At 43.4% G+C, this 139,562-nt stretch overlaps 2 protein-coding genes across 4 annotated transcripts; both read left to right on the top strand.

The window, feature by feature from the left end:
- Window positions 1-698: 698 nt before the first annotated feature.
- Window positions 699-1,745, top strand: RNF228 (ring finger protein 228; the record flags this gene model as incomplete). Its single annotated transcript, XM_080933306.1, has 1 exon — window positions 699-1,745. One exon carries the CDS (start codon window positions 699-701, stop codon window positions 1,743-1,745), a length of 1,047 nt encoding a protein of 348 aa, XP_080789432.1.
- An 18,221-nt stretch (window positions 1,746-19,966) lies between these two features.
- On the top strand, window positions 19,967-112,175 carry PAX3 (paired box 3; the record flags this gene model as incomplete). Of its 3 annotated transcripts, none has more annotated exons than XM_080933183.1 (9): window positions 19,967-20,051; window positions 21,238-21,473; window positions 22,850-22,976; window positions 24,118-24,252; window positions 82,459-82,664; window positions 92,770-92,935; window positions 93,740-93,954; window positions 111,400-111,646; window positions 112,137-112,171. In XM_080933183.1, 9 exons carry the CDS (start codon window positions 19,967-19,969, stop codon window positions 112,169-112,171), a joined length of 1,452 nt encoding a protein of 483 aa, XP_080789309.1. The 3 variants fall into 3 exon arrangements, with proteins under 3 accessions (XP_080789309.1, XP_080789308.1, XP_080789310.1); XM_080933182.1 differs by having other exon boundaries at window positions 22,847-22,976; XM_080933184.1 differs by lacking the exon at window positions 111,400-111,646 and having other exon boundaries at window positions 22,847-22,976; window positions 112,137-112,175.
- Window positions 112,176-139,562: the final 27,387 nt, after the last annotated feature.

Raw genomic sequence — 139,562 nt, 5'->3', positions numbered from 1 at the left:
AAATGGCTTGGGGATTATTGGCTTTCGCCCTTGGACTGAGACATGAGATCACGATTTTCAGTCGGGAAAGGAACCGCCTCTGCCAGGCTGCCCGAGGCCGCCGCTTCCCCTCCCTGCGCGGGTCCTGCATTACATCACGGTGAGCTCTTGCTGGTAGGGGGGAGAGGAGACTTCTCCCGGGACCTAGCCCCAGACAAGGAAGAAGAAATCAGATAAAAAGGAGGGGTGGGAGGAGTGATGTTGAGGAAATGGGAAAAGGAAAAAGCGGGTCTCAGTAGCACACCATCTTTAGAGGCTCTGTGTACAAGCAAAACGGAACAGCCTAGAGCAGTTGCATCCCTAAATGCGTTCCTGTAACACCTCCAAGCCCACCTGAACCCCAATTTTAAGCCCACATAAAATGATACAGAAAGAGGTTAGGATACCTAGGTAGAGAGGATTAAGGGTGCCTCAGTCAACCCCCCCTCCCCGGACCTGAAAGGACTAAGAACATCCGCACTGGGGTGGGGTGGGGTAGGGTGGGGTGGGTGGACCAGAGGGCCGGGCGGGGGCGCAGCAGCCAGCGGTTACCTCCCCTGCCAGGCGACAGCAGTCAGAAGGGGGGAGGCAGAAGCGCCTCCTCCCCGCCCTGAGCCCGGGCGGCAGCTCAGGGGGAGGACGGTGCCTCACCTAGCCCCCGATGAGGGGCGTATCATGCCATGGCAGCGCCTGCGAACGACAGCGGCGGCAGCACCCAGAGCAGGAGCAGCAGCCCCGGGAGTCGAGACGGAGTTGGGGGTACCGCGGCTGGAGCTCGCTACGACGGGGACGCGGGAGTCCGGGACGCAGCGGCGACCGCCCCCAGCCTTCCTCCGCTCGAGGACTACGAGTGCAAAATCTGCTACAACTACTTCGACGCGGACCGGCGCGCCCCCAAGCTGCTGGCCTGCCTGCACACCTTCTGCCAGGAGTGCCTGAGCCAGCTGCAGCTCCGCGCCGCCGCCGCTTCCAGCGCCCTCCCTGAGCGCGCGTCGCGCCCGCCACCCTGGCACGGCCCGCCGGGCGCCATCGCGTGCCCGGTGTGCCGCCACCGCACACCGCTGCCGGACAGCCGCGTGCACGGCCTGCCCAACAACACCAAGCTCGCCGAGGCCTTTCCGCTGGCTCTGCGCGCCGCACACGATCCGCTGCCCCAGGACCGCCTCCCGCCGCTGGCCTCCCGCCGCCCCGCGCCCACCGCCGCCCCGCCGCCAGTCCCCGCCCCGCAGCCGCCGCAGCCGGCGCCACCACCCGCTGAGGACACCGCCCCCGGACCTCGGGGCCGCCCGGGTCTCCGCGCCCCGGGCGCCTACGAGAGCTGTCAGAACTGCAAGCGGGCGGCGCTCACCGCAGGCTGCGTGTGCGTGGTCTTCTCGTTCCTCTCCATGGTGGTGCTGCTGTTCACCGGTCTCATCTTCGTCAACCACTACGGCGGCGGTGGTGGCGGGGGTGGCGGCGGTGGCGGCGGCGGCGGGGGTGGGGGACCCCCGAGTAGCGGTTCGGTCCCCGGCCCCGCCCCAGCTACGGGATCGCCTTCGCCCGTGGGACCCATCTGCCTGTCGGTGGCTAGCATCCTGGCTCTCTTCTCGGTGGTGGTCACCTGGATCATCTGCTGGCTCAAGTACCGACCCGAGGGGGCGGCCACGGGCTCCTCAGGAAGCGGAGGCAGTGGCTCGAGGGCACGGGCGGCCGCAGCTCTGGCCAGCGCCCGGAGGAGCGATACGTAGCGGGAAGGCACACCCGGCTCCCGGTGCATCGCCTACCCTCGGCGTCCCCATAGGACCTGGTTTGGGGCTCAGTGAGCTGGGGTTTCTCCCCGCTTCGTCTGTGACCACGAACCACCGAGTCACTGCGGAGCCTCAGTTTCACTCCTCTTGGTCTTTTTGTTCCCTATTTCCCTTACCTGGGGCGAGAGAGGGAAACAGAAGAGAAAGGGACGCTGGTATGTGTGGAATCCCCTTTACCCAAACCTCTGCTTTATGTGTCACTCCCACCTTGACCAAAGTGTGTGGCTGTCCCTGCCTCATAGCCTGAGAATGCGCAGAAAGTGGATTCCTGGCGCCTAAGGACTTGGGCGCTCGTTTTGTGGTACGGCGCGCGCTTGTCCGCAACAGTTGTGAATGGACTTGAATCTCCAAAAGGAAAAAACGAATAAGATGTAAACGCAAATGATCTTCCTGCGACTCAGAGGTCCCGGGAGGACAGAGACTGATGAACAGTCCGGATCTACGCGCCTGGAGTGGAGCCGCAGGCTAGACCTTGCCCCAGCCGGCGTCTGCGCGGAACTGGGCAGGTGTTCAGCGCGCGTGCGCGTCCAGGGCTGTCTCCCTCCAGCGCGCACTCGTTAGTGATCCGCTGCCTTCCGCCTGGTGGCTGGAGCCTGGCCCAGAAGTCCCATCTCCTGGAGGCTTGCGGTTGTTTTATTCACAGTGTTACTGCCAGGCAGTCATTTTCATATTCTGTAATAGGACTCGACTCAGGGAGCTTCAAGAGCCTGACCTCCCTTCTTTCAAAACTGACTGACTGTTGCCCCCACCTGGAAGATACTGAAAGCTATTTATTCAAAGTATAAACTATTAGCTTCTCCCTTTTCCCGTGGCACCCCCCCCCCAATTTTACAAAAAAAAAAAAAAAAAGATTTATTTTTGAATATATAAATCTGGAAGTTTTGCACATTAAGATCTCCAGACCTTGTTTTGAGCAGTGTCATTTCTCTCTTACCTCTGATCCAAACACATTTCAAAACAATAAGCAGGAAATCAAGGTGTGTTAGTAATTCAATATTTTATACTGTGAAACAATTACTTTCAACTATATGGAAACACATACAATAATACCCAAAGATAAACTGAGAAGTGTCTCTGCCTCTGGTTATCAAGATAATGTACCTTTGAGTTTAATTTTCTCCTGCCATGGAATCACTGGAATGTCCATGCTAAGTGGGAAAGAAAGAAAAAAAAATATCGACCTGACTTTGAGACCAAAGGAGTGACTTGTGAGTGTGTGCTTCACATGGTGGAGTTGCCTTTTTAAAAGAAAAGTGTAGGTTTAAAATGGATTTTGTGTGGAAAACAAGTGTCTTCTTCCACCTTTTGGAAGTTTCCGAGTTTTGGAAAGAAAAACCAGAGATGCCACCGGGGGTGTGTTGTTTTTCCTCATGTATTATGATGTCTGCATGATGCCTCTGTATTAACTGATCTCAAGTGAGGCATTTATATCTATCACAGGAGTGGGGTAATTTATTGACCATCCATAAGTAGCATGGCTGCATATTAGGAACCAGATATGGTGTGTTATGTGTCTATGCTGTCTTAATAAAAACAGGAACTGTTTATAGAAAACAAGACAACACTTGCTTTTTGTTTGGTACTTTTTTATTTCATGGTGAAATTGCTCCCAGCTCTGTGCACAGTCTTCCCTGTTCTTGGGAGCATGCTTCTATCCAAGTCCTGACTGTAGATTTTGATTGAGACTCAGAGAGAAACATATCTCACACATGAGAGTATAGTTGGTGAAGAGGAGCATTTTGTGTATTTCTGAGCCTTTGTATTTTCATACGAATTTTTGTATTTTTTTAAGTGTATGGGTGCATGTATGTCTGGGTACTGTGTGTGTTCCTGGTGCCTGTGTAGGCCAGAAAGAGGAGGAGTTACAGACCAAGTGTGAGATTGTGAGTTGTGATTTATGTACTCCAATCGTATATGTGTGTACGTGTGGGTTATTTATACAGTGACATATGCACACTGGTAACAGACTTTGGCTTTGTGGATGTGGCCACTCGTACACAAACATGTGTTTGCTATTTCATTCCCTTCAACTGGCAGCCCAGAAGTCTGCCTAGAGTTACGGGGAGACCAGCTGGCTTCTTACTCCTAGCTTATTTATGATCCACGGTAGTGAACCAATGATGCAGGCTGAACGTTGCTCATACAGAAGTGCATCCTGGAGTTGCCTCCACCACAACTTTCTTGTGGGAATTGAGTTAGAATCAATGAAAATCAAATAGACGCCATTAGATTTTCCACCTCGGCTGACCTTGCTTTGGTTGCTAATTTCTAACTTTCTTACCAGCACCAGAGGGGTCGGCAAAATGAGGTGATGAAAACATCTGTCTGCTCCTCCTTCATCGAGGTGTGTGAGCCCTCTTCCATGTTACAGATGTTATTTGACTGGTTACCCAGAATCCTTTGTTACTTATATATTTATACAGATCTTCTACCCACCCTTTCCTTAGCTCCAATACAGAGATCATAATTGCTACAGCAAGAATGCATCTCCCCTGTATGAATGGATATGTGTCTTTTTTGTTGTTTGTTTTGTTGGTGTTGTTTTGTTTGAGACAGGGCTTCTTTGTATAGAAGCCATGGCTATCCCAGACCTTACTTGGTACATCAGTCTTGCCGCTAACTCACAGAAATCCAACTACCTCTTCCTCCTGAGTGTTGAGGGGCTGGGTGGTTGCACCACCATTTCTGTATTAGATATGTCCTAAATATCCACGCTAGTAATAGAACTTCCATTTATGGGAAGGCTTGGTACCACAACGCCTTAAACAAAACAGGAGTTTGGAAAGCCATTATTGAAACAATATTTTTATTGTCTGGAGGGCTTCTGGGATGACAGGAGGTACCTTGCCTTGGCAATTCTCTCCTCAGCATCTTAGAGGAGACTGAGTCAGTCTTGGGTATTGCTCCATCTTCAGAGTAGGAAGGTCCAGAAAAATTAAATCGAGGCTGTCTGGCACACCCTTTTGGAGACTTAAAGAGCTCATGACTCCAGAGTTCAAGGGCTGCAGCTTAGTCTAAACTCCAAGTGAAAGTGTTTACACTGACTGCTTGCTTGGCCCCTGAATGCTAAGTGATGTGAAAGCTCATTAGCACCAGCAGCTATGTGTACCTCAGGTGATACACTCTGAGGATTGCTTTCTCCTTATTTGGAAAGACCTTGGGAACTCACCTGATCTCTTTGGACCTCAGGCTCTTCAACAGTAAAATTTGAGAAGAAGTTCAACAGTAATCCACCCCTGCCTCAAGAGGTTGGCAGGAGAATTTGTGCTCATAGGAGTACCTGCACACAAGCAAAAATGCCCGGCAATACTGAAGATCTTGCAGCTGTGTTGTTGAATTTATTCAAGGTTTCGATTTTACTTTTGCAGGGAGTCCTGCTATGTCTACTACTTGTCTCAGGATGCTGGACCACTATCTATTCTTCCTGGTGTTTGACATTGCCCTCAGAAGTCTTGTTTATTTTCAGTGTGTGTGTGTGTGTGTGTGTGTGTGTGTGTGTGTGTGTGTGTGTACCATTATTTGTGCCTGATTGTACCAGATGTAAAGTTAAGGGCAGGAACCTTGTTTTTCTGGTCCTCCCACAAGTCATTGGTGGCTGATAAGTACACAGTTAAGTTAGCAGAAGGAAAACTCTGGGAGAAATGTTGAACTTCCCGACCCACTCTGCCAGTCAGAGCTTCTGAGGTCTGAGGGCTATGGAGTGGGTGGGAAGATGGTTTTTTTTTTTTTCTGCATCATAGGGATAATTTTAAGGGCAGAAATACTAAGGGCCAGAATTAGCACATTCGGTGCAAGAAAGGCATATCTCTGATGCCCAGGGTGCCTAAAGCCCAGCATGGCGATAAATGGTACACTCCTGGAATGCCAGATCTGGGGAGGTGGAGGCAGGAGGAGCCAGAGTTCAAGTCATCCTCCACTTCATATGTAGACTGGGCTACTGGAGACCCTGTCTAAAAAAGCAAAAGCATGATAAATGTGTTTACAAAATCCACTTTGAATCCAGGGTAAAAGAACTGAAACCCTTCAGGGAAATTCACATTGCATATTCATCCGCAGACCCATGGTGAAAAGATATTTGGCTTTTGTTTCTAAGCATGTCTGCATTGTGACATTTAGGATATGCTTTGTGAGTGTGTTTGTACTGTACTTTCTACAAGGAGTGGCAAATTACCCTTGACAAAAGGCGTCCTCACAACACACTTCTGTTACATTTCCCATTCCTCCCTGTTTTATTAACCCATCCAGCCTGTTCACTAACCTGATAATTTTACGGATCTCAGGGCAGCACCATCTGATTAATTCTGTGACCCAACTGGTCTTCTCTCTCTTCCGGGCAACTTAATTCCTAGTTGTTAATATCTGTATTTTACATTTCTGCTTTCACTAAGAGATGAGTAAATTCAAATCATGGCCATGCAATCTTGCTGAGTGCACACCTCTCATCCTTTGAAGTCTTTCATTGTGGATGTTAGAGTGTGGCTGAAAAGACTAGCTATTATTTGAGCAGCCGCTGTCTCAGAGATGAGTGTTAAAAGCAACTGCAGTCGACCTTAGTCTGACGTTCTGTGGTTGAATCGAGTGCAGGGGAGATTTTGATTGTCTGTGTGAGACAAGCTTTGTAAGCTTAGCCCATCACGATCCCCTTCCATCAGTTTTGATTCTGAGATTTCTGTTCTCCTAAACAGATCTAAATTGTGCCAAAGAGAAGCAATTTGGTTTCCGAGATAAATTTGCAACCGTTCCCCGATCATAAGACATTTGGGGAAGTGAGTGTTTATAATCCAATCACCAAGAATATTCCTAGGAGCCTCGGAAGAATGAGCGCATTTCCTTTACAAAAACAGTTGTCTTTGCATGTAAAATTGGATTATCTTTGGTTTAGAAATGCCAATTTCCAGGGGGTCCAGCGGAGGGGGGGGCTGGAATGAGAAGGGGTGGAGAAGTCTTCCTAACCTATAATATTTCAAAACACATCCCCGAATGAACATGAAAAAGTGTCTTATCTTTGCAGAAAGACTCACATTTCAACAGCTATTTCAGGAAACATGGGCGATGTGGTGGTTCCCTCCTCCCCGAGTGGTCTCCATCGCATATAAATTAATATTGATATTATGGGTTCGTTGACCAAACAATCTTTCGATTGAACTTGAGGAGTCGAGAGATGGTGTAGCCTCTGACCTTATGGTTTAGGGGAGGAATTAGAATTCCTAGTGAGAATTAGAAACTTTTTATCTGAGGGGAAAAATTGGGAGGAGCAACTTCGTCAAGGAAAATTATTTGTCTTCCGAGGCCTATTTCTTACAAAACACACAGCAAATTCATCTTGATGGAGCCTTTGCGCGCAGCTACAGCTCGGCTCCTAGGTCCGGAGATACCTGGCCGGCCAGGACAAGTCTGCAGAAACTCTGACCCTCAGAGGCCTCCGTTGATTGGCCAGGGCGAGGAGGCAGCGGCGGCGCGCAGTGACTTTTCTAAAAGGCGCCCCAGGTGATTTTCTAAGCTGCTAAAATTGGGGGCCCTATATTTCACACCTTAATGAAACGCCACTGTCTCCCTAATCTCACTTTAATGAACTCAACCCTGCCAGGTTTTTGTTTTTTTTGTTTTTTGTTTTATTTTGTTTTGTTTTTTAAAGTAGAAATTCCTTGAAGGAGCGGGATTTCGGAAGTGGGTACACTTAACTTTGGAACTAAAGGCTAACTATTTATTTTAATCACTGCTTTAGCTCCCCAACAAGCGCGTTTGTGTCAGTGTGCTGTGATTATTGTAACCTAGGTGCAGCGCCTTCTAAATCAAGGATTTTCTGTGAACGTTCACACCCCTGCTAAGGCGTCTGTGATCTTAGCTACTCAGGAAAGCAGAAGTTAGTGAGATCTAAATCTATAAGCAAACAAACAAAGATTTGGGGTGAGTTCTGAATAACCAGGAATAATATAATATATTATTATTATATTATTTATAATAATAAATTATATATATATATATATATATATATATATATATATAGAGAGAGAGAGAGAGAGAGAGAGAGAGAGAGAGAGAGAGAGAGAGAGAGAGAGAGAAATATCTTTTCATGTAGCCCAGGCTGGTTTTCCTACACTACCATTAAGGTTACAGTCACATCACAGCCGCCAAACCAGGTTTTATACAGTATTGAGGGTAAAACCTATGCCTCCGCACCTGCCCGAGTAAACAATTTACCAATTAAGCCACACACACACACACACACACACACACACACACACACACACACACACCGCCCTTCTTGTTCCTGTTGCCTTGACAGGTGTTTAGCTAAGGCAGTTGTTTTAGCCTCTCCCTGCCTCCATGGTTGTAGCCCAGGCTTTCTGTCTGCTAAACAAGAGCGCTCCCACAGACTCCCTCAAACCCCCCGGACACGGACACCGGCTGAGTAATCTTGGTTGTCAGCCTCAGGTGTTTGGTGATATTTACCAACTTCGGGGTCTTTAGGGTATTATTAGGACAAACGGCCAGATAGAATTTTTAACAGTCCTGGGTTCTCACCAGCCAGTCCTATAACTTGCTAGAAAGCTCGCAGCTATTAGAAATAGCAGGGTTACTCAAAGCTGGAGTGTGGTGGCTCAGGGAGCCGCAGACTAGGGTTCTCCAGCTCGGCTGGAAAGCAGGTTTCAGAACCACTGCCACCTGTGGCTGGGAATCAGCCCCTGGTGAGTGCCCAGCTTCAGTTTTGTGCATACTGCCTGACAACTAACCTTGTGATGCACGTTTGTAATTTCAGCACGGGAGAATACATACAGGTTCGAGTGCACCAGGTACAGGGCGTGCCTTTACCGAGGTCCCACGTCTGTTGCCAGGACACTCCGTGGAATATATGACTGGGAACACTTGGGCTCTGTTTGTAAACCCCTTCTCCATCCTCAACGGCGCCTGAGGGCTGGCTCCCAGGACCATGGTCCCCTCAATCCCTCTCTCTGGATGTGGAATTTTCCAGGACGGAGATGTTCACGAAGGTGGGGAGGGGGCCGGTTAGTTGAAAGGCAATAGGTGCTTAGCGCCAATGAGGACCTCAGGATGCACCAAAATTGCTGCCTTCTAACCCCAGTGCCCTTGCTGAGGGCGGGGGTGTCAGAAGAAGCCTTTGAAGGAATTCTGAAAATAGATTTGTGCCTAGTCTGTGTCTTGCTTGCCACTATCTTTTTTTGCTAGAATTGAAAATTTTGAAGCCCCAAGTTGGTCTTGGCTTAAAATGGAGAAAAGGAGGAACACTTGTTTAAAATAAAGGTTCTCAGTGGCTTTACATCAGGAGATGTGTTTTCAAAGGTCACCGAGGTGGGGCAAATTTCTGACTTGTCAAGGGCAACCTTGAACTGAAAGCAATGTCCTACATTTGGGATCCTAGAAGTAGAAAGGCTGAGGCAGGAGGATATGGATGGTGGATGGGTTCTAGGCCAGGTTGAGCTACAAAGTGAGTTCCTATCTCCAAAACAAACAAATAAATATTCTGAAAATTATTATTATTACAGCAATGACAAGGCAATCAAGGACTCTGAAGAATTTAACGGCATCTTTACCTTGGCTCCTATGGACTTGATTTGGTTGAAAACTGGGATCAGCAGCTATCATTGTTCTGAGTTCAGACTAGCACCGGAGCTTCCTAGGTGTGTGACTTTGAAAACGTTTGTTAGCTTCCTTGTGCCCTTTACCCTAGCTTAACTAGTTGTTTTGGGCGGTAAGTGAATTGAGCACACTGCTTAAGGTATAAAGGATGCCATCAATAGGCATATTACCATTATAACTCGAGGAATGTTGTTAGTACATATGAGTTCCCCCAACTCTACGGAGATGAGATGGTTAACTAGGCAGTTGGAACAGGGGATTCCAGGTATCCGAGCTCTTTGGCTGCCAATGCCATGTCCTTTGAGTCTTAAAGAATAAGACAGAGGCTGAGACTGGGCAACAAAGAAGGCCAAAGAGGTGGCTTATCAGGTTGTGGTATTGGAAAGAGGATGGAGACTCAATCCCATAATATCTACTTGGTTGTTTTATTTACTATGACTCTTGACTTTTGTTGTTATTGTTGAGACAGGGTTCCACGTAGCCCAGGCTAACCTCAAACTCAACATGTAGTCTGGGTTAACCTTGAGCTTCTAATCCTATTGGCTCTGCCCCTCCAGTGTATGAACCACCATGCTCGGGCTCCAGAACTCCTCTAAGGGGAGATATTATTCACGTGTCCTTCACATGTTATTCTCATACACTCGTTATTCCCAAGAGACTGTATTTCATGATTTGACATCGCAACATCCAACTTCTGTCTGTTGTTGTTGGAGACAGGGTTTCACTGTGTAGCGCTGGTTGTCCTGGAGCTTGCTCTGTAGGCCAGACTGTGCTGGAATTCAGAGATCTGCCTGCCTCTTCCTCCTGAGTGCTGGGATTGAAGGTATAAAGCGCCTTGCCACCACTGCCTTTTGTCTTTGTCTTCCTTTTTTTTTTTTTTTTTTTTTTTTTAAACAAAGGAATTTCTCCATCTTGAGAGTGAAGTGAATTGAATCATCAAGCTAATGCTAAGTGAAAGATTTGAGGACACAGTGATATGGCTGTCATGTTTTCTTTCTAGATGGTCCTTTCATCTTGGGTTCTTGCTGTCCTCAGCTGCGGATCCTTGGGCATGCAGGAATGGCTCCAGGAGTCAGTTCCTATCTCCAGATACCCACAAGTTCTTCCAGACTTAACAGTCAGTCATTCTGCCCTGCTGAGTGTGGGCCCATTAGGTTCTTCTCTTTCAGTTATGAATAATCTTTTCGTGTGTGTGTGTGTGTGTGTGTGTGTGTGTGTGTGTGTGAGTGTGTGTGTATGTCTTGGATCTTTAAGCTCTGCCCCCAAATGTGATTTTGTTGGATGTTACAGAGATGGCCCTTTCTACAATAAGGTGACATTTCTGTACCTATTATGACATCTCCAGCTCTGGGGATATTACAACAATCCCCTTTCTATAAGGAACTGCTTCAGTTTTCTGTTCTTCCTGTTGATATGTGCCCAGGATAGTGTGACCCTCTTTAGGTGAGCCAGTCAGCCTCCACTCCCTCCTCCTTGGTTCCAAACTCCTAAGTTTTGTTTTGTTTTGTTTGTTTTAAGATGCTGCAATCCCAAAGCTGTTCTGTTACTAATCTGTAGAGCTCTTCGTGCTGAGTTCTCCACCCTGTCCCCACTCTCCACGTGTCTTCTCCGCTTATCTCAGAAACCCAGAAGCCAGGAAACTGAGGGCTGGCTTTTAAGTATATCCATCTTCTCGGATTCTCTGTAGGAAATTTCCTGCAGTTTAACGAATGGAGAGCAACAGGTCCAGGGGATCGAGGGCCTGAACACTGTTTTATTCTCTGTCAGATGAAGACTCCATTTACAGTCAGTGATAGTCATGATAAGAGATGAAAATATGCATATTTTGTGATTGCCTGTGGTTCCCGAGGTTACCTGCCAAGAAACAAACAGGATCCTTCCTTCCTTCAGAACTTTTAAAGGAAGCCTAAGGGTGATCTGAGCAATGAACTGGCAGGGCGGTGGTAGGGATTCTTAGTATGGCTCAGTGAGCAGAGGGTCTGTCCATCTGTCCATCTGTCTGTCTGTGAGTGCTGCTAGCTCTGGTGACTGGTCCCATTCTGCTGCAGCCTTCTTTCCTCCCAGCCTTTCCAGCCAGTGGTTGCTCAAAGCAGGCCATAGGGTATGTTTTTCTCACAAGACACAGGTAACCAAGGCTGTGGGCCAGGGTGCAGCAGCTCCTTGTATCTCTTTAAAGAGAGACTAAGCATTTCTACCACCAAGGGAAGCTCCAAAAGGAGCATCAGACCCAATGTGCACAGGAAATGGTGTAAGACCATCTAAGCAACCCTGGATGCTGAGAGCCGGACTTCCAAAACTGGGCTCCAAATAGTGTTTGTAACTGGGTTGCAAAGCCAGGACAGTCAGCTAGGAACAGATGAAGTGTCCCTTGGGATACAGGAAGAAAGATTCTCAGGTCAAAAATCACCCATTGGGTCCTCGGAGTTCATTATTGTGGGTTTGGATCCTGACATCCCCCCTCCACACCCTCTTAGTCTTACAAAAGTGGGGAAGTTTCAGACCCTGCAGTCTAGATTCAAGACACAAAGACGGAATGACTTGCCAGGGTGGTGTTGGATGGATGGAGTTCGAATGGGGGTGAACTCAAGTGGCCTAGAGGTCAACTCCAGGGAGGTTGGGAAGAGAGACCATACCTACTATTCCTTGTCAGGGTATCCTTCCATAAGAACCCAAGGTCTCTGTCTTCTCAAGAACCCAGGGCTACGGAGCCTGAAATGATCCCCTGTCCTGCCCCTACCCTGGCCACATCATCACCCGGTTTTCACCAGCTGCCTGGAAACCGAGACCTTTCTGCCAAGAACTGGAGTACCTTGGTCTCAGCTCAGGCGCCTCGCCCAGCGCAGTCTGTTCCTAGAAGACCAGAAGTCGTTGAATGCTTGTGTGTCTTCTAAACTCCCACTACCCAGCCGATCATGAAGAGGCACGAAGTGTCATGAAGAGGCAGATGGGACTGGGCCTTCACTTTCTCTTCCTCCCAGGAGAGCCTAGAGAAAACCCGAATCTCCCAGAATCCAGCTTTGCCAGGATTCTGGCCTCTGAAGAATCAACTTTCATCAGTTTGTTTGTTTGTTTTTTTCCCCACAATAGAAACTGGGAGACCCCCCCCCCCCAGCTGTAGAAGCGAAGAGAGGACACGGATGGAGGGTGTGGGCCACGAACGTTCCCGAACCAGTTGTGCTTGCAAACAAGCATACAAGTTAGGGACGTTCTTCAGCGGAGGCTTTCTCTGAGCCGGGATGGGATGGGGTGGGGTGGGGGAGGGTGGAGGTCTAGGCGACAGGAGCCTAGGGGCAAAGAGGACCCGGGTGTGTAGGAAAGGCCTTCTAGCACGGTAGCTAGAGCTGCGTCTCTTTGGCTTCAGTAGCGGAGATGGCTAAAAAAAAAAAAAAAAAAAAAAAGTAGTGGCGACTGGTCGCCTCTTCCAAATGTGCTCTGAGAAAGGATCTGGCGTGAGCGGTTCTTTCGCTTTTGGCAATGATTGATGCGAGCCGCGCTCTGAGGGCTGAGTAATTAATAAAGATTACACTCGTTTTGTCGGAACGTCTCTCTTAATTAATGGAGAAGGGGGGGGAGCCGAGGGTGATTTATTTGCATTGGGAATATTCTCTAGGCAGTGCGAGCTCGGTGGCGGAGGAAGCCAATAGCACTCAAGACTAATTGGCAATCAGTGGGTGGAGGGGTTCTTGTAGGAATCGGTGTATCCTAACTTCATTCTTTCGGGGCGCTAACTAGGAGGCTCTACTCTCCGTAGCTCACCTCTCCTCCAGGTCCTCTGCCTTAGATGGTCCTCCTTTGCTTCAGAAGGCTTGCCTGGGGGAGGGGACACTGTGCCTTCAGAGCTGCCCACGACCCTCCCGGGGGCACGAGCTGGATTCCCACTACTACCCTGGATCACCCACTCCGGGCTTTCCCCAGTTCTTTAGTGGGTGTTCTGGGAGCCAGGACCGAGGTGTACAAGCACTGGCTCCCGGATCCTAAGGTGAAGGTTTAGATAGAAACCCTCCCCTGCGTGTTAACCTGCCTGTGTTTTTAGGTATGTTGATGTAGTAAGTTCAGCTAAAATACCACCCTAGGGCATTACAGTCCGTTTCCATCAGCCTAGGAGAAAATAGTGTCCTCTGCCCCCTAAAGCCCTGGCTGCATAAAACTCCTCTCTGGCTCTCTAATGTAGACTCCTTTCGACTGCCCTACTTCGTGCTGAGCAGGAGGTGGGCGTGACAGCATGCCCCCGAAAGCGAGGTAGAGTCAGGAAGCAGCTTCAAAGGTTTCGGCAAGCGACTCTTTGGCCTTTATTTATGTCCCTATTAATACAATATCCATCATATGCAGATATCGATCTTTATCCTTTAAACTGATACGCTGAGAATCAATTAGCCATGCAGATTACATTTCCTACGTATCCCAATGTTAATCTTTCAGACTCAGAGCCGGTGATATATATTTTTGCAGCCAGATAGTATTAGATTTCGTTTGGAAAAGAAAAGAAGAAAGAAGAAAGGCACTCTGAAGCGTATTCCTCTTGGGGCTACTTGTCTTGACTTTTGGCTCTATGCAGGGAGTTAGAATGCTTCTCCTGAAACCTTTCCTCCCCTCCAACCCCACCCCTGCCCCCTCCCCCAGGAGAAGAGGCAAGCCTTCGACAGTGACTTTAGTGAGTTGACACCAACGGGACCCAGGACAGCTATCTGCAAGATGACTCTCTGGGAAGGCCTCGCCTGAGGCATCTGCACCGCAGTTGCACGCGCGCTAACTTCTGGCGCCTCTTTGGCTGCTTCTTCGTTCCATTGTCCAAGATGGTCAGTTTTCATCTGTTCAGAGTTACCCTCGCGATTCTGCTGGCCCCAAGCTTACGAGTCAAATATTTCTGCTCTCACTCTTGCCTAGAGAAAAATAAATTTTTCTATTTTTAAAGGGAGTGTTCTTGGTTTTTTTGTTTTGTTTTGTTTTGTTTTTTAGGACGGTGGCTGGGATGGTGGTCCTGAGGCTCTGGAAGAAAAAAACTAGGGATGGAGAAGTGGTTTAGAGACTAGGAAGAAACTTAAGACTTAAGTCACTGGCTAGTGAGTTCACCACTGCTGGGTGATTCTTGTTTGATTTTCTCAGTCGTTGCGTCCCCCATCCCCACCCTAACCCCGCCTCGCTCCACCTTTCCTTTCCTCCACTCTTCCTCTTTCTCTGTATCCAGTCCCCCCTATTTTCTCCCCCCCCAACTTTATTCTAGTCTATCCTCCATCCCCATTTTAAAAATCTTGGATCCTGAAAACAGCAGTCCCTCCCCTCCCAGTCTAGTCGCTTAAGTCTGGGCGCCCGGAGCAATCTCCAGCTGTGACTCTTTCCTAGGCAGGTGTACAGGGCAGCTTCCGGTCACCCCCTGTTAGCTCCAGCTCTGCTCCCCGCAGGTCTTTGGCCAGATCGAACCCAGCTTGGAAACTGGGAACCCTGCCTCCTCCACCTGTTGTGTGTGATTCCTCGGCTCAGCTGACTGCGGCGTTTCCCCGCTCCAGTCTTGCTTTGAAAGTCCGGAAAGTCACGGAAGCTGGGCACACTCTCAGCCCGCGGCCTCCAGCTGCCTCCCTGTCACTAGCATCCAGGTTTGGCGGGGATCCCCTGAGCTTTGGTTTTTCAGCGTTCTCTCTTCAATCCCATTGATCAGTTGATCATCTCTCCCATTTAAATGATCTAGCACACAATCTCCTGTGGGTTGAAGAGATCGGAGGAAGAGGGGTGGCGTCACCCCACTGCCCTGAAGCCGGCAGGCGCGCGGGAATGAGTCAGAGACAGGTCTGTACTTATCTCAGCGATAGGCCTAGCCCGCCACCTCAATGGAGCTTTCTTACTCCACCACCCCCGCCAGCCTCTGCAGGGGGATTTACTGTCCGGTCACCCATGGACGAGAATTCCAGAAAGGTTCATTTGCCTACCTTTTGTTCCAGTTTCTGCTTAGAAAAATTTGTCGACTCCGCTTCTCTGACTGTCTCCTAGCTCTGCTCTTGGCCGGTGTCAGCCCCTCCGCCTGCCTCCGCACAAAGGCTGTTCAGCCTGCTGCGAGTACCAGTCGGTCCTCAGGCTAAGGAAAGCCGTTTCCCCTTAGCCCCCTCTGCTCCCATCCCTAACTACACATACTCCGGTGCCAGACCTGCTACAGGTAGAGAACAGCCCCTGAATTGACTCTTTTAGAGATCAAGTCCTCCTCCTCCTCAATTTACTCCCGCCAATACATACAAAAAATATCACATAGTAATAATAGTAATAATAATAATAATAAATTTGCAACACCCCCCCCCCGCTGCAGTAGATTGCCGTCCGTGTTCACAATAAGTTTTGCAAATGAACTTCTGTAAGACTAGAGAGATTTAGTTTCTGCCTTGCTCCGTTGATATTTCAAATTTGAGAATTTTTTTTTCTCTTCCTCGCCTCGTTTTCTTTCCTTTCCCCCCTTTTCCTTTACTCTTTCTTTCCCACAAACCACATGTTCTTTATTGAGAACCCGCTCACAGTTCCCCAAGGCCCCGTCGCTACAGGGGCATGGCAGGGACAAATCCGCCGTGGCTGGCCCACACATTTCACTGAGGCGCCCAGATCCGCATCTCGCTCCTAAATCCGAGCTCACTCTGCTACGGTGGGAGAAGCCGGCGCCGAGGCTTTTGACAAATATCTGCGGAGTGGGGCGCGAAATGACCGTGGTCGAGGTGATGGAAGTAACACTACTCCACTGGTTTAACCCACACAGTCACCAGCAGGTAACCCTGCATCTGGCCAGCAAGCTCAGGAACTAGAATCTGGAGTTTTAATTTACTCCTTGGCAGCCTTTTTTGTAGGACTGAAGGTTCCTCTGCAGTTGTCCCACTATCTCCTGCCGCCCGGCGGCGCAGTCAAGCAACCTCTATCCCCACCCCACCCTCGTGCGCCCATTTCAGTCTCGGCGACTCGTCCACCAGACCCCGCAGAAAGGACGCGATAGCCTTAGCGACCACCTTCCTTTCAACCTTATCTCTCAACACTATTGCACAGATTATAATTCAAGACTGGCATCCTCCCCGGAAAGGACAGGAGAAGCCATGCACTGAATGGATCCCCAAGTAAGGTGAAAGCGTAGAGGACAATGTTGCAGTGCCTGGGCAGAAACCACACTGAGTCCTTCGGGATGTAAATCTCCAGATTCACACCTGCCCGGGAACGAGAACTAAGAATTAAGTATAGTCTTCAGGCTTGGATTGTCAGTTTAGTCTCTCTCTCTCTCTCTCTCTCTCTCTCTCTCTCTCTCTCTCTCTCTCTCTCTCTCTCTCTCTCTCTCTGTATGTGGTGTGTTTGAGGAATACTACTGGAGTCAACCATGATGTCCCCTTCTTCACCCCCACTTGTTGCAGGGTTAAATTATACTACTTTTGGCCCTCAAGACGCAGATTTCAATTTTTAAAAAATGTGTTAGGTGTCAGGAATGGATGAAGGATTGTTCGCAAGACTAGAGGTATGTGTGGTCTGCTCTGAGCCTGAGCCCTGCTGACCAAACCTGGGCTCACCCTCCCACACCCACCGCCAGCACTCATTTGTCGAATTAGTCGCTGTACTGTGGCCAGATTCAGCACCTGGACTGGGACTTGGTAGCCAAGTGGCTTCTAGTTGGGGAAAGCGGCATGGATGGAGACTCCTGCTGTCTGTAGGCAGTTTGGATTGGGTGGTTTCAGTTTCCAGACACATCTGGGGGGGTATTAAGGGGAAGGGGAAGGGGAAGGCCCAACTCTTTGGGAACTAGGACTTGTCAGACCATGCAGCTTTGGTTTTTTTTTTTTTTTTTTTTTTTTGGCAGGTTGGGTACTCCTGTACCCAACATCGCTTTGGCTGTTGCCATGGAGTTTAGAAATGGCCCAGCTGCTGTGTCCACTAAGTGCCTTCAGAACCCTGGGGGACTTTTACGTGGAGGTGAGTTGGCTTTTGTCCTTTGGTTGGATGTAAACTGGAGAGTGCTAGGCAGGGGGACACAGGGAAAACTCTGTCACAATCCTTGCCCTCACCCTATCCTCTCTGCCTACAGAGTATCCATTTTCCTAGCAGGTGGTGTAGTCTACAAAAGCGCTACTGAACTGGCATCGTGAGCTGTTCAACAATCGATGTCTCCATGGAAGTGTCCCAGAGTTTTTGAACCCGGAAGGGTATCTTCAGCCACCGTTATAATCAATCAGTCGCCCCTGTCCAGCAAGATCAGCCTTCTGGGGAGCTGGGGTCATGTCACTGAAGTCTTGGACTAGAAAAATAGAGGAGACTCAGCTCCAGAGAGTTCTAACCCTCAGGAGGGGTCTCTTTTCACCGAGTGTGCAGCCTGAATTTAACCACTTGAAATACACCTCGGGTCCCTCGTCCTCTCACTGATTAAAGCTGACCAGACAAAGTGCTGAATCAGGCTCTGCTCAACGTTGAGAGGGCAAAAATCTTGGAAAAGTCTGTCTCCTCAGATGCTATGGGTGTATAGTGCTTTAGAAGACAAGTACCCAGACTTTGAAGGACTCCAGACTGGGGGGTAAGGGGGAAGGAAGTGAGAAAGTTTCCCGCCTTGACAAATTGAATTATTTTATATAAAACGTGGTTAAGCAGCTCTGAAGAAAAAGCTTCTAGGCTCTTCACTGTGAACTCAAATGCTCCTCCCCAAGTGTGGGTGGATGGGGGTGGGGTGTCCAGACATTTTCTGGAGTCCCCAGAGGCCTGTCTGGCCTGCTCTCAGGGTCAATAAGCCCTTTTGACTTCAGGGGGAGCAAAGAGCTACCCAGCTTTCTCCACTGGGAGTGAACTCTTAAAGGGCCAGCTCATGGACTTTGAACAACTACATGCACACCCCCCTCTTGAGTTTGCCTTAATTAGGGGGTGGGCAAGTAGGATTGGGGGCCTGAGTTCACATCAAAACTGTCAAAGGAGATGGGGGGAAGGATATAGAGAGAGGGGTGGAGGATTCAGGGGCAAGAAAAATTCAAATATCATAAAAGGAAAAGGGAACTTGAAGCCCAGAAGTCATTGTTTCCTTTATTTCAAAGGGAAAAAACCTGCCTGATTCTCATCCTTTTGATTGATTAAGGCCCTGAATACCTCTGGGCCCCAGAGTGACAGTCCCTGAATAGACTTGAGGGAATAAAGAACAGCGCAGAACGCGGGGCTGGCACGGGAGGGGGGGTGTAAGGGAGGAGAGTTCGCTGGCACTTACCAAGTTATAAATAAAAGGCTAGGCACAATGGTACCTTCTCTAAGGACAGACAGTCTTTACAACACTCCTGGCGTCATATCCTGCTGGGGACACTTCAGCTTCTAGCCAAGACTTTGCTTCTTTTATTTTTCCAGCAGTTTAGTCTGAATGCCATAATAAATTCCTGAGAACAAACGCTGCACCAGGGCAAAACCTCAACATATAGATGCAGTGCATCGGGGATCAATCTATGTGGAGATTTAAAGTCCCCGATTCTCAGAAGGGTTTTTAAGCCAAGAAAAGGAACTGGCTCCCCCATTTCAGTTTGCAACTGGTAGCCCTGGGGAGGCCTAACCTTCTCAATCTGTGTCGAAGGCTACATCACCTATCTTTCATTCCCAGCCTAAGGAAGACAAAAGAACCTTCTGGGCGCATCTTGTACTCTTCCTGAGAGATGCCTTTCTGGGAGGCTCACATAGTAAGCTCAGGCCCAGGGGCAGACCAGAGAAAGGGAAACTAAACACATCCGGGATTCTCTGTGCCAGTTTCCAAGTTACTCCACCTCCGTATTAGTAAGTAATCCCGAAGAGAAATCCACAGGTGAAAAGCAGAGGCCGACAGAGAAAATAAGGGACGGGTCTATATCAAGGTTTCCAGGGCGAGACGCAGAAAGAGATTAGGACAGACGGAATAAAAACCCAAGGAGATCAGACTGAAGCACGATTAGAATGACAGGGACACAGCGCGCCCTTTTCCATCCTCACGGCGCTCGCCACCCAGGCTGCCTCGCCTAGTTTCAACCTGTCCACCCTTCTCTCTCAGGGGAAGGGGCACAGAGCTAGTTCTCCTTTAGGTCAGCGGAGGCCTGGGCGCCGTCAGGGATGGGAAGAGAAAGTAGCCTCTGTCGCCCAATCAGCGCGTGTCTTCGCCACCCGGGACGGTCTCCTCGTCGGCCAATCGCAGCTCAGGGCTCCTGATCAAGCTTTGGGTGAAAGAACTAATAAATGCTCCCTAGTCCGGATCCCTGCACTCGGTGTCACGACGGGAGGAGACTTGGAACGTACTCCTGCCTCGTCACCAACCTCCCTCCCCCGATCTTCGTGGTGCCTTGAGCACCTTTGCCAGTGGCCCCAGCTGAGAGGCCGATCTGCTAGACTCGCACCAAAGTTGTCCGCCCTGGGCTTGGGATCCTGCACTCAAGGGACTCCTCTGGAGCCTGTGGACTAGGAGCTATTAGCGCCCCCCTCCCTGCGCCCCGCCTCCCTCTCCTGCCTTTTTTTGGGGAGGAGCTCTCCACGATCCGGAGAGTTCCCGAGGGTCACCCGCCGCACTGTGCTCGCTTTTTCGCCTCGCCTTCACCTGGATATAATTTGCGAGCGAAGCTGCCCCCAGGATGACCACGCTGGCCGGCGCTGTGCCCAGGATGATGAGGCCCGGCCCGGGGCAGAATTACCCACGCAGCGGCTTCCCGCTGGAAGGTATGTTAGGGCCTCAGCTCATCCGGATCCCGGGGCCTGGGATTGGCTGCCGCACCCCAATCCTGGTCTCCAGGGCCTCGAGTCGTGCTTTACCGGGAGCCTCTTCCCTTGGTACTTTCCAACCCAAGAAGCAAAAGTGGGGAGGGGGTTCTCGTGGAGAGCGGGAGAAGCACCATTTCAAGTTCTGGCTGCAAACGGAGCACTAAGCTCTCTACCAGCTCTCGGAGGTTGCCTGGCCTGCTCCTGCGGGCTCCTCTTTGCCCGGTTGCTTTGGAGTTGCTGCCGGGGGAGAAAGGTGGACAAGCTTCGCAGCCCTGGAAGCAAATTCTCTTTCTGTCCACCTCCAGTTGCTCCGAAATTGTTCTGTCTGCGTTCACCTTTGACTAACTCCGTTTAGTTCGGCAAGAATTGTCCTGCTGTGAAAAGTTGAGGTGGCCCTTCCTAATTGAAAGTTTTAGCATTGATTAGTTAAATTCCATTAAAGTCAAGTGGCATCTCGGAGTTTCTAAAATGTTTGGCAGTGCCTTTCGGTTTGCTTGAAGGTGCTGGGAAGTTTCGGGGGGGCGGGGGGGGAGGTAGGAGTTACTGCAACCGGAACCCGAGCAAATAATTTGGGAAGTAAAAGCACAAGACTGGGGTTCTGGGGGAGCCCTTAGATCTCGATCCAGAGTAAAACGCAACGTTCAAAAGAGCTGTAATTTCGGCTGTTGTGGTCACAGCTAGCTCGCTGCCTTTTTAATTTTTTTTTTTTTATTTCCGAAGTGTAACAGGTGATACGGGCTGTCACCTGTGTCTCCTTTCCGGAGGCTCCTCGACCCTTGCCTACCACACTCTGATCCGGAAACACTAAAGATCTCTCAGGATTTGAGACAGTTGATACAAGAGATTTTAGATATCAGCACCATCCGCCCCCTCCCCTGCGCAAAAAAAGAGAGAAAACAGATTCTCTGCAGCCAGTTGCGCTAATCGCTCAATTTCCAAAAAACTTATATGCCCTCGCATTGAGTAATTAGTTAAATAACTATAGCCTTAAAGGTCCGGGACTGGGAGTCCACAGCCTGGTGGTTTGTGTTTGACTGTCACAGGCGAATTGGCCAGAAGGATGCAGAATTAGGTTCTTTCTTCTGTTTCCTATTCTTCATAAATGACTTTCCCCTGGGTTCTCTCTTTCGCCTTCTCTTCCCAGTGTCCACCCCCCTTGGCCAGGGCCGAGTCAACCAGCTCGGAGGAGTATTTATCAATGGCAGGCCTCTGCCCAACCACATTCGCCACAAGATCGTGGAGATGGCCCACCACGGCATTCGGCCTTGCGTCATCTCTCGCCAGCTTCGCGTGTCCCACGGTTGCGTCTCTAAGATCCTGTGCAGGTACCAGGAGACAGGCTCCATCCGACCTGGCGCCATTGGCGGCAGCAAGCCCAAGGTGAGCCCGGGGCCTGGCTTCGTGGACTTAGGGCCTGCGATCCAGCGGGTGGAGAATGGTCACGTTCTAAGGAGAGCAAGGGGCTTGCCAAGGGCGGTAGCTTTCAAATCTAAGAAGCAGTGTGTGTGGGGGGCGTGTGTGTGTGTGTGTGTGTGTGTGTGTGTGTGTGTGTGTGTGTGTGTGTGTGTAACTCAGTTGTTTTGGTTGCTGGTGGTCCCTGAACACTGAAAAAGGCTAGCACTTTGGGTAAGAAAGATTAACATTAGTTTTTAATGGCTGGGAGCCTTAAAACGAACCCTCATCAAATTATTTTCCCCGATTTCCTACTCCCCCGCCCCCCCCCCCCGCAGAGTCTTCCCAACCTCTACTTAGTGCGCTACCTTCCTAGTATGAAGTTAAAAATCTCGGTTTAATTCTTGAATAGTTTCTTTCCCTGCTTTGAGCTCCACCCCACCCCTCGCGCGCCTTCCCTGTAAATTGTTCCTCAGGAAGTCAAAAGTCAGGGCGGGGTGTGTGTGTGTGTGTGTGTGTGTGTGTTTTAATAACAAGCCTCTTGACTCCATTAAACAAATCAATTTGGTGAGATCCTCAACTTATTTTAGTTTTCTTTTAAAAAGAAAGTCCTGCTGGCTAGGGAGGTGGAGGAGTTCGTACAGGGTCTGCCTTCTCTTGGCATTTTGCAGAGAAGACGGTATGATGGTATAATTTTTTCCCTAGGTGCCAGGGGGGCAAAATCAAACGGGCTATGGCACAGTGAAGACTCCCAAACACGGCCCCTCTCCCTTCCCATTTTCTCTCCTAATCTGAGAATCTTAGGAGAACCCGGTTTTTATTTAAGTGGGTGAAAGAGTCATCCTTTCAAATTATCCATGTTTGTCTAATTAAAAGCAGCAGCAACGACAACAACACAAGAACCTAGATACATGGGCCTTTAAATGTCACCCTTAGCTCAGATCTGATGGCAATGGAACCTGACAAGTTTGATTTATTTTTATTTATTTATATTTAACCTTCTTTCATTTTTTGTCGTTCTTTCAAAATTCTCCTTTTAGTTTCGTTTTCGTGCAGATTCGTTGAGTTTTTCTAGGGACCAGAAAGTACAATCCTTCCTCACCTCCAAGCCGTTAGATTATTTTCTTAATTTAATCTGGTTCCCCCGGAACATCTCTGGGCAAGTGGACGGTTTCCAGTCTGCCCCGAGTGGCATAATTTCCTGTCACCTTCTTTTAAAACTGAATTAAAAGTCCCTTGGCTAAGCAGAGGGACACTCCCTGAGAATACAGGAAAGAGCATTAGAAAAGCCATGAGGTTGGGGCACCCCGGCTGGCCCAGAATCCTGGGTACCAACGCACCACCCGCCTATTCTCTTAAAGCAGGTGACAACGCCTGACGTGGAGAAGAAAATTGAGGAATACAAAAGAGAGAATCCGGGCATGTTTAGCTGGGAAATCAGAGACAAATTGCTCAAGGACGCTGTCTGTGATCGGAACACTGTGCCCTCAGGTACTGGGTCCATTAACTTCCCCCGGAGGTGCGACCGTCAGTCTCAGTACTGGAACGGGTCATGCCAGCCATAAAATCGCCCCAATTATCCAGCTTGGCTTATTGGAGGCTGTCCTGAAATATTTACAAGCCAGACATTCTTAGTGTTTTATGGAGGACTGGGTGATCTGCTGGTCCCCAGAGTGGCGGTTTGGGAGACAACCTCTGAGGTTTCCCCGCAAACGGATTTCTGCTAAGAAGGCTGGGAAGGAAATACCCGGTGCAGGCCAAATGATTATTAATATTGATGCTCCCTTCTAAAGAGAAACAAATGTTTTGGTAACTTCCACTGAAGGATCCAAGCGGTACCGGTGGAGAGATGGTTGAGGAGCGAAAGGGGTGATAATTCGGGCCAGGCGCGATTTCCCTAAGAGTCCCAGGGTCTGTCCAGCATCAGGACAGTTTGAGAGAGGTCCAGGGGCAAGAAGGGCCAGCGCTGGGCCTGCGCGCGGGAAGAGTTTGTTTTTAATTAAAAGGAAACTCCCTTTTTCCCCCTTCTGTAAGAACGATATATTTCAGAGCATGGATTTGTTTACCAGACTGGAATCTGGAAAAAATAAATCTGGAGAATGCATTTTTCTTTTGATTTTTACAATAGGGAATGATTTTTGCAGTTGAAATTTAAACCCTTTCTATTCTCAAAACAAGTTGATTTGCAGGCGACAGGCCCTCTGTGGTTCTTCTTCCCAGGCCTTTGCGGGGGACCAGTGTCTTCAGGTGGGGAGGGGGACGGTAAAGGGTGAAGCTGGCGGAAGCAGTCTTTTTAGAGTGCTCAGAGATAAGTAGCCAACCGATTCTTCGGACAGGAACAGAAGGAATAGCTCTCGGTTCTGAATTGGAGGTGTGAGATCTTCAAGTTTCATCTCCGGTCTAAGTAATTAAAACCCCAGAAAAGTGTGGGGTTTTTTACGGAGAGAAGCAGTTTAAGACGGAGAGAAAGCAGAAGGGCCCCGGATGCTCACAGATGCAGACACAGCACCGAGCCCTGCTCAAGGGTAGAGAGAGAGCTGAATGCTTTAGTTGGGCCTTTGAGGTTTCTTTTGGGATCATTTCCCCCAGTGTCTCTCAATCACGTGAGCTCTCCTCCTCTTCTTATCCCCAGTGAGTTCCATCAGCCGCATCCTGAGGAGTAAGTTTGGAAAAGGAGAAGAGGAGGAGGCGGATCTAGAAAGGAAGGAAGTAGAGGAAAGCGAGAAAAAGGCTAAGCACAGCATCGACGGCATCCTGAGTGAGCGAGGTAAGGGGGCCCACTGGGCCGCGGCGCTTCGACGTGCGCTGGTTCTTAGACTTGTGGTCTGCGCAACCCGCAGACCAGCAGTGGCTCAACTCAGAGCTCACCTCCGGCTCCGGTCACTGCCACCGCTATCGGGAAGGACATTCAAGTGAAAGGCCAAAAAGGTACTTGATGTTAAAAATATTCTCTATTCTAATTTTTATTTTTATTTTCTGGGGATCAAACCCAGCGTCCGCTTGGCGAGTGCTGTACCTCTGAGCCACATTCCAACAATACTAAGTCCAAATTCTTGTGAGTTTTATTCTCCACCATTTTTAGTTCCTTAAGAGTTGAGAAGTCTAAAATGAGTGGACACTTCCGAGAAACTAAATTTCTCTGAAAAATTATATGGGATGAGAAAGTGGGGATGACTAATGAAGTCTGGGGACCTGAAGTAGGTCTTACACTCTGGGACAACTGCACCTGGAAGAGAATTAATGAGAATGTGGGTCTTTTGGGCAGTGGGAGCATAAAGTTACCCTATCTCTGATTATAACTATGTGTGAGCCTGTGTGTACATGAGCTGGCGACTTTTCATTTGTTTTCAAGAGGGACGAGGTTTAACCTGGATGTGTCTGGCAACCTCCTGTATGCAAATGGTGGATTATATATATCTTAAAAGGATCTGTATACCTGAGTCCCTAGTGATGTCACCTTCTGTCCCCCAGGGGTACAGACCACCCAGTCCTTGCTGGCTGTGACCTGTCAGCACCAAGAGAGAGAAAAAAATCTCCCTCTAGTGGATTGAGAATTATAGGCTGTTCCCCTATTACCTGTTTGGAGTCATTGTCAAACATAAAGGTTTACAGAAAGAAAGAACGCTTTTTCCACTAGGGGCTTTCTGAAGAGGAGGAAAAGAAGTGTCTTGGTAGATCTAGTGCCACAGATGTTTCTATTCCTTTACCTTCATTATATAGCTGGGACAGTTCTGGCCTTCCAGGAAAGCTGCTTTGCAAACCAATGCAAAGGCAGCATCATCACCATCTAGAGGTGGATGTTACTAACCTGATGCCCAGCTTCTGATAGAGGGAAGCTCAGATGCTCTGGGACACACATCTAATCAAGAAAAGGCACCCCAAATGAAAGGAAGTCAAGCAGGAAGATAGGACATGCTGCTGTTCCCCTGTCTTTACCACAGTGGGCAGGGGTGGGGATAGGAGTGGGGGAGTGGGGGGACTTCTGTAAAATCTGTGGAAGCCAGGAGAAATCAGGACCATGCTTTCAGGTCATCAGGTCACTTTTTTTTTTTTTTTTTTTTTTTTGGTTCCAGCCCTAGCTGCAGTCTAGAGGTGCTAGGATAAAAGAAGTCAGGGGGCCGAGGAGCCAGGCTTCTCCCAGGCCGGATGAGCTCCCAAAGCAGAGGCTAGCAGAGCCTTTAGTTATGGGAGAGGCCTTGCTGGGATCCACAGCCTTGCTACTTGTTGCTGGAAGTGGCAGCCAGGCAGACCAGCCGCTTGCCCACAGCAGCAACAACCGAGGCCCAGGAGACAAAACGTCCCAAATGAGCTGGTCAAACATTTGTACAACTTTTCCAGCGTTTACAAAGAAGGCCTTCTCTACACAATCTACACTTGGAGATGAACTTGGGAGACAAAGCCTGGACAGTCCATTGAAACTAACACTTTAGCTTGGCCCAGACAAAGCTGCAGCTCAGAGCAGCTTGATGTGAACAAAGGAAGGCAACCTTTTTATAATTCAAGGAGAAAAGAAGAGAAAACAGCCCCACAAAGGGCCCAGAATAGACATTATGGGCTTGCAATGAGGGATGAATTATTCAATGAGCCCCAGTAGCTGCCGAGCCAGGAAGTTTTATGGACTCTTCAGCGTGGAAAAAGTGGCCATTTCACCTACAAAATGTTTCTAGTCTTTTGGGTCGTCTAACTGGGCCGGTTGCCATTCAGGGGCAATCGCTACCATTTTTTTTTTTTTTAAAAACAGAGTGTTTCCCCCAGTGGGGGCTGTGTCCTTGAAAACACACACACACACACACACACACACACACACACACACACACACACACACACACACACACGCCCCTCCCTCAGAAGCTGAAGTCTAATTTAATTTGGGGTTGTCAAGGAAGACGCAGCCTGGGTCCCTTTAGTGCCTCCAGCTTCCTTTCCGGATGAACCCTGGAGGGCAAGAGGGGCCCAGAGAAAGGAAAAGAGTAAGATGCAGTTTGAAGTCTAGAAACCTCAAATATTCCCCCTCTGTTGTTTGGGCATCAAAAGTCTCTCGCGGTCCCACTTGTAAAATAGAATGGATGTTGAGAAAGGGCTCTCTGATTCCTGGCAAAGGGGAGGGAAAAGCTGGCGGAGGAGGGACTTTTGGGTCCCCCCTCTGCTGTGTGCTCTTGCCAGATGGGTCTGGTACCTGCTGCTGAGACTGGCTTTCCTGGACCCAAATTTGGCCTGGGGTCTGCTTGGCAGACGCTTGGATACAGAGAGAAAGGTACCCAGAAAGAGGTCAGAGACACCCTCTTCTTTTCAGGGTCTTGTCTCTTCTCCTAAACGGTGCCCTCTGCTTTTCCCAATTTCCCTTTCCTCTCGTCCAACCCAAGAGCCGCGCAGCAGCACTAGCAGTCCGTGCGTCCTGCCCTGCGCTCCAGCGCGACCCAAGGCTCTCTGCACCCCTGCTGAGCCCATCTTTCCTGCTCCAGCACCCTGGCGAGAAAAAGAGTGCTTGGCCGGGGACCTTCCATCACGGCCCCAGAACCAGAAGCACGGAGGCAGCAGGCGCAGCCGGACCAGCGAAGTCCGAGCTTAGGCACCCCAGGCTGTGGCAACTCAATGGGCGCCTCTGTTCCTCCCCCGGCGCGGCAGAGCGGGCCCGCGGGCGCCGTCACAATAGCTCGGGCCCCCGCTGCTGCGCCCTGCGCCAAAGCGCCGCGCCGCCCCTCCCCGCGCTCCGGCCGGCCCGCAGCTTAGCTCGCCCGGCTGCAGCCGACTCAATTGCCTCCTTTATGTCCTTCTCACTTTCATCTAGACACAGCCCGCCTCCCCCTTCTTCTCCTCTCTCTCCTTTTTTTTTTCTACCCTCCCTAGCCTGAGGCTCACATTAGTGAAATTTCTGCAACCTCCCCCATTTTTTTTTCTTATTTTAAAGAAAGCCTTTAACACAAAAGCGGTGACTAATCGATAGAAACTGCTCCTTCATCATCCTCCTCTTCTTCTCCTCCTCCTCCCCTCCTTCTTTCCCCCCTCCCTCCGCCTCTTCCTCCTCTTCCTCCTCCTCCCAACCCCCTCTTTCTCTCAGCAGGGTGACGCTTTTCCTGTTTGTGAGTTTTGGGCAACATTTTTGCTTTGTGCGGTAATGGAATTACCGGACAGACGGGGACTGTAGATGGACACGCGACGGCAAGACTGTCGCTTAAATATTTAGATGCAACGTTACAATTACGGACTTGTTGGCTTGCCTTTGAAGTGGCCGTGCCGGAGCGCGAGGGGAAAGGGGCCAGATTGCCAAATTGATGTTTTGATTGGGACTGGAGACACACTTTCACGGGACTCTTCCCCCTTTAGGGGGAAAAAAAAACCGCAAATAAGCGTGGGAGGTTTGCAACAATTGTAGGAGTGAAGCCGAGAATTCGGGCATAGGATCCCTGGGAACAGATATTCCCCTCACATTCTTCAATTTGTGAAAAAAAAAAAAAGAAAAAAAGAAAAAGGTTCTTTTCTTTATTTTCAGAAAATGAAAGTGTCAAAAGATTTTCTCCAGACCGTTTTGTGTGTAAGCGCATGCTCTTTCCTAAACATGATAACAAATGACAAAAAGATTTAATATGGTCTGTCTATTAAAATCAAAAGCGGAAAACTAAAAGGTAAAGTTTTTAGACTATTTCATTTCCAGTACGGAAAGCACTTTCGAATGAAGGGAGTCATGTTGTGAAAAGCAAAGCCATTTGTTTCTTCCAAGTTGGTAGGGAAGGGAATTGTTGGTGTCAGGTTGGTGTGGCTTGGAAGCATGGGATGAACTTTCTCACAGATTAAAATAATGGGGCGCAGGATCACGGATTTGTGGACCCATATCTTTTATTGCTGGGCACTTCCTGACCACTCTTAACTTCATTTATCAGGACCAGGAGTGTTCTCTCAGCATCATATCTGGACTTGAAGCTAAATTTTAACGTTTCGAAGCCTTTCCAATTACTCTCAAAGAAAGCACCCATTTTTTTAAAAAAAGTATTGGTGATGACAGTATTTGAATTGGGTCACCGTACTGCAATAACATACTAGTCTAAGCAACAGGGAGGTGTGTGTGTGTGTGTGTGTGTGTGTGTGTGTTTGTGTGTGTGTATGTTTGTGTGATTCAGCCCTTAGCATTTTATTTTTATTTCTCATTTTACTGGGGTGACTGCTGTATGCTTGCTTTTTAACCTTATTGAAAACATGCAGATTTTCTAATTAATGCTTGAAATCAGATGTTTATTTTGGGGGTTTGATGTGATTGTTGATAGCACCGGAACAGGAGGTAGGGGCTTCCAGTGTGTAATAATTACTGAATGGTCATTTAAGAGTCCCCAGGGCTGAGTCATAAAACCCACCCGGGCAGTGAGGCGGAACCAGAAAGTGTGCCTCGGTTCAGGCAAGTGGAATCTACAGAAATCAGTCAAGTGAGCAGGAGCATTGCACCCTACCCTAGCTGTTTAAACATCCATGAATATTTCGTGGACAAAAGAAAAAAAATCCTTCGTAATCTTGAGATTAAATGTTCAAGGTATATACTAATACATGGCCAGAAAAATGAAAAAAAAAAATATCAGTGACAAGTTTGGCCTGGCCTGGGACCCACAGAGTCTCAGTTCAGTGGGACCCTACGACAGGCAGCTTATTTATGTACTTCAGTAAATGAAGATTAAGGAACTATTAGGAATAAGAGCGTACTGTACCGTGTAACTCTCTGGCCACTAAAGGGCAATTAAGCAGTCAGCGTCCTGTCTTATCTCATTGGCTGCTCTAGGGTAGTTTTACAAGTAGGAATTAAAATCTGAAAGGGGCGTTTTCTGAGGCTCTGGCCAAATATTGATTAAGTAGCTGTTTGGTGACACCACTGTCATTCTTTAAAAGGCCAGGAGCTCAGCCCCTCGGTGGTCACCTTCCTCTGTCAGGGCTTCTTACCACACAGATCAAAGCAGGATCATTTCAATTTATCTGTTCTGTTCTGGAAAATCCTCTCTCTCCTCTGAACTCTCTAAGGAGGAACTAACTGACCACACTCTCCTTGAAGAAATAGGAACCAGTTCCATGTTCTTGTCTTCTAGAGAAGACTCATGGGGTGTTTTTTCAATCATCCTGTGTCAATTTCGTGTTCAGAACTGAGATGGTGACTTTTTTTTTTTTTTTTAAATCAAGTTGATTCTCTTTTAAAGAGGGGAAAGGGAGCTACTATCTTGTTATAGCAAATTCTCTAAATATAAATTTGTCGCTGTAATTGCCACCCAGGCTGGAATGGCCTATAGAAAAGATATCAGTTTTTTTAAATGTAAAATTAGATGGAGACTAAACTACACAGAGGATTGTGAGCTACATTCTTCCACCTTCGATATCTCCATAATTTTGTGTCTACAGATGGCTAGACACTTCTTTTGTATATTTTAAAATTCCCAAAACATGCGAGCAGATATGTGTTTGTGTGTGCAATGTATGTTGCTGGCATTTATTGGTCACTAAGAATTAAGTTGGTCCTGGACTTTATAAAGGCACACTCATCCTGCAAGCTACCCTGCTGGGGGTGTCAGAGTTTGAGGTAGAGGCACAATATTAGCGCATCCCACATGTTGACTGCTGGGGGAAAAAAAAATCCCATCATGACTTTTGTAATTGTTGATTTTTAGATCAACTATTAGGTTTTTGTTTGTTTAAGAATTTAATATGTTTGCATTGTTTTTTTTTTTCTTTTCTTATGATGGCAAAAAAATTCTTTCAAGGGCTTCTTTGGAAATATACCATTTCTGTGCTTAATTTGCAAATTCCAACAAATTACTCTGAGGTTGTACAATTGATGCAAGACTCAGGCTTTGGGTATTTCACTGTGCATCATGTATGTGCCATGTATGAGGCTTTGTGAACTCCACTGCAGTGTGCATTTTGATTCTAAATAATGGTTTTCTGAGGGTTTGCATTTTTTTATTATTTAGCTTTTTCATTTTTATATAAGGTGAATCTTGACATGTAATCAACACTGGGTATATTTATGTTATAAAGGCTTTAAATAGTTTATGTCAGAATTCTTTATGCTAACTTACAATTGATTAATTTATTAATGATCCATCTATGTTTCAATACTCACTAGCATAACAAATCAGTCATTACAATGTATCATAACTGTCTGAAATTGATTGGACTACAAATTAGAGTCAGCTCAAATATGTGGTTTACCTTTCTTGGGTCAGGTACAGCATGATTGTCTTTTCCATATTCATGAATTCTTTTCTTATACACATACAAAGCTAAAGTAACTTTCTCCTCTTGAATGTTAGACCGTGTGCCCAAACATTGACAGGGAGACTGTAGATCCCCGATTCATGTTGGGCCTGATCTTAGTACCAAGACAAGATTGCTGATCTAAGGACAGATTGGCTCCATCTGGGGAACTATGCTCTTGCTGAGGTTCCCTCTTCCATTTTCTGTTATTTAAAATCCTGCAGCAAAATTTAAAACACCATAAACATTGCAATGTGTTGTGTGCAGAGAGAGAAAACGAAAGAGAACTTTGACCTTGCTATTCTCTCTGCAAATAAACATCAGTGTGGGAGGAGGGTTGCCCTATGGCTGTCCCATGTCTTCCTGCAGTGGTTCTCAACCTTCAGCATAGCTCCTCACATATGGTGACCCCCAATCATAAAATTATTTTGGTTGCTACTTCTTAACTATATTTTTGCTACTGTTTTGAATCGTGATGTAACTATCTGACATGCAGGACATCTGATATGTGATCCCTGTGAAAGGGCCAGTTGACCCCCAGAGTGGTTGTGACCCACAGGTTGAGAACCACTGTCCTACTGGAAAGATAGCACTCCCACCCCAACTCCAGCCCCAACCCCATTTACACCAGTCTTCAGTAAAGCAGGCCCCCTCTAAAACTGTTGCAGTAGACAGTTTTGCTGTCAGTAGAATATTACGCCTCTAGTAAGCTTTCTTCTATCTGTGCCCTCTGGGATTAAAAACTGAAACAATGAGACATTTCCAGTTCCCATTGTGACATCAACAGTCATCACCCGCCATCTAGCTGACTGAGATGCATTACAGTGTCCCTCAACCTTCCTAACCTTGAGACCCTTTAATACAGTTCCTTCCACTGTGGTGACCCCAAACCATCACTGCTACTTTATAACTGTAATCTTGCTACTGTTGTGAATTGTAATGAAATTAGCCATGTTTTCTGATCTTCTGAGGCAACCTCTATGAGAGTCCTTCAACCCTGAGAGGGTCATGACCCACAGGTTGAGAACCACTACCTTAGGAAGTTGCCTTGTCAAAGAGAGACAGGAAACTGAATCTGAGAATAATCACACAGGTTTTCTACATTTCTACTTTCGATTTCTGGCTTTCCTTTGCTCTGCTGTGAAAATGACCACCTCTCTCTCTCTCTCTCTCTCTCTCTCTCTCAAAGAAATTATATTTCAATAAGAAGCACCTGGGTAAGATTTAGAACTTGATTTGATATATTTCCCCCCCCAAAAGGGAAATTGTTGAGAAGGCAAATTAGTTTACATGGCAAATAGCAAAAAGTTTACAGCTTTTAAAATTCCACGGCAAAGGAGAAGATCACACATTCCCCATTGGGCTGAAGTAAGTCAGTCCAAATCATCTGAAATTTTATGTTCTTTTCCTGCAGTGACAAATGGGATTTCCTATGGAGGCTAGACTTCATGATAGAAAAACAAACAAAACGACACCTCCAACCTACTGTATGTCTGTGTCCTTAGACACCTTCAGGAATTTCCTGGCTAAATTTTCTTATGGGCTTTTGGCTGTTCAGTTTTATTGCATTTTTAATAGCATATTAATACCAGTTCTCAATCCTAGGGCCAATTTTGCTTACTCTGGACCCAACTCAACAGATTCCATTCAGAACTAGCTGATTAAAATGCTTTGCAATGAGCAAGGGAGTTTCTTCAGCACTGACCAAAAAGGACGAGGAAGCAGGTCACAGCTCTATTTTCAGTGTTCGACAATTCATAAGATCATAGTAAGATTCAAAAAGTAGGCTTATGGAAACTTAAATGTAGCTCTTTAAAAAATAAAACTAGTAAGTATGGCTCTAGAAATAGCTGTAGCATGAAATGTACTCGGTCTTCTACCATTGGATGGATACAACAAGAAAACTGAGCTAAAGTAGCCAAGAACATTAATTACGTAGCAGTTTGTATTATAGTGTGGAATCAGTTCTATTTATTTTTGTTTTTCTAGTGAATGTGGGTTTGGTCACATGTTTCATCTTAGAAGAAAGTCAGCACTTTCATTTTGTGACTTTTTTTTATGACTGACAGAAATATATTAAGAAGCCAGTAGTCATGTATCCCTCTTATTTCTTAGCATGAGGTTCTAGAATAAATATGGAGTTTGTTTATTTGATTTCTCTGATGCTAGGGATTAAACCCAGGAATTAACAATCCCGGAATGGATTGTACCAATCACCCTCAACCCCAGTCTCCAACATGGATACTACTAAAGTTTAATATTCAAATGTATCATCGTCATCAAGAAAATTGTATCTGAAGGATAAGTGTGTTGGTTTCTCTCAGTTATCATAGCTGAGTTTAATTTGAACTAAAAAAAATACCTAATTGGTGTAATTTATATTATTGTAAAGAAAAAGGCTTCGTTTTTCTGAAGCCTACACTGGACAGTTTCCTGGTTGAATGTCATTGGAGCATTGAGTGTTTTTTGTCCTGTCTGATTTAGGACTTTTCTGTATGGTTTTGTGCTCTCGAATAACTCTTTGCCCCGAGTAAAAGTGGCCTGGCCTGTGCCTGCCTTACCAATGAGCCTGTGAAACGGAGACCAAGCAATTCCGACTATTTAGGTGTGACTTCCTGAACTTAATTTTTGGTACTCGTGAGAGGGGGTGTGTCATGCCACTTTCTAAGGGTTCCATGAGAGCGAGTGAGAAGATGTTTGTGTACAAATTACATCTATCCTAGCAAAGCCCTAAGTCCTGGTGGGGTAGGGACACAAAACTCTAAACATGCCGAGAAAGTGACCAGCCCACAGACGAGCAGATGGGCTTTGCCCAAGGGCAGATAAAAGCTTAATTCAAGGCTTAGCAACAATGAAGACCAAACACACACACACACACACACACACACACACACACATGCACTCACTCACCCCACACACTGCATTTTCCCCACTCCAGCAAGTTGAGCTGACAGGAAGCTATTTAGTAGGAAAAATTCATTGGTTTCATAGGTCTGAAAAATGACAAAATTCTAAAAATTTCATAGAATGTTAAAGGATATTTAATTCCTTTCTCGTTCCAAGCTATTGCTTTTCTTTCTCAGATAAATTTGCTGTTTGCAAACTTTCGTTTGTTTGTTTATTTTGCCTGCTCAAAGACAGGCAAACTGCTTTGTGAAAGTTGATCTCGAGGTGTTTTTTTTTTTTTTTTTTCTTTTTTTTTTTTTTTTTTGGTTTGGTCCTGAAATTCTGAATCCCATTTAATTAGCAGTGTTCCCCATCATTCTGCTTTTGTTGTCCCTTTCAGCCTGCCCCTTCTTAAAGGTCCTCGAAGTTCTGCACGTGAGATCACCCGTGAGTTCTCAGTTCTTTGTGTGTGATCTTTCTTAAAACTGAAGTTTAGACTCGTGGAGGGAGCTTTCTAAAGCAGCCATCTTATGGCGAAGGATAAATGATAATAACCTTTTAATTTGATTTCCTTCTATTTAGCCCCACACTCACACAAAAGTGGTGGTGATTCTGTGTGTGTGTGTGTGTGTGTGTGTGTCTGTGTGTGTCTGTGTGTGTCCTGCATTACTGGTATGCATGGTGAATGAAGTGAAAATAGCTTGGTCATGAAGCTCGGGGACCCAGAGCTCCTGCCCCTATCTCTGGCTGGGGCCTCGTGACTGTGCAGGCCCTGGCTGCATGGAAGGTTGTTTTCTTATCCCCGCATGCACTGCTCTGAACTGTCTCAGAAGTAGGTCAAGCTGGGGCATGGCCGGTTTATGCAGCTGTTGTGGCTTAGGCGGCCCAGCAGGCAGTCTCTGCTCCTTGGCCGGCCAGGGCCCCAGTAAACTGATAAAAACTTATTGGAGAGCATGCCACCTTTTTTTTCTGGATGCCCTCTATCCCCCCTGAAGGCTTTCAGACGCGAGGATACTTCTAGGGGCTGTGAGCCAGCTCTCAGCTCCAGGGATTGGCTTTCACTCTTGAGATCCTATCCCAATAAGCTGATACGCAGACAACGCAGACTTTCAGTCAATGTAGAGTTTTTCCGAACCACCGTATTTATTTTGGGGCAGATAAAAAAAAAAAAAAAGCAAAACAACAACAACGAAAAACTACTTGCTTTTGCTTCGTACAAATTTCAAAAGCTACAAATAGAAGCAGGGTAACATGTTTTTATTCCTCTGCCTACTAGATATCAATCAATACCTTGTTTTTTTTTTTTTTCTTCTGAAAACCATGAACAAACAGGCCATTAGCTTCCACTGCCATCTGTCCCTCACAAGTGTATACATTTTTTAAAGCCTTTTACAGAAATGGCAGTTGTCTGTGTCAAAGGAACTCTACCTCTTTTTTAAGACTCTACATTATGTCTCAGCAATTACTCTTCTCAGGGGCTCCCTCAGCCCTGCTTGTGTAGCTGCATACTATTCCATTATATGGGCAGAGACTGATTTGTTTTACAGTCAGACTGTCTCCAATGTGGCAGCACCAGTTGGCACAGATGTGAGTTTATTTATAAAATAAGGGGATGACGTTTGTGATTTTGAGAGCTTTGCTGGAAATTGGGTTGTGCATGGAGAGCAAATGGTGAAGCTGAACATTTGAAAGGCAGGAGAGTGTGTGCTGTGTGTGGGGGAGGGACCCTGTGATAGGCAGACCAGACATTTTCTCTCTGTTGAAGTCTGTGGGTGGATGTTGTGAAATTACTACTAATTTCACAGCTTGTTCCACTAGCAGTGACTGCCTTCTAGAAACGTGTCCAATATTCCTTTCTTTCTCTGAATAGAACATCTAAAGCTAAGCAATGTTTTTCCTACTTATTGGGTCCTTTTAAAATTCTTTTTGTTTACTATTTATTTAATTTCACTCCTATCTAAAATACTCTCCTAGTGTTAAGACTTTTTTGCTTATGTTTGTTTCATACTAGAGACATTATGGACAGTTTATACAATTTAGAAGCAACGTATTCTAACCATTAAGCTATAAAAGAGAAATTGCCTTCCAAGAATATTCAAGCTGTGTTTAAACTAGTCAGTCACAGAATATAGTGCTGTATCTAACTCTGAGAAGTGCTGACTTGGGGTTCCTTCCTTTGGTAATGGCTGGCTTTTAATGTTGCACATTTTAAGGGAGTATGTATTCGTTCTCTTCTTACACACAAAAGACTTTTTATATTTCTCCAAATACCTTACCTCTCTCAAATTATTTTGGCCCATTTCCCCTTAAATCTGATGCTTGGGAACTCGGTTGTTCAGACTTCCCTAAACTGAGAGTTAGTCTGAGTCAAGCCAGAAAGAACTGTGTTCCAGCTATCCAGGAAAGAGAAGCCACCCTCAAAACCCAGAGATTGGGGTCACCGTGATAAGAGGGGATACTGTGAACTGACTATTTCAAGCCATCTCTCCTTAGGAACAGACCGTCTAACAGCAGGAAAAAGAAAGAGCCAGGGAAATAAAAGGCTTCTGAAAATTAGCGTCTTAGCTGGCTAAAACGAAAACTGGAAAAGAAAAGCAAGATTTCTGTCTTGACTACTCTTGTGGCCATCCCAAGATGCTCAGCACACACTGTAGGCAAGAGGCAAAAAGGCACACATTCTGCTGGTAGAGAGAGACTTAGCTTCTTGGCTCCCCTCTCTTTTCCCTCTGTGAAGTTTAAAGTTGTCAGTTATGGAGTGTAAACTGGCTTGGTTTTAAGGACAGCTGCAGAGAGCCGAGAAGAGTCAAAAGCAACCTGTTCCCCCTCCCGGTGATTTGAGTTGGATCAGACCCATCTTTTCTGGCATCTCATTTGTACCTGTAAGAGTATCCAGCTCCCTGTGTAGGAGAGAAGGTCCACAGGTGGCTATTCCCCAAATAGCCTGTCCTGATGTGTTTTCCTGTGGTTGAAATGTTCTCAGGAGACTTAGACCATATAGAGTGAATTGTCTCAGGGCCACCACGTGCAGAGTGGCGAACCTTTGAATATATGACCCAGCCTAGAAATACTTTTATTGGTAGGTAAAGAAAGATGATAGAGTCCGCCCCCAGGGGACTAGCTTCATAGATCTGAGCAGACACCTTTTGGGAGAGTTAATTATTATTTTTTAAGGACTCTATTATTTTATATACATGAATGTTTTCCCTGTGTGCATGTGTGTATACTGCATATGTGTCTGGTGCCTACGGAAGCCAGGAAAGGGATTCTGATGATCTGGAACTGGATTTGAATTTAGTTGTGAGCCAACCTATGGGTGATTGGAATCAAACTCATGTTCTTTGCAAGAACAACAAGTGCTTTTAGCCACTGAGCCCTAGGAGAAACTCTCACTTTCAATTTGTAAACTTACTCTGTGTGTGTGTGGGAGGGTGTATATGAGTATATATGTATGTGTGTGTATGTATTGTACCTGTTGCTATATGTATTTAGTAAATGCTCCTATGTGCATGTTTGTGGAAGCCACAGCAGGATATATATGTGTGTTCTATTATGTTTTATCGGTTTCTTTGAAACATGTTTTCCCACTCAACCAGATACCATTTAGGCTGTCAACAAACTCTCGGATTTCTCTTTTTTCTATCCCTCAGTGCTGGGGGCGGTGTCGGCATGAACAGCCATTCCTGGCTTTCTAAATATACGTAGGTACTAGGGATTCAAACTCAGGTCTTCATGCTCACAATCAAGAACTCTTACCCACTGAGCCGTCTCCCCAAGCCCAGGCTCTGAAATTCTTAAGAATGGAAAGGGACTTGTGAATCCATCTCACAGGTGGTGAGCTTCCGTTTCCCATTTCATGATTCCCAAGTAGATGAGATCTCAGTGTGTGGAAGGTTTAGAGCCTTCTGACATCCTCTCAGACTATTTCTAAAAGGCTTGGGAATTCATTCTAGGAAGGACCGATAAAGTGGCAGGATCCTCACAATGCCTGGGGAAGACTAGTAATCTTCCAAAGCAAAAATAAGACTTGGGAGCTCATTTGGGGTAGATGCCTTCCAGGTGGGGGACTGCTTATACAGACAGGACACATCCATGGCATGTGTCTGCATGCCATACACATTTATTACAAAGCAGTAGAAAGGCATCTTCTATAGTTTCTTACTGGAAACCAACATTTGTGGTCACTGGTCCTGCCAAGTTCTGAATACTTGCTGAGTGCTTGTCTGGGAAAAGAGGGCAAAAGGAGAACTTAGGATAACGTTCAGGTCAGAAATCCCAGTAAACAAGACTTCAGTGTGCTTGGGTGAGAGGGACACCTGGATCAGGAAAGCCACTTTTAGATAGGGACATGGCTCCAGTGGAAGGTCAGAATGGTGACCCAAACAAACCCTCACCCATTTGGGGAAACTGTTCTGAGGCTCCTTTCAGCTTGTTCAGTGAAGGTTGGCCTCTATGTGTCTTCCTCTTGTCTGTGCTATGTCTTTTTTTCCGTGAAGACAAAGCCAGTGTGTACTTGTGATGTAGGAGATATCATAAGTGGCCAGTAAGGTAGGGAGGATGTAATTCTTGCATGGGTTAGAAGCCAGACTTAATTTGTATTGGAGATCTACCTTGGTCAGATAGAAGAGACATCATTTCATTGTTACACATACTACTCAGAACTGAATTTTGTCTGCATCTTTGATGGCTAACTTTCACTTAGTGTCACTGTTTCAATGACTACCCTCCCCCCAATGAAACCTTCTTATTCTTAAAAAGCAAAAACCCTCATTAAAACCATGCGGAGAGAGAATGCCTATCTTTCACACTGACATTTCTATACATGGAAAATTCTTTTGGAAGAATCTTAGGAAATATAATATGAACTGTTACTCAGACAGTTCTTTCTAGGAAATCAAAGCCTCCAAACAAGCTTAACTCTTACAGGTAGGTTTGAGAATCTCCCTGTCCTCTAAGCTCCTTCCCTAAGATGTTTGAAAATGCTTCCCTTCATCCATCGGTATGCAGGTTGGCCTTGGGTAGGTGGAATGGTCAGTTTCTGGGTTGGTCCCTTCTCTCTCTTGCCTTACTTCCACCTGTTTTCACCCACATGTCCTACCGCACACATCCATTTCCATTCTGCTTGCTCTTGTTCACATAGAAACTCAACAGATTCACCTGTCAGAGGCATCAACACTTCAAAAAGGGATCTTGGACTGGCCGATTTAATGTGGAGGAACTTAAAGGTGTCCATGGAGGCAAGGAACAGGTTTCAGATGCCCCTTCTCTCAGCAAATCCTGTCTTGAATATGTGCAGACTGGATCAGCTCATCCAAGAGAGCTCTCCTTGCTGGTAGGGGGGGACCCAGAAGGCAGTGTTCCACTGAGCTAGCTGTCCAAGAAGTGGTGGAGCCAAGTTGACCCCAAAGAATCCTCCATTCTGATGCTCCCACATCTTCTGTGTCAGAAAGGGACCTTGGCTTTGGTCTTCTTGTCTCCTTGGCAGTTCCTGAGCCATGGAAAAGCAGGCCAGGCCTTTCAGGTTCAGAGCCATAGGTCAGGAATGCAGTGTGGGACTCATTTTGACTCCCCTCCGAAAGCTTTTCCTATGCGGCCAAACTGATAAGAGCACTCCCACGTTCAGTGGCTTCAGAGCACTTATCAGAGATCTGCAGAAATGCCTCTGCCCTCTTTCAGAAGAACTAAGAAGGATGCGAGGGATATTCTCTCTGGATGAGACAGCCTAGAGGGCTCATAGCCCCAGAGCCTTTAGGGATGCTAGCCTACGTCATGCTAGCCTACGTCATGCTAGGGACTCAACACAGACTCCTTATGTGCTAGGCAGGCATTTCTACCAACCAAACCACATGCTTAGGTTCCGGAGAACCTCAGAAGCTCATCACATTAGAGGACACAAGCCACAGGGCTCTGGATTAACAGTAGGGCTTTATTTTGTCTGTTCCTAGTTTTTGTACTATAAAATTTGTCATAGGCTCCTACATGGGTCTTAGCTTCCGTAGTTAGGTTCTATTGATATTCTGTGAGTATTGGGCCAGTGGATTTAAGACTCTAACAACAGACCACCTCTATTAGGAGGGACACTTGTCAGAAGTGGGTTTTCTCTCTACTGTTTGTTTTCGAGACATAGTTTTGTGTAGCTTAGGTTAGCTTCCAGTTTGCTGTGTAGGCAAAAATGACCATTAAAAACAAGATTCTCCTGCCTTCAGAGGGCTAGGAACACAGGTGTGCTCTACCTGGTTGATGGCTGCCGGCTGCTGAGAATTGAACCCAGGAATTCATGAATGCTAAGCAAGCATTCTACTAATTAAGCCACACCCTCAGCCTCCAAGAGGTAGATTCTCCACGGAGCTAATGAGCTTGTGGGGCTGCACCTGATGGCCCTTCTTTCTCAAGATGGGTGCATCCAAGTCTCAAATGCTACAGCTCCCACGAAGGTGAGTCGGCTGGCTTCCATCTTCAGCAGAGGTAAGGTGAGATGGGAGGCACCTATAAGGGGAGTAGGGGTGCAGCCCAGTCACCTGTGAGAACAGATTCAGCTCAGTGTTGATGCTCTGGTCCCCTCCATGGGTACGCTTGTAACCACTAAGCTTCCAGTATGGCTCTTCCTAGCATGTGCCTTGTGTTAACTCAGGGAGCCAAAGTGTGAGTCAGACAGTTTATCCACACGTCTTTCCACCATGTGTCTTTCCTTGGTGCTCACAGAGAAACCTCAAAGACATCTTTGACTGACACCTTACATGCAGATGAAGAATCCTTACCCACTAGAGAAGAGCCAGCGGGCAGTGTCTACTTTCCTTAGAAGTCAAGGTGGTACGAAGCCCTGTGTAGATGCTCAGCAAATATTTGTAGTCTCTGCAAATGTTGCTATGGCTAGATTGCTGTGATGCTCTGGCCCTTAGTCTCTTATTCTTTGGAGATTGCAAACACAAGGCAAAGTGAAAGCTGAAGCCTTAACTCTGGCAGGCAGTGGTGGCTGTGGTGTTGTCCCACCACCACCAATTCTAGTAGTCCTAGGAGCTGCTTTATTGGGGTATCCCAGTGTTCAGGACAAGGGTGGACAGGCCATGACTTAACGTCCCAGACAAGTGGCTATCCTGTCTTATCTTGTCTTTGGCAGGATGGCTTTAGGTACCAGAGGGTAGCAGGTAGGTTCAGAAGCTGAGAAGGTACAACTCTGCATGTTCCTACATGTGGTCAGACAACTCTGCTTTGTCCATCCAAGGAATGCATGCTTCCTTGTTCTTGCTGACAAAACTTGGCTTATAGAAGAGGCTGGGAAAATATGAGGTGTTGTTTTGAGGCTCTTAAAATTCTGTATTTATATAAAAATGGTATTGCTTTCTTCAGAACAGTAGTGATTTCTTCCTGCTTCCTGGGATGTGGAGGTTTTTCTGATCACTGACCAAGTCAGTATTTGAAATGATCTTGAAAGAGAGGAAGAGAGGGAGGGAAGAGGAAGGGAGAGGGAGGGAATGGGGGGGTATTAGACAAGGCTGCCCTTCACTTATCCTGACAGATTCTACACCACTTTAATCTTAAGTGTACATTAGGTGACTGAACTAAACTGTTGTTAGAAACAGAACTGGACAAAGAAATAATTCTTCTCTAATTTTTTTTCTTACTTTGCTGTAGTCGATACACAAATATACTTTTAAAAATTCTTTGAAAATCTTATTTGCATCAATGAACGTGTTTTATGCAAAACAGTTTGGGAAAAAATCTGTAAAGAAGAAATTACTTATAATTAAAAAACTTTCTTCTTTTTTTCTCCTCTCTCTCTCTCTCTCTTTCTCTCTCTCTTTCTCTCTCTCTCTCCCTCTCTCTCTCTTTTGAGACTTGCTGTGAGCATTATAGAAACTTAGAAAGAATGCAAGACCCTTTCTTTTTGGACTGAAAACAACACAAGGCTCAAGGTCATGGTCTATCAAGAGGAGATTTTATTAAGTTTTTTTCCTCCTCTACCTTTTTATCGTTTTGTTTTTATGGAAATTTATTTCAACAGTCGACATTTAACATATGGACTTTTAAGCTGTATGTTTTGAAAATGGACAGAAATTCATTCATGTGTTTCAGTCCTTCACTGCAAAAACTGGATGATAAAAAAACAACACACAGTACATTCTGAAATTTTGATATTTCCATGTATAACTTTTTAATGTACCAAATATCTCTGGTTCAAATTTTGTCATATACTTCTTTATCTTAAGTAGGTTTGTGGAAACACATGTAAGCAAATATTGCTGTATTTACTAATCTTTTGAAATCAAGGCTGATGTTATAAAATGAGACTATTAGAAGAAAATATACCCCTTGTCCAACCAGAATAATAAGCACTACCGTTTACCATATGAAAGAGTTTATTTCTATTTTTCTTACTGATTATCCAGTACTGAGATCAAATATATTGCAATTTTGAGCTCTGAATTGCAAATTAAAATTTTTTTATTTGATAAGAGTAAAAGGCAGTGCTCGACCTTTAGATTAAAGAAGAAATCTGATCTTAGCCACTGCTAGCCAATGCTTGACTCCTTTTTTTTAAAGTAACTCCATACAAATCAAAACAATCAAATGTATTGAGCTCCCCCCTTTTTGATCCAGAAGCAAGCCTCTGCTTTACGTTGGTGCAGGCACTGGCTTCCAACAGGTTGTTGGAAGCCACATTTGTGAGACTTAGGGTATAAATTTGCTTAATATAGTTTGAATAGCAAGATAACCGTATAACTTTTAAAACGGCAGCATTCATAAGGCTGTGCCAAGTCTGGGGTGGCGCACGGTACTTGATCTGAGTATTTGATTTCCTTGAGTTATTTTTTTTTTCTCATGTTTTCTTAGGGAAGTGCTAGTTGAGATTTGAAGAAGAGTTGTTATTCTGTTTAACTATATAAAAACATTAAAACATTTTAGGGAATGCAGAAATACATATGTTTCAAGTTAAAATATTGAGACATCTTGGATATTTTAATAACATTTCCACTCTAAAGTAGCAAGAGCAGATCTTTTCTTTCCTTTCTTTTTCTCCTTCTTCCCCCTTCCTTTAGACAGGAGTTATATTCTGATTAAAGTCATCTGAGCACTTGGGGAGAGCCCTTTACTGGACCACAGTGGAGCAGGCACTATTTTCTTTGCTGTTAAAGGCTTTTTTTTTTTTAACTTAATAGGGAAGATGCACTACAAAAGTTATTTTTGTAATTAATTATGTATGCAAATATACATTTTTACCAACTAAAGTAGTCAGAGGTCCTAAAGTGAGACTGCTGAATGTCATGCTCTAGAAGATTTTGTTCAACAATTCATTTTGAGTATTAGAAACCTAGAGAAGTGGGCCTGTAGAGTAGAACCCGGGTGGCCAACACTTATTCTAAACGTTCTCCTAACATCAAGGGCTCTGTATATTTTATCCCACGAGTCCTTTTGTGAAATAGATTTCTCATATCAGATTTTAAAGGCCCTCTCCACAGGAACCAAATAAATACCAGACTCTGAATTCACTCGCGGGGCAAATGACTGCCTGCGCTGGCTTCTGTTAGAACGATAGGCTCCGCTTAGCCAAGGAAGTGAATCGAGGAGCGACTTTTAAAACATCCGGGCATCTACTTTGTAAAACATCCCGGCATCTGCTTTGTTTTGTTAAAGTTTTTTTTTTCCTGCTGTAGTCCCAAGAAATAGTAAACCATCTAAAGAAGACAATATGTTTCTCAAGAGACCCCCAAGAGACAAATAGGGACAGAAAAAGAAACCATACAGAAGTGTTGGGACCATCCACCAGCCGTCCTTGCTAGGCGCCGCATTCCTGTGAATATAGTCCTTTATGAGACTAAAAGGCTAGGATGGATCAGGGGCTGAATTTTGGCATTTCTTCACCCCTTCCCACATTCTTTTGTTCACTTGACACCCAGCTTTGCAGGCACCTCTGATGTGACCAGTGGATACTTTCAAGGAGGGAAGAGTTTCTCTAACCAGCAGCCAGAGTTTTAATTAAATAGTGTCCATCTTGCCTACCTCGAGCAGCTGAAGAAATAGCTGTTGGCATTAAGGTTCCGATGAACTTATGTTCTCTGGTGTTAATGGGGCAAAGGACTTCTTGGTGATTAAAGAGGACAGAAAAAGATAAACTCTGCCGGCCACCCCAGCACGCCAAAGCCATGTGGTTATTATTATTGTTTGAAATAAAAAAGGAGCCATGGCGTAACAGTTGTGTGCCGTTCGCCTCGTGTGAGAGGAGGTGCAGGTTGAAGAAATTATTTTGTTTATTAATTCTGCTTCCATGTCCCGCCAGGCTGGCTCGAGAGAAAGGAAAGAAAGGTGTAACTTTAAGCACACCCTGATTTGTTCTTATTACATAACAAAGGTCCATTTCTTTATCATGTTATCATTCCGTTAATAAAAATTAGCTACAATAACAGCATCAACTTTAAAACCCCTCCAAGTCCAGGGGATTTTCTTTCACAATGAACATGAATACTGTTCAGAAATACAAACAGTCAGAGGATAACTTGGGGTCTGAAAGAGAAACCTGGCGAGAGTAATTGAATAAGCCTGGGTCCCCTGACCGTGTCATGGTGAAAGCAGTCAACATGTCATAATTAGGTTTATTGAGGGCCATTCCAACAATCTGCTCCTATTCTTCCTTCCTTATTGTCCACAGCTAGGCAAATAGCCAAGGGACAAAGAAATCAAGTGCTGACAAAACATGAAAGAGGAAAAAGATTTAGCTGCTTTTATCAAAGAAACTGAGAAGGACTTTGTGTAAATAAAAGAAGTGTCTGGCCATCCTGCATTTAGGCAATGCCGTTTTCATTAGAATTAATTCTTGACATATTGGAATAGTTCCAAGGAAGGATTTCTACTTCTGACAAGTTTAATTTGTAAATTAAAAACAGTTGGTTAAACATGAGCCTCCATCAACAAAAGTTAACCAAAGCCATACACGGTAGAGGTCTGAGCAGGTGAAAGACAGGACGGCTTTGAAAACAAAGTCTTCCCCAAAATTATGCAAATTCTTACTATTTCATAACAAATGTTGTCCATTGAAGCCTAAGGCAGGATGCTGGCTCCTGGAGCTTCGCAGAGACTCAGGTTTTCTTCTCCTTTAAGTGTTTTTCGTTGACATAACACTTAATCTCAGCTTGGACAAGCCATGTAGTGCTTGGATGTGGTAAGGTTTGAAAAGGAAGCCTTACATTTAAAAAGGAGCAAGGCAGTACAATTTCTGTTAGGGTACACACCCCAGCATAACGGTTGGTGTTTGCAATGGAGATTGTTCTGGCCGTGCCTTGGAATCCTAACTAGAACCAACCCTGGGCAATCAGCATGCGGACTGTCTCAACCATCCACTCATCACATCCTTGCTCAGTGTTGTCTGCTAGGGTGCGAGCACTCAAGGTGAGCGCTTTTTAAGACGCAGGAATGTGGGGAAAGCAAAGTCTGTATCCTGAAAGGTCCAGCGGGTACCTGGATAAGGCTTACATTGAAGTCCCAGAAAGTTCTTATTCTAGCAGTGACTTGTGAAGTCGGAAGGCTTCCCGCAGCAGAATGGCAGCTTACAGACTGAGCCTCAGGGAGAGTCATTTCCCATGGAGCTTCAGAAGAGCCCTTCCCAAGTCGCAAATTAGAAGCCAGCTGGAGGAGATGCAATCTTCACCAGGAATGATTTGTCCTCTGGAAGAATAAAGTTTACTCAGATATCTAAGGTCCCTTAATTTTATTGATGGCCATGTCAAAAATAAATGGATTATTTGGGTAGCTCCCCTGAGTGGGCCATTTGGATTTACAAACTTTAAACTATATTATTTCATCTCACATCAAACCATATTGCCCCATTCTTCTGCCCTTCGAATTAAAGTGAAACTTTTCCCAACTCAAAGAATCAATGGGATGTTAGATGCTGACTATGGCACTTTTAAGGAATACAGAGCCCAGGGTTGGGGGGTGGAGCTCAGCTGGCAAAGTGGTTGCCTAGCCCATGTGCACGGGTTTGGTTTCCAGCACCGAATAAATCGACTTGGTAGTACAAAGTGGATATCCTAGCATTGGGAGGTTAATGGAGGATGAGAGTTCAAGGTCATCTTTACCTATGTCATGAATTTGAGGCCAGCCTGGGCTATGTGAGACCTCATCTTAAGAAAATAAAACTGCAAGAACAAGCAAGCACTTAGACAGAAAGATGTAAGCTCTAATCAGTAGAGCCCAGAATTGCCATTATCAATGACCATGTCATATATGTAGTGTTCTAAGCATGTGATCCAAATGCCTTTTTGTGTGTCTCTTTAAGTTGGATTTGCAGTGTTTTTGAATTTGTGCCACTTGTGGATTTTGGTAGAGAAACCGCAGAATACCAAGTAGCCAGCATTTTATTCTGTATTAGCTGGGACTCTCTGTGATAGCTGGTCTTCAGACCTGTCTCTCACCTGCTTCATGCTCTGACTAGCTCTGGGATCAAGGGACAGTCACTGTCCCTTGTGAGCCTGACTCTCCAAGGGTGGAGATGATAGTATTCTCTTCCTGCCCTTAGATATTACTATGATGTGTTCATGATCGCAGACATGTGGCAAACTCGGAACAGACACATACTATTTACTTGGGATCTGCTGTTTCTTTTGGCCTTTATGAAACAGGATTTGGTCCCTGGCTGATTTCCCTTCATACTTTCTCCAAGCACAGTTTAGCAAGGGTTAAGTAGCTTTTCCCCCTGGTCAGTTCAGAATACAGAATTCTGTCTGCTGTACAGATGGAATCTTGTAGCTGGTCTGGCAGTACTGTGTTTCAATGCAGTGCATAGTGTATAGCAGACAGAACACTGGGAGAAATAGCCTCTCAGAGTCTAGAGTTGGGCAAAATAAGTCTTTTGATTTGTACATTGTTTTGATGACTGTTGGCTCATGTCAAAAGATTGGAAGGCCCAGCAGGGCAGGAAGGAGTTTCTTGGGATAAAGTTGGAGACTTAAACAGATTGGCTGACTCCCTGACATTTATTTGCTGTCCTTTCTGGCTCCATTTTGGCAACTCTGAAACAGATGGACAAGCTCATGGAAAATAGAGTGACTGGGGAAGAAATGTCTTTGATTTCTGCTAAGATAAGGAAACTCTCTCTCTCCTTCTCTCTTCTCTCCTTTAGCATAAAACTGGCAAGCTGGTGTGCCAGAATTTAAAATTGGCAGTGTACTTTTGGGGTTGGACTGAAGCACAGAGACAAGGTCCTTCCTTGTGTATCACTGAGAGTCACATAAACTCCTTTTCCAAGGCATCCAGGGAAGGGACAAAGGTCTTGGCCTTGCTCAGTCTCAGTGTTCTGTCTACAAGAGGCCAACTTGGGTGAAGCTGGGTTTACAGGATGCTGGTCCAATTTATGGCTAAGATGATAATTCTGTGGGACTGGATTCTTTCCTTCATCACCAATGCCTTTAGAAGGAGAATGAGGGAGGGGAAGGCTGGATTTCGCTCTGTAATCATGATGATTTGAGCTGAATTTTACCTTACATTGACCTCTGGTGCAGTGGGCTTGCGCATACCTTATACAGTTGCAACTGCATTATTACCAGGGGACAAGGACGGCAGTGGCCACTAACCACTGATTTCTTTGGAAAAAACAGAAAATATGAACCACATAGATAGATCAGTTAGACTGATAGGTAGGATAGATGATAGATAAATAGATATAAATAGATAGATGATAGATGGAAATACATTTTAGTATTTTAGGTTCAAATTAAGTTCTCAGTATAAAAGAATCAAGTGTGAATAATTTAGCCACAATTGCTCATATCAAAAGTCACTATATCTTGAACCTTAGGATAGTGTGCTATAAAAAATTTAATTTTCTCAAGGTTTTTTTAAGGTCATAATATCTCCTTCTGCGTTACTCTCGGCATCTCAGAACGACAATGCTTTCAGGTCTGTTTTCTGGAATTTCAATGTTGATATAAGGGATTAACAATGGTGGATGGGTTTGCTAATGAATTGTAGCCTTTCTTTCTTTCTTTGAATGGATTTTGAGAGGGGATGTGCTGTTTGGGATTTTGGCTTATTATTTATTTTATGTTGTCTCTGTTTGTAGACTTTTTTTTTTTTTAAATTTGTTTACTCTTGTTTGTTTGAACTAATCACTACTTAAGGAAAAATCCTCTCAGCCAGCCCTTCACCAAGCCTTTAGCCGTGGTGACCGTTCAGGCATAAAAATGTGCTTATCTGCAAGTGAATGGCGGTTCTTTGCTTCATTAAAGCCCCTTTCTCTTTTGGCACTCGCATTGTGACCCTTTGATATTAATTCAAAGGCCAATTAAAGAATGCGGCCCATCTTTGAAGTAAGGCATTCAGGGCAAGGGTAGGGACGGACCTGGGCCTCTGATGGACTGCGCATTCAACAGGCCCCTTTCAAGGCAGTTTGAAGAGAGTCAAAGAAAATGGGCAGGAGAAGGTCAAAGAGAAAAAAGGGGCTAAAGAAACAGTCTGTATTTGTTCGGAGTATTAGCCAAGCAAACTGCAAATAGCAACAAAATGAAACAGTTAATAGAGCAGCCAGACAGAGCCGTGTCAATCACTTAACTTGAACAGCCTTAGGCTTACGAGCCTCCTTCCACTGCGTTACCTAATTATCTTGGGAAAAGCAGTAGCTGGAAGTAATGGTATTGTGTGTCTTTCTGCTTACTGCCCAGAAAAGGTGATAAATACCCACTGCTCTATAATTATGCAACATATATACATAAAGGAGTGGGAGGGGGTGGGAGGGCGCGGAGGCTGAGGAGGCATTGAAGTCCCTAGTCATAGGTCCAAGGATGGCACATTCAAGCGTTAGCGGGCCGGGGGGAGAGATTAACTCACTTCATCTGGAGCTGGCTGAAATGTGCACAGAACCTGCTAGAACAATCCTTAAAGACAAATACATTTGCCCATCAAGAAAAGTTCTTTAAAAAAAAAAAAAAAAAAGCCATGTTCTAGTCAGTCACAGAAAGGACCAGGTGAATACACAGTTGCAAAGAGATGTGGGGGTGAAGTTAGAGACTCAATTCTGAACTTTGCTCACTGTGCCTGCCCCTGGGGACAGGCAGCTCGAAAGCCTTTCCGGCAAATAAGCAGGTTGCATACAGGACCTAGAGATAGGGGAGGGGAGGAAGGAGGGCTGGGGCTCTGACTGAGGTCTGAGGTCTGATTGGCTTCTATTAGTAGGGTCAGGGTGGATATTTTTGCATTCCTCTTTTATTGGTCATTATAACAAACAAAAGAACAGCACACACCCAGAACTGCCTTGAAATTGTAGGTGAACAGAGTTTCAAAAATGATTTCCAGACTTCCCCAGGGGTGTGTGTGTAAGACAGAGGCAAAACCTGGAGTGCCCTACAAAAGTCTGCAGATAAGTCCAGTGTGTTTCTACAATTGCAAACCGCAGTGTTGGTCTTCATTTTCTTTCATTTATTTATTTATTTATTTATTTATTTATTTATTTATTTATTTATTTATTTATTTTACAGAGGTCCCTGCAGTCCCTGCAGCCTTGCAGCCTGGCTGGTAGAGGTCTCCGTTTGAGGTTACGGTTATGCTCGTGGGTTTTGTTTGGAAGGACAGTAATAGAAAAGAAGGAGTCATCATACGGCTTTTGACAGGCAGGACCAGGATGTAGCTATTAATATGAAAGTCCCTGTTTCTGTTTTAAAAAAATGCCTGTGACTGAAGTATATATAATCTAATGGTCTGCGTGTTCACCCATCTACCTTCTGCAAGAGCTTGAAATGTTTCCTTTTAAAAAAAATATTCTCAATTTTAGCGTCATTCAGTGTTCGTTGACTACAGAATACACAACGTTTATACTTCCAGCCCTCCTGTGCTCCTGCATCCCTTCCTCTCCATTTTAAAGGATGACTGAGGATCATAGTATCTGGACACATCCTAAGTGCCCATCTCTCCAGGATGCTAAAACCGCGCATGCGCTGTGCAAGTTACAATCAGCAAGGTCGCTAAAACCGCGCACGCGCTGTCTACGTTACAATCATCAAGGTGGGAAGCACGGTGTGGCTTCTGGTGTCTCCCTCTGCTCCTCCTGAGTGGATTGCAAACTGCTGTCGATGTTACCTCTCCTGTCTCGATTTCTTTTCTCATTCGTTGCCCTGCAGTAGTGTTTGTTGTAAGGAGGGAAATCTGGGAAGAAGACTTGGCTCCTTTCTGTATCCTGTTGTGTCTTAAGCTCCTCTCCCAACTGTTGCCTGAAAGGACCAAGGCTCTTTAGGAGAGACTGAGGTCAAGCAGAGTCTTGCTGTTCTGTCTGTGCTTCGGTGATTTTGGGAGAAAATGCCTGCATCTGGCTTATAGAGGACACGCTGTGAATCGGCATGTCCCTGGGATGTTATGGTTTTAGTTGTTCAAATCAGAGTGGAAGAGGGTTTTCTCTATCCCCCATCTCCCTTGGATATATGTTTTTCTAGGGACCCTCTCATGCTAAGGGTCAACAGTAACAACCCAGGTTCTTGTTCACAAACAAGGGAACAGAAGATGAGACAGGCTGATAACCACACCTAGTGAAGGGCTCAGTGAAATGGGATGCTGAATGCAGATTTGCCGGACTATAGACTATGTACCACTCAGCCAGAAGTGCCTGGTGGCTTCTGGGAGGACAGTTGGCATTGAGAAAGCCCATTAAAGGGGCCGTTCAAGGAAATAGACCTGAAGCTTCTGCAGCTGGTCTGTGGAGGGAGGCAACTGCCGGCAACTGCGTGAGAAGTTAGGCAGAAGACCCCGAATCAGCTCACAGGGCGATGGAGAGCTGCTCAGGACACCAGGATAACTTTATAGGGAAAGTTGTCAGAGGTGTGTGGATTCCTCAGGAAGCTAGTAAAGCTTCAAACTGTAGTCTCTTGTACCTGTGAGCCCCCAAGAGTGCTGAGAGTTTGCTTGCTGCTGTGAAGTGTTCTAGATGGGAGGAGAAGCCAGGACGTGTTTCAGAGGGAACACTCCTGATAGATGCACAACAGCAGCTGAGATAATTTCGTGTGTGTTTTCTTCCATGGTAAACAAATATTCAACTCTTTTTTTTTAGAAATATGAGAGAGAAGAGCGGGAGGGAGGGGATGAGAGAGAGGCCAATATGAATGTGGATGTGTGTGCTGTGTGTGCGTGTTGGAGCACATGTGGAGGTCAGAGGACAATTTCTGGGAATCAGTTTTGCCTGGCAACCACGGGACTTCTAGGGATTGAACTCCGGCAGTCAGGATTGGCGGCACGCTGTACCATCTTGCAGGTTCCAAATATTCACGTTTGCAACCTGGTTTGTATTTGTAAATTATATTAATTTTAAAGTTCCCCCAAAGTTTACAGGCTTCTAGACAAGTAAATAACTCTTGGATCTCCTATGAGCTATCTCCAGCACTTTGAGGTTGGCCTTGCCTGGCTTCTTAAAGCGACTTCTGAGGACTGACTGGGTTGGTTGGTTGAGTGTGTTTTCCTCACAGGTCTTAATGGAGAGTTCTGCATGGTGTGTTAGATCCTGTGTGTATTCTAATGATTCAAATCTTCAGCTGCACTTGGGGGCTATCTGAAGTTCCATTTGCTGAGTGTTCTAACATTCAGCGTCTTGAAGGCGAGGCAAAATCTTGCTGGGAGTATTAGGGGCACACAGCAGGCAACCTTAGAGCTGCGGAGACAGCCTAGAAGCTGGGGAACCAGGGCTTAGGTTAAAGCAATGGTATTGGAAGTCTTGTCAAGGAGAGACTGGGTCCAGATGCCAGTGCCCACTGTGCTAATAAAGGTGCAGGAGAGTCCATGGACCCTCTGGAAGTACTAAAAGCCTGCTCCACCCCAGTTCCTGAAGAGAACAAGAATGAATAAGCTTTGTTTCCCTTCTATGGCCTGTAGCCCTGAGGGAACAGCAATCACATGAACATCTCGTGGCAGCTTCTGTGGTTCAGTACTTTTACAGCCCGAGGCATCATGGGAGTACAGGGCAACCATCCCCTGCCCCCACCCCGCCCCCACCCCCACCCCCACCCCCTTGAATGGAAAAGAGATCTCAGACTTCAGTTCAAGAAGAGCATGGTCAGCCCAAGAGAGGCTAAGGAGGAAAGGTATCACAAGCTTAAAAAAAAATAACTGTGTCTATAACTTTAAATATTTATAATTAAGCAAGTAATGTTTGAAAAGAAAATTAATAAGTGCACGAAGGTACAATTTAATTTATCTTTCACACTGCTCAGGATTGAACCCAGGACCCCTTAAGTGTCAGGCAAATGCTCTACCACCGAGCTACATCCCAGCTCTCTTTCTCTTCTCACTGTAGCCCAGGATAACCTCTAAGGTCTCAGTCTCTAAGGTTAGCTTGGGTCACAGAACCACACTACCAGTCTTATTTCTTCTAATCTTCAAAAACTGGGACTGTGGGGAGACTGTGAACTTTTGGGGGTGGGAGGTTCCTTGGAACTTTGCAACTTAACTTCCATCCTTCTCTGTGCTTGGTACAAGATGCTAATCTGGTCATGGGGTCATGAGCTTACTAAGTGTTTGTTAAGTAACCTCTCCTTGTGGCTTTAAATTGGTCTCTTGAGATGACCATGGTGAAATTGACTTTTTGGATTATATTGTGTTATAGTCTTGTTCATATAGCATCAGGCATCTGAAAGGGAACAGCTGGGGCTGCCGATAAAGCTCAGGTAGGAGAGGGCTTGTCTGGCATCCACAGCCCCTGGGTTCAGTCTCCAGCTCTGCATAAACTGTGAGTGGTGGCATATACCTGCAAACTCAGCACCGAGGAGGAGGTGGAGGCAAGGGGATTCTGCATTTGAGGTCAGACTGGATCACAAGACTGTGTCTCAGAAAACAAAACAAAAACCAAGAAACAATTTCTAGGCATTTTGTACATTCACAGTGCTGTATAGTACGCGTTCTAAAACATCTTTGTTGCTCTAGAATAGAAACTTGCACCCTCTGATCAGCTGTTTCCCGGTTGCTTGTGTCTGTGTTTAGTCTTATGAATGTAACTACGCTGATGCTCCCGCAGAAATAGAACCAGACGGCATGTGATCCTCTTGATCATCTCAGGTGATCTTTCGGGCCTTCCCTCACATGGGGGCTGTATCAGTCCATTGCTACTCCATTGGACAGCATTTATAGATTCTAAATTGCTCATCCATGTATCTGTTTGTGCATGAACATTTGGGGTATGTCTACTTTTGGGTAAGTATGAATGTTCCTGCTACAAACATGTGTTTGCACGTATTTTTTTTTTTTAAAACTAATATATAAGAATCACAGGAGCAAGCGTCGCACTCAGAACAGCCAGAGAGCAGTTCTGTCACATTGAACCTTCCTTCGGTCCTTACCCCTGGGGAATGGTTTCTCTGTTCTCCAGCAGAGTCATTTTGTTGTAAGAGTACGGTATGAACTAATTCACGGCATACATAACTCCCTGAGACTGACTCTCATTCCTCAGTAGAGATGCCTTGAGATATGTTGGATTTTTATCTCTATCAGCAGTCCACCCTTTTCATCCCCAGCTAGAATTCTGTGCACTGGGTATGTGCCCCAGGCAGTCTCTTCCTTGACCAGCTAAGGAATATGTGAGTTATCTCCAGTCTGGGGTCATTGTGAGTAAAGTCTTGATGCGCATTTATGTGGAGGTTTTATTAACTTCTTAAGAGCAAGAGCCTCGGGTCACATGTTAACTGTTAAAAACTTGTGACTGTGTTTTAGCTAGTTTGGCATTTCCTTTTACTAGCAACACATGAGAGAGCCAGAAGCTCACAACGTCAGGACCGATGCTTGCTCTTCTCAACGGTTTTAATGGTACCCAGTCTGACATGCACATGGTGGTGGGCAGCTGTGGTTGTCGTTCATGGTTCTGATGAGTCCCAATACAAAGCATCCCTTATGGTGTTCTGCCGTCTCCTGAATTTTCTTTGGTGACACAACTGTTCAATGGGTTTGTTTATTTTATTTTGTTTTTGAGTTTCTTCTCAAGACATGGTCTCATGGTCCCCATGCTTAAACCCACTATATGCCCAAGGCTGACCTTGAACTCCTGATTCTCTAGTCTTTGCCTCCCAAGTGTGGTTACAGCTCTGCCCTATTGTACCCAGCTTTTTTGTTCATTTAAAAACTGTCTGTGCTGTTGAGGTCTGGAAATTCTTGTGTTTTCACTACAGGTTCTTCATTAGATATGTGCCTTGCAAATGTTTTCCCTTAATCACTGCCTTGTTTTTTTTTTTTTTTTTTTTTTTTTTTACATTCTTTAAACAGAAAATGAATTCAAGGGCTGGAAAGATAGCTCAGTAGGTAAACAGAAGGCTTTGATCCTTGAAGCCCACTGGAAAGGCAGAAGGGTAAACTTCCAGAGGGTACAAAGGTATCTATCCTCTGACCACCACACAGGTTTTGCGGTATCCCTCTTAATGTGCGAACATAAATAATAATCGTTAAAATTTATAAGACAAATTCAACTTTCATTTTGATAAAGTCTAATTTGTTGGCTTCTTGACTTGTGGGCTGTGGTTTTATGTGTCTAAGCATTTTTTCCCTAGCCCTGGCTCTGAAGGACATTCTGATACAGCACAGATTCCAGGTCTATGACACACAGCTGTTGATAGCTGTGTGGGGTTAGGCCGCAGGCAGACTCTGTCTATGTGTTTTTGCGTGTGGCTGTCTAATTGCTCCAACACTGTGTACAGATAGTGCTTTTCTTACTTCACGGGTTCATTCTTACACTTTTGTCCACACCAACGAACCTTGCTTGCGTGAGTTTGCTTCGAGCACTGTTCTGTTCCATGGGCTCACTTCTGTCTGTCTCTGAAAATATGACTCTTCTATGTTTATTTTTAGTTGAAAAGTGTGTGCATGTATGTGTGCATGTTTGTGTGTATGTGTGAATGCCTGTGGAAGGCAGAGAATCTTAAGGATGATATCTACATCATCATCATCATCATTAATTATCATTATTGTTGCTTTTTAAATAAGTTCTATAGGTGGAACTAAGGTCCTCTTTTTTTCCTAACTGGGTCATCTTTCCATCCTTACATTCATCTTTTCAAAATGGTTTTTAGGTATTCTAGTGCTTTTCCTTTTCCTGTAATTTTTTTAGAATTAATTTATTTATGTTTGCAAAAGGTCTTTCTGTGCACATTTAATTAATTAATTTTACAGGGCTCAGGAATCAAACCTAGCCATGCAAATGCTCTACTACTGAGCCCCAGTCCACAGTATATTCATTCTTCTTTTTTGTAACATTTAATTAATTGATCACATTGTGCAGAGTGATTTTATAATCACTATATATGCTACAGTACACATATAGAACACATGTGGAGGTCAGAGAACAACTTGCCAGAGTTGGCTCTCTCCTACTATTGTGGGATTCTGGGGCTCGAACTAAGGGTCATCAGGCTTGGCAGCAATGCCTTTACCTGCTGCACCATCTTACTGGTCCCACAGTTTACTTTTAGAAAGGTGTGTTATTTTACTTCCAGTGAGTTTGGGAATCTTTGAATTTGAGTGCTGATAAAATGAATATATTTCTGTTATCTAAAAAAAAAAAAAAAAGCCTAATAAAATTATCTACCAAATCGGGAATGTCATTCTATTACAAATATTTACCCCCATGTAAGTGTTCTCTCTCTCTCTCTCTCTCTCTCTCTCTCTCTCTCTCTCTCTCTCTCTCTCTCTCTCTTCTCTCTCTCTCTCTCTCTGTCTTTTTGCAAAATGTTTGACTGTAAATCCCAGAGGTGGAGCAAAGCCTCGATATCTGTACCGGAGAGAAACCTCGGATTACCACGCGTGTTTAACCCGTTTTGCTCATTTGTCATGCAGAGCTCAAAGTCACTCCCTGAGAACAAGGGAGGCATACACCAAACGTTTAATGTGTATTCATAAGGAACAGGCCGGCTTGCTCATGGCTTTTATACCATTTATTTAATTTATAAACTTTTAAGCACTCGGACCCTCAAAAGCATTTGCGAGCATGCAGAGTTCCAGGGTTTCCGGCCAGCATTCTGGCCCAGGACAGAAAAGCTAGCATATCAGGAACTCACAGAGGGAACAGGAAAGTGTGGTTTCTTTCTGCTTAAGTTAAAGAAGAAAACCAGCTGCTGCTATGCTTCGGAGAAGGACAGTTAGAGAGATGGATGGTCCACTCATCCCAGCTCCTTTACCTCCATCTGCAGCATCTCAGACAATGCTCTGTGCAAATGACTCATGCTCTAAAAAGGATGGTCTCCCTTTGCCCGGTGAATTTGCTAAACTTGACCAGTTATTAAAACTTAATAAGACAAAGTTAGGGTGTGAGTTAAGACAAGAAGCTTAGACTACTATCAAGGATTTAACAAGTTAGTCTCGAATTTGGGAAAGGCCCCTAAGAAACTTTTGGCCTTTGGAAACAGGGTATCAGTTGCCTGGGATGTGTCTTGGCAAGCTGGTGAGTCCAGGCTGGTTCTAGCAAGATAGTGTCTTGTTGCTATCATTTGGAATCTCCTTTAAAATTGTACATTGAGATGAGTGTCTAAGGCTCAAACCGATTTGTTATAAATTTAAGCCTGAAACTGCTTTGCATCTCCTGTTCTCCATTAGGAAGGATTTGATGTGATGCCAAATATATCTGGTTAAAACCTAAGGTCTTCTTAATTATTTAGACAGTCTAGATGTTTTCCTGTGTGTGTGTGTGTGTGTGTGTGTGTGTGTGTGTTATTACTTTGCCAGATATGAAAATTGATTTCTCAACTTGAAATAAAGGTACAATATGTGAAAATAAGAACTGGGTTTGTTTGTTGTTTATAGACAGGGTTTCTCTGTGTAGCCTTGGCTGTCTTAGAACTTACTTTGTAGACCAGTCTGGCCTCAAACTCAGAGATCTGCCTGCTTCTGCCTCCTGAGTGCTGGAATTAAAAGTGGATACTGTCATGCCTGGCTTATTTGGTTTTTTTTCTTTTCCTTTCCTTTTCTTTCTTTTCTCTTCTTTTTAAAAAAGGTTTATTTATTCTGTGTATATGAATAAACTGTTGCTGTCTTCACACACACTAGAAGAAGACATTGGATCCCATTTCAGATGGTTGTGAACCACTGTGTGTTTGCTGGGAATTGAACTCAGGGCCTCTCTAGAAGAGCAGTCAGTGCTCTTAACCTCGGAACCATCCCTCCAGCCCCTTATTTGGTTTCTTTATTAAAAGGCATGTAAAAAAATAATTCACATGTGGTTGCAAAGCAAAGCACTTTGCTGCCATAAAGATTTCTTCTACAAATCTCTTTCTGCGTGCCTCTGCAGAAAAGATGGAATGCAGAGGGACACTGCTCTCCCTACTTTAAACTCAAGAGAGCGAGGACAAGGGAGATCGGTGACTGGCCTGAGGTTAGGTTGGGGGCTGGCAGGACAGAGAATAGGGGACAGTCTCCCTCTCTACTCTGAAACAGTGCGACTCTCCACGGGAAAGGGAACAGACTGCATTTCCCCCTGCTCTTCTGATGCTAAAGCAAAAACTCAGGGAAGACTTTCTTTATTTAACTTTACCTTCGTGGAAAATAAGAGGAAAACAGTTTAAACTGCTAACTCCTGTAGGTTCAGCATTTGAAATGGTCTTGAAAAATAGGACCCCTTGCAATTTTTCTTCTTTTTTTTTTTCACTTTAATTTGTGTGTTTGGACCAGCTGCTGTCAGCTTTGTATCTTAATGTTCTAAACAGCTGTCCGCTGCTGTTTGGTCTTGATGGTGGTTAGTTCACCTATTACCTGCAAAGGGCTTGTTTGCTCTGTTTGAGTTCTCAGCTCACTCTTTGATCCAGGTATAAAACAGGTGGAAACAATGTGATCCCTGCTGCTAAGGAAACAGGATTCCAGGAACTAGAATTTCCACCTAGGTTCATTGCTTCCAGGTACTTTGTGTGCTTTCAGTCTCTCATTCTCTCTCTCTCTCTCTCTCTCTCTCTCTCTCTCTCTCTCTCTCTCTCTCTCTCTCTCTCTTGTGTGTGTGTGTGTGTGTGTGTGTATGTGTGTGTTCACGTGTGTGTATCTGAGTATTATTAGGAAGATGATATTTTCTTAAAGAAGCGAGTTTCAGACCCACAGATTTAGAAAGATGTGTTCAGTGCTCAGTCCAACTCAGATTAAAGAAATTCTTCATCTGCCCCAAATTTTGTCTCACTACGGACAATACACATGGTTGAGGAACCGAGTCCAGAGGGTAACCGTTTGCTGGCTAGCCACAGGAGGGGAGAGAAAGAGTGAAACATGTCAGTTTCCTGATTCTGGGGTCAAGCTGTTCTTAGGACAAACAAGACTTCTTCAGAAGAAGTGTGATTATCAAACACCAAGGTCAAAGTTTATCTCTAGGTCAACGAGAAGGAGTGTGTATGTATGGAAGGGGGAGGGGCGGGATCATTCCAGCTCTCAATATAAGCTCTGTATTGAAGAAAGTTTGCAGCCAAGTATTCAGGTTAGAAAAACCCAAATTCCCCCATCAGGCTTATTAAATATTATTTAATAATATTCAGATAGAAACACAAATTACCTTATGAGGTTTGTTAAATATTATTTAATAATAAAAACAAAAATGTTCTCATGTATAATAATCTAATAAGAGGCAATAAAAATAAAATTTCACATGCATTATATAATTTAACCCTCACCACAAGGCTGAAGTAAATAGTATTCCTATTTTGTAGATGAAATTATTCAGACTTGGAAGCATGACTACTTCTAAGGTTTCAGTGAGAAGCAAAAAAAATATATACTGGTATATTGTTCTTTCCAACATGATAGTTCCTCCCTAAAAAATTTTCCCCAAACCAAAAAACTGAGTGGTGTGTTATGAATTAATCCTAATGTGGGTTTTATTTAGACTAGAGCTATGCTTGACAAGTACTCCTGAAAATCAAGTCAGGTTTAGGACAAAAGGTGGATTTCTAGAATATTCTTTGCCCTTTCAGCAGTTCTTCCTGTCCTCTGTGCTCTGTCCCTCATGTGGGGGTCCCCACAGTGGTGGGGTAGGAGTACTGTGGGTGTCAGTGATTGATCAGGGCATTCTCAGGGACCAGAGCAAGAAGCTCCTGCCTGGCTCAGAATGGCCCATTTCCAGAGCCTCCGCCATACCGGTCCCATCCTGGACATGTGATGTCTGTGCTTTTTCAGAGCCAGAGGACCTTCCAGTCCTTGGGTTCTTTTTGTTTTTCTCAACATTGGTGTTTGTTCTTTTACTATCAAGAGACATCGCTTTAGATTACCTTTCTTTACACAGAATGAAAGACAGTTTTGAAGCACTGTCCGGAAAATGGGCACTTCCTCTGTGGGTGCCGCTGAAGATAAAAGTTTCTGTAACGAATATGATAAAAATAAAAACAACAAAACAAAACAGTTATTTTTAGAACATGCTGTGAACTGCTGGGTTCCAAAGTTTTCAGTCACTGTTGAGGCAAAATGAAAATAAAAAAATAATAAGAATGCTTTTCCTTTCAGTCTTTTTTGGACAGGGTCTCTCTGTGTAGCCCTGGCTGTCGTGAACATTTTGAGGCAACAAAATGATAACAATAACAATAATAATAATAATAATAATAATAATAATAATAATAATAATAATTTCTCAGCTTTTTTGGACAGGATCTCTCTATGCAGTCCTTGCTGTCATGAAACTCACTATGCACTTTATAGACAAGTCTGACCTTGTATTCACAGAGATCCACCTGCCTCTGCCTCCCAAGAGCTGAGATTAAAGGTGTGCCACCACGCGCAGCCAAGGAAAACAGTTACTTTATCACGGTGCCATGTATAAAACATTCAAGTGTGTTATTGATTGACCATTCATGTCCGGCTCTGGGGACTTAAAGCAATGGACAAACAGGCTACTTGGTGAGTTGCTATGGGAATTTCAGTGCCCCGTTTTCAGAGTTTCCTGTGTGCCCAGAATGAGCTGGTCACCTAGAGATATTTAAGCCAAGTAGAGGCAGTTTAAAAATATACTAAAGCCAGCTGCGGTGGAGGTAGCTCTAGGGAGGCAGAGGCAGGTGATCTATGTGAGTTCGAGGCCAGCCTGGACTACAGAGCTAGTTCCAGGACAGCCAAAGCCACAGTCTGGAAAATACAAAACAGAATCAACAAATGCATCCTGCAGAGAAATCCATACTCCATGTTACTGTGTTCTCCTACCGTAATAGAACCCACTGTATGCCATGCCTGAGAGAATATTTTCCCACTGTATCCTTTGTGTTTACTATCTCAAGATAGTGTTAGTATTTTATAACTTCGGGGTGCACTTAAGAGACTCATATGGGCATGAACGTATATGTCCTTTGAGGGATGGACTGACTTTTGGGATAGCCTGTGAAATTTCAAAGCAGAAAGCCATTCGTCAATGACTGCTTTTTGCCTCAAAATCAGGTTAATTTTCTTAAAACAAGCTGTGTGGGGGAAGCGTAGCATTTGCTCTACCACATCAATTTTCATTTGAAGGGTTTTTCTTTTCTTCTTCTTTTTTTTCTTTTTGCTTAGAAAAAGGAAAATTAAAAAAACATTAATTTAAAAATCTCTGTTAAACAGTATTTAATTTTATATTCATGAGACAATGAGACTTTCAGGCTACTAGTAAAGAAAAGTTAATCCCTCACAGTAGAGAAATCAAAGAGCCTCCTGGGTCGAAGGACTTGGAGGAGGTTAGGGGGTGTTTGTGCCCGAAGGGATTGTCTCTGTGGGAGTGGAGAGGGAGAAATATCAGGAAGGGCCATGCTTGCTCAGTGCCAGCCTCAGGGATGGAGGAAGGACTGCAGGGGTCTTCTAGCTCTAAGGGAGAAATATCAGGAAGGGCCATGCTTGCTCAGTGCCAGCCTCAGGGATGGAGGAAGGACTGCAGGGGTCTTCTAGCTCTAAGGGAGAAATATCAGGAAGGGCCATGCTTGCTCAGTGCCAGCCTCAGGGATGGAGGAAGGACTGCAGGGGTCTTCTAGCTCTAAGTTGGAGGCAATCCTGCTGAGCATCAAGGAAGGATGGATTGGCCAGTGAGGAAGTCATAGAGCTTCCTCCCTCTCTTCCCTGCTTCCCTACCCCATCCCACCTACCCACATTTCCTCCCTCTCTTCTTTACTACTCTTCCTTCCTTCCTCCCTTTCCTCCCCTCCCTTCCTCCCTTCCTCCCTTCCTCCACCCCCCTCTTCCTTTCTTCCTTCCCTTCTTTCTTCCTTCCTTTCTTTCTTTCTCCCTCCCTCTCTCCCTCTCTCTCTCCCTCCATCCCTCTCTCCCTCTCCATCTCCCTTTCCTTCTTTCTTGCTTGCTTTTCAAGACAGGGTTTTTCTGTATAGCCCATGCTGTTCTGAAACTCTGTAGAACAGGCTGGCCTTGGACTCACAAGAGATGTGCCTTCCTCTACCTCGGGAGTGTTGGGATTAAAGGCCTGTGCTACCACAGCCAGGTCCAACAAGCACAAGTTTTCATAAGTTCATCCTGGTGCCCACTGTTAAGTAGCTTAAGCTAACTGTGGCCAGACTGCTATATTCTGATGGGTCCAGCCAGGAACTAAACTCAAGCATTCTTGGCTAGCCTGTGACAGCTAATGGGACTCCCTTATCCCCACCACCAGCCCTGATTTAGAATTTGGCCAGCTATGTAGCTTAATCCAAAGTGTAGATAGGCCAGTGCCTATCTAGGGACTTAAGAGTTGAACAAGAGATCCCAATGTATGCATATGTATAAAATGCTCAGAACATCATCTTGCTGGATTCAAGGTAAATGCTAGCAACAGAGCTCTTCATTTAAAATTATTCTTTCTAGGGGTCAGGGAGATCACTCAGTGGGTTAAGGTACTTTCTGCCCCAAGGTTCCACACGGGGGAAAGACACAACCAGCTCCTACAAGTTGCTTTCTAACTTCTCCACAAGTGATGTGTGGACATATGCCCCCACTTACTCCAACGTATACAACAAGTGACCAGTAAGTAAATAAACATGACATCAAAGAAAGATGGTCTCAAATCCACCCTCAAGCAGCCCCAGGGTTCTTTTGGGTCATGAGTAAAAATGGTGGAGATGTCAGTACAGGAAAAGGTTCAAGATGAGTCAGCATGGGTGACTGTGGCAAAGGGAGCTTTCCGAAGGTCTTCCCGGTCACTCCCCAGATGCTGCTGCTGAACCAACATTAAAAAAAAAGTTAGGCGAGAAACGAGTGTGACAGAAAGCTGCTCCTCCCTCCAAGGCAAGTAATAACTATATGACGGGCAAGATGGGATCAAAAGTCCCAGTACTATCTGCGTCCCCAGCTAACAGGTCTGACTGGAAACTTAAGAATCCCCATTAAGTGGAGGAAACTATTTGCAATGAACGTTTCCTGAAAGTAGCTGCTGGAATTTTTTTTTTTTTAAAAAATAATATTGACTAGACTTTGGTCTATATAATGCTTAGCTTTCTTTCTTTCTTTCTTTCTTTCTTCCTTCCTTCCTTCCTTCCTTCCTTCCTTTCTTTCTCTTTCTTTCTCTTTCTTTCTCTTTCTTTCTTTCTTTCTTTCTTTCTCTTTCTTTCTTTCTTTCTTTCTTTCTTTCTTTCTTTCTTTCTTTCTTTCTTTCTTTCCGTCACTGCTCTGCACACAACAGGGCATGAAATGCGAAGGAAAGAAGGGAATTTGGTAAATAAATAAATTTGAATTCAGAGGAAAAAATGCACAGTGGAATCAATGAAGACTTCAACCCCCCGTCTGCTCTAGTCTTTTGGGGATGGGAGATCTATTGCTTTAAGTTGTGTCTGATGTATGTTGCTGTGCCCCGTTCCCTGGACTCTGGGTATAGCATGAAGAGCTTGAATCCTTGATGTTTCGGGTTGTGTGTTGTCAGTATTGTTCATGTCTGTAGACTCTTGGTCAGCACAAGGTTGCAGATCCTAAACCACGTCTTAAACTGTCTTGAGGGTACGGCAAAGCCATGGTACTCATATCAGCTCAGAATAAGTACTTGATACTTCCAATCCACAGTTTGCCTTTATTTTGTATCTTTGTCAGTCTGCATTTTTCAAGGGCTATTCCTAATCCAGAAAAGCAATTTCTCACAATTGCCAGTCGGTTGTTCTTCCCTCCAAGTTGGGGATCTGGGAGCCATGTAGGTTAGGCAGCTTGCCCAGCAGAGTGTCTGAGTCAAGAATAGAGTCCTGGGAATAGTGTCACAGTTTACCGGAGGGAGGGGTCAGCTTGCTGTCTGATTGGTGGCTGTTTGGTTAGAAATGATGGGTGTGTACTGTATGGAATATCAGGGGATGGGGTTGGGGCGGGAAGTGACAGCTCTAGTTTGGTATTTCTGAAGGTGTAACTCATGATCTGTGCCAAAGATCAGTGAACTCCAAGATAAAATCCAAGGTTCTAAAATCAAAGCAAAGAAGCTAGCATGAAGCTGAAGGAATCGCAGCACCACAGACCCCCATGCTACCTTGAGAGCTATCGTCCAGCCGCAGGCTCCCGATTTGTCCTTCTGCTTGTGAACCGACTGATAACACCAATCTTGGCTATAACTAATCCATGAATTAAGTTTTGTACCTGCTTAATTAAATCGAATAACACCCCAGAGACTTAACCCTTCATGGGAGGAAACAAAAAAAATTTAAACTGAAATCTGTAGTTCTCCTTCCTGCTAGAACACAACGGAAGCAGAGCCAGGGCCTTCTATACTCTGTCCCTGCTAGACAAAGTACAGGACTTGCATCGTGCTGTTGATGAGGGAGTGTGAGCCCATATCTTGTCTGCCGTGGGATGATGGCTGCCGGGATGGGCTTGAAGAGGCAGTGGAAGTGACTCTGGATTTCACAAATATCTATGGGAGTGAGATTAAATGTTGATCTTTATTTCTGATATGGAATAACTATATAGCATATGAGTCTTATACTCCTAAAGTGGCCATACTGATGGCTCACGGATTATATGAAAGCAAGCCAAAGAGGTGTGTGGCATGATTTGCCATCCTATAAGCTAAGTAGAAGTTTGCCATCAAGGCCTGTAGAGTAAATATTTTTTACACACTCTGGTCTCTGGTGTCTTCGAACTACATGGCTCTCTACTGTTGTGGCTCATGGCCATGACAAACATACATATTAGCAGGTCTGGCTGTCTGTTCCTGGACTTTCTTTATGGCCACTCAGAATTGATAGGTTACTGTTATTCTTTCTTGGCAGTTTAAATACGTAAGAGCCGTCCACGAGGGGTATATTATGACAGGCAATGGATCATGTCTGGCCGACCTGTGGTATATACTTTAACCTGTTCAACTTAAAAGTATTATGTGGCTTTCTGGTGGCATACCCATGTTCTAGTGATGGTTGTCAGTGTCTGTCAGTGTGTCTTCTCTGGCTTCACAGTACAGCATCCTCAGAAAGTCCCCAGGAGCTCATATGGTACTTACAGCCTTCTTCCTTCCCACCATCCTCCCAAAGGATTGGAGTATGTGGCTGGGATGTAGCATTCTTAGGGTATATATCCCAGGGTGGCCATGCACCTCAGGATTTCTATGACAAATGCATTTTCCTCAGAAACTAACATGCTAGAACTGCTAAGATATTTGAGAATGGGTTCTCTGTCACCTTAGAAATCTGAGGCCAAGTGGTGTGCCACACCTTCAAATGAAAGTCAAAGAGACACAGATGGTCATGTTTCATAAGTGGAATTCTAAAGCTCTTGCGTCAGAATCAGCCAACCATTTAACCATTTAACCAAGAACAATGTTTTCTCTTGTAACTTTCTAATTGCCCCATTTCCTCTTCATCGGTTTCTAGGGTATTATGTCTGGCCTATGTCTGATGATATTTCTTCATAGTGACTCCCCAAGTTCCTGTGGTGTAGATATTTCTCAAGCAAGTTGTCTGCAAAGTAATAGACATTCGTAGAATTCATAGACTTTTTATTAGTGTTGACCATAGCCTCTCTAGCACCCAGGGCATCCTGCGTGCTGAATATCAGCAAAGCTTTCTCCCATCATAACTGTTTTCAAGTTTAGGGGGAATGATAACAGTTCACTTTTTATATATAAAAGCACATATACTGGCTAACATGTAGACTTTACCCCGTTATTAGAAAGGTAACTCATATTCATGACAACATGAACAAACAGTCCCAGAATGTTTCCATGGGTCATTTGAGTATATTTTTCTTTTCTTTCTCTCCTCTCTTTTTCTTCAGAGCTCCTGGTTAGTAGATGTGACTGTAGGTGGATCCCAGATTGCCCTGGTTGAGCTATATTTCCAGGAAGGCCCATAGAGCACCGAGAAAGTATGCTGGCAGGAACCAGGCCCATGGAGGTTATTCTGGGAAAGTGTCATTAGACCTAAGAGTTTCTTACACTGTTCCTAATTTCCACACCTTTTCGTAAGATTACATAAGGCAGTGTGGATTGCCATATTTCATTACTTCTAGGAACTATCCTTGCTTCCATTCTTCATAGGCTAGGGTTGTGGCAACCTCCAAGGTTTCATTTCAGGAGAACAGGGGAAGCAATATTCCCTAGGATAGGCCCCAGGGCAGGAATGATCACGACTATGGGTGATCTACCTGGATTTGTTCTTTAGTGGTGTGATTCGGGGGAGCATGGCTGTTGTTCCTGTTGCTTAGGGACATTTTATACTGTGCTCATGGTACAAAGGATTGATTTACTTGGGGAATATTTGGCTTCACCAAAGTTCAAGAGTAGAGGTGGATTTATTGTGAAGAAAATGTCAGGGCTTGAGAGATGGCTCAGTGGGTAAGAGAAGTGGGCTAGTCTTTAAGAGGACTCTGGGTAGTATCCCAGCACCAACCTGGTGGCTCACAACTGCTTGTAACTGCAGTACCAGGGAATCTAATAATCTCTTCTGGCCTCCATGGGCAGCAGTTACGCACATGGTGCACAGACATATGTGCATGCAAAATACCCATACACATAAGTAAATAAGCTAGGGGAAAAACAAAAAGGAAATGTTAGGGACTTTTGTGGGCTAAGGTTTCTTCTGAACTCATGCAAAGGCTTTTCACAAAGTGTCACATTGTTGTAGACTTTCAGACAGTATGCCAAAGGAATCCAGTTTTGTTTTCTTTTAATCGTTTTGCTATTTATTTAGTGACAGGGTTCTACTAGATCATCCAGGTGAGATTAAGCCAGATGCTAGTTTTTACTTCCTTGAAAAGGATCTGCAAATTATAAAAGCTTTAATACATGCCCCCCCTCCACAAACAAAGCACAAAGCAAAGCAAAGCAAAAAACCTTTGTTTTCTTCTGATAGCAGATTGAAACTTTTCAACTTGTTTTGAAATAGTAGAAACACATCTTTGTTGATGGATATGTAGGATACTGAAGGTTGGTGCAGAAACCATCCTTAAGAACTTGAGCTGGAGTTGAAAATGAGACAAGGGACAGTTTACTCCAGGGAACGGCTGTCAGCTAAGGGAAAGGTGTTTCTTCCCTTCTTCAAAGAAACTAGAAGCCCGTGATGAAGACAGGCAACTGCCTTAAGTCAGAAGGTCTCATCCCCTCTAGTTTTTCCCCCTGTTTTGTTTGTTTATTTGTTTTTTAAATGAGGTCTCTTATCCCAGGCTGGCCTCAAACTTGCTAGGTAGCCTAGGGTAACTTTGAACTCCTCACCTTTCTGTTTCTGCCTTCCTAATGCTGAGGTTACAGAAATGCACCACCACATTCAACCGCTAGTGTTTGTATTCTATGTCTAGTGTAAAGGCTCACACACACCTACGTCCTCTTTAGTTTAAGGAGAGAATGTGGTAGTAAGGAGAAGCATCGTTTGTGACTGTTCTAGAAACATCCTCACACTTCCCCCTCACTGGTAACTACTGAAACGGAGAAGAGTGACTGCACCTGTGATCTGGGTTGCAGCTAAAATTAACTAGAGTTCTCTGAAAGATGGAGTGGGGCACTTTCCTCTTCTGATGCCATATGATACATCAGCCCAGTCCCTCTTCTGGGAATTCTCTGGCACTGTGCAGTCAAAACAGCAGGGGAGCTCTGAGATGCAAAGCCATTTCTCTTAGAAATACCCGGGATCATTCTAATAGTTTGCAATTTTTTTTTTTCAACTAGCAAGCACAGAGCCAAGCCCCCCCCCCCCCCCAAACCTGACAGTAGGGAGCAGTGCTCCGTGGTTGTTTTTTTTTTTTTTTTTTTCCCTCTAAATTTCCTAGTTGTTTTGCTGACCTCTGGCTGTTTGACTCTTGGAAATGAAACAAACACCCCTGGGACACATACCCAAACCCTGTACAAATTCAAGGAAGTGGCCAATCAGAGAAATGAACCTGGTCATCGAGAGTTGACATGTAAGTTTTAGTCACAGTTCAATGAGGAAGGAAAGTTGGCAGACACATGGGAAATACTAATGTTCTTGGCAGTGCAGAGAAGGGAGACAGAGAGGGAAGGAGTGGGAGAGAGGGAGAGAGGGAAGGAGGGAGGGAGGGAGGGAAGGAGGCAGGGAGGGAGGGAGGGAGGGAGGCAGGGAGGCAGGGAGGCAGGGAGGGAGGGAGGGAGAAAAGGCCTTTAATGGCTGGTCAGTTCAGGTAAGACTGTGGAACTAGGTTTTCAGGGCATTGTGATAAAAACAGGCAGAAAGAAATTCTAGGCTAGGGACACAGTGGGACAGGCTAGGAACCAAGATGTGATCAAGCCTTGGTCTTTTGGACAGTCACACAAAGGCTTCTGGAAGTCAGTTATTTTCTAGTCTGCTGATAAATTAAAACCATACCAAAGGTTTTATCTACATGTTGTTTTACAGTAAATTATTAGTCCCCTATATTTTAAAGCCAATATATTCACATATTAATTTTTATTTCTTACAAGATTGATTATTAATGATCATCATTTGACAGTAAATGGGATTTGAATGAAAGAAAAAAAATCTGTAATTGATACAAAGTAATAGAGGACCCCCAAAAAATTCTGGCTGTTGTTTGAGTGAAGGTGGTCTATTTTTGAAACTCTATCATCTAGCTGGTGTGCTGAGATTTTTGAGCAAGTCATTTTAAATATACCAAGTATCGACTTCATTAAAAAAAAAACAAAAAAAACAAAAAAACAAGATTTCTCAAACGGTTGGGACATATATCCATTCACACAGACTCATTTTTTTTTTGGGGGGGGGAAGGTGCTCAGTGAAATGTACTGTACTTTGATTGGTTGCTTTCCTTAAGTTCTGGGTTGAGACTTCTTTAGTGGGAGGAGTTACTTGCTACTGTTGATTAAAGAATTCAGTCCGAGGAAAATACTGATTTGACTATGAAGTAAAGGGGAGACAATTAGAGATTAGAGTCTGAAGGTCTGGATGGGAGATTTAAGGTGTGAGGGACCTCTTTCTGTCCACCACCTCCACGTTGTGGTTCCATGTGTGATTTCAGAAGAGTTCCTGACAATCCTTGAAGTGACTTTTGGAGTTTTAGGACAAGCAGCTCTCAGGATAAGACAGGAGTGCCTTGAGAGAGCAGTAGAAAGCAGTTTTTAAATCGTGGTCGGTCCCTGGTTTTCCTCTTGCCATTTAATTATGTTGCTAATTATCGGGGCTGTTGTCTTCCTTCACCCCAGTTGGCAGTTCTTCACCAGCGACTGGGCCCAAGCTTCCACACAACCATTCACACAGGCTTCCTGTTCTGGCTTCTTCTATTCTGAAGAAGGAGAGCTCTCCTCCCACTTAATTGCAACCCTGCTAGAAATGGGGGATGGGGAGGGATGGCCAATTAACAGCCACCTCTGATGACTCAGGCCTTACAGCTGTGTAACCGGACGGGTTCCATACCTGCATTACAGAAGCATCCTTCTTGCTGTTCGTCTTTATCGTGAGTGAGCATGTATGTTTACCGTGAGCGCATAGCCCATTTGTACGTTAACTGCAGCTGTAGGTGTTGGGAATATAAGAGAGAGGTGTTTCACAGTCTCAAAACTCAGCTTAAAATGTCAAACACTAACAGAAATCGTGAAACAGCATAATTTACAATTTTGCTCAAGACACTTTGGGAGATGAGCAACGAGACTCAAGTGTAAACTACACCATGCAGCAGCAGCTTTGAATTCTGGCTTCTGTCCTGATATATCCCTGGGTGACTATAGTCAAGTCACTCACTTTTGGACCAGGACACATCAGGCTCTTTCATTTCTAATCCTAATTCTTTGGAACAGGAAGGCTATGCTAACCCCAGAACAGTTGGAGGGAAAAAAAATGGCTGCAGTCAGTCCACTGACTCCAAAGCTACTTTTTGCCTTATTAATAATTATCGTTTACTAGAAAGGAAAAGACTCTAATCCTTTACCCACCTCTCTGCTCTTCTCCCACCTTCTCTACCCTTTCTCTTCTTCCTCTTCCTCCCTCCATCCCTCTCTTCTTTCTCCCCTCTTTCCTTTTCTCTCTTCCTCCCTCCCTCTGTCCTTCCTTTTCTCCTTTCCTTGCTCCTTTCTCCCGTCCTTACCTCTCTCTCTTCCTCCCTCCTTCCTTTTCTCCCTTTCCCTCCTCCTCCTTCCTTCCTGTTTCTGTGCTTCCTTTATCCCTCTTCCCAGTTCCTTCTGGTCCTACAAGATGTTTCCTAAAAAGACAACACAGATAGAAATGATCTTGCCAGTGTCATTGATAAAAAGACCGCCATTCACCAAGTCTTCAGTCTGCCTCACCTTCCGGAGTTGAGTAGCTGACCCTATTCAAGATATAAGATGAAAACTTGTCTCCAACAAAACAAAACCTCCTCAAAACCAAAACTGACGCAACCCTGCCCAAGAGAAAGATAATAGTACAACCACCACCCAAACCTAAAGTTCCTTCTTTGAAACACCAAAAACAAACATGAACATAAAAGAAATTAGATCTAGTTTGTTTTAAGCCATTGAGTTTAGACTTCTTGTCCTGGGGTACCTGGGCAGTGGGACTTCTTTCCTGTCTTCATAAATCTGGACCTGAAGCACAGATGTCTGGCCCAGGCCAGGTGGATTTGAGAAAGCTTGGCTTCTGTTTTGGAGTTGTGAATGGATTAGGTCTGAGATGAGCTGGGCATTGGTGGGCACACAGCTTGGCTGTCTGTGGTCAGGTCTTCAGAAGAGGGAATGGCATCAGGTCGGACAATGAGATTATTCTGCAAACGTGGGAGCACGTACACCTGCCATCAAAGTTCTGTGTTCATTTGTCTTTCAGTGTTGCGGTTTAGGGACGGTCTTTCTTTATGTTGTTTTTCTGCTCCTGGTAAGAAAGGGTGAGGGGCATGGCTGGGGACTCACCACATTGAGAAACTATTGTTTATGTGTATATATATCTATATCTATATCTATATCTATATCTATATATATATATATATATTTTTTTTTTTTTTTGGTTTGGATTTTCACAAACTGTTCTTGATGGCTAGCCTTTGAGACTGGTCTTTGAAACCCTATCTTACTGATAGAAAACAAGTTTGGAGAGCTAAGAAGTTAGCCCTATGTCAGACCAAAGGAGGTTCAGTGCATATTTTAACAACCCTTGCCTGTGTCCTGAGCTGTAAGTTAGTCATCCTAACACGCAACCTTCCTTACTTTAAACTTGGCATCACTTTGCCTGTTGCCTGGAAACAAAGAAAAGACAACATTTCAAAGCAGCCATTTCCACTTTGGATAAAGTTCTCTACTTTATCCATTTAGTAGTTTGACTGGTTTGCCTGGTCTTTTACATAGTCCTTTGGTGAGCTATGATAGCAGTCTGAAAGCCCACCTCCCGACTGGACACTCTCTGGAGATGCAGGCAGGGACCATGGGTCTCTTCTGATGTTTTATCCCTCCCTCCCTGGCCCTCTGAACACGTTTCCCTCTCATTGCAGACCTGGGCATGATTTTGGATGATGACACTGATGTTGTTTCTAATCCCTTTGCCAGTGCAGATTAAGCTGAACCTTCTCTATTTCCTCCAGGAAGAAAGTTTCTTTCTTCGTTTATGTTCTGTTATTACCTCTTGCTATCTTCCGACAAGCAATAATTGACCCAGATAAGGTTTGGATTTCCAAAACAAGCTCCCTGTGCACGCCACCCTTTTCTTCTTTACAGAGCGCAAGAGTAAACGGAAAGCAGAGAGCCAATCTTAAAAATGCCATATGGGATGTGTCAGCTACAGCAAGGGCGCTTTATTCTTGATCTCTATATTAAAGATCTTAGGCTCACAAAATCTAAAGTTCTGTTTTTTAATAAACAATGTATCTATCTAGGTTTTTCAGCCTTGAGAGGACTGTTTCATGTCTCTGTTGCCTCGGGGCATGGCTCTGTTTGCTCTTCTATGCGCTCTTTCTTTGGCCCCCGGAGGAAGGGCCCTGGGAAAGGTATTCCAGTTTTTTTTGAGTTTAGAGTCCATAAATTACTCATATTTACACCCCTGGGAGTAAGGATGTCAGCCACACCATAAACGTCCAATAAATGTTTGTTGTGGGATATGTGATTTGGGGGGTGACCCTCTTTGCTTCTTAGAATGGTATGGCCTCAGGGCTTCTTAATGATGATTCTACAGTTTTGTCAAAGATGTGCCTCGCACTTTAGTTCACTTACCGACTCTCTTCTTCGCACAGCTCTCTCAGGCACACAAAGCTGGAGTAGTATTTAACTTTCTTCTTAAGTCTGTCTTTCTTCTGGTTTCCAAACATCTTGTGTCAATGCTAATCCTGGCCGAGCTTGTGTGGATCAGGCTGTGTGGGGTGTTGTGTGTGTTGGGGTAGTCTTGTCTTAATAAGGGTTGGCCAAAGCATTCTTTTGTTTTCTACCCCCTGAAATGTTCTCTGTGTGACTTGTTACCTAGTCTATATATACTGAGCCTTCGTTTACTCGTTGGCTTTGAAGCAGTTTATGTACAGAACGGCGAAAGTATTAGATAGTGGAAAACATGAGTGGAGGCCAGGCTCTCGCTTGCCCTTGGCCTTATTGAACACACTGTGTCTTATTTTAAGTTCTATAAACATAACTTAGGTTTAATTTCCATAGTCAGAGAGGCCTTTCTTAGTAACTGCACTTAGTGCTGTGTTCTCTCTCTCTCTCACACACACACACACACACACACACACACACACACACACACACAACAACAACAACAACAACAACAACCCCTGAGGTGCTCACCCCTTTCCCATCCGTGTTTTTGCAATTGATTTTGAGGATTGACTAATTTCTGAGTCAGGACCAGAAAGGAGGAAGAAGAACAGCCTTGGCCACAGTCTTCTCTGTAGTCCTTCCCTGCTCAAACGATAAGGCGATGAGGGTCTTATCCTAGGGGAGCCTTGGTTTTTGCCCTGAAGCTCACTGTTTTCTCATCTGTAGCTTGGTCAGCCAATGGAAGAAGCACAAAGAGCCTCTGGCTGTGAGTCTGGCAGGGTACGACCAGATACCAACGAGCCAGTTTGCCCAACCTGGTGAAGAAACAGCCCCTCAAAGGGTTTTGAGATCTGTGCTTTACCTCTAGCTCACCAGTTTACAGTGGTCTATGGCTTCCGAGGTAAACTGTCCTACGTGGCAAGGAAGGAACCCACTTAGACGGAAAAAAAATGTGGTTTCAATTCAGCCCCGGTAACAAAAACAACCGCTAAATCCCCTTTGAAACTGGTCTTTTGCAACTGGTCTTTCTCCCCACTATGGGAGAAAAAAAAATTTTTTTTTCCTCTCTCCAAAAGAATAAAATACATTTGGGAGATTTAGAAGGGATTGTTTGTTTTTTCTCCTATCATCAGTGAAATTAATGGTTAACACTATGAAACGAGAACATGTCTAATATCCAGCAGTTTTGGAACAAGAAGGCAAAAGTGGATTCCAGACGCATTGCAACCGCGTGGAGGATGGTTTTCTGTTCCACGTCAGAGATTTAGCAGTTCATCTGTGACACCTTAGGCATTCTCGTTTATTCCTAAGAGATTAAAAATGTCCGCTGTCCCGATGATGTGTGATGCTGTGTCCCTCTTCTTTCCCAAATAAATTCGGTTAGATGTCTATGGGCTGTCACATTTTACTCAGCAGTAACTGCATCAAGCTGTGCCGACAAAATGTCCCGACATAATTGTTAATAAGCATTATCATCCTAAGCATGGAACAGGTTAGCTAATGATTTATCTCTTGCAACGCAGGACTCGGGGCAGCTGTACTGAGTCGTCTCTTTAGCAAATCAAGTAATTTCTTTAACAAAATGTTAAGCACAGATGGGCCATGAGCTGTCAGTTAACTATTCTTGCGCCTGCATCTGCCGGCTCTCAATGCACTGTTTTATGCATCTAGCCAGTCACTTAGCTGCGGCTCTGTGAAAAGCTCAACCTACTCTGATTGGCAAATAAAATGTTCATTTGTCTCTTCTTCCTATTGTTTTGTTTTGGTAACACATGTCAGCAGCTCAATTACCCAGTTCATTAACAGCTCCCAAAGGACACGACGGCCAGCCTGTGATAAGAGGGCAATTGTGGCCCATATGGCCAATAATGGCCTCTTTCTTGGCAATTGTAAACAGAAGTCACTTGGCCCTCTGCCTTTCAGAAGTACCGTTTTCCTGTTCCCGGTTAGCGTGCAAATTACCTTTCTTAGTTAGAATGGTAGCAGCTCTTAGGGAGCCTGGATACCCGGCGTAGCCCCAGCTCTCAATTTTAATTATGACTGACTTTTAAGCTCTTGAGGGGAAAGTTCTTATCGTGGGAGACTATTCTTAGAAAGCTGTTAGCCCATTAATTAGTTAACTAATCAGTTTTCCTAATTGAATAGCAACACATTTTCTTGGGGATTTAGTCTCATTTTGTCTTTGAGGGGCTCTAGTCGCAGTTACCGTGGACTTTTACAAATTATTATTATTATTTTGAAAACAGAGAAAACATTGGTGTGTGTATGTGGAGGGAGGAGTGACATTCTGCAGGGAGATAGTTGGATTCATGTTGGTAATGGAATTCTTTACACACACACACACACACACACACACACACACACACACACACTCACCACCACATCCTCCAAGACAAAGGATTTAAGAAACCACTGGACTAATTGGATCAGTATCAGTGTCTCCTAACGCAATAAAGATTTTTTTCTTTGCTTTGAGCCCTTGAAAGGAAGTGCTTCATAGGCACGGGTTGGCCAATTGTCACTTCCTCCAGCAAAGAGTTACCTGAAGAGGATTTCCAATGGTCAAAATTAACTATTAGCTGAGACCCACAGATGCATGAATGAAGAGATATAGGTCTTTCCATCGGCAGCATTGTAACAGAGGAAGCCATTTGCGAGGCCCAGGGACAGGTGGTGTGGGATGGTGGATACCGCCACCTAGAGAAAGGTGTGTCAGGCACTTTCCCCAGAAAACTTTAGGACACAGGTGTGTGTGGAGCTGTGGAGCTCAGTCTCTGAGTGAGTGGCTGTCTTGCTAGTTTGTTTGCTAACTCTTATCTTAAGTAAACACCCAAGGGCTCATGTTGTGCGCTTGAAATCTCTCCTTGTGAGAGGAGCAGGAGCCCTCCTGGACCCAAGCGCATCGGGCCATATTCATAACCGATCTGTACTCTCCTCCCAGGGCGGCAGGCACTGTGGGAGTTGTTGAGTGTCAGGGTCTATTTGTGTTATTTTGATTAGCCCCAACCTGGCAGGAGCTTATTTTCCTTCTAATGACCTCATGCTGGGAGGCGACAGCTTCGAAGGGAAGTGCCTGGGTCTGAGAGGAAGGAGATCCAGGAACATTTATAAAAGCCAAAAGACCAGGGACTGTTCAGGATCTGGGTAGGTAACAGACTGCAGGGTCTTAATTAAATTTAGTGTTCTTGAAAGTATATTTCCTTGAGAAAGCCCCGCATAACCTTGTCAGAAATTGCCGCCCCCCTTGCACACACACACACACACACACACACACACACACACACACACACACACATACACACACACATACACACACACACACACACAAAACTGAAAATTTGCTATGAATCCCTTTTAAAAATCACACTTGGGATGGAAAGAATATATAAAATTAACAAAACAATCATTGCTGGCGACATCGAAACCACTGATTAGATTATTAAACCATCTTTCTTTATCTATCAGCTGAGAAATTGTGGGGGGGTGCTAGTGTGAAAAAGGAAGGGAGCGAGAGGGGCGTCAGTAATGGGGACTGAAAATATTCAAAATATAGTATTATGTGTGGAATATAGTGAAACCCATTCTTACATATAATTAGTATAAGCTAAGAAAAAATTTGAAAAGTCAGTTGTTTGAATATCAGTCTGGATAAGAATTCTGGAAAGGATAATTTATTGCTTGGTAGCTTGTTAAATCATATTCCAGTTCTTGCTCTTACCCCCACCCCCACCCCACCCCACCACAGCCCCGTTTTCAAATCTTTGGTTTGTTCCTTTCAGAAGTATGACTCTTTTATTTTCTTGACATATGTACAGTTTAAAAACATTAAAAACAATGTCCTGGTTTACTCTGTAGCTTGTGAATTAATGTGGAAGAGAAGCATGCAGGTGCTGATGTCTCTGAACTGGTTTGGATTAACCCCTACTGTGCATCCATTTCAAACTCCCCCTCCTCCCCTCTGTAGGAAAAAAAAAGAAAGAAAAAAAGAAAGAAAGAAAAACACCCCACCTCCCCTTTCTCATCCACTCCGGCTTTCTTTGTGTCTCCCTGCACCCTGCCAGGCAGGTGTCAGAGCTCTGAATGAGGGTAAGTGCCCCTGTTGATGGGTTCCACAGATGGACCGTGGAAATCGCTGGAATAGGACTCAGCCACAGGCCATTTCTTGGGATCCAACAAAAGCCTCCAAATAAGTCAACAAAAATCTCAAAGATCACAAAGGGAAAATGTCATTTGTCATTTACTCTGGGTCCGCGGAGGGAGTATCAGTCTTGCTCCGTTCCTGACTCTCACCCGAGTAAACACAGGGCGAGGTGGATCGCGTCTTTCTCAGAGTAAAGGGACAACTTCAGCTCTGAAACCGCTTGCTGGTGCACGGAATGGTAGAAGTCACAGGCCCCGGAGATGGGGTGCAGCCAGATTTTCCAGAATGTACTGTAGTTACCCTCAGACACACCGTGAACTGATTCAGGGAGTCTTCGGGAATATTCTTGTTTTTATATTGTCCTTTTTATCAGTGGACTAAAAAGGGGACAAGATTAGTCCAGACAGATAGAAGCCAAGGAAAAGCCTGTGGGAGTCTGGTCTGGGGCCATCTTAGGGAAATGAAGTATGAAGTTGGGCCTCCAGAGATGCCCCCCACCTTCTTCCTTGTCTGTAAATCCCATTGTATCATATTTAGGGCAAACCCAGAGTTTAAATGGTCATCATGTTTTGAGTGTTTCATTATTCAAATAAAAGGACTTGCCGAGAAGGCAGACAGTATGCCAAATGCATGCTTGTGAATTACTTTTCTTTCTTTCTTTCTTTCTTTCTTTCTTTCTTTCTTTCTTTCTTTCTTTCTTTTTTTCTATTTTTTTGCCTGTCTCCCATCTCTGAATTCTATTTGTCTAGAAACCAATAATTACAGAATTCCATGTGACTAAATCCCTATAAAATTGAGGCAAGATTTCATGTATAATAGTGTTAACTAGGGTGAAATATTTCCCGAGGCTACAGAAGAGGTCACGAGGGGCTGAGGGACAAAGACACACTCTACAGTTCTCTAATTCTGTCTTTAATTAAACTTCATGCTTAGGCCACTGGTGGTGATGCTTTTGCCTTCTCTTCCCAGTTCACTTTATTTCTGAGGGAAGAATTTGTCTTCCAGCAGAGTGTGACAGTTGCCTTATTCCTTTATTTCTTTAGTATGACATTCATTTTCCCAAGTTTGATCTTAGGAGTTCATGTGAAATCATCAGGATGATAACTGAAAATTTGCCTCTGAAAATGTAAAATTAGGTAGACAAAGACACAATGGATTTATAAAAATACTGACTTATGCACCCACTTACTGAGGAAGGGGGCTGTGCTTTCCAAAAGTCCTGGAGAATTTATGTATACGTGTATTTAGATTAAGTAACTAATGGATGTCCCTGTGTGTTTCAAATTTTTATTCTTTCTCTTTTTTTTTTGAAAGATTGTCAGCTCTTGATAACCTTTTACCAAGTGAATTGCAATAATAATAATAATGATAATAATACAGTAATACAGTAATAACTGCTCAGCAAAGAAGACTTTAATAAAGAGATACATGAGTAGTCCTTTTCATTGTTTGTGGCTGGCGCTGGTTTCCAAGCTGCCTCTGGAGTTAGGCCCAGGAAATGGTTTGTGACGTTACTTACGGAGGCCTGAAAGGTTAAACTGTTTTAAATCTTAACATCTACCCAGTATCTTGGCAAAATGGGTTCACTTCAGAATTTTATTGGTTTGTTTGGTTGGTTTTTAAAAAAATTAGACCTTGAACTTTTAAAGAACCCAGTGAAGTTTCCTGGGTCCGAATTCCGTGAGGAAAGTCTTCGTTTGGTGTGGAGTGTGAGAGCAGGTGGATCGGTTCTGCCCATCTTTCTATGTTTCAGGCAGTGTTTGAAAATGTGGGAGAAATAGTAGCAAAAGTGACCCTCAGCTTAATGATTGGCAACTGAATTCCTAGTCTGGTTCATTTCTGCCATGCTTCCTCAAAAGGATAGTGTGTGTGTGTGTGTGTGTATGCTGTATGTATGTGTATATGTGTGTACATATTTGTGTATGTGTTTGTATATATGTGTGTATATGTGTGTATATGTTGTATGTGTGTACATATACATTTGTGCATATGTGTGTATATGTGCGTGTGTCTGTGTATGTCTGTGTGTGTCTGTGTGTATTTGTGTATGTGTGTGTATGTGCTGTATGTGTATATGAATATAGTTGTTCATGTGTGTATGTACTTGTATGTGTGTGTATATGTATATATATGTGTGTATATGTGTGTGTGCATGTGTGTGCACTATTTAGAGTACACCAAGTGACAAGAGTGAAGCCTGTCTTCTGAAGTCACACAGGTCTGAAACAAATCTTTAGCTGCATGAACTGAATAACCCTGGCGTTCTCAGTTTCTTCTGCTGTGCCCAAGTAAATAAGTCTTTGGTTTGTTAGGAGAAAGGGATAGAGAGAGGAGAGAGAGAGAGAGAGAGAGAGAGAGAGAGAGAGATCTTCCATTATCTTAAAAAGTTTGATCCATGGCCCCTGGAGAAAGGGCTCTAAGGCAGTGTGGAAGGCAGAGGCCGGACTGTGGGAGGATATGGAAAACAGTACAAGCAACCGGAAGTGGCATTTGGGGCTGATAGTTAAAAGAATCTGTGAATTCTCTTACAGTTCAAGGCAACAGCATCTGCGCTTTAGGCCATGGCAGGTGTGTATTTTTTTTTTTTTTCTTAATGAGAGCTATTCTGAAATTTGAACTTTGAAAACTATCTCTCTAATGAGTAGAACACATTTGCATGTGAAGGTATCAGTGAGACTATATAGAACTAGTTTATAGAGCCTAGCAATTGCTGAGACTGTCTAGGTTCCAAGTCACAGCATCAGGGATCCTATGAAGAAGGAAGAAGAGGAGGAAAAGGAGGAGGAGGAGGAGGAAGAGGAGGAGGAGGAGGAAGAGGAGGAGGAGGAGGAGGAGGTGGGGGAGGAGGGGGAGGAGGAGGAGACCTTTAATCTTTTTAGATCACACTGCCTTTAGAAGGCTTGCTTTCCTTTTCATATTGTGTATCGGATCTACTATCTAGTTTATACTACTGGTGTGATAATGCAGAATGTGGCTAAGAGATGAACTACAAGAAAATAGTCCCTTATGTGCCATAAAATTGGGACTTAAAATTGAGATTTGCTTCTGGTGAAAACCGAATGATCCAAATTCGCTTACTTTTTGTGAATTAGGCTGACTCCGTACAAAATGTTAAGTTTTACTTCTATTGAGTAATAGAGGAAATAGTAGCATTTCCATGTTAGAAAGAGCTAGATCTGCCTAGCTGGTCAACTAACCTTGGATTGCTGACTTTACATATTTTAAAGCCCACATCCTTCGGGGGTTTACAGATGGGGAGAAGTTACAAATAGCTTGTAAAATTGTGGCTTTGTATTGCCAAAAATGATCAGTTGGTTCAAATAATTCTCCAGTCGAGAGATCAAGAAAATAATTTCCTCTCTGTCTCCTGAAATGCTGATGTCTAGCGCTTTCTGCTTTGGCTTAGAAGCAAAAGTGGTTTGTTAGCTAGTTAGAGAATTTTATTTGTGGTAGAAAAGACTATCCTGTTGAGCTAAAAAATTCTGAGTCTTTTTCATTGTTAACGTAAGGTAGCTGCTCAACACACATGCGTGCGTGCACACACACACATGCACACACACACATGCACAATCCTTTTTGAAAAAATTAATACTCATCAATACCAATCCTTAGAAAACAATTTTTAAGAACTCATAGACCCAAATACCTCTAAATAGATACTGGAAGGCTCAGAGAGAGCAGAGCCTCTGCCCTAGAGAAGTAGATTAGCAGAAACAGCAGAGTCAGCAGAAATTTGCAAGTTTGCCAGGTACTTTGTATTCATCCCACTTGCGATTGTAGAGCACCTAGTGAGTGCCAAGTCCCCAACATGAAGAAGTCAGGGAGAGGGCCTTGGACTCACAGAGGTTATTTTCTGGGGATATTGATTGTTAGGTAAAACACGGTGGTCTTGACCCTCAGGATTATTTCTTCGTGTTGCCCATAAATCCAAGCAATTGTTTTCTTTAGAAACCAGAGATGATTTTGATGAATTGACCTGACAATGCATGGCACATCATATTTACTTGGGAGAATTTAATAACCCTGGAGAGTCCCCAAGGAAACATGAACATTTCCACATACCTTTATCCTAATGGGATCAGAATAACAGAATGTAGATGTGAAGATTTAGGGTTCTCACAGGCAGAGGAAGCTTCTGGAAAGACTTTTAACTCTGTTAAGCCTTCCACCTACATTCACTGTGAAAGAGAAGTCAGACCAACAGGAACCTGGGTTGGGGATGGCAAGCAGTCTGTGGAAATGAATTGCCTTCTTGGGGAAGAGGCCATCTGTTTCTCTAGGAGTGTCATGCTTGCAATTTAAACATGAATGTGAAAAAGTGCCGGTTGTGGATAAAACGTGGCAGGAAGAGTTTTATATGCTTTGGAATTCTGAGAGGAAAAATTAATAATGTAGAATATTTGCTAGAAGTTGTTCTTAAAGTCATTCAACACCTGTCCCTTATCTCCTAAGCTAGAGACAATTTTATATTAAACTAGGCAAGAGCACGCAAAAGGGCAATCGCATGACACAACACACACTCAGTGTATCGTATATGAAGATTTTACTTTTATATGCAGTGCATTGGCTCCCAGCTGTATCTTCTTTAATTAGTGGGTAAATTCACTGCTTCCTCCTTTCAAAGTCCTTTAGGTGTGCATCAAATATAAAAGTATTAACATATTAGAAAATGCAAAAATCCCATCTGGGGACTCATTTAACCTTTTGGGAAGCTTATAACTTGCTGTACAATTCAGCGAAGTTTGAACTTCTGTCGGATAGAATTAGATTTGGTTCCAAGAAACTAGAAATACTAGGTCCAGGGAGAAGGCTCCAAGGCCTGGCGAGCTGAATTTGATCTCCCAAACCCACACTGTAGAAGCAGAAAGCTGAGTCCTGAAAGTTGTCCTATGACTTTCACGTGTGTGCTGTTACTCCAGCACCCTCATGCCCCACCCTCAGATGTGTAAACAATAAGATGTACAAAAGAATTCATATCCACGGCTCACGTGGTGACATACACTTGTGATCCCAGCTGACGGGAGGCTGAGGTGGGAAGCTTATGAGTTTGAGAGCAGCTTTGACTACACATGGAGTGTGAAGCTAGCTTTGGCTAAGCAGTAGGACTCCTGCCTCAAAAGAACAAGGAATTATAGATATAGACCTCACTGTGTTTTCTCAGTGCCTGTCTGATCCTACCAGCCTGAGTTGCAAATAACTTACTTTGATGTTTATAAAAAAATTTACTTATTTGTATATATACTGTGTGTGTGTGTGTGTGTGTTTGTGTGTTTGCATGCTTACATGTCAGGTGCATACCTGGAAGTTAGAAGACAACTGTGTAGAGTCTCTCCTTTCTCATGTTTACATGATTCCTGGGGATCAGACTCAAATTTGTCAGGCTTACATGGCATGCATCTCTAACCACTGGGCGATCTTGACACCCCTACATTGGTGCTGACTTGAGGACTCTGTAGTTTTCTTCCTGGTATGTCCATTTGCCACACAGCACATCTCAATCCCTTCTCTGGAAGGCTGAGCCCTGCCCCCTGTTCTTTAGGGAGCTTTTAGGGTGCAACTGAATATGCTCAGGAGCAAAGCTGCTGTGGCTCCTGCTCATGTCTTAGACTCTGTCCCTGATAGCTGGGGACAGCTCTGCCCCCCCCCCCCCCCCCCCCGTGTCTGGTGAGGACAGCTCTCCTGTGTAGTGCACTGGCCTTCAATGTCTCAATGTCTTTTAATCATAAAAACCTCTCCTTATTGGTCAACAGGTGCTTGGTTATGGGAATGAATTTGCAGTAGAGGCACTAACACTTTTTTAGTATATACAATGAAAACTAGGTACTAACTCTTTCCACATTAAATGATGGTCTAGAAAAGCCTCCTCCTCCCCTTTCTTCTCCTCCTTCTCCTTCTCCTCCTCCTCCTCCTCCTCCTCCTCCTCCTCCTCCTCTTCTTCTTCTTCTTCTTCTTCTTCTTCTTCTTCTTCTTCTTCTTCTTCTTCTTCTTCTAAGAATTCAGAACTTGCTCAGGGATGGTTGTGGTGATGGTTGCTGTTGTGGCAGTGATGATGGTGTAGGTGGTAGTGGTCTAAGCCTTTAGTCCCAGAACTCTGGAGGCAGAGGTAGGTAGATCTTCATGAGTTTAAGGCCAGCCTGGTCTACATAGTGAGTTCCAGGACAGCCAGGACCATACAGAGAAACCCTGCCTCAAATTCTTAAAAAACAAAACAAAACAAAAAACAAAGGAACAAACAAAAAAACCCAACAGTCCCCTGCTACCTGATCCCCCAAAGAAGTGGGTTGTTTGTGCTATTTTTATCTTATTCTCTGGCCCCTACTTCTTTTTCTAGTCACTTGCATACTAAATTATAAAACTCACCCTTGATATTAATATAGAAAAATATAGGCAGCTTTGGAAGAAGCCATGGTAGGGGCAGCTTCAGAGGTTTTGGTTCTGTGCAGCCATGCAGGATACTAAGAAGGGTCTAAGCACTGGCTAATGCTCTCTTGAAATTTGTGATAACTTTTGAACAAGGTGGCCTACAGTTTCCCTTTTGCCCTGGGCTCCTGCAGTCAGGCAGCTAATCCGGACTGCTAATTTGCCCAGCAAAGACTTGGACTTTGAACCTCACTTTAGGTTGGCTCACCAGATAGTGTCTCCCTTTTGGATTAGTTCTTGAGATTACCATTAATAAAACATAAATTCTCCTTAAAGCATTTTGCAGTTTCTAGTGATGTAATACTGATTTTTAAAATAGTGTTGGAGCCTATAATATATGGGAATCCTTAATAGTTTACTATTGTCCGTTATTTTTAGGTACTAAGTCAATTTTAAAATACTTAAAATCACAATTGCTTAAAAGATAGTATCTTTTAAAAATAAAAACTTAAAGTTAGCATGCAAAATAATTGCTTTCCTTATGCCGATGTACATCTCATTGTTCACTTCCATTATTAGTAGGAATTTATGAGGAAACCAATTAAAAGCCGGGTATGGTGGCGCACACAGGCAACCCCAGCTCCTGGGAGAATTAGGCAGGAGGATTTTGAGGTCAAGACCAACCTGAGCTACATAAGGAGATGTGTTTCATTTATAACACAGATGAGTGCTAATTCAGACCTGTGAAAACGGAGTACAAACCATTCAACAGCCCGACAATGTAATATAAAGCGGGTCGGTGTCCATGAGAAGACACCGAGTAAGTATTTCAGTCTTCCAGTCACCGTGGCTGGGAAGACTTGCTTTTGGAGTCAACTTTACTATGTTTTTTTTTCCTGTGTTTTTAGCCTCCGCACCTCAATCAGACGAAGGCTCGGACATCGACTCTGAACCCGATTTACCGCTGAAGAGGAAGCAGCGCAGGAGTAGAACCACCTTCACCGCAGAGCAGCTGGAGGAACTGGAGCGTGCTTTCGAGAGAACCCATTACCCTGACATTTACACCAGGGAGGAGCTGGCCCAGAGGGCGAAGCTTACCGAGGCCCGTGTGCAGGTACGGATGCCCAGACTTCAGGGACTTCCTCCAATCCAGGGAGGAACCTCGAGGGTCTCCTTGTGGGAAGCTTTTTCGTTGTTTGTTTGGTTTTACTAAGTAGCGCGGGCTGGTATAAACTTATAGGTCTCCTAAGTGCTGGCCTTACAACACAACACACAGCCAAGAAGTGTTTGAAGCCAAGAAAACCACATTAGCAACAGCGCTTAGCGTGGATGAGAATCTGTAGACTTTGGTTGCTGTTGGAGGCCATTTTCTTAGCACACAATTCATTCTATTTCTGTGCACTCAACATTAGGATCCTGATAGTGTACCAGAAACTATATGACTGTTGAGGGTGGTTCCCAGGTAATAGCAAACATATTTTTGACTGGTTATTTTTGCTCGAGGCACAATTTTAAGTCTTGTATTTCACACAAATTAACTGGTGAATCATCACTAAAGCTCTTAGTTGACATAGTTCCCATGCCCTATGGATGAGGAAATAGAAACTTCAGCTAGTTAAATAATTACCTAAGCTAACACTGCTGCCTGCTAGTACGGAAACCACGGCTCCCGTGTGCTTTATCCGTGGCCTTACCATTGGAAAAAATGTGCAAAAATTTATGCACTCTCGTCTTTTACAGATTGGATCGTTTGGAAAACAATTATATTATTTTAGGATCATGGTGATGCCTGATTTTGGTTGTCAACTTGACACATGTAGGAAGAGGAATGTGTCCAGCTGAGGAATTGCCTCCATCTGATTGGCCTATGAGCGTGTCTGTGGGAGCAAATTCTTGATTGCTAATTGATATAGAAGAGTCTAACCACTGTGTGTGGTGCCATTCCTGGGCAAGTGGTCCAGGGTGATCATGAACCAGAGGAGTCAAGCCAGTAAGCGGTGTCCCTCCATGGTCTCTGATTCAGCTCCTGCTTCCAGGTTCATCTGGTGGCTTCCTTGAATGGGTGAAGGACTGTCAAGCATCAGATGAAATGAATCCTTTCCTTCTCAAGTTGCTTTTGGTTGAGTTTATCACAGAAAGAAAATTAGCACAATCCTGTTTTGGTCTTTATTTTCTTACATTAATTAATTTCTCTCCATGTGTATTATATCTGGAGGAGAGAAGACAACTCGTAGGAGTTAGTTTACCCTTTCTCCATATGGGTTCTAGGGATCAAACTCAGATCATTAAGCTTGATTTTGTGTACCTTTAACTAGCTGAGCCATTTCTCTAACCTTGAATTATCTTTTGATATCTTTGTGAGCCTATTGAAGTTGGCATGTCTAACTCGAGTGTACAACAATGCTTTCATAACCAGCAGTGAACTTTCACTTCAGATTTTTTGGGTACATTACACAAGGCTAAGTGATGTCCAGAATGCTAGGTCATCCTATAAGTTTAGTTTTTCTATTTGGAAATACCAGGTGATTTACCCAGCATTTCATGGTCAACTTTGGACTTTTTGGCAGTGAGATACTCAGTTGTTGACACGTTCCCTAGATTTATCAACACTTTTATATGTCCACTGCATTGCTCTTTCTATTGAAGCAGCATCTTCAAGAGTCTCCTTATATTGCAGAGTCTAGGGAGAGGAGTTGCTTTATTCAGTCTTCCACGTGGTCTAAATCATATCAGAATAGTCAAGGGATGAAGAGATGGACCAGTGGTTCTCTTCAAGAGCTGCAGTCTAATAAGGGCAATGAAGTCAGCATACAAATAATCACAAAGAAACAAACAAAGCAGATGTGTCAAGTGGCAATAAAAATGCATCATGTGAGTGGAAGAAAGGAAAAGAGGAAGTCTTGGAGAAAAAAAAGTAGGGAAAATGGCCTCCATTGGACAGAGACAGGGACAAGTATTCATCCAAGGGCACAGCACAGGGATAAAGTTGGAAGTGCCTGACCTACATATGAGATGACAACTTATTTTTTCATCCAGGCATCCTGAGAGCTCAGGGACTAGTCCCCTCTGGTTGGGATATGAACAGAGGAAGGCTGGGAGTGGATGGATGTAGAGCAGGGCCCAGGACGCCCATTAAGACTTGTCTATCAGGGTATCCGGCTCACAGAGGGTCTGTGACAAGGAGTAGATGATGGGATTGGTCAGGATGAGGTGGAAAGTAAGCAGCAATTGTGTAAGTTGGAGATGTGTTAGAAGGGTGACGAGAAGAACCATGGGTAACCATGGGTACACTGGGGCTCCTGAGACTGACAACTTAACATTGAAAGTACTGAACTGGGGAGATTGCTCAGTGGTTAAAGCACTTGCTGAGCAAGCCTGACATCCACATCCAGGATCCCCGGGACGTATGCAGATGCTGTTGGGCAAGGCAATATGTCTATAACTTCAGCTTTAGAGGGAGGAGATAGGACATCAGCAGAGAAAGTTGGCTAGCACCAAAGTGGTTCCATTAACCAGCTCTGGGTTCATTTAAGAGTCTCTTTACCTCAGTGGATAAAGCAGAAGAGACAGAGAGTGATTCCCGACATCAATCTTACACTTCGACATGTACATGAACATGATGCATGAGCTTATCCATGTGAACACTAGACACACACAGAAAGGAAGAAAGGAAGGGATGAAGGAAGGAAGAAAGAAAGAATAAATAAAGAAACTGCAACAGTTGAGTTCTACCCACTTCACTGGGACAGAGTGCTCCTCTCTTGCATAGGACAAAACCCATCTTCTTTATCCATGAACCAGGATGCATTTACTTTGTATCCTAGTGAGATGAAATAGTTCTCTTGTGTTGTAATACTATAAGCATGGATATAACACACATCAAAATGCCATATCATATCTACTTTGCTCCTGATAGTCCTGTGATTGCCCCATTTAAGTGTGTGATGAGGCTGTGATTTCCCATGGAGTGTTCACTTGATTTCAAGATTTAGCTCTGTACTTCATAACTGGGGAAGCTGGCATTCTGGTGTGTTCTAAAGACTGGTCCATAGCCAGCTTCGAATGCAGTGTAAATAAAAACTAAGCTTCACAATGATGAGACAAAGAAGAATGAGAATCTAAAGTGTGTTCATCCCTGCTCTCTCTTGTTCTTGCCTTTGTCAAAAACTAAGAAGGAAACAGAGTAAGTTTGAAATCCACAAAGCTTGTATAGTCCTCAAATTCTCATCTGGCTCGGTGAGGGCCAGAGCATAATAATAATAGCCTATTAAATTTCAGAGGACATGGGATCAAACCAATAAAGAGTGGTTCATATTTTTCTATGTGGTGGCCTCCCCTCCAAAGCAGGGCCCTCATTAATGTAACAGCTGTCTTAATGTGGCTTTAACCCAGTGACTCTTTACATTCCTTATGGCTTCTTTAGCTCCCTTGAGACACATCGTGTCTTGCACCAGGCTATGATCTACAGCCTAACAAATTCCCTAGAACAACCAGCGTATGGATCTTTTACTTAACCCAGCAGGAAAAAGATGGGAGCAGTTAATCACTGATTAAAATGCCAGCAGAAACTGCCCGAGTGTTCAGGAAGGTCTGGGAAAGCAGTAGCTCAATCAACCCACGTTGAATGATAGCCAGAAAGTGTGAGTTACTTTAATTTGGGGCACCTGGGAAAAACCAAACCTCAAACCCTCAAACCCCAAACCATGTCTACATTCCATGTTCTACCCTTTTGAGAAAAAATATTTCCAGTCTCTTCTGAATAGAGGTGAAACGAAAGCAATAATAACTTAGGCCTTTGTCAGTGTTTCATCCCAATTCATTTGGATGGTCATGTTTTTTTTTACTGCCAACTCTAAGCAGACAACAACCTAAGATCCTGTTTGTGCAGCAAAGGCTCTGCCTAGAAATAATGTCAGAAGAAGCGGAAGAGGAGGGAAAATATCAGAAACAAAGACAAAGCCAGACTGTTAGTTGAATTCTTTGGGTAGCTGTTCATGAGCAAAATAATGGAAACATGAAAATTTAAATTAGAAGAATTTCTTGCAAACATGTATGGCATGGAAATAGTTTAGTAAGCATTTCATCTCAGGACGAACCAGGCCTGTTTCTTACTATAAAGAAGAGAGAAGATGTGAAGGACAGCTACCTGTGGAAACAGCATTTGACCAGGAGGTAGAAGGCATGGTCCTAGCTTGCCAAGAATGTTTTGCTGAGTTTGAACTTGAGTTTGATTTTTTAAAAAAATATAGAGTAAATTATATCAGATGATTTCAGTATGGGTTCAAGGACCACCACGGCAAATTTGGATGGATTTCCAGAGAGCTGGGTAACATGAGATTATTTCACAAGTGTGTGTGTGTGTGTGTGTGTGTGTGTGTGTGTGTGTGTGTGTGGTCTGTCTGTTTACATAAGTGTTGGCTAGGGACAGTGTCTTCGGATTTTATAATTTCAAACAGCATCTCTCTCTTATCCCTAAACTGAAACCTACTAGGAGGGGGTGGAGAGACAGATCAGTGGTTTTAAGTACTTGGTGCCCTTGCTGAGGACCCTGGTTCAATTCTCAACCTCTATACAGCAGCTCATGACTATCTGTAACTTCAGTCCCAGGTGATCCAATGACATGCTTCCTTGGGCATCCAGCATGTGTGTACATGGACACAGGCATGGACATGCCTGAAGACAAAATGCTTAAAGACTAAAATAAGATGGTAGAAATAAATAAGAAAAAAGGGGGACTCTATTAGGCAGCATCATTCCTCAGGATTCTTTGCCCTAAAGTTTGGGATTCTCAGGAAAGTTCCAAGGAGTTTTAAGTCACCTAATATTCCTCTTTAGTTTAGAAGGTAGGACAGGTAGAAAAAAAACCTTGAATTCCATAATAGAACAAAACTATAGTCACCTGCCACTCTTCACAGGACATAGCCCTTGATGTGTTACTATGCAGATAACTGGGCTTATGTGTGTCCATGATCCTGCAAGGACATACCACTCCTCTGCCTGATTTTCCTCCACTTAGGTGCTGGGTGGCAACAATGATGGGAGAGAGGGCTGGGAAGAGCAGGGCATTGGAAGAAGTAGGAGATGGGAGTAAATGAGAGGGTTTGGGGAACCAGCAATATGTCCCGCAGTTACCTACTTGACATGTACTCTCCTTGGCTTGATAGCATACACATCCAAGAAGCTAGTGTCTAATGAAGCATTTTACAGTCCCGTGGAATTCTCTTTTAAGGGATCGAGTATTAAGTTTTCCTTCCCATTTTTCAAATTGCATTGGAAATAACCCATCTGGAATAATGTAGGCTAGACTGCCTTTGAGGACAAACCAAAAATGGGAGCAAGTAATTTATTGATGGGTAAAATTAGGCTCACACCATGGGACAATTAGCACTAATCCATGAAACTTGGAAGCAAATTTAACCTAAGCCAACATTCAAGTCAAACTGGCTCCCAATTATTTGAGGTGTTCTGTGGGCACTTCCCTGTTTACTAGTTGGCACGTAAGGCCGTTGGCTGTTGACCACAGAGTGAAAAACACTAAGCCAGGTTTAGATTTACTTGGATTTCTCAGAAGTGTTCATTTTAATAATGAGTGTGTATTGAACGCTTATAGCTCCTAAACATTATTTGAAGTGCCTTACCACATGGCTCTCTTAAATGATTGCAACTGTGTCTTGAAGTAGGTTTGCATATTTCTTATTTAGCAAACGAGAGAACAGAACTCCACAGATACTAAGCAAAACATTGGAGGTCAAAGTGGGGGCCAGTAGGGAGCTGGGGTTTGACTTCTGACTGGTCTGCATGGTGCCTCGGTGACTAAAAAGCATCCCTGCATTTTCACTGTAGAAGTAAGCACAAATCCTCCACACCCCAATGTACAGAGTTGAGTCTGAACAAGTTAGAAACTAATCATGAAGGGAACTTTTATGAAAATTGTATTCTTGGCTTTAAATGCATTATTTTATTTCCTCTCATAGTTATCACGATGCCATAGGGAACTTGTGAATGATTTAAATATTGCCTCACATACCCATCGGATATTATAATGTAGAAATCTACAAGGGATCATTTTTTAAAGGGTGTAACTCACCTTATTGATAGATTCAATGGCAAAGCAAAAAACAGACTTGGGATAGGTAAAAAATGAGCCAGGCTGCTACTCATCAATTGAAATAAAAACTTGATTTATGGTTATATTTAATGCATTCGAGATTATATAGATAGTTATAGGCAATTAACTGTGTTTGATAGTAGGCAGTCAACCAACCAATGTGGGTCTCCTGCCCTCACTTACTTAGCATGTCTGTAGCAATGGAAAGCCAGAAGAAGCTATGTAGAGAGAATAAAATTTCATTGACTTACAGGTCAAATAATTACACTTAACAGCTATGTAGCTGACTCTGTAAACCTTGATCTCTCTGCCTTATTGCCAAAGACAATCTTAGAACATCAAAGACAAGTTCGTTTCTGTTGCTATGGTTTCTGTTTTCAAAACATGAAGGAATTTCTTTAAAAACATTGTTTTTAAATGTGTGTGAGCATTTTGCTCTCATTTATGGGTGCCTAGTGAATAAGGAGCCTGGAAAAGAGTTTTGGATTTCCTACAACTGGAGTTACAGACCGTTGTGACTTATCACATGGGTGCTGGGAATCAAACCTGGGTCCTCTGGTGGAGCAGTCAGCGCTCTTCACTAATGAGCCGCCTGCTCAGCACCTGATAAAAAGATATTTTTAATAAATTGTATCCAAATCATACATTCTCTCTTCCTGTTGGGGATGGAACCATTCTGTATTGTGCCTTCACAGGACACAGCAGATTTTGAGTTGATTGCTTCTCAGGAATGGATGATTCTATGCTGTTATAGGAGGCATTTCTTCTTCAGTTTGGTATCAGGTGATGTCACCAGTCCAGAAGCCCATGCTTGGACAATACGTGTCTTTACAGTGAAGGTCATTTTAAGGACAGGTTTTCTTTTTTTCAACTGGGAATTGAAGCTGTTTACAGGGCAAAGGCTGAAGGCAGTCTTCATTGTCAGTATGCTTTTTCTTTAGTGATGTGTCTGGCAAGCATGGGTGGTTCTAGAAATACTGAAGTTGGCATTGGCTAGATCATTAAAAAAAAAAATCTCTGGTTAAATAGCCAGAGACAAGCAGATCAGGCCTTACTGGGCCTGGTTTTCCCCAGAACAGAGCTCTGGATAGAGGGAAGGAGCATAGGTTAAGTAGTGGGATTCTTTCCTTTGGGAACCCCAAACTTCCTGTTGGAAGTTTGCTTTTCAGTAAAGATTTGATTCAAAGTATTTTTCTTGAGTTTGTTTGTTTGTTTGTTTTAATGGCTATGTTTGAGTTTGAAAAGCCTGAGGCCTCTTACATGGCAGGCAAATTCTTTAACATTGAGTGATACCACCTAGCTTCTTCCAGTCAGGTTTTGTTTTTTGTTTTTTGTTTTTTTTTTTTACATAATACTTTGATTGATGATTTGGGAATTTCATATCATGAACCCTGATCACATCCACTTCCCAGTCCTTCTAGGTATGCCCCCACATCCTTGTGACCCCCCAAAAAAGAAGAAATAGTTTTATTTTTAATTGTAACTATAACAGGTAATATACCATAAATATTTAAAAATAAACTCCTCATGGGTTCCTGCTATGTCTTTAGTACTTAATAGAATCAGTTTGGGAAAAGAAAATGAGTGTGAACTTCGAATCTGTAGCCACTTAGTTTGTTTGGATTCTGCCTTTTGATGGTACTTGTGGAAATTGGGGATTGTCTTCATTATTATTTGAGCAAAGCTGGCATCTACTTCTCAGTCTTGGGAAGCCTTGTTATGCTAAGCTTTGTGGGGAATTCAGCCATAGCCAATCCTGCCCAGTGCAAATGAACTTGCTTATCTAAAGGTTATAGATGGTAGTAGGCAGAAAGCCAGACAACATGCTTCCACCATATCCAAGTGTGGGTTTCTAAGTGCTTCGTGGAGGGGTGCACTGGAATTCAGGATGGTGACTGCATTAATGATGTCACCTCAAGGCATCTAGCCATTCACTTCTCCCAGGATAGCACAGAAATCTGGAACTTTGCAGCATGCAGTTGATCTTGAATGGGTGAAGCAACAGCCTTTCTGAATCAAAGGTCTCTTAATCCTTGTAGCTTTATCATTCGAAGTTCGACTACTAGGTGTGAATTCTCACCCCTAGACTCTTTCACTAACACCATTGTGCCAAACTCTTCCTTGAAAATGGTTTTCTTCCCATGATGCTCCTGGGAGTCATATAGTTTAAAGAAGAAAACACAACCAATGCGGGCTTGAAATCGAGCGCTCCTGGTTTCGTGACACCAGGTGGGAATTCATTACGTCAAATGAAACTTTAATTCAATTATTCATCAACATGGGGAAATACTGGATTGCCTTCTTTTCCCCTTGGAAACATAAAGACTATTAAAAGTTAATATTGGGAGTGTGCGAGGCTTAGTGGATAAAGGTACTCGCCACAAAGTCTGTCTGATGACCTCAGTTCAACCCCTGGAACCCTCATGGTGAAAGGGGAGAATGGGCTCTTGCAAGTTACCTCCCATATGTGTTCTGGGCAAGGAGTGTCTCTGTGAAATTCTCGTTTCTTAGCCAGGCTGGTCAAGTCTTTCTGCACTCCACTGTGACCTCTATCTAGAAAGATACTTCCTGTGACAATCATGGCCAACTTTTAAGATGAGCAGACACTTTGTCCCCACTTTAAAGTTTTGTTTTGATTTTGATTTTTTGACTTTCTAACATAGAACTTCTGTGTCTTGTGAGCCATTCATATATTTTTGGTTGTGAGCCTAGCCTTCAACAGCTGAGCTATCTCTCCAGCCCATTGTGAGTTATTCTTTTGGGCTTTGTGGAGGAGGCTGCTGCCTGAATCCCAAACTCTCATCCCCTACTGACCCTTCAGCTTTGAATGCTATGTTTTTTTACCATGTTAAATCTCAGTGAACTTTTGGATAAATATATTAATACTTTAATTGATAGATATCCTCTCCTGTGGTATGATAAATACTATGTGTGTGCCCTAAAATTTTTTTCTCCAAGTTTTGTTTAATGTTTTAATTATTCATGTTTAAATCATAATTGGACAAGAGCTCAAGGTGTATTAAAGACCTATATAGTATCACTTGGCATGTTAAACATTCAGTTATATTTCTGGCTGGTATCTTACTCTCCTTTGACACAAGAAAAAAAATCTGTTTTGAATTACTGGTAATTCAAAAATTTTTTTTTCAACAAATTTTTCTGAACGTAGGGTGATTAATTTAAGTGTTCAACACAGAGCATAACAGTACATAACACAGGTACCAAGAGAAACAAACTATTTTCATTGGGAAAATCTTCCCTTTTGTTTGAAGTGCTTCATCGGCACCTATTCTAATTGAGATCAGTGTGGTGTGTCACATCTGAAAGAGATGGGCAAACGGCTCTACTTGTATGAACTTTTGTTCAATTCATGTAACCAGGACAGTGTTTTTCAACCTGTGGGTTGTGACCCCTTGGTGGGGGGGGGAATGAATGGCCATTTCAAGGGGGTGTGTCACCTAAGACCACCAGAAAAGCACAGATATTTACATTATGATTCATAACAGCGGTGAAATTACAGTTACGAAGTAGCAATGAAAATAGTTTTATGGTTGAGGGTCACCATAACATTAGGAACTGTATTAAAGGGTTGCAACTTTAGGAAGGTGGAGAACCACTGATCTAGAACCTATACTTACACTGATTACAGATCTACAGAAATAGACTGATAGAAATATATAGCCCAAGGCTTGGTGCATGTAATTGGCCAGGTCAACTTTAGGGCATGTGCTATATGTGTGAATGTTGGTGTGTGGGGTTGTCCAAGTGCATCATAGGTTTCCTGGAAGGGCTGTGGTATGAGAGTGAAGGGCATTGATAGCAGCAGTAAAAAACACTTCCTGTTTGGGACCCTGCACAACTGTCTCTGCCCGCTGTCATCACCAGCTTTGCTAGAGCTGATCCAAATCCATAAAGGGTCTATACAGCCCCTTTCCTGACCTCCCGACATTTAACTCCCCTTTCACCCCTACCTATTACCGAAGACAGAGGGTTCTTGCCCGTATTTCCCCTGTCAGTAAGGGGCCTTTAATCTGTTTTACCATGAAAAATTCATTAAGAATGTACTATTATTTCATCAGTGAAATTCTCAATTTTTAAATTAAATCCATAGGTCTGGTTTAGCAACCGCCGTGCAAGATGGAGGAAGCAAGCTGGAGCCAATCAACTGATGGCTTTCAACCATCTCATCCCAGGGGGATTCCCTCCCACCGCCATGCCAACCCTGCCAACATACCAGCTGTCGGAGACCTCTTATCAGCCCACGTCTATTCCACAAGGTATCTAGGAAGAGAAAAGAGGGCATGAAAATGTAACTCCCAGTCGCCTTCCATTGGCTGTTTGACACAGTGAATCTTGTCTGTGATGCTGACTGACATTGATACTGTTTGGTGTGACAATCACATGACATCAGCTCGTCCTATACATATCTGCCATGTCTCAGAAATAGTTTGTGCTACCCTTGAAGCAATGTAGCATCTTTTCATTGTTCTAAAACCAATGCAACTTTCCTAAAGAAACGTATGATTTTCCTCCCCTGGTTGCAATCAACTGAGGTTTCTGGGACTGTGATTGCTGCAGTAGTAATCCAGGGAAGGTAAGCTTTGGTAAGCTCATCATGTGTTAGGACGAGAGGGAAATGGTATGATGCTTAAACTGTAAGATTTTTGGGGGCTTGTGAAAGACAGTGTTTTCAACACTTGAAACTTCGATGCACTGTTCATATGTTAATGCCTTAAGAGTACATTTGATGAGGAATTTGGTATCTATTAGTGATTACATCGTGTTCACTGCCCAGACCAACTTGTTAGTATCGACAATGTAGTAACTGTGTTCACGTTCAAGGTGAGTGTGCCACGGGCATTGGTATACACAGTTATGTGCTTGTAGACATGCAAAGAGAGATGCACCTGTATTCGTTATGTGATTTTACATATGCATGATTGGGAATGCCGGTGGAAGTCATGTAGTATCTGACCGATGGCTAGCCATTAATGAGAACTTTTGCAATGAACTTGCTCTGCTGGTCTACCTACCAGAGACCATCATGGTTGCTCACGATGGTTACTTCTTCTTTGTTTCAGCCGTGTCAGATCCCAGCAGCACTGTTCATAGACCTCAGCCGCTTCCTCCGAGCACTGTTCACCAAAGCACTATCCCTTCGAACGCAGACAGCAGCTCTGCCTACTGCCTCCCCAGCACCAGGCATGGATTTTCAAGCTATACAGACAGCTTTGTGCCTCCATCGGGGCCCTCCAACCCCATGAACCCCACCATTGGCAATGGCCTTTCACCTCAGGTCAGTCCCGTGTTCCTAGACAGATGATTTGCCGTTACCAGAACCAAATAGTCAATTCCCTGAGGCAGGGGTATAATGAATTGCCAAATGTAAACCATAATGTATTCCTTATACGAGCCACATGATTTCAGTTTCTAAGTTTCCTTTCTCTCTTCCCTCCCTTTCTACTGGAGACATCAGAAGTTGTAGCTTAGACTTGAAATTCAAGTGACTTCTAACGCAATCATGGAGACCTGTTTATGCTCAGTTGACAAGGCATTTGTTTTGTGTCTTTCCTGTGCCTAGCTTGGAGCTTTGGCTGAAAGTTTTACAAACCTGTCAGGGTCATTCCCCCTCCCCTTTGGTTTTTGTTTGTTTGTCTGTTTCAAGTGGTATTTGGTCATCTGGCAGAATTTTGAATAAAAATTCTCATTATTGGAGAGGAAGCAGAAAAGTTGTATATAAAGAGAAGGGGGAAGGGAGGGAGAGAGGGAAAGGAAAGAAGAAAGAGAGGGAAGAGGGGGAAGGAGAGAGAAAGACCCAGCTGAAGACTAAAATGAATGAGTTAGAACACAAATTAGGAGAATGGCTAGTCTTTGGGACTATATAAATATTTGGACGTTGTAATTGTTTTTCTAATTTGCATCGAACTATGAGTTTTTCGTGGAGGATTGCATTAAGAAATTGCCCTGATAATTGCATGTCAGAGGGATGGTTAAATTTCCTACATGTGGCATCTGTCTGAACTTGACATTATTAGTGGTTGTTTAAATACAGATAGCTTGATTTTATTAGGGAGCAGTTGGCCCAGGTGGCAAGAAAAGCCACCCACTAAATTTGGAGAAATGCCACAAAGGCATTGCAATCTATAATTACAATCGTGGATCTCTTTGGGGCCGAGAGTGAGAGTTTTAACAGCTTTATCTTTTCTCTACTTCTTTTTTTCCCCCTCTCGTTGGTTAGAAAAACAGAGAGAAGCTCAGGATGACACAAATGAAAACCGAAAAGACAATTATACTCAATTACACACTAATCACGGACTATCACCGCTGCCTAAGCACCGAGAGGGTGTTCTAATAGGCAGAAAATGAGATTTTAATGGCACAAAGGGTGGCCAAAGTAACGACTCATATATCTTTGCCTTCCCCGGGTTCTTCAACTTGTGGTGTGCGTCTTCGGAGCAGAGCTCTTGGGCTCTGTGCAATGGTGATAACTCTGAGCAGCTGAGAAGTTCAAAGCCACAGGAGTTGAAAAGGCTGGATCGCAAAGTCAATGAAATAAACATTTCCGCCTCAAGGCAAAAGTTCATAAATCCTTTTTTGTAACAGTAAATGTAATTAAGTTTTATAGATTCCTATAGCACATCCTGGGCTTAGGGAAAGAAAAAAAAAGCAAGAGGTGGCTTTAAACCTCAGCAGGGAAATAACAACAGGAAAACAATAGAAGGACTTTTAGCTCCTTTGATTTCCAAGTACTGGCATTTGGGGGGGGGGGATGTGATTTTTTTTACATGACAATGACAGGCTTCCTCTCGAACTGGCAGCCTTTTAACACTCAGGGTTTCATCAAGAAACATCTTCCAGAGTTTACAAGTAAAATTGGAAGGCTCTGCCAGTCTTAGCATCAGTCACTTGGAGGCTAGAGAACAGCTTTTGCTTTTTTAAAAAAATAAATTTATTTTTATGTGAATTGGTATCTGTCCTGCCTGTGTGAGGATGGCAAATGCCCTGCAAGTGGAGTTACAGCAGTTGTGAGCTGCCATGTTGGTACTGGGAATTGAACGCATGTTCTCTGGAAAAGCAGCTGGCATGTCTCCAGCTCCGTAGAGAGCAGCTCTTTATGGGATTAATGTGGTTGAGATTAAACTGGGACAGGAGCTGTTTCGGTGAGAGGCAGGATTCCATCAGAATGTCTCAGAACTTTATTTTCTTCTGCTGTAATGGAAATAACATGACCTTGAACTCTGTACGTGACCTGGTTAGTTTCTTGCATGCAAACAAGGAATCTGGCTGTAGACGTATTAGCTAAGCAGACACATTAGAAATTGATCATCTGGCTATTAACAGTCACCTTTAAGAAAGCTTTAGAATTGGTGGCAGAGTGGGGTCATTTCATATGTACCATTGAGGAGAAAAATCCCATAGACTACTTTCCCGAGTTTATTTCATCTTGCATACCATATCAGTTCCATATTTACACTCCTGAATAATAGTGTATTTTGTGTTTCTACTGTAGATCACCAGTAGGGTTCCATGCTTACAGTGTTCCCACTGAATCAGAAATAGAGAATAATATCCTTAGGCAAAGTAGAGGACAAGACAGGGGGTGAGTAACTCTGTATCATCTGAACACATATGAAAAATAACAGAAGAGAACATTGGTTTTAGAACTCAGATTTCTACAGCTCTTTGAATCGATTGTTTCACTACAATGCCTCTTTTGAGGTAAATGATGTTACAGTGGTCTTGGTTGTCTGTCTTCGAACCCAAGTCTAATGACTTGGTTCATCTGCTAAGAGAAGAGACAGTCAGAGTGGTAGTCCTGGAGTTCCTGCTTTACGGAGACTCCATTATTGACACATGGATTGGATCATATGATTCTGAGAACAGAAGTGGTGTGACTGTCACTTCTCTATTCCCTACTTGCCCTTCTGCATCCTCCACCTCTGTTTTGTCACCTACTGAACAGGCAAATTCAGTGGCAGGACTGGAGATTGAGATTGTAATCCACTATTAGTTTAAGGGGATTGAAATTAGTATCTAGGGCTCTTGGTTATTGGTTTAGAATCTAGTCTATTCTTGATTGGGAAAGAAACCCATTTCAAAACAAAGCAGAGACAGGATTTTATTTACATTTGAAAAACACTGGTAGAGACTAGTTTTCTAAGTTGGCCTCTGGTTTTTGGTTTATTTGTTTGTTTGTTTTTGGTCAGTGCTGGGGGTTGAATTTAGTTTTTGGTTTTAGATTCATTAATTTTATTTTATGTGTAAGAGTGTTTTGTCTGTAGAGATGTATGTGTACCACATATATTCCTGGTGTCCACAGAGGTCAGAAGAGGGTGTTGGATCTCCTGGAATTGGAGTAACATACATTTGTGAATCACCATGTGGATGTTGGAAATTGAACTCAGTTCCTCTGTAAGAACAATCAGTGCTCATAATTGCTGAGCTCTTTCTCTAGCCCCTGAATTTAGGTTTTAAGTTTAGGTTAATTTAGAATTGTTTTTGATAAGACTGGTTTTCATTCATCTTTTAATTTCTACCAGTAATAAAAACATTTCTTGCTGACTGTATTACCAGCCTCAGCTTGGAGAGGGATTCTGAGAGAAGGGTGTCTGGGAGGGATGAAATAAACAATTCAAAGTCAAGTCATGGGTTTCTTTCTCTCTCTCTCTCTCTCTCTCTCTGTGTGTATGTGTGTGTTCTGATCAAGACAGCTTTTCAGATTGCTCTCTCCCACAGCCTTTTCTTGATATTCTAAAAACTCTCTGGATAGCTTATTTCTTGCAGATCAAAACTTAGGTTTTTTTAATAAGCATATTAATTCAGTTATTATCCCAGGTTCCCTTTCGATTATCTTATGAATTAGCATCCCAGGACCCCAGCCCCCGGATTCTTCAAAAGGGACAGCAAACAGAAGCACAAACAATAAGATAGTTTGGTGGGATCCCATTCTAAAATTACCATTCTGACCACACCTTGACCTAAATTAGCTCTGCCCCAGCCTGACCTTGAACTCAAATCCATCTGCCGTTGCAAGCATAAACAAAAAACAAACAAACAAACAAACACTTAGCTGGGCAGCATTTTGCCTGGAGATCACCACTCCCTAAATCTCTTCCTTGGTATCTTTCTGACAAGCTGTCTCACAACATAGCTGCCTCTGTTCTTTATAAGGAGCTATGAAGCTCCTTATGCAATTTATATTACATCCTTATATTGCTGAAAAATATATTTTCAAACTCATGTTTTCAGCATTCTTTCCCACAGCCTTAAGGGCTGTCCTGAAGGTCCCGACATTCTACCATTTTCCTGAGACATAGACATAACCTTGCCTCCTGGACTCATGCTATCTCTGATTATCATGAAGTCATCAACCTTGGCAGAGAGAAAACAACTTGAAAATACGTACATTATATTACAAACAAGCCTTATAGGCACAGCAACCATTAACATTCATAGAGGCCCATGCCCTGCTGGCTCTGTTCCAGGGGTAGGAAATGATATCATACTGTCTTTTACATGGCCAAGCCAGCCTCAGCACTGTAATAGTTCCAGGACAACCATTGGTCATGGTTTTATACATTGATGGTTTTTTTTTTTTTTTTTTTTTTATGTTTTAAGCCTTCCTAAAAATTGAGATAGATGGTAATATACAGATTTCCCATCTGATAGTTTTTGTTTTGTTTTGTTTTGTTTTGTTTTTGAATTATTGTGGTCAATTCATTGTAGCTATCTTTGGTTGAGTCTATTTGGTATATATAAAATATTTGTGCATTCTATTTGGTATTTTCTCCAGTATCACCAATGTTGGTATATTATTGACTATTCAAAGTAGCAGGGAATAGAATATATGGGAGCCAATGTATAGGTATTTTTTTTTTGTATTTTGTTTGTTTGTTTTTATTTCTTTGCTTTATATTTTTCTCGACACAAGGTCTCACTCTATACCAAGTGAGTTTAAGACTTCTAACAATCTTTTTACCCTAGTCTATCAATGCTGCAATTACGGGTGTGGGCCATTATGATCAGTTGACATCTAGTTGTTCTATAAGGAATTAATAGACACATCATTTGCCAAATGGTACCCACCCTCTTTCTATCTGCCTTCTCCTAGTTATTCTTCTGTGAACATGAGTCACACACTTCTGTTACTAGTCTCTGCCAAAGGAAGCATCATGTTGTAAGAAATTTTCAATGGGCATTAGCCATTGCCCTTGACCTGCTTGTTATGTGAGCATGGCCAAATGGTTTCACAAATGGAGGGCTGGCCTCCCATTTGCTAGCACAGACTGGATCTGTCAGGAGACATGAGGCAAGATTCTCAGAAACAGACAGGGGCAGGGCAGGTTATAAACTCAATATTTTTCACCTTCTGAATAATTGTCTGACATATTTAACCTTTCTAGGAGACAGGGCTCAGAATGAGGCTCCAGTATGCAACCCCCACCCCAGAAGACCACCCAACTCACCCTCAGAAGGTCTTTTCCTGGTGCCAATAACTTGTTTGAAAGGTTATATTCCCTTGCTGCAAGGATAACACAGGACCCAAGGATTATTGATTTCCCCTTCCACAGATACTGTTCAAAATCTCACTGCATTTGTGGGAGAGACAGAGGACACTGGCTTGGAAATTGGATTGCAAGAAAATATTACCGCACGCTCAAGACATGAGGCTCATTAACATGTGGCCCATATTTTTTTAATTAGCTTTCCTTTGCATGAAATACTACCTTCAATGCTTCCCAACCCCCAAAGCACACATAGCCAACACTCCCAACATGGGCAATTAGATTAACAAACTTTTATAATTTCATGCCCCATGTCTACCTACTTCTGTAAACTTTGTAGGATTTGTCAACAGCTTCCAACGAGCTCTTGAATGAAACACACTATCAGTTGGTTACAGGGGGTTTAGGGAAATTCTCTATTGTTCTGTCATCTATGAAAATGGGCCAACTTGGCAACATTTAGGCTTCGTCAACAATTGCAAATGATTCTTCAAATGTTTTGGGTTTGGTAAAACCTAAAACACATTTTTGCCAAATACTTTTTCTACTTCATTTTTCAAACTGTGCATTTTAGGGAACATTTGATCCATATGGTTTTGATTCATTTACTCTCATATCACTGTTTTTTTTTTTTTTTCTTCTATGGAGCCATTTGATATGTAAGAGACTTTCCTACACTCAGTTTAAAGCTCTCTCCTTTGTAGAAGGAGGAAGTCCTGTTTGCAACCTCAGAGGCCATACATTTTGAGACTCGTTCCAGCAACACTTAAAACTACATTTGCTATAAATCTGGGCAGTATGAGCACACTTTAGAGCAGATGGGCAGAGTTTCATTCTGGCTTATGAGTGAAGCCAATGACAAAATAGGAAAATAAGCTTGAATTTTAAAAAAAGGGGGTTTGTTTTAGAGAACATTTAACTGTTATTAACAGAGTCCTGTTGTTAACAGAGCTTCGCACAGAGACCACCTTTCACATTTTGTCCAGGTCTTGGGTAAGATGTAATCGAATAACCCATGCACCTGTCCTGTTTCATGCCTAATCTCCTGAGGGGAAAAATCTCATAAAGATCTATGTATCAGCTTGAAAGTCTGCACAGGACTCAGCACCTCCGGAAGGAGGACGTGGTCTGTGGATCTCATCAGATTTGTTGACCATCCATCTAAGTCTGGTTGAACAGTCACATACTTGTGGCGTTGGGATCGCAGGCCTGTCACAGCACTAGAAAGAGTGACTGAATCCCCACACTAACAAGGTGGTGACTGAGGGCACAGGACGCCAGCCTCCTCGGCTGTTCTCATTCACACTTGACAAAGGAAAGCCTTTCCCTCAAGTTCCCATCCAGTTGCTTTTAAAGAATAATATTAAAATTGAGATTATTGGTGTGTAATGTATGTAAATTGCGTATTTGGTGTCGGCTACGCTCATTAGGCAGTGTCCCCGTTTCATGCATATATGGATTAGACGATTATGGTCCCATTTCAAATCAGATTTCAATCGCTCAATACCGTTTCTTTTGACAAACATTTGTTAATGCTGGAACTGGTTATGGAGAAGCAGCTAAGTGTTAATATGTATACATTAAAGTCAGGACTGCTTTTGATTCTACTCGTATTTCCCTTTGGACCAGAGTTAAGTATGAGCTCACATTCTTTAGTGACAAAGGGGGGATGACAGTGGCTCGTCCATTAAGATATAAAGAACTTGCCACAGATGAGCCTTTTATCTGGATGGACTTTGGATGTTAAAGATAAAGTATTAAAAATAGTTACAATGGGCGCTTTTCTGTTTCATCTGTTTTGGTGAAAATCTTTGTTATTAGAAAACCCCTGCCTCTTGTGCTGTTTCTTCAGGGAAGCCCAGTAAGGTTTCCTTTACTGGTACAGCCAACTCCCCTTTCAAAAGAACTGTTATTTTTTTTTTTTTTTTTCTGGACGTTTTGGACACACCTTCAGAAGCTATTTGAGGCCAGTAGTATTGATAAGCCATTTGCTTTTCCACATTTGACCTACCAATGGATGACTGACTGATCCAATCCTTTTATTGCGCTGAGGAGCCAAGCAGGTGGTCTGCCACACCAACCCAGTTCCCCAAGGAGCCCCTTCCTGCCTCCACACTTTCCAGAAACTCATCTGTGGAAGGAAGAGGAGGTGATTTTGATTAAAGAGATTTGTTGATTGTCAAACAAAGCTGGGACGGAGACGCGTTTTGTTCAAAATCGGCTGCTCTCCAAAGTCTCTGTACCTTTCTGCTTCTTTTCTAACATGGCCCATGAGCTCATTCCCAGGGCTTGAGAAACCCCACATGTTTACAGTGACTTCAGACTGTTTACGATCATAAATGAACTCATTTCAGCGATACCAGAAGAGCTCCAGGAACATTTGTGGATTTTCAGCTATTCCCATTCTGCTGGGGGCTTCCGCTCCCCGGTGAATATTACTGCTGTTAATTCTTTTGTTGAATCCACACAAGCTGTCACTGACTATCCTGGTGCCTTGGATCTTGCTCTACAGGTTGAGGTTTCTATCCTTCAAAACATGAGGAGCATCCTGGTTTATAGTGGCTCTAGGTGTGGCCTTTCGGCTTACTTAGATGTGGACAGTTGTGAGAGTAACAACAGGTTAGCCCAAATCTCCTTTTTGTAGATGGAGGAGAGTCATCTAGTGACAGCATCAGAAATCATGATCCCCAAGAGAGCCACAGGCAAACCTTTTGTGCTGAAGTTTTGTGTGTGTGTGTGTGTGTGTGTGTGTGTGTGTGTGTGTGTTTTACTAAGTTGACATAAATAGGAATTCTGCTGCCCTGTCTGTCCTGTGCTTTCAACAAATTAGACAGTGGCCCATGGGTCATTTTAAGGCTCATTTGAATTCCTCTAGTCACTAAAGAGGAAAAGAAAAATTGAGTGTGATCGCTTAGTTTATAACTAAGCTAACTAGAATCAAAGGTTTGTCCTTGTAGTCAGCAGTATACTGACAAGCCATTTAGGTTCATGCAAGGCCTATGGTCTGAATCAACCCTTTATATGTGGTTGGAATGCAATGTAAAGCTTTTAATTTATTACTGCATTTGCAAAATGGCAATATCTAGAGAAATCTGAATACTTGCATATTTATTCAATTATGGCTGAATGTGTGCTTTGTGTCGCAAACACAGAAGACTCGATTCAGCCTTCGGTTGTGTACTGTTTTTCGTTTTGTTTTGTTTTGTTTTCCCTCCCCTAAAGAATCTGTCTGGGTTTCATCAAAGGTGTATATTTTTCAGTGTATAGGGCAGTATTTAAAAATGGCTCTTGGCATTCAGCTTGAAGTTGGTAAACTGGAATTTCTGAGAGTAGTGATTATGATGTCCCAATGACCAGTGGAAGGGGCAGGCAGCTGGGAGGCCCTTTGAGGGGCGACCATTGCAAAAGCATGTTTTTCTTTATGGGATACTTACCTGTGGTTTTTCAGCATATGCAGACAATGTTCAGATCAGCGCAATCGCTTTTCTACCTCTCTGACACAGTAGGAACGTCCAGCTTTGAAATATTCAGTGATTTGTTGACATTTTTGAATATTATGTTACTTTTTTTTTTAAGTATCAAATTCTACCTGTGGACCCATAATCCATCTCTCTGTCCCTCTGCCCGTTCTCCCACCCCTTTCTGGAAATGCTATACTCTGGTTTTACTGTTGTTGTTTCGCTTTCTATCTACTGTGTAGATGCGTTTTTTTGAGCTTTCCATATAAGTGAGGACCTGAGGAGTTAGGCTTCTTTCCCTGAACACACGAGACTGTGAGGTTTGGGGACCAATGGATGGCTCAGTAGGTAAAGAGCTCGCTGTACATGCATTTGGACATGAGTTCTTATGCCCAGCCCCCAGGTTAAAAACCGGACACTAGCATGTGAACCTGTAATTTCAGTGCTGGAGAAACGGAGACTGAAGGATTACTGGGGTTTCGGGCCACCCAGCTAAGCTAGTCTAGTGGCCTCTGTGAGCTTGAGGTTCCAGGAGAGATCAGGTGTCAAAATTAAGATGGAACGTGGTTGGAGAAGACACTCAAAATCAATGTCTGCTCTCTAAATGCACATGAATACCCATGTACCCACAGACTCACAGACACGTGCGTTCATATACGGTGTGCTTTGCAGAATCACAAGGTAGCAGATTTTAGGCTGAAGGGAATGGTTTTTGTTGTTGTGAGTCACTGTGCAGCCATTCCATAATGCTGAACTAATCAAAGTATCTTTTTAAAAGATGGAATGCTCCTTTTTCTCACACCAAATACTCATGTGTCACTGAAGCAACTTGCTCTTAAAAAGTTCTAGGTAACCTATTATAATCTGTTCTGAGGCTCATACATGGCCCCCATGGGACTGAATCCGCCTGTGTTCCTCTGTGGGAAACCCCCCTGCTCAGGGGTAACCTGTCTCTCATTTTCAGGCAGGATTTCTTGTTTTAGCCTCTGTGGATGTCACACGACTATATTTATAACGTGTTGAATGCCAGACTATCACCGTTTAAAGGAACATTTCCCAGGAAGTAATGAACGATTGAAATCACAGGTGGAGACCCAACTCGTGGCCCATTTGTCTTTAAAACAGTTCACACTTGTGCAGGTGAATGTGTGCTTTTAATTAAGGTCAGATGGCTCCCCACATTCTCTGGTCTCTATATAAGAACTTGGGGGAGGGTCAGAGGATGGCTAATTTTAAAGAAAAAGCTACAAACTGACTACTAATGTTTAGGCAGGGCAGATAAAGGGGCAAACAAAAAAAAAAAAAAAAAAAAAAAAGATTCTTGCTAGTCCTTTGGCTGCAAGAACAAAAAACAGAGGCCTGAGAGCAAAACCACTAGGTTTCAAGTCGTCCTCCATCTTGTCTAAATTCTGGGTTCGGGGAAAGAGTTTTAGGGAGACAGGAATGCTCGGTCTCCTACTTCCTTTCCTCAGTGGGGTAGAGTTGAGCTCGTCACAGGCAGGCAATGTGGGTTTCTAATTTGTTGAGAGCTATTTATAGGTTCTGGGTTGAGCCATGCACAAAGTTCAGTGAAGTGAAGTTTGCCTGTGCAGATGGGTATCAGGGTGGAGCCACTCTGCATTTCCTTAAATGCAGGTTCAGTTCATAGGAAATTAGAGAGAAATTCCAAACTGCCATCTCATCAAAGCCCCAGAGGATACCCAAGCATTGAGATTTTCCTTTCTATAGTTAGAATTTAAAGTCCCAAAGGGTCAAATAGCATTTAGCAAACATATCCTGAAGCAGTCACAGACCAAAGCTGATGTATGTTTGATCTTCCACAGTCTCGTTCTCAGACAGATTGCTGAAGTGGTCGTGGGTTTGAGAGCACATGCTTTCCAGGGCTATTGCGATTGTGAGAAAGTCCCTGAAATGACAAGAGTTAACAGCAGGTAATGCTATTCCTCATGGAAAGAGTTGGAGACCCTGTGCTAAGTGATGAATGAGGGTGTCTGACCCACATCTGTTTTGCATTAGAATGGAACATTGCCCTGACATCCTCAGGAACATTTGTCAAGATTCCCCGGACAGAGCTTCTGTAAATTACATGCTGCGAATGTGTCAGGGTCAGATAAGAGGATATCATTAACTTCCCAAGTTTACTCAGGGCTCTGTCAGTCCCTAGGAATACACTATGGGCTAACAATTTTTCCTTGAGCTATTTTCTTATATTTTTCATTCATAGAAGAAAAAAAAAAGTGTGTCTTATCCCCCAATATTGAAGTGTTCCTTTCTCATAAATCATATTAATTATAGACATGGTTCTAAAGCACATTAAATGCAGGCATGCGTAAATGAATTAAAACATATGAGAAGTTTATTATGTCTATGGTGGGTCCAACATAGTCTAGTATCTATTGTGTTTAACAAGCAGACTTTTTTTTTTTTCTTTTGTCTAGGTAGACTGAACCTTTTTTTAAATAGAATTCATTTTTTTGATGATGGTAGAAACGGCATGACTGTTCATCACTGGCTAGAAGTAAACTAGATACACACACAGGCATGCATGTGTCTGTACCCCTTGAGAGCCGTTTCTAGGCTAATCGCCTCAATTTCTATTTCATTCATTAGTCCTTAAAGACATTTGCTTGGCTGAGGATGTAGCTCAGTGGCTGAGTGCTTACTCAGCACCGTATGAGGCTCTAGGCTTGATTCCCATCCCCCCAAAAAACAAAATGAAATTAATGAAAACACTAAACAGTGCGTAGCTGTCAACTTATCACTTAGCCTACCGAGAAACAGGTACTGGACGGAATTCAGAAACCGGATGTGATTTCTGGGACTGGTCTCTAGCCAGAAGTAGACTTTGGTTGGGACACTTTCATTTGCAAATGAAACCTGGGAGTTCACACAGCACAGGCGCAGTGTCTGGCACTCCTTGTCTTTTTCATCCCTCGTTAAACACTGCTACTTGTACGTGACACGTGAGCAAAGGATTAAAAAAAAGAAAAAAGCACAACCTTACCTAAAGAGATTCCGTGCTTCTCTATCTGGTTAGGTAGGAGTCCTCCTGCCCCTTTGCCTAACTCTCAGGATGGGTGAGAGGTCACCATGCAGACCCCAAGAGAAACGGCTGCCTTTAGGCAACTTCCCTCTTTCTTACAGCTTTCAAACAGACAGGACCCCAAATCTAATTATTTAGATGCTAATCAATTGCAGAATAATTCCTAAGGCATTTGAATCTGAAGATGTTTTCTGAGCAGCACGCATCGTTTAAGATCGAAGGTTTGCAGCCTCAGAGGTACACTTGTTAAGATTTAACCATTAATGGACTCCAGGGATACCTGTGTTGACAAAAGCATTCCATAGACTTTTTCTGTCTTTCTTTCTTTTGGTTTGACTTTGGAGATAAACCACATCTTAAAAAACGTGTACTCAGTAGAGTTTTGGAGGGAAGGCTAAAAGGATCAACAACCGAAAAAGTGTGTGCATCATATACAGCTAATTCACTGAAGCTTTTTTTTTTTTTAAAACTAACTAAATGTGTGTTGTTAAATTCTAAATCAGAAGAACGTCTGATTACTTGAGTGCAAGAAGAATAAAGACAAGAGCATAATTCCTCCCCAGGCTAAAAGAAGCTCCTACGCACACCCGCTAATTTGCTTTGTCATTTTAGATCTCTGATAAGTTCTGAGCTTTTGTGAGGGAGGGACGACAGGAGGGACAACAGCAGAACCGTAACGTCTGTGCCAAGACAAATATTTTCCAGACACATTGTTTTAAATGTAAATCTTAATTTGGCCCATAGGGGTTTTTTCTTTTTTTTATATTTAATCTTACAATAGGGAAATTAATTCAAGAGAAATTCGGCATGAAGCGGTTGTAAAGAGTTGCTCTCTCCTGAACCATGTAATCTCCCAATCAAGATGTAAACAGCCTATTCAGAATCCTGAAACTTGAGCTGCAAGCGATCTTCAGAAAAAAAAAGTCTCTAATAAAATGGGCGCTGGCAGGGCGAGAGGGAGGAAGGAAGAAGTGTGGGCCCAGAACTGCAAAGTTTTGGATTTGTTTCTAAAGGTCACCTGTGAAACAGGTTGGAGGTAGTGCCTGGGTGGCACTTTGGGAGGGGGGGGGTGTCATTCAGAACTGAGCTTAGTAGAGAGTCTTAATTCAGAAACCTTGATTAGGCATGTTATAGAACTGGATGTAAAAAAGTCAAGAGTCAGAGAGAGTGGGAGGGCTCAGTGGGTAGATGAAGGTGCTTGCCACCCGAGGAGGCAGATGACCTGAATCCCATTGCCAAGATGGGCATGGTGGAAAAAGAGGACCAAGTCCTGCAAGTTGTCCTCTGACCTCCATAGTCATGCTCTGGCACACTCCCCTCATCCCACACCACACACTTGCATGTCCTTGTATGCACATGTGCACAGACACAAATGCATATGCACATACAAACACTCACAGCGACCCTCATCTTTCCCCCATAGGACAGAACCTTGATTTAAGAAAGCCTCTCTTCCTCCTCGTTAATTCCCATCTCTTACCTGGCATTTCCTAGAAATGGGGACAAGCATCTGGGAGGCAGGATAGAGCAGCTTTGAAATTGTTTTCTTCAAAACCTTTTTTTGGAAACAGCAATTGTGTTCTCCCTATACTCAAATTAAAAAAAAAAAAAAGTCAGCCTTGTAGAAGACATAGATCATTAATGATAAAAGGGAGGGGTGTAGGGTTTTATTTTTACACAAATGAGGATTTTATTATAGGCGTCAAACAATCAATTGCTATAGGAAAAGAGTGCATAGAAGACACACTGGAGATATTCTTAGATGAGGGCCATGTGGCATTCCATGACCATATTGGGGGAAGGCTAAGAAACTTATTTACTAACTTCTTGTGCATAAAAAGAAGTTTCCGTAGTTTCCCTCGAAGCATTTGAAGCATAAAATAGCGTTTAAAGAAACATACATAAAAGTGTAATGGGACCCTTCCATAGAGATTTGAGGTTTTGAATTCTGGCAAGGAAAAGTGGTGGTGTTTCTATTGATATGCTCACCTCCCCCACAGATTTCTATTTAATTTTTAAATGACAGGTTATTAAAAATGGTGGCTGCCTTGAGGTTTTGTAATTACTGACAAAAATACTGATAATTTTTTACTAGTCTTTTTCTCTTCCTCCTCCCGTCTCCTGTGTCTCCTCCTCTTTGTTCTCCTTCTCTTCTGAGACTGAGTTTCTTTGGGTAGCTCAGGGAAGCCTTAATTTTGTGGTCTTTGTGCCTCAGCCTCCTGAGAGCTTGGAATTTAGGCCCTCGGTGTCTCCACTCCCAGGTTTCAGTCCTTAGGTTGTAAGGATCACAAAGTAAACATTTGTGTCACAATGACACTCTGTTGGGCTCCCTCAGGTATCGAAAGGAACCCATAGGCAACTGGTTTCAAGGTCTTTTTCTTCTTACACTCCAGTCCCTGGGCTGTGGACTCAGGGCCTTACTAAGCCGGAAGCAGTTCAGTCTGCTTGTTTGTTTGTTTAAGACAAGATCCCTTTACGTAACCTTGGCTGATCTGAAACTGCTATGTAGAGCAGACCTCTTGGTCAGAACTCACAGAGATCCCCCTGCCTCTACCTCCATAGTACTGAGATTAAAGGTGTGTCCCATTCTACCCAGCAAATTCTTAAAGGCAGCCATCCATTTTCCTAGAATACAGCTGTGCTTTCTCTATCTTCCACTCGCTGACCCAAGTTCTTAAAGCGACATTTTGCTCTGACTTTTCCTAACACAAATGCTGCAGAAGGTCGCCTCATGAGCGGGACCTGACACTGCTTTGTTGTTATTGTTTTTCTCATGGGAAGAGCTGTTTAAGACTCTGAACAGTCATGGTGGCCCATACCTTTAATCCTAGGATCTTGGAGTTAGAGGCAGGTGGATTTCAGTGAGTTCAAGACCAGCCTGGTCTACATAGTGAGTTCCAGGACAGCCAGGGTTATATAGAGAAATTCTATCTCAACAAACAAACAAACAACGCCCCCCCCAGCAAACAAATATCCTTTCCATTTTGTCCCCCCACCCCGCCCCGGAAAAACATTACCTTTTCCTTCAAAGTTATGCAAATGTGTGGCAGGGGAAAGTTTGTCACAAGAATGTCCATGTTTAGTTCGTGGGGATGGTATGTAACGTTTTGAATAAGTTCTGACCCAAGTTTCTTAGCTCTTCAGTCATGACTTTACCTATATATTCCATCTCTCTCTTAAAGTCACATACAGTGAACTGAGGTTTTTTTTTTTTTTTTTTTTTTTTTTGAAATATCTTCCTGAAAGACACCATTCATTTAAAACTGAATTCCTTTTTACCCGATACCCCACTGGATATTTTCGTTTCAGGACTGATAGAATCAAAATGGTCTTTCCTACATGCGTGTTTAACACAGCTTATTACAGCACACACGCCCCCTTCTTGTGAAGAAAATAACTTATGAACAGTTTTATAAGTGTTATAAACTTAGAAAATAACTCATAAAGGTATAAACGTAGGCATGACCCTATTAGAAACCTTACTCTGGAGCAGTGGTTCTCAAGCTGTGGGTCATGACCCCTATGGGGGGGTCAAATGACTTTTTCACAGGGACATCATATCAGATATCCTGCCTATCAGATATTTATATTATACTTCATAACACTAACAAAATTACAGCTACAAAATAGCAACAAGATAATTTTAGGGTTGAGGGTCACCCCAACATGAGAAACTGTGTTAAAGGGTCACAGTGGCAGAAGGTTGAGAGCCCTGTTCTGGTGCCTGTCTTCCTGTGGCTGCCAGCCTATGGATTTGCACTCCATTTTGTTAAGGTCATTTGCTTGGTATCCACCCCCCCCCCCCACATCCCATGAAACTCTGCTTGACTTTTGCACACATTTGCCACATAGTGCCAACAAATTTAGATCCCTGGAATGGTTTTCAGAATTTGCATTTACTGTTTTCCGTCTTACCTGCCTTCCTATCAGTGACTGGAAGTGAAGGCAGGGGGAGGAATAACCTTTTGGAGAATAGCAGCAGTAAGCATCTCTCTGAGATGCTTATCTTGTGGCCCACTAAAGATGGATCCGTTTAACACTTTATTAAGAATTTGTTTACTTCTAAGGTTACACAAACTTTCCCCAAAGGAAATTATGGGATCTTGTTTTCCAATCTGAGTAAGAGAGCTTTATGGGGGTGTAGGAGTAGCTTCAAACCCCACTGTGATTGAGCCCTGAGATCTAGGAGTACATGGCCCATGTATAAATGCACTTTGTGCTTAGCACAGAGGACTGGCCTGTTTTTTTTTTTTTTTTTTTTGTTTGTTTGTTTGTTTGTTTTTTAACTGTGGGACCAAGATGAAGTGTTGCACAGTTCGGGATGCCTCACATAAATACCTTTTGAGTAGGACTGTTTGTGCTCTTCAGAGGAGGTTTCTCTACCAGCTAATAGATTGCTCCTGTAGTTTCTCTTCCTGTGTGGCTATTTTATAGTTTTGAATGAATTACCCACTGATATTCCAAGCTGAAAAGCTTGAAGGGTCATTGAGTATGAGTTTAGGAAAAGCTTCGTGGAGCTGATCCAAGAACTTTTTGTTCTACGATTACTGTTTAAGATGGCCTATTCTCTGAGGTCATTTTTAACCTGGAAAAACCCCCACGTGTGTCCCCTTTAGCCCTTCTTATAAGCAAAACATTAGTCTAAGAAGAAAGGAATGACTAGGTAATAGAAGCACATGCTTGGAGGATCTTGGGATTTGCTTTGGCTTTTTGAGATGGGCTTTCATGTTATAACATAGGTTAGCCTCCAACTCAGGGAAATCCTTCTGCCTCAACATTCTGAAGGCTTGGATTGTAGAGCTTGGCCGGCATGTCTGCCTGCCTGGAGAATCTTTGACCATTCGTTTGGTAGCTTCCAAGCAGTGCTAGGGTAGGAAGGAAGCAGGTGTCCCCTCTCTCAGGTCTCACAGATCAACGTGGAAAAGGGAAACCATACAGTAGTCACAGTGAGGGAAACACAGGGGACACTGAGAAGACTCTCTAGCTGCTCACCGAGGGACAAAGAGAAGCTGCTTTGAGAGAGAACTCGGTGAAAAGAGACACGGAGGTCTTAGGATGCAGACACAAAAACGTGACTTAAATTTATTTGTTAAATTTGGCAGTGCTTGTGGGGAGGTCAAACAAATACATGTGTATATACACACACAACACATATGTACACACATATGAATGTACACAACTATACATGTATATAGACATACATGTACAAGCACACATATGTGTACACATATAAATGTGCACACATATAAACACATAGCATGTATAATTCTTGAGTCTAATGGCCAGAAATACACACACACACAACACACACACACACACACACACACACACACACACACATCATTTGGGTGTCCAGATGAACTATATTAGATGACTTTCTCTTTAGAGTGATATAACATCTCCCTCTCTCTGTCACTTCTTTGCTTTTCTTTTGAAATTCCAGTCTGATGTTATCACAGCGGACATGGTGTAATCTCTCCTTCTCTGTCTTCCTCCTCTCCTTCCTTCTTTTCCTTCTCCCTCCCCTTCCTTTTGCTGAAACTGCCGCCGTCAGATGTTATCGTTGGGTGAGGTCATGTGGCTGCCACTTTGAATCGGGGTCAAATCCTTCAGAAAAACTCCTCCACGACTCTCTAAAGACTCAAAAGTTGGCCTTTCAAGATCTTGAGCTGGTTTGGGGCTGCAATCTGTTTCTACCCACACTTTAACTTCTCCCACTCTGCCCATCACTGCAGGTAATGGGACTTCTGACCAACCACGGTGGGGTACCGCACCAGCCTCAGACCGACTATGCTCTCTCCCCTCTCACTGGGGGCCTGGAACCCACGACCACGGTGTCAGCCAGCTGCAGCCAGAGACTGGAACACATGAAGAATGTGGACAGTCTGCCCACATCTCAGCCCTACTGTCCCCCGACCTATAGCACCACAGGCTACAGTATGGACCCTGTCACTGGCTACCAGTATGGGCAATATGGACAAAGTAAGCCTTGGACGTTCTAGGGGGTAGTTCCTCCTGGAAGGGAGAGCGATCACCTCTTGTTTGAGAATGGGGAACTGGAGGCATGTTTAAGCCTTTCATCCCGGTATCAGTTTTGTGGCAAAGCCAGCTGATTGGTACAGTACAGGCTCCCTTGTGTAATTATTTGCTTAACTGATGTCAATAACATCTTGCAGTTATTAATTGCTGGGACGGAAAACCGGATTGTCAGTAGGTAAAACACAGAGGTTGGCCAAAATGAAGTAACCTCTGGCATTAGAAACACATGTTCTTAATGAGGTCAGCGCCAGGATCATATGGGGATAAGCCCAGGACACAGAGTTGTGTCAAACTTGTCTCAGGAATAAAAATATTAGTCTCGATCCTTTGATACCGTGGTATTAAATATGACATTGTCAGCCTGTAGCTGATCTTGCCCCTAACTGTGAATTGTCCCAGCATGACCTAAAAAGCTGCGTGTGTTTCCTTACAGGTGCCTTTCATTATCTCAAGCCAGATATTGCATAAGTGAACTGTCCACTTGGAGCCCTGTTTCCGGCCTCCACAGACTAGACATGAAGAATCTTCTCAGAAACAAAACATAACAAAACAATAAAAAAAAAAAAACAAAAATAAACAAAATTTAAAAAAATCAGCTTTTGGGGGAGGTGGAGACAAAAGAAAGGATTGATTTTCTTTCTCTGGTAGTTGCTTTCAGAATCTTTTTTGAACATACTGGACAAAAAGCAGGGGAGACAAGGAAGACCCAGAGCTATAAAACGCACCATTTAAGACAGTGACATAACCTGGCTACATATCAAAATGTCCCTAACTCTTTGTTGATGATCAAGAAGCTAAAACATTCCATTTTGTATGTGTGTGTGTGTGTGTGTGTGTGTGTGTGTTTGTGTGTGTGTGAGAAAGAGAGAGAAAGAGAGAGAGAGAGAGAGAGAGAGAGAGAGAGAGGGAAAGGGAGAGAGAGAGAGAGAGAGAGAGAGAGAGAGAGAGAGAGAAAGGGAGAGAGAGAGAGAGAGAGAGAGAGAGAGAGAGAGAGAGAGAGAGAGAGAGAGAGAGAGATTTTCATGGGCTAGCTTGAGTAAACAGAATGTTCCCATATATTGCAGTTGAATTCTTAAAAGTTAATAGGTTTAATGTCTAAGGCTGACCAAGCTTATGACATTTACACTGCTTACGTAATGAATTGGAAATGGAGGAATCCTTGACTTTGACACACTGGAAACCAATATGAAAATCAACACCACCATCTTATAGGGCGCTAGACTAGATGTGAAGGATCTCCCCAATAAATTATTACCATATCGTCGTGTCATTTGTAACCTAGTTATCAACCAATGTCACTGACATGTCTTGTAAAAAGATGTGGGATAAGGAGAAAAAGCATGTTATCTGCTGTGGGGAAAGATGGATGTCATTTACTTCCCAAGTCACTTGATTTGGAAGCCAGTCTGGGTGTGGGGAAGGGCATGATGGAGAGGAAGTGACATTATCACATATCTGCTTCTCAGCGTGCAATACTGTGTACCTCACAGATGCTTTGGCAATGGCCAAGGTGATAGAAATGAAATCAGAACTATATTTTTGCAGGTGTTTTTATTTTTGCAGCCCATAACTCATCGTAGAATGCAGCGATGTTTTCTCTTTGCCAAACAGCCCACCTCCTGCTTGCTCCTTTTGCTCAGAGACCGTGTCTGAGAATCAAGCTTTCTACGGCAATGACGTTTACATTCGTCTCTTTTCTACGAAAGGCAGGGCTAGAGCGGAAATGTCCACGTGGCGCTCGTGTACTTTTAAATTATACAATGATACCCAATATTAAAGGATGTTAGGGAACAGAGGTTTACATACATTTATGTGGTGACATTTAGGATGTCAATAAATCTGTGTTTTGAAATGTTAAGAGAAAGATGAAGGGGGGCGGTGCTGTTATTTATTTCTTTCTATTCTTGGAACCATGGATGAGGTAGGCACAAATACATTCCCTTTAGATTTAAGAACAATGAGGTAGCGTGTTAGCAGGACTCGACATAGAACTGAGTTATTTTATACGTTGGGCAGGGGTGATGGAACAGAAGACATAGTATCTTTGTGTTGCAGCCTTAACCAACAGTGATGTGTTGTAAAAATGTCTTTCATGTAAAAAGTGCAGTAAATATTTACTATTTATAATGAATAAACAGTTAATGAAAACGTGCCTGACACTGTTTTTTTCTTTTTTTTTTTTTTGTAGGGGGTGGGGCTGAGGATGGAATGGGGAATGAATGAGAAGGTGGCTAAGCGGGGCACTATGGGGCAATCCTCCTGCTGGTCCCTGGTACGTGGACCTGGGACATGGACACACACGGCTACATAGAAACACAAGTTCTGATTAAACACACTCTGCAGGTGCACAACAGCAGGACTGTGCAATCCAGGAGTGCACCCTCCCACTGTCTACCATCATTGGTTGTCCCAGAGAGGTCATTTCCTTTCAGCCTCGTTTATAAACGTGTTCCTCAGTACACCAGGGTCTAATGTCATCTCCTAAAGTTCTCCACATTGAAAATTTTATTTTAAAGACTTTTGTTTTAGCAACTCATTTCAGCCCTGGAAGGAAATAGCACTGTCTATTTCTGTCATAGTTTTCCTTTCTTCCCCCCCCCCCCCGTTCCCACACTTATCCATGAGACCCTAGAAGTGTGAGGCATAATGCTAGACACTGGCGTTGTGACTGTACTACGTGATGAGGCAGAGGGTTGAACGTGCTGTTTCAATCCATTTGGACAATTGCTCATGATGAGGCCATTAATCACACCACCTACTAAGCTCTCTTATTCACTTATTCCTCTCAGTGTCTCACGTGTTGCCATTTCGACTCTGTGACAGCCACCTATGGTCAGAAACTGCCATATTGGGCAGCATCGATGTAGAACATTCTAGAACTTTGTGGTAGGGAGTTCTGTCAGTCAACTGATCTAAAGCACATAGGATTTTAAGTATCCCAAAGAAATGATGCACAGTAGGTAAAAGTTTCCAACATTTAAAAATGCCTGTGCTCTTTTTGGCTTCCACTTGTCCTTTAGATATATCATGTTGCTCTTTTTCTGACAATTATCTTTAAAACAAAAATAATGTAGTCTTAGGAAAGGAAGATCATTGTCACTGAATGCTGGATTTGTGCCAGTTCTCACAGGAATCCTGTGAGGTGGGTGTCTTGTTTCCTACTTTCCAGCCGAATGGACCCAGGAAACTAACAAGTTAGGCTGGGCTAATACCACATGTAGGAGCAGCAGAAGCAGAGTTCAATGTCTACCAACCATCGGAGTAGAGGCCGCATAATCTTACTTCTCTAAAAAGCTGCTTCAACTACCCATTGCATTATGTCAACCTAGTGCCAAACCCAAGTTGAAAACAGGCATCTAAAAAAAAGTAATTCACTCTAGGTGCACGAGAGATGTCCTGCCGGGACTCGGGTTTCACAACAAAAGCTGGTCTTCTCAGGGCCCTCCCCTGCCTGCCTCCTGACCCCAGGACCTGCCATGTGGGGCCTGGCTCTCTTTCTGATATATGTCTTTATGCCCTTCTCTTATTTCTGGATGTCTTCGAAGCTATTGCTCTGTTGGCAGTTCTCATGTTCAAAGTCTCTATAGATCTTTCTTGCTCTGACTTTTTTTCTTTTCGTCTAATCAATCTCCAAGAAAATGAATGCCTGACCACCCCTGGGCTGGAGTCCCGACTCTCATCTTTTGGGACAAGCCACACTGAAGACTCTGAACCCTTGACATTTAACTAAGCTTGACCCCATTTATATGTGAACTTCCCTCCTTGATCATATCACCAGTCACATGCATTTGAAAGGCTAAAAGTAAAAATTACAATCAGAATTAAAGGTTGTCAGATTGTGGCCATCCTATGGTAAGCTTGTTGGGTTGTTCCTATGCGGTTTCACAAGGGATAGGTATCATATTTCACAAACATTTTATTCCTATAACTAAATCTGGAGGTGTATTTTCACACACACACACACACACACACACACATACACACACACACATACACACACACACACAAATATTCAAACCCAGATGAAAGGGATGCTTAAATGGACAAGGATGGGAGAATCTGTTCTCACACTGTATCAGTTAGAGGTAAAATTAGCACACAGGGCCAGACTCAGGGTCTCTATAGAGGCAAACTTACTCTGGGGGACAAAGAACTGGGCCTCAGTTACTGTGAGTGAACGTTTTTGCTGTTCAACAATTCCTAGTTAAACAGGGCTAATAACAAAAAGGGAAAAAAAGCACCAGTGTCAAGAAGTGGGAAGTGTGACAGACCCTATGCATAGATAAGAGGCAGGACATATGACACACCCCAGGTGTAGACAGGCGCTGACAGACCTGAAGGTTAGCTTTGAATGAAATGTGTGAAGGAGATGGGAGAGAGTGTTTGTCTGGGACTTCTTACTAGAGCCGCTGTGATCTAAGTCACACTTACCTTTCCACAGAATCTTCTCAGGACTGCTGAGTCATCCCAGGAGCTTAGCACCAAGTCTCACCCACAACAGGCACCCCAAACCCACCTGTGGAATTAATGAATGAAGAATAATTAAGAGCTAATGAAGAACAACTCTTCTCTTGATCTCTAGACAAGGGGACATTTGATTCATGCATGACTAAAGGCTGAGGTTGGATTGGGAAGTAGAGGGAGGGAGGGGCCTTAATAAGCCAGTATGTCCCCTATTATAGCATTTCTGATGGACATTGGGGATCCTATAGGAAATTTGTTGAGTTTAACACACACACACACACACACACACACACACGAAGAGAGAGACAGAGACAGAGAGACCGAGAGACACAATGAGAGAGGGCTATACGTCCATCTTTGACCATAATGAAACCTTGAAACCTCATCCACATAACACCAAGTACATTTACGTTGTCACACTTGAGAAGTTACTTTGAAATATGTGGACCCACAAGTCTAACCTTCCCCATTGGGTCCTCACCCTCATTTCTTCTCTTAAGTCAGAGAGCAGGGTGTGCAGATTCAGATGCTCCAGTGATAACATCCGGGATGTATGATGCAGTCAGATGGCCAAGGGACTTGTTTTCACACCATGGCCTCTTCAGCAAGAAGCATTTAAAGCATATCTACTAGACACCAGTCCTGCTTGGCTTTTTCCCCAAGAAGTGTGGGGGCATTTTTTTCCATGTTGTTGTGACCCTGTGGCCTTCCGGAGAGCATTGAGCACCCTATTGTCCTGTTCATCTGACTTCCCCACTCCATGTGACCCAGGACTCATACAATACCTGAGCCTCAGGAAGGATCCTGTCCGTAATGGATCTTTTTATCATTTGAGCGCTATGGGAGACAAGCTGTGGTTTCTATTTTCTGATTATGATGAACTCAGTGCATATTTACTGAGCTCCTAGTTGATGTTGGGAGGGAGGGCTTCAATACAAACAAGAGAGTTCTGCTGTCAGAAGACTGCAGGGTAGAATTGAGTCAGGTCAGTAAGGAGGGTTCAGATACACAGTAATGTGTAAACAATGGCTTATATAGGACCTAACGAAAACCTAAAACTCCAGTAAATGCTGGAAAGCTTGTCAGAGAAACCATTCTGGAGGCTGGATATCTAAGTAAGTAAATCACCTATGACTTGGGCAGTTATAGTGGCAAAGGGCAGGTCCTGTTTCTATGTCATATTGGCTTCTGCATTTCCAGACAAAAGAAGCCAGAGAAATCAGACTGGGCTGAGCCTTCCACACCAGCTAGCAAGGAGAGTTTACAGCCAGACTGCTGTGAAAACCTCCAGTGGCTTGGACTCCAAAGATCTCAGATGAGGAAAAGTGGGGGTGCCTCTTTGCTAAAGAATGCATCGAACACTCGAGGGCAGACAATACAACATAAGGAAGGAACATGATGGTCACCTTAAGCTGTCCCCAAAAGCCAGGAGAGACGTAATACTGGCTCACTGCGGGGCAGCTGCACTTTCATCGATGAAAGGCTCTACCAGAGGTCTCCAAGCTGCACCATGCTGTCACATGCTTGCAACAATGAAATGTCCTTCCTCACCTCTGCTTAATGCTCCAGGCTGGCCAGTGGAAGCCATTCTTAAACCAATTACCCAGTTGTGAAGACTTGCCTGTCTATCTTTATATTTAACCTTGCTGTTTAAGAGAGAGCTTGTCTATTTTCTTCTTTCTTTTCTTTTCTTTTTTTTTTTTTTTTTTTTTGAGGGCCAGCGTTACATTCTTCTTTGGGACAAGTTGCATGTGTCCTCACTGCATATATATTCGAACAGTCTCTAGGTTGTAAGAACTAGGAGTTATACATTTAGATGAAAAAAAGCAGTTTTGGATATCAAAGGCTTTCTTTCTTCTTTAGGTGTTTTATAGTTCAGATTCTATTAACTTTGAAGATTTCAATCCCCTCCTTATGGGCTCTGCTCTTGGGTCCTAATCCATTTCTAGAATCACAGGTGTAAGCTGAGTGCCCCTGCAGAAGTATTTGAGCCTGGAAACCATGGCTTTAATCAGAGTCACATTAAAAAAAAAAAACCCCACTGGGCAAAAAACTTAAACTGGGCATCTCACTAAACGGAGAGAGATTATTTACAAATTTGAAGGGGTACAGGGTAAAGGGTTGTGTATCAACCTGGCCACTTAAGGACTGTACTTAAGGAGGGTGAACAAGGGAGGGGAAAGGGGAGGAAAAAGGTGAGAGAGTCATCTCTAATGGGAGGGGGATGCAGACATCTCCAGGAAAGCTTAAGAAGAGGGACCCAGGGGCTCAAGAGAAGGCCTCGCATTTAAGGGACCTCTTGTAGAGGTCCTGGGTTCAATTCCCAGCACCCACACGGCAGTGGCTCACAACTGTATAACCCATGAAAATCTGATGCCCGCTTCTGTGTGCAGGCTACACGCAGACAAAACATCCATATACTCAACAACTCTCTGCTCTCTCATGGTCCGTTTCTATTTCCATGGCCTATACAACCACATTCACACCCACAAACATCTACGAACATTAAAAGACAGGATATGCCTAAGAGAGAGAACACAGGATATACCATGGTATTCCCTCAGCATAGTAGACATATTTGTTTTCACTTGTGATCCATCGAGACACTAAGTTCTATAACTATGCCTTAGTCTTTAAGGGTTTCTGATACAGTGATATAAATGGTCTCTTAAAATTGAAACGGCACAAAAGGCATTTATTTAGGACTTTGGTTAATTCACTACATCTGTTTTAGGTTCCAGATGTTGGAGAGGGAAAAAGAAAAAAATACATCATAATTTCTATATTTAAGCAGCTCTGATCTGTGGGTGAATTTATAATATAATTTGTAAAAAGCATTTGATGAAAGCTAAATTTTAGTTTACTTTTGTACTAACAACGTTCAAGGAAGGACTCACTAAAAAAATATGGTGAGACATGATTATATAGAAAATATGGAGCCTGCTTAATAAAATCAGGTTTGCAAAATTCACAAAAGCAATCGCTAATAAGTGAAGTTACATAATTATATTTCAGAGCACTCTGTACCTGTTTATAAGGACTTACAGACATTTCCATTTACCAAAACATCACTAATTGGTAGCTTAAATTACTTTATATCTGATAGTAATAAGACTTCTTTCTTTATAAAAGCTCCACCAATTTGATTTTTATTCCAATTATAAGAAAATAATGACCATACATGTCATCCCAGTTCTTGCCTTGAATCTAGAAAGAGGAAGAATGAAGCAGGACCTGCCATGTGTTCGGGGCTAGCCTGGCCTACTAGAGTTCCACACCTGGTGTGTCTACACATTGAAACCCACATCAGAAATGCCAAAACTAACTCTAGAACTGAAAAGTAAACAAAGGCAATCCTCTTACATTGGAGAAAGCTTAACGGTTACTCTACTGGTGTTGGGGTGTTAGGGACACGTTACTTTTATTTTTTTTCCTTCCCTTCTTTAGCAAAGACTACTTAGGAGTTTTCAGGAATATGTGTGTGTGTGTGTGTGTGTGTGTGTGTGTGTGTGTGTGTGTTGTATCTGAGTGTATGTGTACATCTCTGTGCATGCTTGCATTATGCATGTGTATATGGGCATATGTGCAGAAGCCAGAGGTCAATGACTTCTTCAGTAACTCTCCACTTCATTCTTTGAGTGGTGGTCTCTCACTGAATCTGGAGCTGAGTGCTTGTCTGGACTGACTGTCCAGTGAGTTCCAGGGATCTACTTGTCTTTGCCTCCCCAGTGCTAGGGTCACAGACATGCGCCACCACTTAGCTTTTTAGTGGGTGTCAGGGAGTTGAACTTGGGTCTTTGTGCTTACACAGTGAGTACTTATACGTACTGACACATCTCCCCAGCTCACATCTCAAATGTCTTTTCTTAGTGAAAACACTTAGAAAGAAACAAAACTGCTACTTTGTCTTTTCTTGTGTCACAGTCTCATTTCTCTATGTACCCACCATAATTTTTAATAGTTTTGGTGACTCTCATGATTTAGTCTAAATTACTAGGCTTTTATGAGTTCTTTGTCTTCTATTTGCTCAAAATGGCTCTGCTCATAATGTCCAAATCAGGAAACAGTAATTTTTTTAACACACACACCTCACACACACTGATTTAGGTGTATAAATGTGTGTTTTGTTTAGACTCTCATCTTACCCATTTCTTTCTTTCCTTCCTTGTCTTTTACTCTCACATTTAATGCTAAAAATGAGCTCTAAGTATGTGTTCAATATTGTCCGAATGCCACTCAACTTGTTTATACTTATGAGAGAAACTAGCTTTCTGAGTTTTGCCAGGGAATATGTTATCGCTTTAATAGAACACAGAACCAGTTTTTAGAATAGTTTTTGCTGGAATTGCTCTGTCTTAACATTACTTATGGCCCCCCCTTAACTGTAGAAGAGAGGTTGGGGATGTGGGTGGTGAGGGAGTTTTGCCGAGATGATGGTAGAAAGGAATGTCCAAACTACAGTGGAGTCACTGGTATACTAACATGAATTTTCCATTTGACACAGTAGTAGAGGTACTCCTACGGAGGATGTAACTACATACCCTTTATAGCAAGGCATTCCTCAGCACTGCCTACTGCCTTACAAGTCCACATACCGATTCCATATCTGTAATTAGGATGGCATCTTCTTGGAGTTTCTATATGATTTGGTTTCTAGTTAAATGTGAGTCTGGTTCAGGAGAAAGCCACTCCCTTACTTCAACAAGTGAGAGGCAGATGGATAATCATGTAAGTTAATATTTAAACAGCACCTGGAGACATCCCCAAGCCTGACCTGGAGTACATGAACTCCAGGAGGCAGGTTCTATTGTGGTAGATAAGAAGTCATGGAGAGTTTTCTAGGCTTTATGAGCCAGCTTTGGGTGAGATTATAAAAGGACCAGGCCAGACACACAGTATCTTGTACTGGACCATGTTGCTATGATTGGGTTGCATTGTAAAGATGGAAGGTTTGCCACGGGAGCATACTCAGGAGACTGCTGATGGATTCCTGTTTAGGAAATGACGCCCATCTTTTGGTCCAGCTGTAAAATGCTTCCAGTGGGCCCATGCTCTTGAACCTTTAGTCCCTAGCCAATGGATGTATTTTGGGAGACTGTAGACCCTTTAAGCAGTGGGTTCTGGTTGGAGGAAGTAAAAATTGAGTAGTACTAGAGACTCATGGATGGCAGCACAGTCCCTTTACTCCTTGATCTGTAGAGATACACCCTGGCTTCACACTCCTGCCACTAGAGAGAGGAGTTGCTCCCACCGCCATGCCTTCCTCATGGTGATGGACTGTACCTTCATGTCACCGTTTTGTGAATTGAACATAAACCTAAACATACCTGGGAGGAGAGAATCTCAATTGAGGAATTATCCCTATTAGATTAGCCTGTGGGCAAATCTGTGGGGAATTTTCTTGACTGTTGATTGATGTGTGAGAACCCAGTGTTGGTTGCTGAGATGCCTCTGGGCAGGTGGGCTGAGGATCTGTGTGAGCTGGTCCCAGAGGGCATGAGACAGGGAGAGCTGGCCCTGCCTCTTGCTGGCTACGGCACTGGCTGAACTTTGAACTGGTCATCCATTCAGAGTCTCAAATCCTTTGTCCTGTTAGGGAAGGGGGAAAAGGCCACATTTAGCAAGAGAACTTACGCAGCGTAAGAAGTGCTGTCTTAGAGTGAAGTGACCTGGGGGAGTGTTGACAATGGCAAATCTCTATCCATTTGTATAGGTACTGAATTCTTCCTGTAGTGATACGAGTTCCAAGTGGGTTTCCAAAGATGTCCAAGCATTGAAGGAGTGAGCTGGGAGCTGGCATAGCATCATGTAAAACTCCACTGTCCAAGTGGCTGATATCATCCCACAGGAAGTCAGCCTCAGGACATCAATGCACTTCAGTCTTTGGAAATGCTGTGTATATGATCCAGTTTCTCAGCTTGTGTCACAAAACAGGAAAGTCGTTCAGAAAAGACACAGCCCGCTTGACCTTTGATGATTTCATAAAGTCAGGGCTTCGTGCAGAAATATGAAAGAGCAGTTGCTGATAAAAACAGACTGGTGGTTGGGCTGTCTCAGATCCTCCGTCCTTTGCATGTGTTCGGCCGACTCATTGACTCTTTAATGTTTTCATAATGGGTGGCACTTGGCCCTGGGGCCATCTTGACAGCTCTGGAGTTGGCCTCTATCAGGATGGAGATCCTAAATTTCCCAGTTTGCACTTCCCACTCCCTTTCAGCACTCATCTTGATATCTTCGTCTGTATAATTAGGCAAACATGTTTTCAATTGCTTTTATGTGTGTACACATTTCACCCCTTTTACTGATATCTTGATGGATGTTTTATGGGATAACTTTTCAATTGGGGGGCCTCCTCTCCTTACGGAGGTGCCAACTTTTGCTTCTGCATCCACTTAGGTCTCTATCGTTTCCATCTGCAGGTGTAACTGAATCTGAGCCTCCACTTTCTGGAGGAAGCCTGGGCCTCCTGGGTTTGCTAACGGAGCACTCGATTCTTCTACCATTCTGCTCACTGTTGGTTATTCTGTTATGATATTGTTCTGATTTAAAATGAAATATAGATATCCTTGCAAGAATTTGGAGACTACAAGGAAGTTTCAAGGAACTTCTTGGTGGTTTTAGAGCTACCAGGAAATTTGCAACCATCTGCTGCAGGGATTTCTTCCCAGAGGCCCCTCAGGCCCTCCAGGCCCACCATGTGTCTGGCTCCTCCCAGTGATACCATGAGGCTTAGACCCATGGGAACGCTGCATCCTTATCTTTTACCTTCTTACTAATTTATTTTCTTACTCGAGAGTATGCTCTCATTTGACACATTTTCAAAAGTATTTTCAAGGTGTGTTTTTCTATCTGAATTTCTATCTATCTACCTAACTACCTACCTACCTGCCTGCCTGTCTATTTGTCTGTCTGTCTGTCTGTCTGTCTGTCTGTCTGTCTGCATGCAAGAGCCCAAGAGGTCACAGAGGCCAGAAGAAGACAACAGATCCCTGAGAACTGGAGTCACGGGAGATTATGAGCTGATTTGTGGGTACTGGGACATGAACCTGGGTTTTCTACAAGAACAGTAAAGTTCTCTTGGACACCGAGTCATTCTTTCCAGCTCCATGCCTGTTATATTCAATGGTACTTCTTCTATGTTCATAATGGCAAAGGATATATTAGGTGCTCAGTTAATACTTATTTAATGAATAGATTAATTTGTTAATTTGTTAAATTAAATCATATTAATGTTTATAAATGAGACAATCTTTTAATATATTTTTGTGTGTTTTATTTCTCTTCATTTACCGAATTCCCCTCTTTATGTTCCATCAGCCAAGATGTCTGGGCAATACTGTCCTGATAGATGACCTAGCATCATAGTAGTGTCTGTATTGTACTCTGTAGCTCTTCCACGTTAGTGTTGATCTACAAAATGTACTATAATCCTCATGAGCATCTGATTTATGAGAGAGAAGCAGGGTGCTGGTAATCTCTTCCTTTGATGAACAAGGCAGACTGCACTTCGATGAAGCTGTTGTGGTATGGTGTAACGAGAACCAGCTTGCTTTGGCTTCAGAAAGATCCGCTTTGTAATCTGAAATCCCACTGATTAGCTGAATAGGCAACTCATTAAACCTCATGAGCTTTGGTTTTTTTTCAGTGATAAAATAAAGTTATTAATTCACCCCTCCCAGGGTTGCCAGGAAAATTGACTGGGAGTATTTTGCTTCCAACCTAATGACTGTTTGAAAAATTTGCTGTGTGAATGTTTCAAGGGATTGAATATAGGTCTTGTCTCATGAAACTTGTCCTGATAGGAAGCAATACTTAGCAAGTGCTCAAATGTATGGAAGCGTGTCTTCTTGGGTTTTTATCTTTTTTAGACTTATTTTTTTAATTCCGTGTATTTGTATCTATCTGTGTGTGGGCATACACACATGACTGGGGAGTGCATTTAGAGTTCAAAAGAAGCTTCTGATCTCCTGCAGCTCGAGTTACACAGGTGGCTGAGGCTGCCCGAGGTGGCTGCTGAGAACAGAACTCAGGTCCCCTGCAGGAGCAGGGTGTGCTCTAACCACTGAGCCACCTCTTTAGCTTCCTGTGTTATCTTTTTCGTTTTCTCTTTGATTTTGCAATGTTAAATATGAGTAGAGAGGTATGGATATAAAAGTAGAAAACCATCCCACTTTGAGATCCCTTGGGTGTATACACACACACACAAACACACACACACACACACACACACACACACACCTATAGAAGAAATGGTGTAAATTTTTAGGAGTGGTATTAGTCTAATACTTAAGATTTAATGGCGTCATTTCTGCTATGAAGATCGTGGTGTTGCTCACATTTGTACATCTACCAGGATTATGCGCTTTGCATCTGTTTAGACCGCCTGGACCAGAACAAACTGCACAGTGCCTGTACCACGGGACATGAACTCTCCAGGCAAGAGTCAATAAAGAGCCATAAACTTAATGCACCTCAAATGGAAGTATTTCTTCTCTCTTTGTGACAACTGTTTCTAGGTGGACTATGCCCCACCACATGTTCAGCTGAGCAGGCACGGGATTCTTCTGTTACATTCTCCATACAGAAAAGCACTGCATTCTGTTGACTTTGCATTCAAATGTGTGTCTCCAGTCTAATAACCTCTTATCACTTCTGGCGGTGGCATTCAGTCTGAGCCAGAGCCCAGATTTCTCCTTAGTGTTTCCTGAGAGAATTTGACTTCTACTCCCCCTGCCCCCGCCCCCACCTCCTACTGTTTCACACACAGCATCCAGAGTAAGTCCTTTTAAATGTATTGTAAGTCATGGCTTTAGTTGACTTGTATGACTTTCCCATCCAAACTGTCCTTTGTCATCTGTATGTGCACGTTGAGTAGATCTGTGTGCAACGGTTTTCTTCCTCTAAGTTTTGGTATCTGCAAATGCTATTTGGTCTCACTTGTCCCCGGCCTCCCTGTCTTTTATTCTAATCTCTAGCCACACAGGCTTCTCCAGTGTGTTTTAATGCTCTAAACACTTTCATCTATATCGGGGTCTATGCATGCTTTGTGTCATCGGGAATTGAACCTACGACCTCATACATGGTAGTCTTGTGCTCTACCCCTGAGCTATCTTCCTAGGCCTGCAGCCTTCACCCTCTTTTCCATGTTTGTCCTTCCTAAAAACATTAACTCCCCAGATATTTTGCAACTTTATTTTTCCTGGTTGACATGAAAACCTTCTCTCACACAATGCTTTTTGCCATTTTCAAAGACCCCGTGGGTTCATTCAAAATAGTAAATTCTTGAGCAAAAGATGTCTAAAAACATGAATGGGGAAAACGTATGCATCGATCCTTTCAGTCATTTTATTCCACATACGCTATTCATTCTATCCCACAGTCACCAAATCCTTAACAAAAAAGGACGGAACATTTCTGTCTAGTCCCCCAAAGTTGAGAATACCTGCTCTTTCCATTTCTTAGGTACAGATAAGTACACCCAACATGTCTCTCCTTTTAGTATTTTACGTACCCATGCATGGTCTATATCTGACACATAACATCTCAAGGATCAGCCTGTCATTCTCCCTTGTGCCCTTTTTGGTTGGATATGAATGGATTGTAGCTAAGCTCTTTGCTGTTGCACGTTCGTGCCTTTATTTCCACGGGACAGGTTCCCCTGAGGTGGAGTTGCTGTGAAAAGTAGCTTTACTTCCCTGGGACTCTCTTCTTTTTCCTTTGGCATTTGGCCACAATGACACCCCCTTCTCCCCACTGCAGGGAGAGCCCAGCAGGAGGTAAAGTAACTGTTTGTAGAGGCACTTGCAGGAGCAGATAGCCTGCCCCCTTTGACTGCTTACCAAGAGGAGCAATTAATACAAAATTCATGTGCTTTTCCTGGACTGGAGCTCTCTGCTAGTTTTTCCCTCTAAGAGAAATTTGAATAAAAATGAAAGCGCCTGTGAGTCAGTATCTTTTATAACAGAAGGAGCAAATGAGAGGCTGTTCAACCTTCTTGAAGTTCCATGAAACAGTGTGGTAGGTTTATGCGCCCCTGGAAGCTCCTCAGAGATCATGTTTGGACCATCTAAATGGTAGAATTAGGTGGGCATTAAAAAAAACCTAATTCCAGAAGATAATTTAGCATTCCTATCTAGCCATTCAACATCTTTTAGCTTCAGAGCAACACAGCAGTTTTAATTTTTTCCTATTATTCTTTTCTCTCCCATAAATTCTACTTTACTGCTTTTTCTTTTTAGTTCTGAAAAGTTACAGGGTTTTATTATTTTTTTTTCAAGCAGTAAATAGTTGGTAGTGAAAAAGATCTACTGGTGAAAAGAAAACAAAAAGATTAAGTTTTAGATAGAATGGAGCATAAAGAGAACAAAGTCAGGACCCAGAGAAAATACATGAGCGAGGTGGGGGGGAACCCATAAAACAAGAACTGGGACTCTCACTGAGTAGTGAGACATTGGCTCGAACGCTTGCAGCTCTGGATTCTAGCCCAAATTAAAAAAAAATGGAGAAAGAAATGAATGACCATGAATGACCTAAACAACACACACACACACACCATACACCACACACACCACACCAAACACACACACACGTATCACACACACACACACCACATATACCACACACACACATACCCACGTACATCACACACACACATGGCACATACACTACACACACTACATCATGCACACACCATATACACACAACACATACACCACACACATCACAAACACCCCACATATACCACATATGAACACATCACATAAAACACACATATATGTCACATACACTACACATACTGCACATACCACACACACCACACACACCACACACAACACCACAACACACATAGCACTCAGACACACACATACCACACATACCACAAACAGCACACACACACATACACACCACACATACACACCACACATATACACCACATAGACACACACACACCACACATATTACCAACAGCACACACACATACTATACATACCACACACACCAGACATCACACACATACACACCACACATATATACCACACAGACACACACACACCACCACATACCTACCCACCACACACACTACACACCATATACACCACACATACCACACACACCACACAAACTACACCCATACCATACCACACACACCATACACACACATGCCACAACACACCCACACCACACTACACACACACACACACATACACACACTCCACATAAACACCACACACACACACACACACACACACACACACACACACACACACAGACACACACACACACACACACACACACACACACACACAAACACTTAACAGAGCCTAACTTCCATTCAATAATGTGCCAAATTAATTTCACCAGGTTGGTTAATAAATACATGACAAACGACTTGTGTATCTTGAAGAACACTGTAGTTTAATGTCTCACATCAGAAGTATATAGGGAGAAAAGCCCAAAGATCCTGGCATCTAAAAGCCACCATTAAGTGACTAAGTCTCTGCTGTCTGGTTTTATCTTATTATCAGAGTCCTATCCTCAGAACCCAGGGCATTGATCACCTGAATTCAATAAGGAAGGGTGGCTTTCAGGACTTCATTACTCCTGGATACATTCTCTCAGACTGGCTTTGTTTTGTTTTGCTTCCCCTCCCTGAGAGACTGAAGAACTGGCTTCTAGCAGGCAGAGGGTTGCTGCCTACAGCAGGAGACCCCTAGCACTATTGTTTCTATCTGATCTTGCTCAAATTCATCAGGGAAAATTAACCTTGGCAGCTTATTCAGTGACTAAATCTTGATATTTTTCTGGCTTAATTCATAACATAACTGTAAGCTATTGCCCTGTGTTTATATTTGCCGTCCATTTCTCGCATTTCCAAAGCATGCCGGTCGATATGTGATCCGGGCAGTTTAGCTACTATAATTGGCATTTTTCTTGGGCCGAGAGGAAACAAACTCCTCACCCACCATACTTTTTTAATTTCTGAAAAACAACAAGTAACATGGTTAATCCCCCTTTTTGATCTTTTTTCCTTTTGAATTTTCCTTATATTCTTTCCCTCTTTTAATCTTTTACTCTCTTTTTAATCTTACCATTCTGCCCCACCCCGTTTATTTGACTTCTTATTATGTATTGCTTTAAAAGAATTGGTCCAGTCTATGGAAGTCAGTCCTTAGCGTCTGTTCAAAGGCCCATTATCCACATTTAGAGACCTTGCTATTTCTTTAAGGAAATTTCATTGTGGCATTTGCAAACCACCTTTCCCAGTATTAATAGAAATGCAGATCCTGCTGACAAAATAACATTTAGTTAAATTGTTTCTGGCAATAAGAAGTTTTTACACGGAGATTTCATGCTCTGCATACTCGAGTAAGAGAGGTTATCTAAACTCTATAAAAGTGACAATGTATTTACTGATTTAAGTAGCTTTTCCTTCAGAAGTGTCAACTCTTCTCTTTAGGCTTTGTTATAGTAAGAGTGGTCGGCGCCTTATAACGGTTGATCTTTATGTCTTTCTGATATGATTTTGAGATTTGCATCATTGGGCTGTTAATACAATTTGTTAGACTTTCAACCCCAGTAGCTAGTGGTTTGGAACCAGTGAAGAATCCAGGAAGCTATAGGGGATAACCTATATCCAGGCTTCTCCCATAACTCGAAAGTCTTATTTACAGTGAGTTGCCCGTCTCTTTTATAAGTCACATTTTCAAAACATATCCCACAATGTTTGGCTGCTGGTTTAATATTACGCCTTTCTCTTTCATCTCTCTTTTTACTACAAACCCTTAATGACAAATGCAGGCGAGTCGGTGATACCGTTTACCTTGCTTTAGCACGTGAATTAGTCATCAGACAATCAGTTCAAGGGTCAGCTTAGGGAAACAGTTCCAAGTGAAGGACACAAGGGTCACAGAGGTGCGCTCCACTTCAAAGGGGGCATGCTTGGCCCCCGAGGACGGGGTCATAGGCAGGAACAGCTGGGATTGTCGTTGCTTGAAGACGGAGGGGGTGTGTGCTTTGAGTGTGTTTGTCGCCGTGATAGGGTTTCACTACTGTGTAAGACAACAATTAACTTTGGAATGGCTTTGCTGGTAAAACACAATAAAAAATTAGGATCTATGGGAGAACAGGCGTCTAATAGCAAGTGAGAGATAGGGCATGATTTAGGACAAACCAAAGCCCAACCCAAAACCAAACGGAATGAACCAAACAAACACAATCTCAGAAGTAAAACCCCCAAAATAAGATACAAGAAACAAACACCAACCCTGAGGATTTCTCCATGCTGTCAACTCACACAGGACTACGGGGGGGTTTTAGCCTCTGATGAAGTAAAGACAGGACCTCCTTTCCGTTTCGGTGAAGTCATGCCGTGGGCTCTCTTGTTTGGGAACTGAGGTGAAAGCAGGAAATTTTGATTCTATTCAAAGACTTTAGAATATAATTTTTATATTTTCTATTTTTCCACCGGGTTGGTGGGGGGGGGGGGAATCCTATGAGATGAGAGTTTTGTTTGAAATTTATCCCTATGTAAGACACATTGGCCATTTTAAACTTCATCCCTTTTCTGGTCAAATATTCGGAGTGGAGCCGGCTTGTTACTCTATTATTAAGATTTGTTTCAAGTAAGGCTGCAGAAACATTCAGATGTGGCTTTGGTCTGCAAGGCGCTTTCAGGTCTCATGATTTGGGAGCACACCCTTGTCCCCAGTCAGGGAGTCAGAAGTCAGTGAGGATATGTCTCACTGAAGAAGAATGCTCACAGTTCATTCACTCTCCACCGAAGCTACAGGCTGGAGAAGAAAACTAGACCCCGACGGCTCTCAGCACGTCTAAACAACAGGAAAGAGACTGGGAAAGTCAAGTCAAAAATGCAGCAGACGACAGAAACCCCGAAATCTGAACCATATGCCGACGTCTTAGTCCTCCCTTTACGTTGTCACATAGCTACTCTTCCGGACTCCACGTGTCTTATTGGGTTATGGCTGCTTCGAGAAAGCCATTTCAAAGAAAGATAGCTTTCAAACCAGGCATTTAATCAGAATAAGCATCCTGGATGTGACTCGTTAATGGCAGAGAACTCTTGCTTTGAAAAGGAAAGGATTCTTTGAACTCTAAAACAAAAATATGGGTGCTAAGAACTAGACATCTCTTACATATCTTAGGAGGATGCAAACACTGTTTTTTTTTTTTTTTTTTTTTTTTTTTTTTTTTTTTTTTGTTAGCTAAGTCCAGCCTTGTAAGACAAAATTATTGCCTAAATGCAGGTTACATTGGAAGCAAAAGAAGCAAAGATCAACTTTTAAAAGCCAGACAAAACCAAACTCGATTTACTTTTGTTGGCCAAATTAAGCAGCAGCCTGGCCTATGTGATTTTCCTCTTTGATTTCGTAAGTCAGAGAAGACTGGGTGGGAACTAACACACCACTAATTTTTTTGTGGGGCACTGGTAATATTTCTTTTGGACTATGTTCTTTTAAATTATAGGCAGGAAAAGGCAGAAAAGCAACTTAAATCAGGAGTGTGAATTGTTCGAAGGAATTTGTCACTTCTGATATTATCTGGCCGCAAAGACCATGGGTTTTTGCTTTCATTGGGAATTAACTCAGAGAGTCTGCACAGGACAGCAAACCATGTGTCTAGCCTTCCTACGAGGGAATCTCACTGAATATGGGAATGTATCAATTTCCCCCTTGTCCTTCTCCCCCCCTCAATTAAATTCATATGCGATGGGAAAATTATTAGCACAGCATCTGCAGGACATAATTACAGGGCTGTGTTCTGTCCTCGCACGGAGAGTTGGGAGTTGAAAGCTGACATTTTTCCTTTCCGTGATTTGGAAATATTCATGAATCTTCTACACAGAGTTGCTCTGATTTTCATTGGTTGCTATTTAATGATACAAGCCATTCTTATGAATGCACAAAAGTATACTTTCAATACAAATTAAGCTAAGGCAAAGGCATGGCATATTTAATACTCATTTATTCGCAGTGCCTTTCATTTTCTGGCTTAATTATTTCAGTGGAGTAAATGTTTATGTCCCAAAATTCACATATTGAAGTACAAAGGTAACAGGACTAGAAAGTGGGGCCCTTGGGAAGTACTTTGGCCAAAAGGACAGACCTTCATGGCAGGACTAATCTTTATTAAAGAGACTCCAGAGAGAGGCCCTGTCCCTTCACAGTGTTGGGGCTTTACTAGAGATGTAGTCTGTTGCTGCTTTGATCCTGGATATCATAGCATTAAGGACTTTATGAAATGTTATTGTTATTTAAAGCCAGTCAGCTAATTGCATTATGTTGAAATATCCCAAATGCACCAAGACAATGGCTTCTTTGAGATGGGTGAGTGGCCAATCAAGGGATCCTCTGTGGTTGCTTTGAAAACTACTTGTTTGAGTGTCAGTCTTGAAAGAGTTGTGGGAATTGTGCTTGGTACCAACAAAACTTGCACTGAAGGCATTAATAGATATGGATGACCCTCCATCTGTGTCACTATCCCTGCCGCTCTTATTCTTTGGGTCCAGCTTTACCTAAGCCACATATAACATGTATATATATATATATATAAAATGTCTGTTTCACATATTCTCTGTCTCTTTGGATCCTAGAAGAGTATATGATTAATAGTAAATAATATGTATTGTATATAAATATTATAGATAACATTTATATATAATGTATATTTTATCTGTATATAAATTATACAAATATATATGTAATAGATAATATAATATCTAATATATGTATTAGATATTTCTATATGGTATTATAACACACATGCACATATTATAACACACAAACACACACACACATGTGAAACAGACATGAAGTCTTGTGAAGTTTATGTAATAATGCAAGAGACAGACAAGACATGGTTGCCAGGTTGAGTTACAAAGACAGGGAGACAAATAAGCCAAACAAGAGTAGGTTAGCAGGGCTATTGTGAAGGAGTGGTTGGTCCTAGTGTGCCGCCTAGGTGACAAGTGGGCTGCGAGAATGGAAGAGATGGCTGGCTGTGTGATGATCTGTGGGAAGCAGGTTCTAGACAGAAGATCCAGAAACCTGCAAAGGAGAACAAAGTAAATACAGGCGGAGGATCCAGAAAGAGACAAGGGCAGGTTGTGGGTTTGGAAAAGCTGGGAAAGTCCATATCCTCCAAGGCTCTGTGGACCAATCAGAACACTGGGTTTCACCTAAACTCTGAAGGAAGGTGCTGGAACGTTTTGATTTTTGGAAGGCAGCTGTGCTTACTTCTATACTGCCAACAGAGCGCCCTTTTGGCTTTTGTTACTGAGAGTTTGTGTGGAGCCGTGCTGGTAACTGAGACCAGGGACTGCCTAGCTTTGGCACAGGCAGACAGCTATCAGACAGTTGTGTTCACCCAGCCATCTGGGTTGTGCTCACAGTCCAAAATTTAACTTTAGTGTGAGCTGGAGAACTGCACACAGTGGCCCACATCAACGACAAGTCTTAACTCAGTGCATAAACGACTATTTATTCCTTTAACGCAATGCTCTATAATGATTTAGATTGTCAGTACATTGTAGATGTTCATACTTCAGATAGGGAGAATTCATGTGGAGGAGGAGGCAAACTAGACATACAAAACTAAGATGAGCTGTGATAGGTGAATAGCTGACAACGAATGTATGAGAAGACTTCTTAACAAATGCATTGGTTTATTCTTACAGAAAAAGATGCTACAGGCTTCAGTAAGCCATGTTGATTTTATTAGCACAGACAAAATTCCTAGAAAAAATAATAGTAAAGGCTGTTAGCTAAAGCTTCTAGCCAAGTGTGGTAGCAGATCCCAGAACTCAGGAGGTAGAAGCAAGGGGGTTTTTGTGAGTTCGAGGCCAGCCTGGTCTACATAGTGAGTTTCAGGATAGATGGGGTTATGGAGAGAGACCCTGTATTGCATTGTTCTGTGCATTATAAACCCTCCAGGAGACGTCTTAGTATTATCACCAACATTACAGAGCCAGAGAGAGAGGGAAAGGGCTGGTCGGATGGCTCAGGTAAATCGCTCCCCCAGCCTGATGATCTGAATTCAGTCTCTTGAGCCCATGGTGTATGGAAAGAGCAGACTCCTGAAGGTTGTAATTAGAAGGTGCCTGCAGTTCTGCCCAATGACCTGAGTTCCATCCTAGAACCCACGGGGCAAAACTGTTCTCAAAGGTGGTTCTCTGGCCACCATACACGCTGCTGCTCCAGCGTGTCCCCAAATAGATAAACGTAAAAATATCTTGAGATATTGGCAGTAGAGCCTTTACCACGTCCTATATTGTCATGTAGAGTCTTTTCTGTGTGGTGCCACACAGCCCAAGCCCTATGCTTCCCCCTCGTTTCTTCTTTACTAAGGACCTTATTTCTGACAGATGCAGAGGACAACCGAATGTGACTCTCATAAATATTCATTTCCCATTTCCCACATCACTCACACAAGGATCTCATCAAAACAACACTAACAAGGCTTTGGCCAATTCTGATTACCAAAAATAGTTAGACTATCCGGTATTTAGTCTCCCAGGTTTCCACTGTGAGAACACGCAGCCACTTTCGCGGCCATCTTTGCTTGTCAGGTTTGACCTTGTTAGCCTCTGTTCTCTAAGTTACACCATCCCCAGGCCTCGGGCTGAGGTCTCTAGTCATTTTGCTTTTCTCAAGTTTGTTTCTAGTAGATTGTTTGGTGGGGGGTGTTTTATCTTCCCCTAGTTGTTTATAACAGTTTTTCTGACCTCTCTGCACTTGAGACCCAGGTTTGTGAGATGTAGAACCTTAGGCCACTTTCTTCCTTCCTTGGGAACATTAAATACATCACTCCCTTTACTTGTCCCACTAAAAACTCTGAAGATAATCTAATTTCCTCTCACTTAAGAATCGCATGCCTTGTGGCTCACACACCACTCAGGAACCTTTTACTTTAAACACTAGACATTTTACTAGGACGACATGGTGCGATTGTTCCTGCTTTAATAGTTCCATGTTTTTGGGAATCCTACACATTTTCTATCAGGAATGTTTGCAGAATTGCAGTTTTAAAACACTCACTCCACTCCCCTATTTTAGCTTTCTTTTTCAGGGCATCGTCTCACCTTTCAGTGGAATTTCCTTTGCTTATCTTCAATATGTTTGTTAGCTGCCTTAAGAACCTTTAAGCCATTGACTTCATCTTCCCAATTTACACAAAAGACCCTTTCCCCCACTTACCCTCTATTTCTCATAAAGCATCTTTGGTTGTGTCTACTGAAGTCTTGTGTTCATCCAGTTTAGCCATTGTTTCTAAAATGGTTTTCCTTTGCTGTTAATTACCTCTTGGATTTGGTCACATTTTCTTAGACCATTAACGTTGGGATCTGATGAGCTTTTGTGCTGTAGATTTTTATTTTGATCTTTGTTTTGATCTGCTGGGGAATGACAGATTTGTTTTTTTTTTTTTTTCCTATTGGTAGTTTTATGTGGGGTCTGATTTTATTGCTCTTTCATTGTCTAATTTGAGTGAACTTAGCTTTCCTGAAGTCTTAGGCAATGTCAGTTCAGAGAACTCACCATCAGCTAAACCTGCCTCCTTTTCATTTTCCATGCATTGAATATAATGGAGACTCTTTCTGTATTTGGAATCTTTGCTCCTACCCTGCCTCAATCTGATGCCTCTATTTCCCTCAATTCTCTTGTCCCTGTTTTGTCCAGCCTTTGCTGGATTCCTAGCACTTTTCTCTTTAACATAGGCTCCGTTCTTAAAAGCAGTCTGGTGACACTAGGTCTGCAGGTGTGCAGGGAGTACGTGGACCAGGCTCCCAGAGCTGCCTGGAGAGCAACATGCACTACGGTGCAGTATTTGTGACCGTGTGCAGCTATTGATTTTAAGGTTCTTTTGTAAAATTATGCTTAATTCCTTAGCTAATTAATTATCTCTCTCTGTGTATGTGTGTGTGTGTTCTGTGGTGCAAGCAGAAGCCAGAGAACAGCTTGTAGAAGCTTGTTCTCTCTTTCCTTCATTGAACTGAGGTTGCTAGACACCTTTACTTGCGGAGCCACCTTACTGGCCCTGAGCTGTTGATTTTTGCATGGAATCTTCATTAGTATCAGGGAGTGTTTTTCTACTCATGGGCTTTTTGTTTTAAGTTTGGTAGATGCGCTCTTGCTTTCCCTTGCTTTTGTTCATGCAGACGTCAGTAAGATGCAGGAATAGAGGGCATGGTGGCCATTTAGATCTACTTGTTTATATTTTGTGGGTTTATAAGACCACAAGCTTACTTTTATAGCTGGCATTGACTATATTGTGGGGTCTTTTTTCTTCTACTGTTCTCCACCCCTCCTTTCCCACCCTTCCAACTCCATAACACTAGATCAGATAGAAAAATAGAGAGGAAAGGGGATGAGGTTAGATTTAGACCACTTCCTGCTGATTAGGGACATCGAGTTCCTTGGGCAAGTTTGAGCTTCATTGCCAGGATATCTTCCTCTTCTTCCTCCTCCTCATCTTCTTTTTTTTTTTTTTTTCATTTCTTCTTTGCACATGACTACTTCACAAACTGCAACCGACCAACAACCCACCCTGCCTCTCAGGGCCTAAGCATTTATATACCCATGGAAGAATCAGCTATTGGAAGAGAAAGGAAGAGACTGGGTGCTACTTTCTTCTGGGGTCCTGGTACAGTTTTTCTCAAGCTGCCGCAGAACTTTTCCTGAACCCCTCTTAGATCTCAGTTTCTATCACTACCCACCATTTTCAACTACTTCAGCCAGTTGTGATAAGTTTCAGTCCTCCAAAATCCAGCCTGCTGTGACGTCACCCTTTCTGCTGTCTGATGCTCTGCATTGTGCCTTAGTCCAGCTTTCTGGTGGGAACAGCATGTGTGTGTGCAGTGACTCTGTGCTCCTCCTGCTGGCAATGCCCTTGAGCAAACTCCCAGCATAAGTGATGAACGTCCAGTCCCTTCTATTGTTGTACTCATTCTTCCCTAGACGGATGCCTGGTTTAGATGAATTGTCTTCACACTGAGTCCATTAAGTGTATTTGTAATTTTGGGTTTTTCTTGGATTTTGTTTTGAGACAGCCTCACACCGTACTTCCAGCCAGCATCAGACAACCTATGTAGCCCAGGCTATATTTGATCTCATGATAATCATCTTCCTGCTTTGGCCTTCCAGGTACTAGGATTATATAAGTGTGGGCTATCACATCCAGGGTTCCTCTCAAGACAGGCAGTTTGGGTTGAGGGATAAACTGAGGAATAATTCTCAGGTGAGAAGGTGGAAGGGAATGAGAAGACGAGCAAAAGCCAGATAGAAAGTGTCTGAGCAGAGGTTTGGGCTTGATCTGGTCGTACATGAAACCCTGGATTGTGAACGGTTCCAACTGGCTTACTGTAATGGAAAGAGAGCGAGCCTTTTGTTCAAGGTTCCAGTAACTACACATTTTGGAACAGTGCCTCTCTGGCTAAACATAAGTTTCAAGAGAAGCCTTGGTTTGTTAGTCACCTTAGCAACAAGGGTCCATGACACAGACCCTTAGCATCAAAAGGAGACAAATATGGACATGGTACCCATTGTGCCCAGGACACTTCAACCTGGGTCTGCAGGCCAAGTATTTCTATGCCTTGTGCACACGGAAATTCTAGATGTGCATGTTCTATATGTAGAACACCTATAGGCTCTCTCTGCAAACCACACACACAGAAGCACATACACTGGCCTGTGCACGCACATGTGTGTAAGTGTGATCTGTGTTGAGCATGTTTTTGTGTTTCCAGGGAAGCATGCTCATTTATGAGTAGCCCCTTTCCCATCACACTGTGGCTCATTTTTACAAGGGAAGAGAAGGCGTAGGCTGCAGTACATTTACTTGGGACAGGGCTGAAGCAGAGCTTCACCACTGGGGATAGGATCTGTGGTTCTTCTAGAAAAATGTTCTTATGAGACTTGCATGTCTACAACTGAGATTGAATAAGGATATTGAGTCCTTTTCCAAGAAGGGTGGATGGGTGTGTAGAGTTGTGCAGAGTTGTGCAGAGTGTGTTGAATAATTTTTGTCAAATTGCCACAAACTTAAACAGACTTGAAAAGAGGGAATCTCATTGAGGAATTGCTTCCATCAGATTGATCTGTGGTCACAACTGTGGGGCATTTCCTTCATTGCTCATTGATGCAGGAGGGCCTAGCTTACTTTTCAGTGTTAATCCTGAGCAGGTGGGCCTGGGGCTTTATTTACAGGAAAGGTACCTGAGAAAGCAGGGAGGATGAGCCAGTAGACAAACAGCACTCTTTCATGGTCTCTGCTTTAGTTCCTGTCTTCAGGTTCCTGCCCCGAGTTCCTGTCTCGGCTTCTGTTCATGCTGGTCAGTAACTTCTAAGGCAAACAACAAAACAAAACAAACAAACCTCCTTCTGCCCCAAGTCGGTTTTGGGTTTTTTTTTTTCTGCCAATGGAAAACAGACAAAAATGGAGAAGGAGCATTTCCTCAAGAGTCTAGCAGATTAGCCCTTATGTCTGTGGGATTTGAATTAAAAAGTGGCAGGAAGCACCTTTTTCCTGTCTATAGCTCTCTTAAAAATGTATTTATTGGTTTACATTTGTTTTATGTGTGTGGTTGTTTTGCAGGCATGAACATCCGCGCAGCATGTACATGTGGTACCTGTAGAATTCAGATCCTTTGGAACTGGAGGTACAGGCAGTTGTTAGCCACCATGTGGTTGCTGGGGAACGGAATCAGGGTCCTCTGGAAGAGCAACCAGTGCATGTAACCACTAAGCCATCTCTCCAGCCCCTGAGGAAGTGGCTTCCTTTAATTCATAAACAGCAGTTAAGTTTTAAAGAATACACGAGTTGCAACTTTTGAGAAGCATTCACATTTTGATGCCAACAAGCAAAGGAATTTAGAAATTTTGGGGAGACGGGAGAGTTTAGGCAGTAAGGTTCATGTCATACAAGCACAAGAATCTGAATATAATACCTAGAACACTAATAAAAATCTGAGGTAGGGGAGGTTGATGCTTGTAATCCCAGTGTTGAGGAGGTAGAATAGGAGGGTCCCTGGGGCTTGCTAGTTAGTCATCTAGCATAGCATAATGTTGAGTCCGAGGCCCTAGTGAGAGACTGTCTTAAGACACAAGGTAGGCAGCTCTTTCAGAAAGATATGCAAGGTTGACCTCTGACCTGGACATGTGTACACATTTGCACATGGACATAAATACATGAAGATGCATTCCTTGAACTGTGTAGAATGAGTATGGGTATTGGGAGCAGCTTAATGATGGACTAGTCAATATCTGAACATTAATTTCATCAATATCTGCAGTTCTGGTCTGGAGAGATGGCTCAGTAGTTAAGAATCCTCTGCAGACTCACAAGGGCCTATGTTTGAATACCAACACCAGTATAACAAGCTGTGTGTGCCTGGAAGCCAGTCTTGCAGAGGACAGAGTTGGCTTTCTAGAGCTTGGTGGCTGTCATCATGGCTATAATGCACAAGCTCCAGGTTGAGAGACAGATTCTGCCTCAATGGATAAATCAGTGAGGACACTAGATACCCTCCTTTGGCCTTTGCGTTCTTCCCATACATCGCCCACATACATTGTATGCATATGTTAAATAGAGACAGAAAAGCAAATAAAAAATTTTAAAAAGATCTGCAGTTCGGTGGTTTCTTTTTAGTCTTTTATGTTTTTGTTTTGTTTCTTTAGTGAAGCTTCCTATGGAAGGATGGCATAGGAGGGGCCCTTTCTTTAGCACTGAAAGTCAACAACGGAGGAAGGGAAGCATCATCAAGTACCCCTGACAGGTCATGCTATTGGTTCAAATCTACATACAGTCCTTTCTTTTTTCTCTTTTGTGTGCCTAGAAATTATATTTTTTCCTTATTGAAGAAATGGAGATGGGGTATAGGAGACACCCCAAATCCCTCAAATTGTTGTAGTATTTTCATGTAGCAATTGTTTGCTCCTGAGTCACTATGTATGAAATCTGATGTCAACTTTCCAAATGAATGAGAAAAAGAGGACGGGAAGGAGGGGGGAAAGAGGGAAGACTGGGGGTGAAGGGGAGGTTGGAAAGGGGAAAGAGAGGGAGGAGGGGGAGAGGAGGAAGAAAGAGGAAGATGACAAAGGCATCATTTCTTAATTTGAAAGGATTGTTACAACCTCTTTGTTTCCTTTTCCAGCCTGGACCCTGCAGGCAGAGAGTGGAGGGTAATTTTAGAATAGAAGGCCAGGACCCAGAGGTCACAACCTACAGCTTTTATAAGTGAAGGGCTTCTATTTGGGGAGGAAATATTTGCTGTGTTCCCTAGTTATCTGTGGATCTGACTGTGCATGGTACCATCATTGGCATCTCCCAAATGGTCCTACTGGGTGTCTTGGGATAGAGCACATACCAGCTTCTGCAAACATGT

The sequence above is a fragment of the Micromys minutus genome (assembly GCF_963924665.1).
Source record: "Micromys minutus genome assembly, chromosome: 19".
NCBI lineage: Eukaryota > Metazoa > Chordata > Mammalia > Rodentia > Muridae > Micromys > Micromys minutus.
Note: the sequence above shows the minus strand (reverse complement) of the source record. Positions and strands in the feature narration are given on the sequence as shown.